Here is a 144,179-nt window from a genome sequence, read left to right as displayed (position 1 = left end):
TAGGATGGAGACTATTAATCAGATTGACTCCATGCTAAAAGAGCAGATATTCACAAAACAGTTTAGATCTTTTACATCTAGAATGGGTCTGACATCTCCATTTGCTTTTGGTACCATGAAAAGGTTTGAATAAAACCCCAATCCCTGCTCTTCCATGGGGACCACCGATATCAGCTTTTGAGACAAAAGATGGTTCAATGCTTGAAAGAGAGTCTTCTTTTTCTCTGGATCCCTGGCAACGTCTGATCTGAGAAAATGAGGAGACGGAGACTCTGTCATGTACATGGGTGTATTTGAATCGGGATATTCCTGGTCCCACAGCTGCAGTCTTACTTGCTGTGCCAAAGAAGAGCTCTGAATTTATGGCTATGTTCTCTCAGTTTGATGCATTACCTTGGACTCACTAGCCCCACCTGCTGCCAGCTGTGGACAATCTACAATCAAAGCAGCCCATAAATAGCAGCACTCCTTATCTCTCAGTGCCAGTTTGTGTGGACTAGCTCCCTGGGTGTTGTGACTGCTTTGTGACTCTGAATACCGTATATGAACTTCTGCCTGAATTCCTGACTACTCTCTAGCTTGCTGATTTTGTACTTTACTGCCAGCTTATGTATGACCTTTGCCTTCCTGACCACTCTCTGGATTTCGATCGTGTACCGCTTTGCCTGATCTGTTGCAAACCTGATCGGCCTGACAAAGCTTTCACCTGAATACTCAGCACACAAGCTCCACTTCGGACACTACCTATCAAAGGTACCTTACACTCTCGGAAATCTAGTTTGTACCCTAGAGTTATTGAAGAAGCCACCCATTTGTCTTGACACTCTTCCTGCAAGACCCTTGAGAACTGCAGATGTCTTCCCCCCACTCGAGTGAGCGGGGGCGCCCCTTCATAAGGAGGCTTTAGTATTTTGTTTTGTGGGTTTCCTTCCCCAGGACTTCTTTTGTCCCTGGGGTTGACCCTGAGGTTTACCTCTTGAATTTGATGGTGGAGGCCATCGTGACTGCCTGGAGGCTGATGCTCCTGGCACTGGCAAAGAGGCTCATTTAAATTAAATACGCTTACTCCTTTTCCTAACTGGCAAAAGGGTACTTTTCCCATTACAAATTCTTTGGATGTATTTATTCTCCAGATCATCCCCAAACAGCCGTTCACCACAAAAAGGAAAACTAGCCAGGAGCTGTTTGCATGGCACTTCGGCTGACCAATTTTTCAACCATAGTATTCTACGCATATGCACCAACCCAAGCATAAGGCGTGAGGCCTGGAGAATAGAATCTCTCCTAGTATCTATTGTAAAACATAACACCCCTGGTAGCCCGGCCAAATCTTGGGCCTGCTGATCAGGTATAACCTTGAGCACCTGTTTAAACTGGTCTCTCAAGGATTGACATACACCAATTGCTGCCAGTGCAGGCTGAGCTACTGAACCTGCCAGAGAAAAAGTGTTCTTTAATAGGAATGCTGGACGTTGCTGCACGCCAACACTGTGCTAAGCCCTGCCCCCTCCATCACATCGCGCCCCCCCTCTCTTTTTAAAAGAGCGTCTTTCCTGTGTGGGCGCAGGCCTCCGATCTGACGGGATCGGCTTGTGTGTGTGGGGGGGTGGCGAGGAGGAGACCTGGTAACAAACCGTCGTGCAGGGGGCGGTGAAAAATGGAGCGGCATCGCCGATCGTTCTGGCTTACCCCTATCCAGGGAGAGGGGGCAAGCTTGTCCAGGTGGGGGTTTTTTCTTGGAAGAAAATCCCCCCCAATCTTACCGGAGGCCTGGGCTGCTAGCTGGATGGAATCTGCAGCTTCTAATGACACAGCGTGATCTTTGAGGAAAGCATGACAAGGTATGTGCTTTATACAGCCCCCAGTGGTGACTTTTAGGCATGATAACATTTACCTTTTAAAGGAGACAATTCATAAAAAACTTAAAAATTCCTTAGAAATCTCCACTTACCTTTCCCGCTGCAGGGATTTCTGTAGTAAAACCAACAGACCCAATCTTCACCCCTCACGGTGGGCTCCGTTTAAAAACGTTCAGGAACTGGGATCCACACTCCTGGACCCATAAAAGACCCTGCCAGGAAGCTTTATGGCTGAAAAAACCAAAGCACTGGATCCCGGGGTCCAGCTCTCTAAAAAGAGAAGCATTACGGGCTAAACCTCATTTCTTCTGCCATGAGGCCCAGGTACCATTCAATTCGGCCTAAAAAGGCACTTTGAATGGATCCAGCTGCATAGCTGGCCCCAGCAAGGGTTGCTCCAGTGGAGCTCAGCACAACACATTTTTACTCGTGACAAACATCTTAGACACTGGCGAATAAACTGAGGTACTCCCAGTAGTGGGAGGGGTTATATAGGGAGTGGACTTCCTGTCTTAGGGTGTGCCAGTGTCCATCACCTGAAGGTGGCCTATAACCCACATAGTAATTACTATGTCTCTGTGTCCCGCGATGTACGATTAAGAAAGACCTTGGATGTCTCTCCTGTGCTCCACTGAATGTAATGCAGAACGCAATGCAATACATTCCTTCCCGGGTATGCAGACTGGAGACAGACCTGGAAGTGACACCAAACACACTGCTCTCTGGGTCAGCAACAAGTAGGGGAGAAGGGCAGATGGCACGGGGGGTGTGTGGACGCAATTGGGTTGCAGCTCAGCCACCCGAATGCTTCCATCTAACAGGCAGGAGTCTGCTTGTCAGATTCACACACAGCCACACAGTGCTAATTGCTGGTGCCAATAATATATCTGACTAGTCTGCTTGGCTCATAGCCTTTAAGAAAAAAGAAAGCAGATAATTATTACGAAATTCAAAACAGCTCTATAACAGCAAATATGTCGCTTGTGGGGATATTGACATTTGCGATTTGCGATACATTTCAACATTTGTTCTTATTATCTCAATTTTTTTTCTTTTTTTTTTTTACGCTTTTTCTTTTTCATTGTTGCTAATGATTTACTATGTATTTGATCTATATGCATAGTGTTCTTTACATAAAGTTGATATGTGTATTTCTACAAATGTACACCTCTTGTTATTTATTGCCAATTTTTAATCTTTAATGCTTTATAACTTTTTTGTAGAAATTGTAAGGCTACCCACACATCATTTTCTCATCTCATTTTTATACGCACCTGAACACGGGTACTGTATTGTAGATGTTGTCATTGGAGTTTTTACATTTATGATATATCTTCAATATCTGTACTGTATTTCGATAACCCAATAAACAATTTATGGTTAAAAACAAAAAGAAAGGAAGATCACACAAAAAGCCTGTGAGGAAAAAAAGGTTAGTAAATAAACTTGATAGAAAAAAAAATAATAAGTCCCAATTCATGAATTAAAAAACCTAAAAAATAGATAACTCATGTGCAACATCCAAAAAAATATAAGGTGTATGGTCCCATATCCAAGTGCAAGTGAATGCCGCTCTTATCCAATAAATGTAAGCAATCCACAAAACAGGTAGTTCTTATATCCAATGCTGATCATCACAGTGATTTTACCTGTGATATAAGTAAGATTGGCTCCTTACCAGATAGTGTGGACCAAAATAAATGGTCAACAGCGCATTTAAAATAACTTTTTCCTGTCACTCCTCATACCCTTTCTGCGGATTCTCCCAGCAATGTAATGCAAAACAAGAAAACGACATCTCATGGAGCAATGTGTTTGAAAATCCGTATCTTTAATAAAAGAAGTGCACTCACATATTTTCCACAGTAAAATCTCATTAAAAGATGCACAGAGCTGTTTCCCGAACAGGCAATCTCCAAACACCGGTATTACGGTAATCGGCATAAAGACGTCAAGTGTAGGCCCTGCCCGATGCACGTTTCGTCAAAGCATGACATCTTCACGGGAATTGGCCAAAAGACATTTTATTATGTTGGTGTATTTTTTATGGAATGTAAATTTGCCTTTATTTCACATTTTTGCACTTTATGAATTAAGATTTTTAGCATTAATTTATATTAGAGTTTTATGCACAATAAGTACAGTATATTTTCTATGATGTTGTATTAATTTAGCGCCACACCATATGATTTATTTATGCACTAATTTCGTATCACAGATGGTGTAGGCTGATTTTATGTGTTAAAATCTTCCCCGGCGCAGAATTATTTTTGTTTTTATAGTAAATAAACCTGTCTTACACCAGTCTCCATACTGCAGAAACAAACACTTGCCCACTTCCCCCACCTATAACTGGCTTTCACAGCAAGGAGCACATGGAAGGGCAACACATACAAAATAAAACCAGAGAAAATTCCCAGCTCAACTCACCAACCAGTCTGTTACCAACCAAACTATCCTGTTTAACAGTTTGCGTTAAAACAGGGGTTTAGTTAGCACACATTTTCAAATACATGCGTAAGCTGCAGAGCCACTCCACGACACCCAGATATTTCTGCAGTCCTAATTCTTCCACTGTGGAGACTCTCATAAATTTATAAGTGTTAGGACTGCAGAAATATTGGGGTGCCGTGGAGTGGCTCTGCAGCTTATGCATGTATTTGCAAATGTGTGCTAACTAAACCCTTGTTTTTAAACTATTAGACAGGATAATTTGGTTGGTGAGTTGAGCTGGGAATTTTCTCTGGTTTTGTCCATAGTGAAGAGGGTGATGTCACCATCCTTCTGGTGAGACCCAGGATAATAGCTGGGTACCCCAAATCTTGCAAGAAGATGCTCCAGAACAGCGAAGGAGCATCTTTAGCTGAGTAAGGTAAGTAAGTTTATTAATTATTATTTTTCCCAGCAGGTTTTATTTTAAACTTGACTTTATTATTGAGGAATTGTCAATATATTACAGGATAAACAAAAGCATTTTGAGAAGGTTTGGACTCCCTGGATGCATTACTTGCAAACCCCATCATAAAGCTGTTGACTTGCTGGTAGAGGAGGTGGACACACGGCTAGCTATTCTTATAGCATTTGATAGCTACACAATGAAGACTCTTGATGCAAAGAAGTGACACTCAAAATGAAGATCAGACTCGTCTATGCATTTATTTTCACAGTTGTCAATTACAGATGTGAAAGCTGGACACTTCTGAAACAGGATAGAAAGAAGATTAACTCACTTGAGCTTTGGGGCTGGAGAAGGATTTTATGTGTGTAGTGGACAGCTCGTAGAACTAAAAGATCGATTTTGGCAGGGATCAATCCGGCTATGTCCCTAGAAGACCAAATGATGAAGTTACAACTGTCATATTTTGGTCACACTGTCACAAGAGAGGGACCACTGGTGAAGGAAATAATGTTTGGGAAGATCAAAGGAACCAACTACTAGGTGGTTGTACACATTGATTACAGCTGTGGGGAGGACACTGAAGACTAACACAAAACTTTTTTTTAGAGCTCTTATTTATCAAGTCGCTAGGATTCAGACTCGAGTTGTTGGCACTTAATATGAATAAAATGAAGAAGAACAATTATAATAATATTGGGGGGAGAAAATGATCCTGAGCCACAGTTGTGGAAATGGAGTTTATTCTCCACAATTTTCTTTGCTCTTTATAAGGATAAATGTTGACTTCTACATGTTTTTATTGTTACCATTGATATTTGATTATGTGACAGCCAACTTACCACTTTCAATCTCTCTTGGTTGAGTGGATGTTCTAAAAAATGCTTTGTATCTCTTTATGGAAAAATTCAATAAATACTATTGAAAAGAAATTTGACTTTATTGCTTTTGCATGGGGGGAATAAATATTTAAGCGGACCTTCCATTTTTAGTGAAGGTCTGGGACCAGGAGCCTTCTTAATAAACACAGTTTTTTTCTTTGATGATAATGATGATGTACAAAGTTACATAGTTAATCAGGTTGAAAAAGACACAAGTCCATCTAGTTCAACCAAATAAAAAAAAAAAAAAAAATATATATATATATATATATATATATATATATATATATATATATATATATATATATTACACAATCCTATACCCACAGTTGTTTTCAGAGGAAGGCGCAAAAACCACAGCAAAGCATGATCCAATTTGCTGCAACTGGGGGAAAATTTCCTTCCTGATCCCCCGAGAGGCGATTGGATATTCCCTGGATCAACTTTACCTATAAATGTTAGTACCCAGATATATTATGTACATTCAAGAAAGAATCCAGGCCTTTCCTAATGCAATCTACTGAGCTGGACAGAACCACCTCTGGAGGGAGTCTATTCCACATTTTCACAGCTCTTACTTTTGAAGAAACCTTTCCGTATTTGGAGATGAAATTGCTTTTCCTCTAGGCGTAAAGAGTGCCCCCTTGTCCTCTGTGGTGACCTTAAAGTGAATAACTCAACACCAAGTTCACTATATGGACCACTTATGTATTTGTACATATTGATCATATCCCCCCTTATGTATTTATACATGGTGATCATATCCCCCCTTAATCTCCTCTCCTCTTCTCGAGAGACAATAAATTCAGTTCCTCTAATCTTTCCTCATAGCTGAGCTCCTCCATGCCTCTTATTCTCTGCACTTTCTCCAGTTCCCCGATATCCTTTTTGAGAACTGGTGCCAAAAACTGAACTGCATATTTCAGATGAGGTCTTACCAATGATTTGTACAGGGGCAAAATGATATCTCTGTCTCTGGAGTCCATACCTCTCTCAATACAAGGAAGGACTTTGCTCACTTTGGAAACCGCAGCTTGGCAGTGCATGGTATTATTGAGCTTATGATCTAACAGAAGCCCCAGATCCTTCTCCACTATGAATCCCCCCAGTTGTACTCCCCCTAGTATGTATGATGCATGCATATTATTAGCCTCCAAGTGCATAACTTTACATTTATCTACATTAAACCTCATTTGCCACATAGTCGCCCAATTAAACAATGAATTAAGGTCTGCTTGTAAGTCTGAGACATCCTGTAAGGACGTTATTCCACTGCATAGCTTGGTGTCATCTGCAAACACTGAAATGGTACTTTAATCCCAGACCCTATATCATTTATATAAATATTAAAAAGTAATGGTCCCAACACTGAAACTTGGGGTACACCACTGATAACCTTAGACCGTTCGGAGTATGAATCATTAACCACTACTCTCTGAATTCGGTCTTTTAGCCGATTTTCTACCCATTTACAAACTGATCTTTTCAAACCTGTACACTTTAACTTACACATTAGCCGTGTGTGGGGAATGGTGTCAAACGCTTTTGCAAAATCCAAGTATACCACGTCCACAGCCACCTCTCTGTCCAAAGTTTTACTTACCTCCTCATAAAAAGAAATCAGGTTTGTCTGACAACTTCTGTCTTTCATGAATCCATGCTGTCTGTTGCTTAAAATATTTTTTTCCAGCAAGAACTCATCTATGTGGTCTTTTATTAAACTCTCCAGTATCTTCCCAAATATAGAAGTTAAACTAACAGGTCTATAGTTACTTGGTAAAGGCTTTGATCCCTTTTTTAAAATAGGGACCACATTGGCCTTGTGTCAATCCAGTGGTAATATTCCAGTCATTAACGAGTCCCTAAAAATTAGAAACAATGGCTTCGAAATGACAGAGCTCAATTCTTTTAGGATCCGTGGCACTGTAATTTTTTTTGTTTAAATAAATTCTTTATTTACAGAGAGCACCAGTTCCTCTCTTTGCTTCACTCCTCCCAGCTCTGGCAAGGCGGAGGTAATAGGTCACCACTCACCAGTAGTAAAATCATGCTATATATTTAAAGAATATGTTTTTTTTTCTAAAGTTACATTTTTCCTCTGTTGGATCTCTTGTGTTCTGGCAAATCACTGCATCTAATTAGGGTTTCATATTTTTCCTCATTGCACATATTTGTATTTAGGTAAGCTTTTTTCTGTATTGATGATAACATCTGTTAATAGTGAGTTTTTGTAGCTTTATGTTTCATGTAGTGGCCAACGACCTGCAGGCGGGATATATGCAAACGTGTAAGGTCAAGGGATGACCTAACATGACCATATTAGGTCAATGTTGTCATTAGCATCTCCAACCCACTGTGTATATAAGCTACAAGGGGGAGGATCTCTGGCTGCTTCTCAGCAATGACCCAGCAATGACAGCTAACTACTGGACCAAACCCAAGCTTATCCCTAGTCATCATTAGTCCTAAAGCACATTTGCTAGTGTTATATGCTTTCTTTCAATCCTTTTGACCTCCGTTTTTCAGGTGAGCCAATACAGGTGATATGTGTGGGGAACCATCTTATGTTATGTCTGCCAGTATCTGGAATGGTAAGCAATCATCTGTCTTAATGGCAGTATTGGCTCAATGACTGTTCCCTGCTGTAGATCCATCTGCCATCTTACAATTCTGAGGGCCCTAGGGCCATCTGGCATACTGCAGATATGAGGGAACTAGCCCCCTTACCCCATGGCCAACCTGGGGGCTCAGGACATCACTTTTAGTCTCACCCATTGATGACCTTTAGACCTGTCTAGCTGGGGTGTCCTTGATCAGGAGCTAAGACCCTTGCCAGCAGAGCTGCAAGGGTAATTTGGGCACACATCGCCATAAGGTGCTGATACAAAAAGGCATGGTAAAACATGGGTTCACTGCCCCTACTGAAAGAGCATTTCCTGCACTGTGACTGGTTAGGGGCACTTGAGTGCAATTAAAAGGAAGCAACCTAAAGTGAACATGTGGCCAGTTTTAAGAAAAGTAAAAAACAAAATAATTTTATTGAGATATGAGAACATACACTGAGGAATGCCCATTTGTTATAACTCTATTTACAGCTTCATGGAATTAATTGACTGCATAATCATATTAATTGGTTCAGTAACATGCACAAAAAAGCATGTGGTATCATAAGGCACTGATAAAACAAGATGTCTAATTCTTGGTTATTATAAAAGCGCTTGGTGCTCCTATTCTCTTAACTACCTAGGAGTTCATTTAACTACTTCATACTCAACTTTATACTAAATCAACTAGCCTCCTCTGTTCCAGGAAATGACTCGCTCTTTGCACCAGTGGGCCATTTATCCTATTTCCTTACTTGGCAAGGTGAACGTCCTTAAAATGTCAAACCTACCTAGATTACTCTATTTTTTTTTAAACCCTACCTGTTGCCATTCCTATGTCTCAACTCAAGTCCCTCTAAAAACTAATTTTCTCAAACTCATATGAATAATAGGTTTTACCGTAGAGCAAGCTCTGTGCTGTTCTCCCTGAGGACAGATAGGGGATTGGTGGTCAGTGGGAGTACAAAGATATTTTACATTATAAATTATTACTATGCTACCCATTTGCATGCTGTCATCCCCTAGTCTAGTTTGCAAAAGGGGCTCCCTCTACCCCGTGCATTCATGCTTATTGGTATGGTCTTTATCCCTTCATAATGATGCTATTTTAAAACACGTGCATTGCTCCTATGTCATTTACTTTAGCCACTAACCACAAGGAACTGTTAATTTTGGATGCAATTGCGTCCCCACTATTCCCAGTCATTCTAGGACTACCTTGGCTTCAGGCCCATAACCCGCAAATTAACTGGGGTTCTGGAAGTATCAAGTTCAAATCTCTCTACTGCCGGGAACACTGCCTGCCCACTCCTCCCAGAGCTTCTGGCCCCCTATCATGTATGGAACCCGATCCGGAAGTACGTTCATTAGTGCCTGAACCATACCATGAGTTTCTGGACGTTTTCAGTAAACGGGGGGGCTGAGACTCTCCCTCCACACCGCTCCCATGACTGCCTGATTGAGTTACTGCCCAGGGCAGAGATTTCCTTCGGACAAATCTTTCTTCTGTCTGAGCGGGAGTTGGAGGTACTGAAGGAATATGTGGATGAGAACCTGAAAAGAGGATTCATCAGACCATCTACTTCCCCGGCAAGAGCAGGAATCTTTTTTTGTTGAAAAGAAAGATCATACCTTACGGCCCTGTGTGGACTACTGGGAGTTGAATAAAGTTACGGTAAAGAACCGGTATCCTTTGCCTCTGGTACCCAAGCTCCTCCAAAGACTACGTACCACAGCTGTCTTCACCAAGCTAGACCTGCGAGGGGCCTACAACTTGGTGCGAATTCGTGCAGGGGATGAGTGGAAGACTGCTTTCCGTACTAGATTCGGCCACTATGAGTACTTACTGTTGCCCTTCGGACTGTGTAACGCCCCTGAAACCTTTCACCACTTTGTGAATAATATTTTCAGAGACTGCCTAGACATTTTTGTGATCATCTATCTGGATGATATCTTGATTTTCTCCTCATCCCTGGATCAGCACCGAAAGCATGTTAAGACTGTACTTTGCCGACTCCGCCAACACGGACTATATGCTAAACCTGAAAAGTGTGAATTTGAGCGGCAGAGTATTCAGTTCCTAGGTCTGGTGATGTCCACTGAGGGGTTCAAAATGGATCCGCAGAAAGTCACAGCTGTCCTGGACTGACCTGCACCATCAGACAGAAAAGGGTACAGCGGTTTGTCGAATTCGCAAACATTTACCACAGGTTCATCAAGGGGTTCTCCAACATAATTTCCCCAATCACACAGCTGACTAAGCAAAATGTCCGGTTCCATTGGAATTCTGAGGCCCAGAGGGCCTTTACCACCTTGAAAGGACTTTTTACTTCTGCCCCCATCTTGAGTCATCCAGATCCCTCCTTACCTTATCTACTTGAGGTGGACGCCTCAGAAGTGGCAGTAGGAGCAGTCATCTCCCAGCGCCAGGGTCTGAAGGATTTGATGCATCCAATAGCCTTTTTCTCCCGTAAACTTTCTCCTGCCGAGAGAAATTATGATGTGGGTGATCGGGAACTCCTAGCTATCAAGGCTGTGCTCGAAGAGTGGAGGTACCTGCTGGAAGGGGCAGCACATCCCATACTCATATACACCGATCACAAGAATCTGGAGTATCTAAGAACTGCCAAGCGCCTGAAGCCGTGTCAAGCGCGATGGGCGCTATTTTTTCCCAGGTTCTTGTTCCATATCACCTACCGGCCAGGGTCAAAGAACGTCAAACCAGATGCCTTCTCCCGTATGTTCGATGATCCTAAAGAGACTTCAGTTCCTGATACCATCTTATCCCACAACAACTTTCTTCTCCTTCAGTCTGGTTTGATGCCTAGCCTAAGACAAGCCTCAGCAGGAATATCCAGTCCTTCAGGAGTCACCCTGTTGCCCAGGGACGGGTTACTTTGGAAAGACAATAACATTTTCGTACCAGAGACTTTCCAGACAAAGGTACTCAGTCTTTGCCATGATAATCCTCTGGCTGGCCATTTTGGACTCCACAAGACTCTGGAGATGATTCAGCACATGTTCTGGTGGCTGTACCTTGAGAAACACTGCAAAGAGTATGTTAAGTCTTGTACTGTCTGTATTCAGAATAAATCCACTAGATCTAAGTCTTGGGGGCTTCTCAGACCACTACCCATCCCTGACCGACCATGGAGCATGATTGCTATTGACTTCATAGTAGAACTACCCCTGTCTGAAGGATGCACGGCTATCTTTGTAGTCGTTGATCTTTTGTCGAAGATGGTCCACTTTATGCCATTGAAAAACACACCCTCCGTCATGGAGACTGCCCGGGTTTTCATCAGGGAAATTGTCCGGTTACACGGAATTCCAACGAATATAGTTTCGGACAGGGGAGTCCAGTTCACTTCTCCTTTCTGGAGAACATTATGTAAAGTCTTGAAGATTGATCTATCTATGTCTTCTGCTTACCACCCACAGACTAACGGCCAGACCGAGAGGACAAACCAGACCCTCGAACAATATATCCGGTGCTTCACTACATTCGTTCAACACAATTGGGTAGGACTGTTACCCCTAGCGGAGTTCGCTTTTAACAACGCCAGCCATTCTCCTACAGGCCAGTCCCCGTTTTTTGCTAATTATGGGTTTCACCCAGTCTTCTTACCTGACATTGTTCCGGAGTCTCTGGTCCCAGTGGTACAGACTATTGTTGACTTCTTGAAACAAAACAACAAACTTCTGCAAGAAACTATAGTCAAGGCACAAGCAACCAACAGGAAAACTTACGACCGGAAAAGAAGAGGTGAATTATCTCTCCAGCCAGGTGACCAAGTATGGTTGTCAACTACCAACCTCAGAATGGCCTGCCCCTCAAAAAAACTGGCACCTAAATTCATTGGCCCTTTTCCGATTAAGAGAAAACTAAATGAAGTTTCCTATGAACTTACCTTACCAGACTCACTCAAGGTTCACCCAGTTTTCCATGTGTCCTTACTTAAGCCCACGATACCAGATCCCTTTCCGGACAGGGGTTCTGGCCCTCCTGAACCCGTAATAATCGGCGGGGACCAGGAATTTGAGGTGGAGGCTATCCTTGATTGCAGAAGAAGGGGTAATCAACTATAGTACCTCATTAAGTGGAAGGGGTATGGCCCGGAAGAGAACTCGTGGGAACCTCAGCAGGATGTTCATGCTCCAAGATTGATCCGGGCATTTTTCAGAGTCACCCCCAGAAAAGAGTTCTGTTGGGCACCTGGAGGTTGCCTTTAAGGGGGGGGGCAATGTCATGGACGTACTGCGCATGGCTCTGCAACTGGCTGCGGGCGCATGGGTCCATTGAGATCTGTTCCAGTCCATAGGCATTCAGCAGTGAATAGACGTGCACCAGTGCGCATGCGCGTGCGCACATCGCAGACGCACGCACAGTAACACAGCTTTGGCGCCCAGTGATCCTTAAAAGGGGCCTTTTCAGAATGCATCCTTGCTGTCTGATCTGCAGCTCATCCTGTACCTGGTCCTGAACCTGCATTTGCTCCAGTGTTACTCGGCTTCTCCTGACCTCGCTGCTGTCTCCAGTCCTGACCCCTTGGCTTGCCTTTGACCTGCTCTGTGTTCCTTTTTGTTTGATCTCCTGTTGCCGATCCTGCCTGGACTTTGACCATTCTCTGCCTGCTGCTTCTGTCTGATCGATCCGCTGCTGTGACCTGGCTTGTCTGACCCTGCTCCTGCCTGCAGCCCTGCATCTGTGTGCATCTGCCTACAAGTCCTGCATCTGTGCATCTGCCTACAAGTCCTGCATCTGTGTGCACCTGCCTGCTACTTCTCAGCGTTCCTGCATCCGCAGCAATCAAGCCTATTCCTGTCTCCGCCAAGCGGACTCCATCTTCAGTCAAGCGAAACCTGCAGGCTCTCCTACCCTGTTTCCACTCCAGTGATCCCGGAACCAGAGCTGTACGAGAGGTCTCCCTCTGCACGTCAGGCTCACCTTCAAGGTACATGACAACTTCAATGTATTTTACTTGTGAAAAATCGAATAAAAAAACATAATTATAAAAAAAGCACATTCATAAGCATTGCAGACTTCCCATATTTACAAAATGTGAGCTTAACTTAAACAGCATGTACAGGATGAAGGGAAGCTCTATCTGTACACCTGCAGAGAGAAAAGCTATGCAAGCAGTAATGAATCACTGGGTATGAGGAGTTCCCTAAGACAATGGAATATAAGAGTGATATCACTTCTCTAGTTGTGGGATTAGATCTGCAGATGGATTCAAAGGCAGTTAGAAACATGGGCAAGTCTTAGTGCTTGAGAAGAAAATCCACAAAATGCTGCTGTTGCAATTAGCGGAATAACACACATTTGGGGGCTTGGTGATTTTGTTGAAGTTGTGGGAAAGTATGAACCTCATGAACAGTTAACAATGAATAAACAGTATGAATCATGGGTTCCACCACCTTTGAAACTCACACTGGTCGTTCATGCCGGGGAGGATACTGTAAGTCTAGATGAATATTTTATGAAGTTCCATATGAATAAGGGGTATATGCCAGAATTGGGTTGACTGGTTTGGGGCATAAGGATGGAGGGGTCCAGATAAGGGAGCAAAGAGGGACTGGATGGACATCTAGTATGTTAAAGAGAGTCTATACCGGTAATAGACTGGGGCATGATCTCTGCAGTTTTTTTTTATTAATAAAGTAGATTGGGACCTTTCCATCATTTAGATTTATATAGGGTGCACCCATTAAGCCAGGGTTTGACAGCGCCCCAAATAAAAGGCAAAAGGCTTTGTAGGGAGGAAGAAGAAAGAGTAAAGTTCATTGCATTTAATTTAGTATTGTTTAGTATAGTATGAAGGTGCAAATCTAAAGAGAAGAGACAATAAATTGGGAAAAGTGATGTGTAGGAAGGTGATATAGAATAAAATATCTGCAAACAGAACTGCTTATAATAAATACCCGCCATCTCCAGGCCTTTTATATCTGTGCTCTGATGAATGTGCTCCGTTAAAGGCTCTAAGGTCAAAATGAACAGGAGAGGGGAAAATGACACCCTTGATATGTTCCTCTTTGGACTGAAAAGTATCATGATTTTAATCCTGAGTATTTTATTCTTGCAGAGGGGGGGTCATAGATTGCTGAATCCAGCATAGAAAGTCGTTGCCAAAACACCATTGGTATAAAACTAGTCTCAAGTACAACATTACTTGTGTCAAATTATATTATTGGATTACTTTTAGTGAGCAAGAAAATAAATTAACACTTATTATTTTTCAGAAATCTTACAGGTTAAGAAACTGTTAAAAAGGATCTATACTGTGGAAACTGTGCCCCAAAAATCTCAAGTGGGAGGGGTATAGGACTAGTAACTGGCATTGCCTGTAGGATCCCCGCAGCTGACATTTTCCCCTTCCCTGACTCATCATGCCTTTTTTTCACACTGTGTATCTATGTGGAGGTGGCGATATTTATGAACTTGAGGGACTCTGTTTCCTCTTGTCAGACCTACACACTTGATCACCGGCAGGGGCATTGGGAGGGGGGGCTGGGGGGCTGGAGCCCCGAATGGGTCCCCAAAAAGCCCCGGGTCTCATGTAGAATTATTAGCCCAGAGTGTAAGCATCCAGTGATTGGTGGGTAAGCCAAATTTAAGCACTGATGTCAGGAATGGGTGTGGCCCTGGTGGAGCCCCGTCCATCCCTGACATCAGTGCTTAGATTTGACAGTTCCACTCTCATTGCGGCCGCATCCCCCGATACTGATATCCGGGGCCCCTTCATCCAGTACATAGAAAACTGCCTGTATACACTGTGACTGCTGGCTGGGGAGGAAGGTGGCGGGATCCATTGCAACTACTGCATGTGCACGGTTCCAGTGCATACTGCAGAATATTGCTGCTGGAGGGGGTGCATGGTGGGTGGAGTGCATGTGCAGGGTGACAACAGTGAACCTGTTGAACATCTTGCCTGGGTGTCCTCTTCTCTCCCGTGTAACTCCTCCTTCCCCCACCTCCGCTTTCATCCTTACAATAAGCAGGTAGAAGATAGAATGTCGGGGCAGAATGCGGGAGGTGTCCAACTTTTCAAGTTAAAAAGCCTGTGATTTGTTGCTAGGGGCGGTCCTAGCAACCGATCGTCTGTCTGTTACATGGAAAGTTGAACAGCTCCCGCCTTCTGCTCGGACATTCTGCATCCTCCGTCTTCTCCCTGCTATATAAGGTAAGGGAGGGGGCACTGACATATAGGGAACTGTATTTGTTGCAAAGAAAGAAGATGGCTGTAAAGGGGACCGGGATACCAGAAAGGAGGGGACTGTGAAAGGAAGTGGGTGTCAGGGGGATCAGTGTATGTGTCAGGGGGGATCAGTGTATGTGTCAGGGGGGGATCAGTGTATGTGTCAGGAGGGGGATCGGTGTATGTGTCAAGGGGGATCGGCATATGTGTCAGGAGGGGGATCAGCGTATATATCAGGAGGAGGATCGGCGTATATATCAGGAGGGGGATCAATGTATGTGTCAGGAGGGGGATTAGTGTATGTGTCAGGAGAGGGATCGGTGTATGTGTCGGGGGGGATCAGTGTATGTGTCTGGGGGATCAGTGTAGGTGTCAGGGGGGTCAGTGTAAGTGTCAGGGGGGATCAGTGTATGTGTCAGGGGGGGATCAGTAGTGTAGGGGTCTGGTAGGTCAGTTTAGTGGTCAGCAAGGATGGGCACTGGTGAGCCAGGCAGCAACCAGCAAGTGAGCTTAACACCCTGCACGCACACCGCCGCCGCCGGCCTTGGACTTCAGGCTGAAGCCCCTGGTCTTTTTCACACCTAGCAATGCCCCTGATCACCGGTGATGTTATCAACTGATAACCTGTGGGAGTAATGTTGAAGAGGCAGCAGGAGAATGAATTAAAAAAATGAATAAATCAGAAACAGCGGTATCCTTTCACTGCAGATCCCCAGGTAGAACTTCTTCCCCAGCAGGGTCTGAACAAGGATCAGTAATAATATTATCAACTTTTACTCTCAATCCCATGAGATTTGCAGTCAATAGAGGTGGAAGTGGGCAGGATCTTGCACTGCAGATATGCAGTTACTAGCAGTGGCTGCTGGTGCTTCAGCTGGAGGGGGTGTCAAACACACCACCCGACCCCCAGCCCGGGGGTGGCAAACAGACCACCCCCCCGGTGGGTGGTACTCACAGGGTCGGGCGGCGATGCAGCGTGATCGCTCCGGAAGGTGTGGTCAACAATGCAGAGCAGAGAGATCGCTCCGGGCGGGCGATGATGCAGAGCAGAGAGATTGCTCCAGGTGGACGGTGATGCAGAGCAAAGAAATGACAGTGGCCATCTTCCGGATCTCCCCGTACATCCTCCCCGCCCCCGGTACCGGCCAATACAATCGCTTCTCCTCTTGGCCAATCACGCTCCTCCCACTTCCTGATTGGCCAGGAGGAGAAGCAGGAAGACAATAGAGAATATTAATTAGCTATTGTCACATAACTGGGTGGGCTTGGGGCGCAGCGCTCTGCGCCCCGAGCCCACCTTTTTTGAAGCCAATTAGAGCCTCAGGCTCTAATCATGTGCTTAAAACACAAACCCCATTGGAATCCATGCGTCTGGCACCCTGCATGTAGATTAGGGGCCAGGTGTATGGATTATGGGGACGGCACCCCTGCACCCCGTATGGAGCAGACACCACTGGTTATTAGGCTTCAGGTTCAGAAGTGCCTTGGAACCATCAAATATTAGAAATTTCAGTGCCACATTTCAAAAGGATATCAAACTAAAGGTGGCAATTTCAGGGTACAATTAACCTGCTTAGATATTGCCTATAAGTAAGTAAAGTTACACTTTTTGGGTATAGGTCTATGAAAATCAATAAAAGTTTGAGGAGAGGTTGAAACTGTAATAACAAATGGCACAGCATGCACAGAAGAAAATGCTACATATTGGTGATTAAAAACAATTAATTAGAACAATGGTCTCCAAACTTCAGTTGGATGCTGCCCTTTGTTTGCCTTTATCTCTCCTGTGGGGTACTGTTTCTCCCACTGACACCAATGGTGAGGCACCATTTCTTTCACTGACACCAACAGTGGGACATAATTCCTTCTACTCACACCAACGATAGGGCACTATTCCTTCCATTGACACTAGCAATTGGGCATAATTCCTCTCACTGATATAAACAATTGGGCACTATTCCACCTCCTATGGACCACAGGCACCATGTAATTTTTTTCTACTCCCACTGCCCACCAAGCCTGGCATATTATCTACTCCCACTGATCCTAGGACATTTTCTACTCCCACTGGCCAAAATACAGGACAGTAAACTGGCTCTTTGTTTAGAACCTTTGGAGATGCCTTCACTAGAAAAAAACAGAAATAAGAAAAGAGGATGACAAGGATGACTGAGGTTGAGAGAAAAAAACAATGGCTCAAACCAGGGGTGTTGCTAGGTCTACAAAAGACCTGGGGCTAGAGCCCATAGCAGCGTAGTAAAAAAAGTCATATGCTTGGGCGGGCATACACATGTATATACAGCAATATGTGTGTGTGTGTGTGTGTGTATATCCCCAGAGAGCCCCCCACTTATATCAGGGTCCCCAGAGAGCCCCCCTTACATCAGGGTCCCCAGAGAGCCCCCCTTACATCAGGGTCCCCAGAGAGCCCCCCCTTTACATCAGGGTCCCCAGAGAGCCTCCCCCTTGCATCAGGGTCCCCAGAGAGCCTCCCCCTTAAACCAGGGTCTCCAGGGAGCCCCCCTTAAAATCAAGATCCCCAGAGAGCCTCCCCCTTAAAATAAGGGTCCCCAGAGAGCCTCCCCCTTAAAATCAGGGTCCCCAGAGAGCCTCCCCCTTAAAATCAGGGTCCCCAGAGATCCTCCCCCTTGCATCAGGGTCCCTCAGAGAGCCCCTCACTTACATCAGGCTCCCCAGAGAGCCTCCCCTCCCCTTGGGGACCCCTGCAGAGACTCGGGGCTATAGGCCCCAGATTCGGGGCTATAGCCCCAAAAGCCACCCCCTAGCGACGCCACTGGCTCAAACTATATAAGAAGAAGCAGGTCTGAAAAGGACGGAAGAAAGGATAGATGATATAAAGAAATGAGAATCATGGCTGACAAATGGACTTGTGTCTTTTTTCAACCTCACCTACTATGTAACTATGTAACAAAGAGAGAATAGATGCATGATTGACAAGGATGGAGGAAAAACAGGGTAGACAATGTGGAAGGAGCTCCGGGGTGGAGGAGGGTGTGCAAAGTCTGAAGGAGGTGAGAGGAGAATGCAGAAATATACAGTTTCCCAAATAAAGACCATATGACATCTCTTTTTGTGCCAGTTTTGCCAAATTTGTCTTTTAACCACTTGACGACCGCCTCACGCTGATGTACGTCGGCAAGGTGGCACGGACAGGCAAAATCACGTACATATACGTGATTTGCCTTCCGCGGGTGGGGGGTCCGATCGGAGCCCGAGGCGGTCGTCTTTTGTCCCACGGCGATCGGAGGTGAGGGGGAGGCCATCCGTTCGTGGCCCCCCCCTCGCGATCGCCGCCGGCCAATCGAATCATTCCTTTGCTGCTGTATGCTGCTCTCCTCGGCTCGGTAATTTCCGTTCCCGCCCGCCGAGGAGAGAAGACAGGTATGTGAGTGCACCAACACTACACAACACAGTAGAACATGGCAGGCACACAAAACACCCCGATCCCCCCCCCCCCCGATCGCCCCCCGATCCCCCCCCAATCACCCCCCCCCGTCACAAACTGACACCAGCAGTTTTTTTTTTTTGATTACTGCATTGGTGTCAGTTTGTGACAGTTACAGTGTTGGGACAGTGAGTATTAGCCCCCTGTAGGTCTAGGATACCCCCCCAATAAAATTTTAACCCCTTGATCACCCCCTGTCACCAGTGTCGCTAAGCGATCATTTTTCTGATCGCTGTATTAGTGTCGCTGGTGACGCTAGTTAGGGACCTAAATATTTAGGTTCGCCGTCAGCGTTTTATAGCGTCAGGGACCCCCATATACTACCGAATAAATGTTTTAACCCCTTGATGGCCCCCTAGTTAACCCTTTCACCACTGATCACCGTATAACTGTTACGGGTGACGCTGGTTAGTTTGTTTATTTTTTATAGTGTCAGGGCACCCGCCGTTTATTACCGAATAAAGGTTTAGCCCCCTGATTGCCCGGCGGTGATATGCGTCGCCCCAGGCAGCGTCAGATTAGCGCCAGTACCGCTAACACCCACGCACGCAGCATACGCCTCCCTTAGTGGTATAGTATCTGAACGGATCAATATCTGATCCGATCAGATCTATACTAGCGTCCCCAGCAGTTTAGGGTTCCCAAAAACGCAGTGTTAGCGGGATCAGCCCAGATACCTGCTAGCACCTGCGTTTTGCCCCTCCGCCCAGCCCACCCAAGTGCAGTATCGATCGATCACTGTCACTTACAAAACACTAAACACATAACTGCAGCGTTCGCAGAGTCAGGCCTGATCCCTGCGATCGCTAACAGTTTTTTTGGTAGTATTTTGGTGAACTGGCAAGCACCAGCCCCAAGCAGCGTCAGATTAGCGCCAGTACCGCTAACACCCACGCACGCACCGTACAGCTCCCTTAGTGGTATAGTATCTGAACGGATCAATATCTGATCCGATCAGATCTATACTAGCGTCCCCAGCAGTTTAGGGTTCCCAAAAACGCAGTGTTAGCGGGATCAGCCCAGATACCTGCTAGCACCTGCATTTTGCCCCTCCGCCCGGCCCAGCCCACCCAAGTGCAGTATCGATCGATCACTGTCACTTACAAAACACTTAACGCATAACTGCAGCGTTCGCAGAGTCAGGCCTGATCCCTGCGATCGCTAACAGTTTTTTTTTTAGCTTTTTATTGAACTGGCAAGCGCCAGCGGCCTAGTACACCCCGGTCATAGTCAAACCAGCACTGCAGTAACACTTGGTGACGTGGCGAGTCCCATAAGTGCAGTTCAAGCTGGTGAGGTGGCAAGCACAAGTAGTGTCGCGCTGCCACCAAGAAGACAAACACAGGCCCGTCGTGCCCATAATGCCCTTCCTGCTGCATTCGCCAATCCTAATTGGGAACCCACCGCTTCTGCAGCGCCCGTACTTCCCCCATTCACATCCCCAACCAAATGCAGTCGGCTGCATGAGAGGCATTTTCTTTATGTCCTCCCGAGTACCCCTACCCAACGAACCCCCCCAAAAAAGATGTTGTGTCTGCAGCAAGCGCGGATATAGGCGTGACACCCGCTATTATTGTCCCTCCTGTCCTGACAATCTTGGTCTTTGCATTGGTGAATGTTTTGAACGCTACCATTCATTAGTTGAGTATTAGCGTAGGGTACAGCATTCCACAGACTAGGCACACTTTCACAGGGTCTCCCAAGATGCCATCGCATTTTGAGAGACCTGAACCTGGAACCGGTTACCGTTATAAAAGTTAGTTACAAAAAAAGTGTAAAAAAAAAAAAAAAATATATATAAAATAAAAAAAAATAGTTGTTGTTTCATTGTTCTCTCTCTCTCTATTCTCTCTCTCTATTGTTCTGCTCTTTTTTACTGTGTTCTATTCTGCAATGTTTTATTGTTATTATGTTTTACCATGTTTGCTTTTCAGGTATGCAATTTTTTATACTTTACCGTTTACTGTGCTTTATTGTTAACCATTTTTTTGTCTTCAGGTACGCCATTCACGACTTTGAATGGTTATACCAGAATGATGCCTGCAGGTTTAGGTATCATCTTGGTATCATTCTTTTCAGCCAGCGGTCGGCTTTCATGTAAAAGCAATCCTAGCGGCTAATTAGCCTCTAGACTGCTTTTACAAGCCGTGGGAGGGAATGCCCCCCCCCACCGTCTTCCGTGTTTTTCTCTGGCTCTCCTGTCTCAACAGGGAACCTGAGAATGCAGCCGGTGATTCAGCCAGCTGACCATAGAGCTGATCAGAGACCAGAGCGGCTCCAAACATCTCTATGGCCTAAGAAACCGGAAGCTACGAGCATTTTATGACTTAGATTTCGCCGGATGTAAATAGCGCCATTGGGAAATTGGGGAAGCATTTTATCACACCGATCCTGGTGTCATCAGATGCTTTGAGGGCAGAGGAGAGATCTAGGGTCTAATAGACCCCAATTTTTTCAAAAAAGACTACCTGTCACTACCTATTGCTATCATAGGGGATATTTACATTCCCCGAGATAACAATAAAAATGATTAAAAAAAAAAAAATGAAAGGAACAGTTTAAAAATAAGATAAAAAAGCAAAAAAAATAATAAAGAAAAAAAAAAAAGCACCCCTGTCGCCCCCTGCTCTCGCGCTAAGGCGAACGCAAGCGGCGGTCTGTCGTCAAACGTAAACAGCAATTGCACCATGCATGTGAGGTATCGCCGCGAAGGTCAGATCGAGGGCAGTAATTTTTGCAGTAGACCTCCTCTGTAAATCTAAAGTGGTAACCTGTAAAGGCTTTTAAAGGCTTTTAAAAATGTATTTATTTTGTTGCCACTGCACGTTTGTGCGCAATTTTAAAGCATGTCATGTTTGGTATCCATGTACTCGGCCTAAGATCATCTTTTTTAATTCATCAAACATTTGGGCAATATAGTGTGTTTTAGTGCATTAAAATTTAAAAAAGTGTGTTTTTTCCCCAAAAAATGCATTTGAAAAATCGCTGCGCAAATACTGTGTGAAAAAAAAAAATGAAACACCCACCATTTTAATCTGTAGGGCATTTGCTTTAAAAAAATATATAATGTTTAGGGGTTCAAAGTAATTTTTTTGCAAAAAAAAATAACTTTTTCATGTAAACAATGAGTGTCAGAAAGGGCTTTGTCTTCAAGTGGTTAGAAGAGTGAGTGATGTGTGACATAAGCTTCTAAATGTTGTGCATAAAATGCCAGGACAGTTCAAAACCCCCCCAAATGACCCCATTTTGGAAAGTAGACACCCCAAGCTATTTGCTGAGAGGCATGTCGAGTCCATGGAATATTTTATATTGCGACACAAGTTGCGGGAAAGAGACAAATTTATTTTTTTTTTTGCACAAAGTTGTCACTAAATGATATATTGCTCAAACATGCCATGGGAATATGTGAAATTACACCCCAAAATACATTCTGCTGCTTCTCCTGAGTACGGGAATACCACATGTGTGAGACTTTTTGGGAGCCTAGCCGCGTACGGGACCCCGAAAACCAAGCACCGCCTTCAGGCTTTCTAAGGGCGTGAATTTTTGATTTCACTCTTCACTGCCTATCACAGTTTCGGAGGCCATGGAAAGCCCAGGTGGCACAAAACCCCCCCAAATGACCCCATTTTGGAAAGTAGACACCCAAAGCTATTTGCTGAGAGGTATAGTGAGTATTTTGCAGACCTCACTTTTTGTCACAAAGTTTTGAAAATTGAAAAAAGAAAAAAAAAATGTTTTTTCTTGTCTTTCTTCATTTTCAAAAACAAATGAGAGCTGCAAAATACATGAAGGCGGTGATTGGATTTCGGGGCCCCGTACGCGGCTAGGCTCCCAAAAAGTCCCACACATGTGGTATCCCCATACTCAGGAGAAGCAGCTAAATGTATTTTGGGGTGCAATTCCACATATGCCCATGGCCTGTGTGAGCAATATATCATTTAGTGACAACTTTGTGCAAAAAAAAAAAAAAAAAAAGTGTCACTTTCCCGCAACTTGTGTCAAAATATAAAATATTCCATGGACTCAATATGCCTCTCAGCAAATAGCTTGGGGTGTCTACTTTCCAAAATGGGGTCATTTGGGGGGGTTTTGTGCCACCTGGGCATTCCATGGCCTCTGAAACTATGATAGGCAGTGAAGAGTGAAATCAAAAATTTACACCCTTAGAAATCCTGAAGGCGGTGCTTGGTTTTTGGGGCCCCGTACGCGACTAAGCTCCCAAAAAGTCCCACACATGTGGTATCCCCATACTCAGGAGAAGCAGCTGAATGTATTTTGGGGTGCAATTCCACATAGGCCCATGGCCTGTGTGAGCAATATATCATTTAGTGACAACTTTTTGTAAATATTTTTTTTTTTTGTCATTATTCAATCACTTGGGACAAAAAAATAAATATTCAATGGGTTCAACATGCCTCTCAGCAATTTCCTTGGGGTGTCTACTTTCCAAAATGGGGTCATTTGGGGGGGGGTTTGTACTGCCCTGCCATTTTAGCACCTCAAGAAATTACATAGGCAGTCATAAACTAAAAGCTGTGTAAATTACAGAAAATGTACCCTAGTTTGTAGACGCTATAACTTTTGCGCAAACCAATAAATATACGTTTATTGACATTTTTTTTACCAAAGACATGTGGCCGAATACATTTTGGCCTAAATGTATGACTAAAATTTAGTTTATTGGATTTTTTTTATATCAAAAAGTAGAAAATATCATTTTTTTTCAAAATTTTTGGTCTTTTTCCGTTTATAGTGCAAAAAATAAAAACTGCAGAGGTGATCAAATACCATCAAAAGAAAGCTCTATTTGTGGGAAGAAAAGGACGCAAATTTCGTTTGGGTACAGCATTGCATGACCGCGCAATTAGCAGTTAAAGCGACGCAGTGCCAAATTGGAAAAAGACCTCTGGTCCTTAGGCAGCATAATGGTCAGGGGCTCAAGTGGTTAAATACAGTGATTTGCGTTCTTACCATTCTCTTATTTCCTTGGAAATATAATAAATGAGAGCAATCGGCAATTATTTATGAACACACTTCGCTGTTCTTTTTAAACTATTACTGTATTTACACTAGTGCAGTATATTGGAATAAGGATGTAAACTACATGTTCTATATAATCTTCTATTTTAATATTTTATTGCTGTATGTCTTAGTTAAATACGGAAATGCAAATAATTTGCTACAGGCTGGATTGTTCTATCAGTGCGTACGTCACATTTGTAAATGTTAACAAGTCACAATAGCAAATATAAACTGCACATCCGTGTCCCTTGTCCAGATATTTTCTAATCTAAGTGGAGGAAAGAGTGATCTGTAACCATTTGGTAAATTTGGAGCCTATATCCATCATGTCTGGATATTTTTCATTTTAAAGCAGCTGTACAAATATCTTTGAACAAATAATGGTGCAGCACTGTGTAAATACCAGTATACTAAAGGTGCAATAAGAAACAAACTAGATATTAAGATATAAATATCACTAATAAATCGTGACCCTGAAAAAAAAAATTATAGTGATATATAAAACATATGCATGATACATAATAAACAGGTGGAAAAAAGTCCAAAGTGCACAGCTGAGTATAGAATATATAAATGCAATCCAAGCGGTTTTGAAATAATCCAACAATCAAGAGATGTGATCCGGAAAAATAATTATGACATTCTAAAAGGTATATATATATATATATATATATATATATATATATATATATATATATTTCTCAAATTGCACAGAGGATCCCTCCACTGTGAAACATCAAAAGGTGGTGGCCTGACCAATTATATATATATATATATATATATATATATACATACAGTATATATACAGTGCTGTGCAAAGGTATAATATAAATAAAATAAATATATAAATAAATAAATGCTGCAAATTAAGAATGCTTTCAATCAATATTTGGTGTGACTGTCCTGCTGCTGAATAAATGTGGGGGCAATCACATGCCTCCCTGATGGTATGGCATGATGGATAAGTATCTGCCTGTATTTCTCAGCCTTGAGGACACCACTGATCCTGACCAAATCTCCAACTCCATTTGCAGAAATGCAGCCCCATACTTGTAAGGAACCTCCACCATGCATCACTATTGCCTGTAGATACTCATTATTGTACAACTCTCCAGCCCTTCGGCAAACAAACTGCTTCCTGCTACAGCCAAATATTTCAGATTTCAAATCTTAAGCCCAGAGTACCTGCTGCCATTTTTCAGCACCCCAGTTTTCATGCATAGTTGAGCCACTTAGCTTTGTTTCCACATTGGGAGGTATGGCATGTGGCCGCAATTCTTCCATGAAGACCACTTGGGTCCCTCTGGTTTCTGCCAGTTCTGTGCTTTTAGCACTGCTGAACATCTTCAGATATCGAACAGAAGTAAGCATGATGTGTCTTTCATCTGCTGCAAGTTTCCTCGGCTGATTACTGCATCTATGGTCCTCAATGTTGTCTGGTCAATGGTGTCCCCAACGCTGAGAAATACAGGCAGATACTTATCCATCAAGCCATCATGCCTTATCATCAGGGAGGTGTGTGATTGGTCCCAAATGTATTCTGAAGGAGGACAACAACCCCAAACATACAGCCAAAGTCATTAAGAACTATTTTCAGTGTAAAGAAGAACAAGGAGTCTTGTAAGTAATGGTTTGGTCCCCACACAGAACCCCGATCTCAAAATCATGTCTGTCTGGGAATAAAATCCACAAGGGAAAATAGGCAATGAAGGAGGGACTTTTTGATACCAAATATATGAATCATATATGATAAAAAGTCAAATATTTATTGAAAAATCAATAAAATTTTACCCCCTTTGAAAAAGACAATATAGGGGAAGTTGGCAAAACATCAAAAAACATGTCACAACAACAATACAAAAGAAGATTCATAAAATAACATGTAATGATCCTGATTGCATTAATCCAGAGTCCAGACGTGTTACGACTCATTAGGACTTTCTCAGGGGGGTGGCAGCGGTAGGCATATCAGAATGCTCTGTAGAATACATAGAGACAATGAGCATACACAAAAAAGGCAAATAAGCATACATTAATACATCAGGTACAATATTGATGAAATAATGAACTGGTACAAGTTACAATACATCTTGCAATATGCTAGAGGTCCACAAAGAGAGAGGTCAAGGGTGCCCAGCACCAGAAACAACTTTGTGTCCAAAGCACAAGGAATAAAAGACCAACCTGGATGGCTTTTGTGTTCCTGGTGGATGAAATAGGTATACAGTGGGGACGGAACGTTTTCAGACCCCCTTAAATTGTTCACTCTTTGTTATATTGCAGCCATTTGCTAAAATCATTTAAGTTCATTTTTTCCTCATTAATGTACACACAGCACCCCATATTGATAAAAAAACACAGAATTGTTGGCATTTTTGCAGATTTATTAAAAAAGAAAAACTGAAATATCACATGGTCCTAAGTATTCAGACCCTTTGCTGTGACACTCATATATTTAACTCAGGTGCTGTCCATTTCTTCTGATCATCCTTGAGATGGTTCTACACCTTCATTTGAGTCCAGCTGTGTTTGCTTATTCTGATTGGACTTGATTAGGAAAGCCACACACCTGTCTATATAAGACCTTACAGCTCACAGTGCATGTCAGAGCAAATGAGAATCATGAGGTCAAAGGAACTGCCTGAAGAGCTCAGAGACAGAATTGTGGCAAGGCACAGATCTGGCCAAGGTTACAAAAAAATTTCTGCTGCACTTAAGGTTCCTAAGAGCACAGTGACCTCCATAATCTTTAAATGGAAAACGTTTGGGACGACCAGAAACCTTCCTAGAGCTGGCCATATGGCCAGCTCTAGCTATCGGAGGAGAAGAGCCTTGGTGAGAGAGGTAAAGAAGAACCCAAAGATCACTGTGGCTGAGCTCCAGAGATGCAGTCGGGAGATGGGAGAAAGTTGCAGAAAGTCAACCATCACTGCAGCCCTCCACCAGTCGGGGCTTTATAGCAGAGTGGCCCGATGGAAGCCTCTCCTCAGTGCAAGACACACTGCCATAAAGCCCTGACTGGTGGAGGGCTGCAGTGATGGTTGACTTTCTACAACTTTTTGGCCTTAATTCTAAGCGGTATGTGTGGAGAAAACCAGGCACTGCTCATCACCTGTCCAATACAGTCCAAACAGTGAAGCATGGTGGTGGCAGCATCATGCTGTGGGGGTGTTTTTCAGCTGCAGGGACAGGACCACTGGTTGCAATCCAGGGAAGATGAATGCGGCCAAGTACAGGGATATCCTGGACGAAAACCTTCTCCAGAGTGCTCAGGACCTCAGAGTGGCTTCACAACAACTCCGTGACTGTTCTTGAACGGCCCAGCCAGAGCCCTGACTTAAACCCAATTGAGCATCTCTGGAGAGACCTAAAAATGGCTGTCCACCAACGTTTATCATCCAACCTGACAGAACTGGAGAGGATCTGCAAGGAGGAATGGCAGAGGATTCCCAAATCCAGGTGTGAAAAACTTGTTGCATCTTTCCCAAAAAGACTCATGGCTGTATTAGATCAAAAGGGTGCTTCTACTAAATACTGTGCAAAGGGTCTGAATACTTAGGACCATGTGATATTTCAGTTTTTCTTTTGTAATAAATCTGCAAAAGTGTCAACAATTCTGTGTTTTTCTGTCAATATGGGGTGCTGTGTGTACATTAATGAGGAAAAAAATGAACTGAAATGATTTTAGCAAATGGCTGGAATATAACAAAAAGTGAAAAATTTAAGGGGGGTCTGAATATTTTCCGTCCCCACCGTATATACATCAAAGTGAATAGAATCAAACATGACTTCATGTAAGGCCATGAAACAAAGAGTGGGCCCATACCTGAAAGTTCTAAATATCTAGAGCTCCATGTCTGGAAGTTCCTTGTTAGCCCATGTCTGTCTGGGATTACATGAAGAGTAGGGATGAGCTTCGAGTTCGAGTCGAACTCATGTTCGACTCGAACATCGGCTGTTCGCAAGTTTGCCGAACAGCGAACAATTTGGGGTGTTCGCGGCAAATTCGAATGCCGCGGAACACCCTTTAAAAGTCTATGGGAGAAATCAAAAGTGCTAATTTTAAAGGCTTATATTCATGGTATTGTCATAAAAAGTGTTTGGGGACCCGGGTCCTACCCCAGGGGACATGGATCAATGCAAAAAAAAGTTTTAAAAACGGCCTTTTTTTCGGGAGCAGTGATTTTAATAATGCTTAAAGTGAAACAATAAAAGTGTAATATCCCTTTAAATTTCGTACCTGGGGGGTGTCTATAGTATGCCTGTAAAGGAGCGCATGTTTCCCGTGTTTAGAACAGTCTGACAGCAAAATGACATTTCAAAGGAAAAAAAGTCATTTAAAACTACTCGTGGCTATTAATGCATTGCCGGTCCGACAATACACAGTTCCTTGATAAAAACGGAATGGGAATTCCCCACAGGGGAACCCCGAACCAAAATTTAAAAAAAAGATGACATGGGGGGTCCCCCTAAATTTCATACCAGGCCCTTCAGGTCTGGTATGGATTTTAAGGGGAACCCCGCGCCAAAATTAAAAAAAAAAACAGCGTGGGGTCCCCCCAAAAATCCATACCAGACCCTTATCCGAGCACGCAACCTGGCAGGCCGCAGGAAAAGAGGGGGAGAGCGTCCCCCCTGAACTGTACCAGGCCACATGCCCTCAACATTGGGAGGGTGGAGATAGTATAAAGGACTAAGCAAGGAACTCCTGCGCTGCTTGCGGACTCCTAAACTGAGAGGGGGACACTGCTGCAACTCCTATAAGACTGCTCCGAACAGACAAAAAAACGCATATATACTAGGGGGGTGGTAGTTGCGCTGTGATAGGGAAGGGGATAGGGAAGGGGGGAAACTACACTAAAGTGCAAATTGCAAACATGCCAGGTGACCTAAAAAAATATATATAAAAAAAGCGACAGAAAGATATAAATAAACAGCACACAGGTGGGTGTATGTAGTGAATGACTGGAAAAAACACACTAATCAGTACATATAATAGATAAATGAATAAAAACCACTAAATAGTGTAAACTTGGAGACAAAGTGGTATTAAATCACATGGAGATGAACAGTGCACATGATGAAAGGGGCAGTTAAGCTGATGACATATAAAGAATAAATAAATGCATATAGCACTAAGTGCACAAAAAACCAGTAGATGAGGGATAGCAAATGGTCCTAATATGAATCAAAAACACTTGACCAATAAAATCGAAAAACCAAAATGCAACATAAAGGTGTATCAAAATGGATACAATAATAATGGCAGAAGGAAATATATTCCCAAAAATCTGAAAAAACATATAAATATATAAAAGTGGTGTTGAATATAAACGACAGTCCCACCACCAAGTGTAATGATGCTGGATCACAGTCCAAGGAAACAGCCAACAAACGACAGGTGAAAAAAAAAAAAAGGGGGGGGTTGTCTTCGATGGGGGCACCTCAGTGAACACAGGCCCCTTACCTTACAGCTGTAAGGTATACAGCATATATATTAAACGCCCAGTAAGATATGGAATCCAGAAACGTTGCAGCAGATGATATAGCTCGTAAATGCAGTGGTATCACATGCGAAAAAAACATAGACAGCATATAGTGTGATACCGTATGGGAATGAGGGGATAAGCGAGCTATAGGAGGAAAGGGGGAGGGGTTGCACTCACTTGTGACAGATGAGCGCAAGCCTCAATCCACGAGTGCCGAACTCGTAAAGTCCACACCGCTGGCCGTAGGACCTTCTACCATCTCACATCTCCTGTAGCTCACCACCCGTCATACGTAGTATATGTGATGTGGTAACAAGACAAGAACCGCATATAGCGTAATCCCGTACAAAAAACACTTTATTGTATAAAAACACTTATAAACTTACAAAAGTAGACAGCTGGGGGGTAAAACTCCGCAAGCGCCGTGCTCGTAACATCAGCTGTGTGTGTGGCAACGTCCCGTGCTCCTAACGCGTGTCGTCACGTCACGTGACTTCTTCAGAGGATAACACGGGATAGAAAGCCAATGCTTTTAAATGGTCCCCGCGTAATGGATACGCGGCGGCCATTTTCCCGAAGGACGCTGATAGTAAATAATGGTACAGTGCCTGGCGGCCATTTTCCCAGGGTCACAAATATAAGAGCGGGCAGAATGACATGTTAAATTAATGAACGCAGCCGGAAAAAACCTTACTGAGATAAGGAAAGAAGGGGGGTGAGACCCAAACACTAGCAGTCACACTGATGCGAGGGCCTCAACAAAATACAATATGGAAAAAAAAGGAAAAAAATGAAAAGCAATACGTATGTGAACGCACTCCAGCCGTATGTGGCAGGAGGCTACTCTCATAAAAAAAAAAAAACAGTAATATTTCAATGGAGATCGGATATGTTAATCCATTTTTTGGGGCAAAATAAATACTAAATAAAACATAAGCACTAGTGTTGGTATGGGAAAACCACATTATTCCCATAACAGTAGGAGCCTCTGGAGTGTCCCAAAAAACGCATAAAATGCGGGAAGCCTATAACCTTAAAATATAAAAATAAAAAATATATAAAAATAAAAAATATATGTATATGATAATATTAAAAAAATATATAAAAAGAATTAAAAACAGGAGCTCGGGAGGTGTCACACACCATCTGAAACAATAATCATATAATATGCAGATAAACACTAGAGTATAAAAACGCACTAGGAAGCCACATCATATTACACAGTAAATCAGCATATAAATGGATAAATCTGTGGTATACAGTATATGATATTATATTAAATTCAATATTACTATCTGATAGATATGGGAGAAAACACAATATGCTAGGGAGGGAAAAAAGACAAAAGAGAGGGGGGCTAGGGGTGACTAGAAGTCGCTTATAAAGCAATTTATATCGAACTCTATATTGAGTCCCTTTGGGGCCATGGTGTCCAAGGAAAATATCCATTTGGACTCCAGTTTACTTAGAATCCTCACTTTATGCCCTCCTCGCCATGGTTTGGTATAGGGCTCGATACCCCAAAATTTCAAATGTCTAGGGTCTCTGTTGTGATGTTTATCGAAGTGCCTAGAGACACTATGTTTGTCAAAACCCTTTATAATGTTTTGGACGTGCTCTTTAATACGGATTCTTAGTAGTCTTTTGGTACGGCCCACGTATTGGAGGCCGCAGCTGCACTCCAAAACGTATACAGCCCCCTCGGTGTTGCATCCGATAAACTCATTAATATCAAACATAGTACCATTACTATTGGACTGAAATGAAAAAACCTTTTCATTCGGATGTTTGGTTCGAGTGCAAGCGTAGCAGCGTTTACAAGGATAGAATCCTTTACCTGTGAAGAAGGAGAATAATCTTTTGGGGGATCAATCACGCTTTTAACTAACCGATCTCTCAAAGTAGAGGCTCTTTTATAAATAAATTTAGGTTTCTCTGGTAATAGTTCTCCCAAACCTTTGTCTGATTTGAGGATATGCCAGTGACGGGATATGATGTTCTCAATTTTTTTATGTTGAAAATTATAGTCTAGGACTAAAGGAACTTGATCTGGTTGATCGATCGGGGTTTTATCCTCAAGCAGTTCCTGTCTAGGTAGCTGTCCTACTTCCATTATTTGTTTATCTATAAAATCCTGGTCGTATCCTTTGTCTATGAACCTCATTCCCATGGATTTGGCCTGCGTTTGAAAATCTTCCTCTAAAGTGCAGTTGCGTCGCAGTCGCATTATCTGGCCTTTAGGAATATTAAATAGCCAGTTCCTATGGTGGCAACTGCTTACGGGCAGATAACTATTGCGATCAACATTCTTGAAGAAGGTCTTGGTGATGTATTGGTGGTTGATGCGTGAGATCTCTAAATCTAAAAATGCAATGGACTGTTCTTCAATTTGCCAGGTTAGTACAATATTGTTGGTGTTATTGTTAAGTTTAAGAAAAAAAGTCGTTAAAAGATCCTTTTCACCCTCCCATAAAATAAAGATATCATCAATGTATCTTTTAAACATAAGAAGCTCTTTTGGGGGTTCTAGAAACACTGTTTCTTCTTCCCATTGGGACATAAACAGTCCTGCTACACTTGGGGCGAATTTTTTTTTTTTGATGATAGAATTGCTTGGAATACCAAAAATGGCTATGTTTCAAACAGAAATCCAAACATTTAACCAAAAATTTTCTTTGGTACCGAGGAAGCTTAGTGAATTTTCTCAGACCCCACTGGACAAGACCTCAACATGCACCTAGAGATGCAAGAAGACCACCACAAGACTCCTATAGACAAGAGAGACCTCCATCGTATCCCCAAGCACACTATGAAATAAGGGACCACCATTATGGGCAATATGACTATTACAGGCCCCGTGATAGAAGTCCGGGCCCAAACCATCATTATGACTACCGTGAAGAAAGAGGACCTTATGCACCCTATAGACCTAGGGAACGCAGTCCTATTCCCACCTCTAACTACTATGCCCCTCTGAGGGATCTTCAAGACCCCGATAGAGAGGCAAGATACCACTATGACCATCAATATGAACATGGTCACAACAGATCTTTTTTAGAGAGAGGAATGGAACACCAACCCCCAAGAAGAATAGAGGAAACAAAGAAGAAAAAAAGTCCTACAGAAAAAGAGGCTGTAGAGGAGGAAAGAGAAAACAAAAGGAGAAGGGCAACATAGGAGAAGGCATTTTTAACCTTACAGATGTACCCCTGACCTTGGAAGAACTGACGGTACTAGACAAGGGACTCAAATATGCGCCTGTTAAGAATTTGAATAAATTCGAAACTTATATCAGTATCCAAAAATATGTGAGAAAATTAAACATTAAAAAATATTTGTTGGAGAAACCCATTAACACCATTACCATTCAAAAAGATCCAGTAGTACACAGCAATTTAAGGAATAAATCTACTTATAACCCCAAACCCAAGAACAATACCCATATAGAGGTATTTAAAGACCTGGTTACGGAAGAAATTAAGAACCTTACATACAAAAAGAAAGAAGAACCTAGAGTGATACGTACTGGCATCCAAAAGCTCACAAAAAGAAAGGATCTTGTTATCAGGCCCTCAGATAAAGGCGGCGGGATTGTAATTTTAACCACCGAACAATACCATAATGGCATGCTTTAGCTTCTAAGGGATCAGAATACATATGCCATACTCCCCAATAATCCTACATTCAAATGGAAGAAAGAATTAGAACTACTAGTCCAATTGGGTCTCGAGAAAAATATTCTGAATAAAAAGGAAGCTAAATATCTGGTTCCCGAAGCATGCAGAACACCAGTCATATATGCCTTGCCTTAAATTCATAAGGATAAAACTGATCCTCCCTTTAGACCAATTGTTAATGGTATAGAATCAATCACTGCAAGATTGGGAGAATATATTGATAGGTATCTCCAGCCTGCAGTACAGAGCACAAAAGCTTACCTGAGAGATACGAAACAAATGCTTCAGATATTGAATAGTAGAAATGACACAGGCACCATTTGGATGGCCACGGCAGATGTGTCATCGTTATATACCATCATACCCCACTTCGCGGCTTGTGAAGCCGCGAAGTGGGGTCTGAGAAAATTCACTAAGCTTCCTCGGTACCAAAGAAAATTTTTGGTTAAATGTTTGGATTTCTGTTTGAAACATAGCCATTTTTGGTATTCCAAGCAATTCTATCATCAAAAAACAGGAGTTGCAATGGGGGCGAAATTCGCCCCAAGTGTAGCAGGACTGTTTATGTCCCAATGGGAAGAAGAAACAGTGTTTCTAGAACCCCCAAAAGAGCTTCTTATGTTTAAAAGATACATTGATGATATCTTTATTTTATGGGAGGGTGAAAAGGATCTTTTAACGACTTTTTTTCTTAAACTTAACAATAACACCAACAATATTGTACTAACCTGGCAAATTGAAGAACAGTCCATTGCATTTTTAGATTTAGAGATCTCACGCATCAACCACCAATACATCACCAAGACCTTCTTCAAGAATGTTGATCGCAATAGTTATCTGCCCGTAAGCAGTTGCCACCATAGGAACTGGCTATTTAATATTCCTAAAGGCCAGATAATGCGACTGCGACGTAACTGCACTTTAGAGGAAGATTTTCAAACGCAGGCCAAATCCATGGGAATGAGGTTCATAGACAAAGGATACGACCAGGATTTTATAGATAAACAAATAATGGAAGTAGGACAGCTACCTAGACAGGAACTGCTTGAGGATAAAACCCCGATCGATCAACCAGATCAAGTTCCTTTAGTCCTAGACTATAATTTTCAACATAAAAAAATTGAGAACATCATATCCCGTCACTGGCATATCCTCAAATCAGACAAAGGTTTGGGAGAACTATTACCAGAGAAACCTAAATTTATTTATAAAAGAGCCTCTACTTTGAGAGATCGGTTAGTTAAAAGCGTGATTGATCCCCCCAAAAGATTATTCTCCTTCTTCACAGGTAAAGGATTCTATCCTTGTAAACGCTGCTACGCTTGCACTCGAACCAAACATCCGAATGAAAAGGTTTTTTCATTTCAGTCCAATAGTAATGGTACTATGTTTGATATTAATGAGTTTATCGGATGCAACACCGAGGGGGCTGTATACGTTTTGGAGTGCAGCTGCGGCCTCCAATACGTGGGCCGTACCAAAAGACTACTAAGAATCCGTATTAAAGAGCACGTCCAAAACATTATAAAGGGTTTTGACAAACATAGTGTCTCTAGGCACTTCGATAAACATCACAACAGAGACCCTAGACATTTAAAATTTTGGGGTATCGAGCCCTATACCAAACCATGGCGAGGAGGGCATAAAGTGAGGATTCTAAGTAAACTGGAGTCCAAATGGATATTTTCCTTGGACACCATGGCCCCAAAGGGACTCAATATAGAGTTCGATATAAATTGCTTTATAAGCGACTTCTAGTCACCCCTAGCCCCCCTCTCTTTTGTCTTTTTTCCCTCCCTAGCATATTGTGTTTTCTCCCATATCTATCAGATAGTAATATTGAATTTAATATAATATCATATACTGTATACCACAGATTTATCCATTTATATGCTGATTTACTGTGTAATATGATGTGGCTTCCTAGTGCGTTTTTATACTCTAGTGTTTATCTGCATATTATATGATTATTGTTTCAGATGGTGTGTGACACCTCCCGAGCTCCTGTTTTTAATTCTTTTTATATATTTTTTTAATAGTATCATATACATATATTTTTTATTTTTATATTTTAAGGTTATAGGCTTCCCGCATTTTATGCGTTTTTTGGGACACTCCAGAAGCTCCTACTGTTATGGGAATAATGTGGTTTTCCCATACCAACACTAGTCCTTATGTTTTATTTAGTATTTATTTTGCCCCAAAAAATGGATTAACATATCCGATCTCCATTGAAATATTACTGTTTTTTTTTTTGATGAGAGTAGCCTCCTGCCACATACGGCTGGAGTGCGTTCACATACGTATTGCTTTTCATTTTTTTCCTTTTTTTTCCATATTGTATTTTGTTGAGGCCCTCGCATCAGTGTGACTGCTAGTGTTTGGGTCTCACCCCCCTTCTTTCCTTATCTCAGTAAGGTTTTTTCCGGCTGCGTTCATTAATTTAACATGTCATTCTGCCCGCTCTTATATTTGTGACCCTGGGAAAATGGCCGCCAGGCACTGTACCATTATTTACTATCAGCGTCCTTCGGGAAAATGGCCGCCGCGTATCCATTACGCGGGGACCATTTAAAAGCATTGGCTTTCTATCCCGTGTTATCCTCTGAAGAAGTCACGTGACGTGACGACACGCGTTAGGAGCACGGGACGTTGCCACACACACAGCTGATGTTACGAGCACGGCGCTCGCGGAGTTTTACCCCCCAGCTGTCTACTTTTGTAAGTTTATAAGTGTTTTTATACAATAAAGTGTTTTTTGTACGGGATTACGCTATATGCGGTTCTTGTCTTGTTACCACATCACATATACTACGTATGACGGGTGGTGAGCTACAGGAGATGTGAGATGGTAGAAGGTCCTACGGCCAGCGGTGTGGACTTTACGAGTTCGGCACTCGTGGATTGAGGCTTGCGCTCATCTGTCACAAGTGAGTGCAACCCCTCCCCCTTTCCTCCTATAGCTCGCTTATCCCCTCATTCCCATACGGTATCACACTATATGCTGTCTATGTTTTTTTCGCATGTGATACCACTGCATTTACGAGCTATATCATCTGCTGCAACGTTTCTGGATTCCATATCTTACTGGGCGTTTAATATATATGCTGTATACCTTACAGCTGTAAGGTAAGGGGCCTGTGTTCACTGAGGTGCCCCCATCGAAGACAACCCCCCCCCTTTTTTTTTTTCACCTGTCGTTTGTTGGCTGTTTCCTTGGACTGTGATCCAGCATCATTACATTTGGTGGTGGGACTGTCGTTTATATTCAACACCACTTTTATATATTTATATGTTTTTTCAGATTTTTGGGAATATATTTCCTTCTGCCATTATTATTGTATCCATTTTGATACACCTTTATGTTGCATTTTGGTTTTTCGATTTTATTGGTCAAGTGTTTTTGATTCATATTGGGAGGGTGCTTTGGTTTAGCCCCCCAAAACACCTTGTCCCCATGTTGATGAGGACAAGGGCCTCATCCCCACAACCCTGGCCGGTGGTTGTGGGGGTCTGCAGGCGGGGGGCTTATCGGAATCTGGAAGCCCCCTTTAACAAGGGGACCCCCAGATCCCAGCCCTCCCCCCTGTGTGAAATGGTAAGGGGGTACAAAAGTACCCCTACCATTTCACTAAAAAACTGTCAAAGATGTTAAAAATGACAAGAGACAGTTTTTGACAACTCCTTTATTTAAATGCTTCTTCTTTCTTCTTTCTTCTATCTTCTATCTTCCTTAGGTTTCTTCCTCCATCTTCTTCTTTTTCTGGTTCTTCTGGTTCTTCCTCCGGTGTTCTTGTCCGGCATCTCCTCCGTGGCGTCTTCTTCCCTTCTTCTCCTCGGGCTGCTCTACATCCATGATGGCATGAAGGGAGGCTCCCGCTCTTCTCTTCATCTTCTTTTCTTCATCTTCTTCTCTTCATCTTCTTCTCTTCATCTTCTTCTCTTTCATCTTCTTTTTGGGCCGCTCCGCATCCATGATGGCATGGAGGGACGCTCCCGCTGTGTGAGGCTTCTCCTCTTCTGACAGTTCTTAAATAACGGGGGGCGGGGCCCCCCTCTGACGCACGGTGACTTGACGGGACTTCCCTGTGGCGTCACGGGGAATGCCACAGGGAAGTCCCGTCAAGTCAGAGGGGGGCGGGGTCACAGGTGGCCCCACCCCCCGTTATTTAAGAACCGTCAGAAGAGGAGAAGCATCACAGAGCGGGAGCCTCCCTCCATGCCATCATGGATGCGGAGCGGCCCGAAAAGAAGATGAAGAGAAGAGCGGGAGCCTCCCTCCATGCCATCATGGATGTGGAGCGGCCCGAGGAGAAGAAGGGAAGAAGACGCCGACGCCGCGGAGGAGATGCCGGATGAGAACACCAGAGGAAGAACCAGAAGAACCAGAAGAAGAAGATGGAGGAAGAAACCGAAGGAAGAATGAGGATAGAAGAAAGAAGATAGAAGAAGCATTTAAATAAAGGAATTGTCAAAAACTGTCTCTTGTCATTTTTAACATTTTTTACAGTTATTTAGTGAAATGGTAGGCCCTTACCATTTCACACAGGGAGGAGGGCCGGGATCTGGGGGTCCCCTTGTTAAAGGGGGCTTCCAGATTCCGATAAGCCCCCCGCCCGCAGACCCCCACAACCACCGGCCAGGGTCGTGGGGATGAGGCCCTTGTCCTCGTCAACATGGGGACATGTTTTGGGGGGCTACCCCAAAGCACCCTCCCAATGTTGAGGGCATGTGGCCTGGTACGGTTCAGGAGGGGGGTGCTCTCTCGTCCCCCCCTCTTTTCCTGCGGCCTGCCAGGTTGCGTGCTCGGATAAGGGTCTGGTATGGATTTTTGGGGGACCCCATGCCGTTTTTTTTTTTTAATTTTGGCGCGGGGTTCCCCTTAAAATCCATACCAGACCTTAAGGGTCTGGTATATATTTTGAGGGGAACCCCACGCCATTTTTTTTAACATTTTGGCCGGGGTTCCCTTTAATATCCATACCAGACCTGAAGGGCCTGGTATGGAATTTAGGGGGACCCCCCACATCATTTTTTTTAAATTTTGGCCAGGGTTCCCCTTAATATCCATACCAGACCTGAAGGGCCTGGTATGGAATTTGGGGAGACCCCCCACGTCATTTTTTTTAAAATTTTGGTTCGGGGTTCCCCTGTGGGGAATTCCCATGCCGTTTTTATCAATGAACTTCTATGTGTATTGTCGGACTAGCAATGCATTAATAGCCGCGAGTAGTTTTAAATGACTTTTTTTCCTTTGAAATATCATTTTGCTGTCAGACTGTTCTAAACACGGGAAACATGCGCCCCTTTACAGGCATACTATAGACACCCCCCAGGTATGAAATTTAAAGGGATATTACACTTTTATTGTTTCACTTTAAGCATTATTAAAATCACTGCTCCCGAAAAAAAAGCCGTTTTTAAAACTTTTTTTTGCATTGATCCATGTCCCCTGGGGCAGGACCCGGGTCCCCAAACACTTTTTATGACAATAACTTGCATATAAGCCTTTAAAATTAGCACTTTTGATTATTCATCTTCGTGTCCCATAGACTTTAACGGTGTTCGCGTGTTCGAACAAATTTTTTGCTTGTTCGCATGTTCTGGTGCGAACCGAACAGGGGGGTGTTCGGCTCATCCCTAATGAAGAGACAGAAGGAGTTGAGGCAGCCTACATTCACAGAAGATCTGTGGTTAGTTCTACAAGATGCTTGGAACAACCTACCTGCCGAGTTCCTTCAAAAACTGTGTGCACAAGCACTGTGTGTACCTAGAAGAATTGATGCTGGTTTGAAGCCAAAGGGTGGTCACACCAAATATTGATTTGATTTTGATTTTTTCTTCTGTTCACTTATTTTACATTTTGTAAATTGATAGAAATAAATAATTAAAATATTTATTTTTGAAAGCATTCTTTTTTTACAGCATTTCTTTACACCTGCCTAAAACGTTTGCACAGTGCTGTGTATATATAGCAATAATAAATGTGTACATAAATCCCCAAAAAACTAAAGTATCCCAGAGTTGAAACTGATACAAAGTGATACAGTGTCCATAAAAAAAAACAAAAACAAATGTAGCTAAGCTTCTTTCTTCCCTCTTATGTGATGTTGACCAAATATTCACCCTTAAAACGGTGTTCCGCACAAAATATGACTTTTAGTGCCGGCTCACACTGGGGCGACTTGAGTCGCTCCTATTACAATGGTTCCATTGCACTGCATTGAGCGCGACTTGTCAAGCTGACAAGTCGCATGATAGATCGCACCTGTGTGAACTGGCACTCAAGATAAAAATACCCCTAGATTTCTCGTGCCTCGTGCAATGTAACTAAGGTATGCTGTAAATTATGCCCAGTTTTCTATTTGTACAGCACCGTTTTCTTTCTTTTTGAAGTTCCTGTACAGTGCGGCCATCTTCAGTGTAGGCATCTGAAGCGCAGTGTCCTTCCTGGATTCTGTGCATGCTGGCTATCCAGCATGCACCTGCTGATCTCGCGCATGCGCAATGCGGTGCAAGCGACTACAGCTTGACATGGCACTGCTCCCCTAACATTTAACATTGGCCCCTATGGGAAATCTTGGTCACCTTGACATGGCATGAATCCAGTAACATTTAACATTGGTGTCTATGGAAAAATCTTGGTCAGCTTGACATGGCACTGCTCCCGTACCATAAGTGACAGGGACCAGAAACTTGGAGGGCACTGAGAGGGGACCCAGGACTACGAGGATACTATTAAGGAGAGTGGTGAGGGTGCGGTTCTTGTGTCAGGCAGGAACATGGCGCAGGCTCTGTTAGAGGATGCATTCTAGCGGATGCAGGTAAGGGGAGCCCCAGGGGGATGCAACTATAGAGTGATGTCACTCCTAGCAGTGTAGATGACATAATTTTGTGCCTGCAGACTGAGGTTGAAGAATTTAAACAACAGAGCTATGGCATGCCGCACAGTGCCATGGCATGCCGTACAGTGTCATTGTATGCCATACAGTGTCATTGCATGCCATACAGTGTCATTGCATGACGTACAGTGTCATCACATGTGGTACAGAGCCATCACATAGCGTACAGTGTTATTGCATGTTGTATAATACTATGGCATGCCGTAGAGTGTCATCCCATGCCATACAGGGTCAACGCATGCCATACAGAGCCATGGCATGCTGTAGAGAGCCATGGCATGCCTTACAGTGCCATGGCATGTTGTACAGTGTCATTGGATGCCGTACAGTACCACTGCATGCTGTACAGTGTCATTGCATGTTTTACAATTCCATTGCATGCCTTACAGTGTCATCACATGCTGTGCAGAGCCATCGCATGCAGTGCAGAGCCATGGCATGCCGTACACTGTCATTGCATGCCGTACAGTGTCATTGCATGCCATACAGAGCCATCACATGGCGTACATTGTCATTGCATGTTGTACAATGCCATGGCATGCTGTACAGTGTCATCACATGCTGTACAGTGTCATTGCATGCTGTACAGTGCCATTGCTTGCCGTACAGTACCATGGCATGTTGTACAGTGTAATCGCATGTTGTACAATGCCATTGCATGCTGTACAGTATAATCACATGCCATACAGTGCCATCGCATGCCTTACAGTGTCATCACATGCTGTAGAGTGTCATTGCATGCCAAACAGCGCCATCACATGGCGTACAGAGCCATGACATGCCGTACAGTGCCATTGCTTGCCATTCTGCCATTCAGTGCCATGGCATGCCATACATGCCATGGCACTGCATGCTGTACAGAGCCATTGCATGCTGTACAGAGCCATCACATGGCGTACAGTGGCTCTGTACGGCATGCAATGACACTGTACAGCTAGCCATGACACTGTACGGCATGCAACGACACTGTACAGCATGCAATGACACTGAACGACATTTGATGGCACTGTACGGCATGCGATGGCTTTGTACAACATGGGATGACACGGTATGGCATGCAATAGCATTGTACAACTTGACACTGTACATCACGTGATGGCTCTGTATGGCATGTGATGACACTGTATGGCATGCGATGGCATTGTACAACATGCAAGGACACTGTATAGCATGTGATGACACTGTACAGCATGCCATGGCATTGTACAATATGCAATGACACTGTACGCCATGTGATGGCTCTGTACAGCATGCGATAGCAACAGCACCTCTCTCGGCTGGGTGACGGTGCCAGAAAGTGGAGGGGGTGTGGCTATATGTGTCAGGGCAGACAGGAGCGCTGCTTTATCAAACCATCATTGGTTGAATAAGCACAATAGCTTATTCATTCCCTTTGGGTATCATTACTTGATCAATGTTGCATTTAAGAAGGACACTGCTGAGCCCATGCCCCCTGCACCAGTACAGCGTAACTCTGCCACCATACTCCCAGTGATAGAATGGGGTCCCGCCATGCACCTAGCATGGACCTCATGCGTGCACATAGTTACCTCCTTCAGCTCTCCTGTTGCTAGGTACATGGGGTCTCTGTACCCACGGGTTCAGTCCTGATAGCTTTTAGGGAACCAATCACTAAGGAGGGAGCCCGAATACTGACCTCCTCGCTACCAGAGGCCCTGTCATCCCTGTGATATAATAATCCTCAGGGTAATCCACAGGGGGCTAGTATTGTACTAATTAAAGGAGAAGTACAGCCAAAGCTCGTTTTGCTGTACTTCTCTTGTGGATCACAAAAGTGCAGTTCATTCTGCACTCCTGTGACCCGTTTTCAGCAGACAGCAGGCTAGGGTGCGCTCTCTGCTGACATCACAGAGCTGGTCCAGGCTCGGGCAAGATCACGACCATATGGTCGGGATCCACCCACATGCCTGCACCGGCACCCGGCTCAGCCTCTCAGCAAGCTGCTGAGAGGCTGAGCCAGCCACTCCTGCCCCTCCCATAGTCCAGTGCTCCAGTAAGTGGGGGGGGCAGAGCAGTGAGCCGGTGACTGACAGTCATCAGCTCTCTGCTCAGGGAGCTCTGAGAACCGAGTGATCGGCTGCAGCCACCAAGGGAAGTATGATTCCCCCCCAAAAAAACTAAAAACCTATGCTTAAACATTAACTAAGGTGTACCTAGAGTTAAAGTGGTTGTATCCCCCGCTTGGTCATTTTTATCTATAAGTAAGCCTATAATAAGGCTTACCTGTAGTTAAAATTAATATCTCCTAAACCTGCACGGTTTGGGAGATATTCACACTGCATGCAGCCACTGATTTCAGCAGCGGATGCACTCAGAAGGTCGGGTGGATCATGCTGGAAATTCAGAGCTCAGAACTCCCGGGCGCATGCTAGGGAATGACGTCATTGCAGCGTCGGAGCCAGTGAACCCAGAAAAAACGCAGAGGGAACATGTCGGCTCCCTCAGCAGTGACCAGGCACGCTTCGGGAGCTTCGTTCTAAGGTAAGTATTTCATAATGTGCTAGTAATAATAAGAAATAATAGAGGCTGTAACTGACTCTTTGGGGCCATTTTTCTCTTGAGACTAGTGATAGGTGAATTACAGCTCAGTGGACTCCAATGCAAGAAAAAATCTGAGCCAGCAAATCTGGAACAGTCTCTTGAAAGGTTAAAGGGTGAGAAGAAATGTGCATATATCATGTGCAAACTGATATAACATGATAAACTGGTGATATGATCATGAAAAAAACACACACATAAGCAAATATATGCGCACAGGCATCACAGAATGGCAGATGTTTCAATGCACTCATTGATGCCTCCAGATGAGAGGTCATCTAGACGATAGAGCCAATAGGTCTCCCTTGCGCACAATTTCTTGAACCTTTCAGCAGGCGAGAGAGACCTAGGGATCTGTTCTATAACCTAAACAGATAACCCCAGAGTGGAACCCTTGTGAACTGTGGCAAAATGTCTGGGCACACTGTGGGGGTCTGTACCACCCTCAATGTACCTCCTATGCTCCCCAAAACGCTGTCTGAAGGGCCGAATGGTGTGGCCAAGGAATATGAGGCCACAGGGGCAGGTCCAACCATAAACCACATGATCCGATGAACAATTGAAAAAATCTTTCAGAAAATAAGTGTGGCCTTTGGTGGAGAAAGATTTTTGACTGTGCTGAACAAAATGACACGTTTTGCAAAGTTTCTTGCGGCATTGGTACATCCCTACCAGAGGAATGAGCGGAGTGATGGGCGGGAAGGTAGGGGTGGTTTTCAATTTGCTAGGAGCAATTTTGTTTTTAAGGTTTGGAGCCCTGCGATAAGTGACACGTGGGTGTGTGGGGAGGATAGATTTGAGGTGAGGGTCCTTCTGAAGAATGTCCCAATGTTTCAGCAGGATCCTCTCCATCTTTTTATGTTGAGAATGAAAAGTCGTGATGAATCAGATGGGACAGTCTGTAGAAGGAGAATTAGGGTGTGAGGGTTTCCCATGGAGATATAGTTCATAAGCTTTTTCTACTATATCTGCAGGGTATTCCTTCTCAGAAAATTTGTTTTTGAGGTGTACACTGGATTCGATATAGTCAACATCCCTAGTGCAATTCTGTCTGAGTTGACAAAATTGACCTTTGGGAATGTTTTTAATCCATGGTGGGTAATGACAGCTTTTGTAATGAAGATATGAGTTGCCACTGGTGGGCTTAGTAAAGTTTCTGGCATATATGACATGGTCGTCATGTTGAAGTTCCAAATCCAGAAAAGCTAAGGAGATCTGATCACTTCCGTGTGTAAAAGATAATCCATAGGTGTTATTATTGCAATGTACGGATGGATAAGATCCAAAGGACCATACCAAATGATGATAATGTCATCAATATATCGGCCAAAAAAAATTATGTTGGCGGAAAAAGGATTATTTTGGTAAATGTACTGATTTTCCCAGAACCCCATGGTTAGGTTCGCGTACGAGGGGGCAAAGCTGTACATAGAAGTCTCCATGGAATGTGAAATAGTTATGCGTTAAGCAGAACTTGGTAGCTTCTATTATGAAGGTGGCCTGGCGGGAGTTAATGAGTGGATCTGTGGAAAGGAAATGTTCGAGAGCCATAATGCCAAAATTGTGGGGAATAGAGGTGTTTAGTGAACTGACATCTAGCGATAACCAGGCGTAAGAGGGTTCCCTTGTGTAGGGTGAGAGGAGTTCCAGAAGATGTGTCCCATCCTGGATATAGGACTGGAGTTGGAGGACAATCGGTTGTAGATAACGATCTACATATTGGCTGAAACCTGAAGTGATACTGTCCATAGAGGCCACAATTGGCCTACCGGGGTTTTTTTTTAATTTTTATGTATTTTGGGTAAATGATAAAAGTACGGAATGAAATAAAAGGGTTTGTGAAAAAAGGAACTCTCAATTTTAGAAATGACATTGTCGGATAGAGCAGTCGAGATCAAAAGGTCTGCTTCTATGACAAAGTCATTAGTGGGGTCTTTTTGGAAGTTTTGTGTAGGTGGCCTGGTCAGACAGCAGTCGTTCTGCTTTATTTTGAAGGATGATGCCACCTCCTTTGTCCACAGGCTTGATTATGAGGTCCTCTGCATTAGTAAATTGCTGAAGGGCTCTGATTTCCAGTGGTGTGAGATTTTGGGGTTTGGAAGTGGACGTGGTGTTACAGAGTTTGGTCATATCTGAGAAGACCACTCTGTAAAAGCTTTCTATGTAGGGACCCTTAGACTGTGTGGGAAAAAAATATAGATTTAGGCTTTAGAGCAGAATGAATAATGGGTGGGGATGTGATTAGATGTTGTGTCAGTAGTTTTGAGAGATCATCTTCAGTATAGGGTATGTCGAGGTCATCACAGTCGTAGATTTCAAAGACATTATTTGATTCATCCAACATTGACACAGGTGAAGTGGTGGCAGTGGGTGGGATGAGAGTCTGCTGTTTGTCTCTATCCTTTTGGATGTTGAAATGCCTCTTGAGGGTCAGATTTCTAATGTAACCATTCAGATCTTTGAAGAGCAGAAAGGGATTGGGTCTGTTGGTGGGGGCAAAGTTTAAACCACGACTAAGGAGTGCTATGTCTGCAGGGGACAAAGTGTGATTGGGCAGATTGAAGATTTTTATCGTTTTTTTGGGTTCTGTATGTGATAATGATCGTCTAGTTCGTCCCCCTCTGTGACCTCTTCTGTGAGTTTTCTTTTTCATGATATGGTGACCGGAGGAGGACTGGGCACTAAAAAAAGAATTTGGTGAGATGTGTAAGTATGAGCAGCAGAAGTGTGTTGTTTCGTTGTTGTAGGGACTGGAGCGGGTGGATCAGTAAGGTTATTGGTAGAACCTATGGATGGAGGTTCAGGGTCAAGAGAAGGTGTGACTGTGTGAGGAGTGGGTGGATATAAAGGATCTGAGATGATCCTGGGGGGATGGGCTGGTGTGGTTGAGTTGGATGGAGATGTGGATGTGGGATTGAGCCTATTATAGAATTGAGTTAGAGAAGTGATTAATTCTCTACTTTTGTATTGATACTTATTGGAATGTTGGCTATTGTGCCTCGAATTATAGGAGTGATGAGTGGCAGAAGAGAATGGACGGTGGGCAGGGAGGGGGGGACGGGTCTTGTGTGCTCTGGGAGAAATGTTACGCCCTTGAGGTTTTTTGAGTTGTATACTCATGAGAGGTTAGGGTCGAGGGGCAGGGGGAAGAGATGGCAAACTCATGAGAGGTAAAGGATGATTGACAGAAGAGGGAAGTGTGGGGGGGTACTGGCTGATATGAAACATGAGTGGATGGTATGTCAACAGGATAGGACCGGGTTTTCTTGTTCCATGTGAAAATTCTGTCAAGGTTATAATCATCTAGGTCTCTTTAAAATTTGCCCATTTTCATACTAACAAGAGTATCCTCATCCTTTTTGGTATTTGGTATTGTATTGTTTCCCTCCCCCCCTCCCCTTTCTTTCTTTCCTTCCCCCCTTTTCAAATGACTGTTCTCCCATATCCCATATATTACATCATTTTAGAGGGATAGTCACTATAGTCTCTTTCTGGACTATACCATATATTATACTCTACATCCCATGACATTCTTCTTTTTTTTTTCCTCACACGTCCTTCATTGTTGACACTACTCCATACAGCTTCCTCTCATGACCATTCCCCCCTACTCCATACAGCTTCCTCTCATGACCACTCCCCTTACTTCCTCCCATATATTCTCTGCATTAGTCCCATAGTAACTAGCTTGACAAAGGAGTGCAGCCGTCATGCCATTCACGGCTTGCTGACTCAGGAAACACGTCACATGTGTGTGATCTCATCGTACCTCGCCTGGATTGCTGTTTGCCTTCCAAGCCTCATTCTGGTATTCCTCCATCATTGCCGGCCGGTGGACACAGTGCATCTGAAAGACCAGTCTGATTACACATCCATGGCAGGGATGATCGACCTCACGGACCCCTCCAGTTACATCTGGGACTCTCATATGCCTTTTTAACTCAACACAAATGTAAGTGCAATCTCTGTTGCTGCTCTTTTTATTAAAATTGTTTTTAAGTCTGCACCCAGAGGCGCCTCCTTTCTCTGTTTCTCAAGCCTGCACTCACTGTGTACTTGAACACTTTCCTTAAGTAGCAGCCAGCTTCTGTACTGTAAAGCTCCAGGCCAGACCTATATACCTCTATAAACTGTAGACCTCCAAACTACTCCCAGCAGTTTTAGACACAGATCCCTCAGCTCCCCCCATAGCTGGGACCTTGATTGCCTCCTACAAACTTCAACTAAGTCTTCTCACACAGGACAATGACCCTGCTCTTCTAGGTCCCAGCCTATTTCTACACACATCAGCTCCCTACTGGTCACGCTTCCTCCCAGGGAGGCTGCATGAATATGCAGGGTAAGGGTCTGCATCTTCCAACCCTCTAAATTCTAGAACTCACTAGAAATCAGGGGGAAGCAGTTGAGCCTGCAACCAGCAGAAGCCAGAACACCCAAAAGCAATCAAACTTTGCTCCACTAGCTACAAACTATGTTTGCCTTAAAGTGATTGTAAATGCAGAAGATTATTTATCTTAATGCATTCTACGCATTAAGGTTAAAAGCACTCTGTGTGCAGCAGCCCCCCTCAGCCCCCTAATACTTGAGCCCCATTTCTATCCAGCAATGTTGTAGGAATGTCTCGGCTGCCCGGAACTCCCATCCTTATTGGCTGAGACAGCAGCATGGCGCCATTGGCTCCCGCTGCTGTTAATCAAACTCATTGAGAAGAAAAGGGGATGGCGCCAGGTCACAGTTCCATGTCAGAATGGACACAGGAAGCTGTGATTCGGCTCAGGTGCCCCATAGCAAACTGCTTGCTGTGGTGGCACTTGTCAGGTGGCAGGGGCCAGGATCAGACAAGAAATACTTCATATTCCCATCGCACACATTCCTGGATGAGCTCACGAATATGGGTGCTGCAGCAACAACCAGCTGGATAATGGTTCAAGTCACAATGAAGATATTTGCCAGCACACCATGGAACGGCATAAATAGCGTTCAAATGTGTAATTTATTGCATGATCACAACACAAGAGAGTGCAACGTTTTGGAGTCACGCAGGACCCCTTCGTCAGGCATGTGATAAATGTGGAAAAACAGTGGAAGATATTTAAAAAAACATCAACCAATCAGAAAAAGAGAAAAGGAAAAAAAACAAAAGCTCCTCCCACCCCCAGACTGGTATGACATCACAAATCCCGCCAAAAAAACACTAACAAATGTTTAAAAAAATGTTAGCATGAATGAAAGAAAAGCAAATGACAAAGGAAGGTTTAGAAAAGAGTATTATGAAACTGTCGTTATGGTACCTTCTTGATAGTGTTGCAAACCATTGTGGGGATGAAACAGCTGTCAGGGAACATCAGGCTGCAGCGCACGATCCTGCAACGGATCGGCGCCAGTGCAGGGATCGGAGGCTGTGGGGCGAGATTCAAGCAGTAATCATAGGACGCGCTTGTGTCATGCGGCGGTAACCGGGGCAACAGGAAACTCTGAAGTGCCTGGTATACCAGCGTATGAGGGAAATAACAGCCTGCGCGATGGGCCGGCGGCAGCTAAGCAACCTGCTGTGCTGGGGCCGCCGATGTAATAGAAATTAATGACGTCGGTGGACCCCGCCTCTGGGCTGGGATATGTCAAAACAAGGGAGGTGGTAAGTGGGGTGAAGTGAAAAATGTGAATGCAAGAAGTGAGAACGAAATAGAGGAGAGAGAGTAGGAGGAGAGAAGAGAAGGAAATAAAAGCGAAGAGTTTAAACAAACAAAGCGAAAGTAACAGACAAAGTAGATCAAGGAGAAATGATACTCAGAAAGGATGCTACCAAAGTGCAGATGAGAAGTAGAGAAAGAATTAAGAAATAAAGAGAACGATGAAATAAAATAGAAACAAATATTGAAAAAATAAAAAAATAAAAATAGAAAAAATAAATAAAAGATAAAGAAGAAAAAAATAAGAAAAAATAAGGAGAGAAAGAAAATAAAGAAAAAAATAATAAATAATGAATAATAAATAAATAATAAAAAATAAGCGAATGGAGAAAGAAATAAAGAAGAAAGAAATAATGATAATGCTAAAAATAATAGAAAATTAAATAGAAATATGTAAATGAAGATAAGAGTAAAATGAAAAATAGATGAAATGGAAAAAAAGGAAGAATTGCAAGGAAAAGAAAAACAAAAACTAAAACGAAGAAAAATGAAAAAACGAGAAATCAAAAAACACCGAATATGGAAAAGAATGAAGGGGAAGGGGCTAGGGAAAGGGTCGTAAAGGGGTGGTGGTGGTGGGGGGGGGGGGTTTGGGGGGGGATTATGAGAAGGGGAAAAAAAGGAAAAAGAAAAAATGGGGACAAAAAAAGAGATGGGGGGGAGGGAAGGAAGGCTATGATGACATTTGCGGAGAACCTGAAAGGCTAAATTCAAAAAGAAATTTAAAGTAGTGCATTGCAGGGAAAATTGTAGGTAAGGTGGTCACCACAATTACATAGTAATCCCTTAATAAAATGCCATGAGTTCATCATCAGATCATCACCGAGATAATCAGAAAGAAAGAAAAAGGAGGAAAAAGGATCAAATGGTCAAAGAAAAAAAGGAAAAAAGGAAAAAGGTTCGATCATCATTCAAAAACAAGACAACAAGTCCGTTATCTCTTATTTAAGAAGCACACGAATGATAGGTTGGCATTAAGTCCTCCAGGATGCACTGTGCCCAGGGTGTGGATCCAATAGACTTCACGTTGTAGTAGTAGACCAGTGGTTCTCAACTCCAGTCCTCGGGACCCACCAACAGGCCAGATTTTAAGTATTACCTTGGGGAGTTGCAGACTAGAATACTGCAATCACTGAGCAGCAAGTGATATCACCTGTGATGTATTTCAGCTATCTTGCAAACCTGGCCTGTTGGGGGGCCCTGAGGACTGGAGTTGAGAACCACTGTAGTAGACGGTTATGGTCACCACCTCTGATGGGTTGATGGACATGTTCTATGACCATACCTCTTAGCTCGTGTATCTGGTATTTGTGTTTGAAAAAATGCGCAGCCACTGGTTTATTATGATCGATCTGTATATCATCCTCGGTTTGAGATAGAACGAGTCTAATGTCCCTTCTGTGTTTTTAAAACCTCCTTTTGAAAGGGCCGGTTGTTTTGCCAACATACAGTAAGTGAGTGCGCATGGGCATTTAAGGATGTAAACGCAGTAGTCAGTGTTGCAGTTCATGTACTCACTTATGCGAAAGCGGTTACCCCTATGGGGGTGCATAAAATGTTCGCCCATATAAGGGAATTGCAAACTGCAAATTGCAATTGTGGCATTTCTAGCAGCCAGTCTTCTGGGAAATTCGCGGTATGGTTTTAGCATATTTGTGCCTAGGATCCACTTGTATGAGGAAGTCACGAAGGGTTTTGTTGCGTCTATGTGTGATTAGGGGCATCCTTTTAAGTTCATATGCCAATTCATTGTCAGCTTGTAGAATATGTAAGTTTTTTGTCATGGCCCGTTTAATATGGTCAGATTCACGGTTGAATGTGTGTATGAACAGAGGTCGATCGGAAGGCCCAGAGGGCCTGGTATGGGTAGTCCTTATCTTGGTTAATGCCTGGTCAAGGACTTCTGCAGGATACCCCCTTTCCAAACTTGTGGTACATCTTGTTTAGCTGCTTTAGTTTGTCATCTTTGTCAGAACAGATCCATGACACTCTCATAAACTGAGATATCGGCAGACTATCTAAAAGATGTTTGGGATGTGCGCTTTGATAATGCAGGAGTGTGTTTCTGTCAGTGGGTTTTGTGAAGAGAGACGTAACCAGAGAGCCATGAGAGTTAGTGATCATTACTTCCAAGAATGAAATAGTGCATGGTGAAATTTCAGGTGTGAACACTACCCCTGTAAATATGCTATTCAAGAAGTCAACAAAGTCAAAGAATTGGGCGTCCTCATCGGTCCAAATAAGAAAAATGTCATCGATATACCTAAACCAACATTTAATATGGTTGGTAAAGGCATTGGATGAATAAATGTAACATTCCTCGAGTAGGCCTACAAAAAGGTTGGCAAAAGATGGGGCCGCTGAGCTCCCCATAGCTGTACCTCAGATCTGTGCATACTTGGTGCCCTCAAACGTGAAATAGTTGTTTGAAAGTACAAAATCAAGACATTTCGATGATAAACTCTTTGGGTATTAGTGTGGATTCCACGTTGGTCAGGAAATGTCTTACAGCCTGCAATCCAGCATTGTTGGGTATGCATGTGTATTGGGATCATATATCTATAGTTGCAAGTTTCCATCCTTCACCAAAGTCTGTAAAAGCACTAAGTTTCTCCAAAAAGTCATTTGTATCTTATATAGGCTGGTAGCTTTTTTACCAAAGGTTGTAGGAGATGATCGAGAAACTGGGCCAGAGGTTGGGTGATCGACCCTGTACAGATACAATGGGTCTAAATTTCAAAGGATTTGTGCCTTTATGAATTTTTGGTAGGCCGTAAATGACAGGGCAGCGTGGGTGTTCATTACATAGAAATTCAGCAGTGTCATCAGATAACCAGCCGTTTAGTTTACCAAGGTTAATCAGGGAGTTTAATGCATTCCTAATGCTGGGTACGAGGTTCTGTTTGAGTACGGCATAGTTGGCTATATCCGACAGCAAGGCAGTCATGTCCTCTTTGTAGTCAACGTAGTTCATGACCACTATGGCACCGCCTTTATCAGCGGGTTTGATAATTATACTTTTATCATTTTTGAGTGTCCTAAGTGCGACAAACTCATCCGGGCTTAAGTTGGTGTATGTTTTGTTGAAGAAACTATTGCGCACGTCATGCTTAATTGTCCGTATAAAGCTATCGATGGAATGAAAATGTCCAGGAGGAAAGAATTTACTTTTAAGTTTAAACGGTGTCACTGTTCTTGTAGGAACTGTTTTGGGTATTGTGTGAAAATGTTGTTTGATTTTTAGCGATCTTTCAAATTTAAACATATCAACCTCAAAATCAAAGTTCTGAAATCTGGCAGTAGGGCAAAAGGAGAGGCCCTTAGATAATAATCGTAACTCACCGGTCCCCATGGCTCTAGACGACAGGTTGTGCCCTGGCGGGTGCTGCGTGGCTGCAGGGTGTTGCGGCTTCTTGATGCCCCTCCTGGATCGTCGTCTCCTGTTGAACCGGAAAATGGGGACCCTGAGACCCGCTAGTCAGAGCTTCAGTGCCTCCTGGTTTTTCGGAGTCGCTATCGGTTGATGGATTCTCTGTAGGGCGATCGCTGTCTGATGTCGCAGAATGGTCATTCCTGAATGGTTTTCCAGGGGGTCTTGTTTAGGGTCTACGTCTTGAGTGTCTGATACCGGTAAGCCAGGGGTATACCCTTCCCTCCTGGTAGTCCTGGTTGATCAATTTGAGCTTATCTCGCTTGGCTTGCTTTTGTCTTGTGGTGTATGTTTGATTTCACTATCGATTTTTTTGCAATGTGGCAGGTTGTTTGTCCTTATACTGGATTGATAACTCAAGTGTAGTAAGTTCTCTGTTGACTTGACACAATTGGACTTTAACCTCTTCAATGACAATCAGCATAAAATTAAGTGAGTTCTGGGTAGCTACTTCACACCAACGTTCATAAAACTCACGTTTATGGCGACCAATCGTGGGTTGATTTTTTATATGAAATCCGCATGGTATCTTCTTGGTTCTGTAGTACTCAGAGAGCGTCTGGCATTGTAGTTCAAGATCAACTTGTCTCTTCTTAAGACTTTTAAATACATGAAAAAGATCAGTGGCGGTGTCAATTCCAAAAGCTCTGCCTTCGTTTCTGAGAAAGAGGATTGTGTCAATCTCTTCCTGGCTGTATATGTGACCACACCTTCTGTCAGATTGAGTGGTGGTTTCATCAGATTGCATCTGTGTTCTCGGAAGGATGATCGATTGGTCAGATCGGTAGATGTCGTGTCCCACAATGTATGGGCACGATTGGATGAAAGGACCCCTCAGAGTGGGGGAGCCGTCAGGGGTGCAGATGTGGAAACCAATCACAGGTAATACTTCATATTCCCATCGCACACATTCCTGGATGAACTCACGAATATGGGTGCTGCAGCAATAACCAGCTGGATACTGGTTCAAGGCACAATGAAGATATTTTTCAGCTCACCATGGAATGGCGTAGATAGCGTCCAAACGTGTAATTTATTGCATGATCACAACACAAGGAGAATGCAACGTTTCGGAGTCAGGACCCCTTCGTCAGGCATGTGATAAATGTGGAAAAACAGTGGAAGATATTTAAAGAAACATCAACCAATCAGAAAAAGAGAAAAGGAAAAAAAAAAACAAAAGCTCCTCCCTCCCCCAGACTGGTATGACGTCACAAATCCTGCCAAAAAACACTAACAAATGTTAAAATTTTTTTTAGCATGAATGAAAGAAAATGACAAAGGAAGGTTTAGAAAAGAGTATTATGAAACTGTCATTATGGTACCTTCTTGATAGTGTTGCAAACCATTGTGGGGATAAAACAGCTGTCATGGAACATCAGGCTGCAGTACACAATCCTGCAAAGGATCGGCGCAAGTGCAGGGATCAGAGGCTGTGGGGCGAGATTCAAGCAGTAATTATAGGACGCGCTTGCGTCATGCGGCAGTAACCGGGGCAACAGGAAACGTTGAACTGCCTGGTATACCAGCGTATGAGGGAGATAACAGCCGCCGCCGCCGATCACGCCTGCGCGATGGGCTGGCGGTTATTTCTTTCTTCTCTATTTCTTTCTGCATTTCTCCATTCCCTTATTTTTTATTATTTATTTATTATTCATTATTTATTATTTTTTTCTTTATTTTCTTTCTCTCCTTATTTTTTTCTTATTTTTTTCTTCTTTATCTTCTATTTATTTTTTCTATTTTTATTTTTTTTATTTTTTCAATATTTTTTTCTATTTTATTTCATCATTCTCTTTATTTCTTAATCCTTTCTCTACTTCTCATCTGCACTTCAGTAGCATCCTTACTGAGTATCATTTCTCCTTGATCTACTTTGTTACTTTCGCTTCATTTGTTTAAACGCCTCGCTTTTATTTCCTTCTCTTCTCTCCTCCTACTCTCTCTCCACTATTTCGTTCTCACTTCTTGCATTCACATTTCTCACTTCACCCCATTTACCCACCTCCCTTGTTTTGACATATCCCAGCCTAGGGGCGGGGTCCGCCGACGTCACTCGTTTCCATGACATCGGCGGCCCCAGCACAGCAGCGTCCCTCATTGCTTAGCTACCGCCATCCCATCGCGCAGGCGCGGTCGGCGGCGGCTGTCATCTCCCTCATAGGCTGGTATACCAGGCACTTCAGCGTTTCCTGTTGCCCCGGTTACCGCCGCAGGACGCAAGCGCGTCATATGATTACTGCTTGAATCTCGCCCCACAGCCTCCGATCCCTGCACTGGCGCCGATCCGTTGCAACACTATAAAGAAGGTACCATAATGACAGTTTCATAATATTCTTTTCTAAATCTTCCTTTGTCATTTGCTTTTCTTTCATTCATGCTAAAAAATTTTTTAAACATTTGTTAGTGTTTTTTTGGCGGGATTTGTGATGTCATACAAGTCTGGGGGTGGGAGGAGCTTTTTTTTTTTTTCCTTTTCTCTTTTTCTGATTGGTTGATGTTTCTTTAAATATCTTCCACTGTTTTTCCACATTTATCACATGCCTGACGAAGGGGTCCTGCGTGACTCCGAAACGTTGCACTCTCCTTGTGTTGTGATCATGCAATAAATTACACGTTTGGACGCTATCTACGTCGTTCCATGGTGTGCTGGCAAATATCTTCATTAGGATCAGACAAGAGGCACCCGAGAAGAGGAGGATCTGGGCTGCTCTGTGCAAATCCACTGCACAGAGGAGGTAAGTATAACATCTTTGTTATTTTTACCTAAAAAAAAACGCGACTTTACAATCACTATAATCCTACTAGCAACCTAACTAGGAGTGTGTTACATAGATACTATCAATTTTCTTTCACATGGAATTTAGTTTGTTTACATGTTCAGTTCAGGGATTTAGTTAGTTTCCTTGTTCAGATTTTAGTTTTACTACACTCTTGACTTGCTTTTACTAAGTTATAGATTATATCAGCAACAAAAGGTAAATACATTTATAAAATTTGTGGAACTTGTTTATTGTGATATGGCTGTAAGAAACCTAGGGACAAGTATAATGTAAATCTCCCTTTTGCATGTTTTGATTGTTGGGCAATGTAGTGTAGCCAGGTGCTGGCAAAATGACCTCTTTAGGAAAGTAGATGAATTCCTTATGCCGCGTACACACGACCGGATTTTCTGGCAGACTAGGTCCGACGGAATCAGTCCGTCGGACATTCCGATCGTGTGTGGGCTAATCCGATTGTTTTCCATTTAAAAAATCCGACAGACCTAGAAATAGAACATGTTTCAAATCTGTCCGATGGACTCAATTCCTATCGGGAAAACCTCTTATCTGTATGCTGGTCCGACGGACCAAATACGATGCAAGGGCAGCTATTGGCTACTGGCTATTGAACTTCCTTTTTTAGTCCCGTCTTACGTCATCGCGTTCAAAACGAATGGACTTTCGTACGGACTTAGTCCGTTGGTGTGTGGCAAGTCCATTCGTTCGTAAGTCCGTCGGATAGTCTGTCAGGAAGACCGTCGGACCTAGTCTGCCGGAAAGTCCGGTCGTGTGTATGCGGCATCAGATTTACTATTGTGGGACTCCTTACTATTGTGGAACAACAGGTCCGACTCCAGGCATGCCTATCCACTATGTCCAATTACCCCTTTTGTATTGCTTTCTGTGTGTGGTTTGATATAGGATTGCTCTGTATAGAAACCAATGTATCATAACATTTTATTCAAAGTTCTGTATTACCGTGCTTTTATTTGACTAAAGTATTTTACAATACATTTATAATTTCAAGTAAAGGGATGGTGAACCCGCGCAGTGGACATAAAGACTTAATTGGTAAAGTTTGGAACTGCTGCCTCCCAACAGGCAGTCACCCTAAAATGGGGACAGCTGAGATATATTAGAAATGATAGAAGGGTTTGGCGCTGTTCCTATTTAGTTTCCTACCTCCATATAGGTTACTAGATTAAAATAAATTCTTAGGTGCACCGTGCATATATCAAATATTAAATACAAATTAACAATATGAATTCCCAAGTATACCGTGCATGTGTCAATTAAATATTCTGTTGCAATATTGTGCAATCATAGGTGATACATAGACATAACTTAAATGCTTACATATGTAATATTGCTAGGGAGGGAAGAAAGGGGGGGGGGGGGAGGAGGAAAGGGGGGGGGGGGGAAAGGGAGAAGGGAGTGAGATAGGGAGGTGGGGAGGGGTGTAGGAAATCTGTTCCTAAGGAAAATTACAATAACAAGATAAAGTGCAAATGTGCTGGTGCAATCCAAAAGGCAACAGTGACAAGATAAAAGTGCAAACGTGCTTCTAAATTCTTTAGTAAGTCTCTTGTGTCATATTCTTGTGCTGTGGTGATAATCCTTCACTTATAATATCTCTTTGCTCTGAAAGTGCAGCCACTCACCAGATCACTTCACCCCTGCGGGGGTAGTAGGCAGTTACAGTTTTATCGCCACTGTACAGCGATCGCTGGCGGGCTCAGGATCGTGGTATATCATATATAAAAAGAGAGGGAGTGCCCATAGCGTAAAATTGCTTTAAAAAAGTTTTATTACACAAAATGAAAGGGTACTCACACTTTTGCAGTAAAAATCAAGCGAAATGGTAAAAACGTCAAAACCGTCATTAATATCCTTCAGCGCTGGTACAGGAGGCCTAATCTGTGCTTCCCAAACATCACCTCCTGTACCAGCGCTGAAGGATATTAATGACGGTTTTGACGTTTTTACCATTTCGCTTGATTTTTACTGCAAAAGTGTGAGTACCCTTTCATTTTGTGTAATAAAACTTTTTTAAAGCAATTTTACGCTATGGGCACTCCCTCTCTTTTTATATATGATATACCACGATCCTGAGCCCGCCAGCGATCGCTGTACAGTGGCGATAAAACTGTAACTGCCTACTACCCCCGCAGGGGTGAAGTGATCTGGTGAGTGGCTGCACTTTCAGAGCAAAGAGATATTATAAGTGAAGGATTATCACCACAGCACAAGAATATGACACAAGAGACTTACTAAAGAATTTAGAAGCACGTTTGCACTTTTATCTTGTCACTGTTGCCTTTTGGATTGCACCAGCACATTTGCACTTTATCTTGTTATTGTAATTTTCCTTAGGAACAGATTTCCTACACCCCTCCCCACCTCCCTATCTCACTCCCTTCTCCCTTTCCCCCCCCCCCCCCTTTCCTCCTCCCCCCCCCCCCTTTCTTCCCTCCCTAGCAATATTACATATGTAAGCATTTAAGTTATGTCTATGTATCACCTATGATTGCACAATATTGCAACAGAATATTTAATTGACACATGCACGGTATACTTGGGAATTCATATTGTTAATTTGTATTTAATATTTGATATATGCACGGTGCACCTAAGAATTTATTTTAATCTAGTAACCTATATGGAGGTAGGAAACTAAATAGGAACAGCGCCAAACCCTTCTATCATTTCTAATACATTTATAATTTCAGTCTACCCTGGCATTGTTCACCTTACTGGAGTTGGGTGTGTCAAAGTGGCAGAAGCTGAAGTGCAAACAAGAGGAAAAACAATTGGCAAGTGGCAGGATGTGGAACCCACTCTAATGCCCCGTACACACGATCGGAATTTCCATCAGAAAAAACTTGGATAGTTTTTTTGACGGAATTCCGCTCAAGCTTGCCTTGCATACACACGGTCACACAAAAGTTCTCTGAACTTTCGACCATCAAGAATGCAGTAATGCACAACAATACGACAAGCTTAGAAAATGAAGTTCAATGCTTCCAAGCATGCGTCGAATTGTTTCCGAGCATGCGTCATTTTCTGAACGTCCGAATTGCATACAGACGATCGCATTTTTGTGTGTACGCGGCATCACAGAGAAAACTCCTTCACATTAACGTACTTTAAAACCAAAAGGACAATAGGTAAAAATCATCAAGTTTGTGTATATATATATATATATATATATATATATATATATATATATATATATATATATATATATATATATATATATATATGCTATGAAAAAGATTGATCAATTAGCAATGTATTAACCACTTTCTTAAACACATTAAAAAATGTAAAGCTTTACAACTTATACATATATAACTTCTAAAGATGAAATGAGCTATACATCAGTATAAACTTAAAAATAATAGCTACAAATCCTCCAGCTTATAAATACATACTGTGTACACTAAGAAAGAGATTGATTGTACCAATACATACACAAATCAATGGGGAGTGTATGAACCACTTTCTCATACATACAGGAAGTTCAGACATAACTACTGAGGAGGCAATAAACTATACCAGTCTATACAGTAATCGATAAGAATTGCATAAACCACTTTTGATCCAATAGTTGTTTCAAGGCAATAGTTATTTTTAAAAGGAAAAAATTCAGGGAAAACAACCCATAAGCACCCAGTATTCCCAGATGGTCTCCCATTCAAGTAGTAACCAGGCCCAACCCTGCTTAGTTAATGAGGAGGTTAATGACCCAACCCCACTAATAATGGGCCTTCCAGGAGGGTTTTCCTTATTCTTATGAATTTTTGGGGGATAATACATTATTGGTACTCACACTGCTGAAGGAACCAAATATTGTTTTTCTTTTTATAAAGGATACCTTTTCTAAATCCAGTAGATACCAACTTCACTAATTCTTTCTTATAATGTAAACCAGGATTCTTAGATAATACCATATGCTGTACATTTCCCTGTCAGACAGGATATTGCCTATATCTCTCAAGTATTTCGTTTTTTTTAAAGAGGAGCTCCAAGCTCCTTCAGAAAAATGTAAAAGTCAGCAGCTACAAATACTGTAGCTGCTGTCTTTTAATATAAGAACGCTTACCTGTCCAGGGATCCTGCAATGTCCTCACCCAAGCAGATTCTTCAATCGGCTTCAGGTGCAGACAACAGCATCTCTATTAAGGGAAACAGGAAGTGAATCCTTGTGGCTTCACAGCCTGTTTCCTACTGAGCATGCACGATACGTGCTGCACCTTCTGAATGGTCCAATAGTCTTCTGGGACTTGTGATGTGTACCAGAAGACTGCGGGGGAAGGAGAGTGGCCAACTTCCGGCTCAGTTTTCCACTGTGATCTGAGCCGAAATTGGGAGGAAGTACCTGTCAAAACCAATATCGACTCCCCCTTATCCCCCAAAAAGTGCCAAATGTGGCAGTGGAGGGGGGAGGGGGTTCTAAACAAGTGGAGCTTCCTCTTTTGGGTTTTTGGGTGGAGCTCCGCTTTAAGGAGGACACTATCCCCCCCTCCACCTTGCCTTCAGGTTATCACCCTTTAAGCTTTTTATACCAGCCATTACTTTTTTATCTTCATAAACCTTTTTAATCATTAGTTTCTCAATAACCATATCTCTGCACAAGGTGATATAGGAGTAGTTAGCATTTGGAGGATTACAAAAAGAAACATTAGCTAAAGAGGTATGTACAACTTGTGCATTATTCCTAATCACTGGAGTCTGTAAATAGCTTTAAACTCATTCTCATTTAAAATGATATTACTTGAATTAAAAATACCTACTAACCCTTCTGACTCCCCTTTTTCCTCACGTATTATTCTTTTGTTGTTACTAAAAAACTTCTTTTTTTTGCCTCTTGATGATTCGCCCCCTCTTTGAGAGTGATGTTCCCCCCTAATTCTCTGTCCTCAAGGAGTGTGAGCTGCCATTTGACATTTCTCCACCTCTCCACCTCTGTGTGCTTGTTATGATGTCCTATTCACGTCACTGTGTGAGTAATAACCACCTCCATAATATCTTCAGGGGGATTTGGGATTCCTCTGAAACTCATTTTGATCGGGATAATGTGAATTTTTATATCTATAATTCCTCTTCTGACGACCTCACAACCAGGGCCGATCCTAGGGTCACAGACGCCTGTGTGCAGAAATATTTCTGGCGCCCCCACAAAAGGGGCGTGGTCATCTTACCAACTCCTTCCCTTTACAAATGTTTCTATGGCAACAACTCAAACACAGAGATGCTCCCCTTAGAAGTCTTCAGTACCTTGGGATCCTCCCATGATCTCTTAACAATAAAGAAAATACAGAAAGAGTACACTAATGAGACCTGGAGGGGTGTCTCTCTGATGCACACACAGAGGGCTGTCTGTTAGAAAGAGCCCCTAGACATAATACGGTCAAAGACTGCAGACATGATACAAGAGATGGTCAGAGACTGCATACATAATACAGGAGATGGTCAGAGACTGCAGACATGATACAAGAGACGGTCAGAGACTGCAGACATAATATAGGAGAAGGTCAGAGACTGTAGACATGATACAAGAGACGTCAGAAACTGTAGACATGATACAGGAGATGGTCAGAGACTGCAGACATAATACAGGAGACGGTCAGAGACTGTAGACATGATACAGGAGATGGTCAAAGACTGCAGACATAATACAGGAGATGGTCAGAGACCGTAAACATGATACAGGAGGTGGTCAGAGACTGCAGACATGATACAAGAGACGGTCAGAGACTGCAATCATGGTACAGGAGATGGTCAGAGACTGCAGACATAATATAGGAGAAGGTCAGAGACTGTAGACATGATACAAGAGACAGTCAGAGACTGTAGACATTATACAGGAGATGGTCAGAGACTGCAGACAAAATACAGGAGATGGTCAGAGAATGCAGACATGATACAAGAGACGGTCAGAGACTGCAATCATAGTACAGGAGATGGTCAGAGACTGCAGACATGGTACAGGAGATGGTCAGAGACTGCAGACATAATATAGGAGAAGGTCAGAGACTGTAGACATGATACAAGAGACAGTCAGACTGTAGACATGATACAGGAGATGGTCAGAGACTGCAGACATAATACAGGAGATGGTCAGAGAAAGCAGACATGATACAAGAGATGGTCAGAGACTGCAATCATAGTACAGGAGATGGTCAGAGTCTGCAGACATAATACAGGAGATGGTCAGAGACTGCAGACATAATATAGGAGAAGGTCAGAGACTGTAGACATGATACAAGAAACGGTCAGAGACTATAGACATGATACAGGAGATGGTCAGAGACTGCAGACATAATACAGGAGATGGTCAGAGAATGCAGACATGATACAAGAGACGGTCAGAGACTGCAATCATGGTACAGGAGATGGTCAGAGACTGCAGACATGGTACAGGAGATGGTCAGAGACTGCAGACATAATATAGGAGAAGGTCAAAGACTGTAGACATGATACAAGAGACGGTCAGAGACTGTAGACATGATACAGGAGATGGTCAGAGACTGCAGACATAATACAGGAAATGGTCAGAGATTGCAGACATGGTACAGGAGATGGTCAGAGACTGCAGACATGGTACAAGAGACGTCAGAAACTGTAGACATGATACAGGAGATGGTCAGAGACTGCAGACATAATACAGGAGACGGTCAGAGACTGTAGACATGATACAGGAGATGGTCAAAGACTGCAGACATAATACAGGAGATGGTCAGAGACCGTAAACATGATACAGGAGGTGGTCAGAGACTGCAGACATGATACAAGAGACGGTCAGAGACTGCAATCATGGTACAGGAGATGGTCAGAGACTGCAGACATAATATAGGAGAAGGTCAGAGACTGTAGACATGATACAAGAGACAGTCAGAGACTGTAGACATTATACAGGAGATGGTCAGAGACTGCAGACAAAATACGGGAGATGGTCAGAGAATGCAGACATGATACAAGAGACGGTCAGAGACTGCAATCATAGTACAGGAGATGGTCAGAGACTGCAGACATGGTACAGGAGATGGTCAGAGACTGCAAACATAATATAGGAGAAGGTCAGAGACTGTAGACATGATACAAGAGACAGTCAGACTGTAGACATGATACAGGAGATGGTCAGAGACTGCAGACATAATACAGGAGATGGTCAGAGAAAGCAGACATGATACAAGAGATGGTCAGAGACTGCAATCATAATACAGGAGATGGTCAGAGTCTGCAGACATAATACAGGAGATGGTCAGAGACTGCAGACATAATATAGGAGAAGGTCAGAGACTGTAGACATGATACAAGAAACGGTCAGAGACTGTAGACATGATACAGGAGATGGTCAGAGACTGCAGACATAATACAGGAGATGGTCAGAGAATGCAGACATGATACAAGAGACGGTCAGAGACTGCAATCATGGTACAGGAGATGGTCAGAGACTGCAGACATGGTACAGGAGATGGTCAGAGACTGCAGACATAATATAGGAGAAGGTCAAAGACTGTAGACATGATACAAGAGACGGTCAGAGACTGTAGACATGATACAGGAGATGGTCAGAGACTGCAGACAAAATACAGGAGCTGGTCAGAGACTGCAGACATAATACAGGAAATGGTCAGAGATTGCAGACATGGTACAGGAGATGGTCAGAGACTGCAGACATGGTACAGGAGATGGTCAGAAACTGCAGACATGGTACAGGAGATGGTCAGAGACTGCAGACATGGAACAGGAGATGGTCAGAGACTGCAGATATAATACAGGAGATGGTCAGAGACTGCAGTTCCTATGGACGTTAGTAGATAATGGCTGATCGGCCCTCTCACCTGACCCAGCGATACAGCAATGGTTCCTCTGATCAGGAGTCAGCTCACTCTGAATTGCCAGTGGCGACTCCGCTGGGTAGCACCCAGATTTGTATTCCTGCAATGACTCCATTCCTTTGTCCTCCATAAGTACAGACCCCCCCAGGACAAATCCCCCCTTCATTAGTAGAGACCCCCCAGGACAACCCCCCTCCATTAGTACAGACCCCCGAGGATGAACCCCCCCTCCATTAGTACAGACCCCCGAGGATGAACCCCCCCTCCATTAGTACAGACCCCCCCAGGACAACCCCCCTCCATTAGTACAGACCCCCTGGGACAAAGCCCCTCCTCCATTAGTACAGACCCCCCGGGACAAACCCCCTCCATTAGTACAGACCCCCCAGGACAAACTGCCCACCATCCATTAGTACAGACCCTCCCAGGACAACCCCCCCTCCATTAGTACAGACCCCCCCAGGACAAAGCCCCCCTCCATTAGTACAGACCCCCAGGACAAACCCCCTCCATTAGTACAGACCCCCAGGACAAACCCCCCCCTTCATTAGTACAGACCCCCCAGGACAACCACCCTCCATTAGTACAGACCCCGAGGACAAACCCCCCTCCATTAGTACAGACCCCCAGGACAACCCCCCTCCATTAGTACAGACCCCCAGGACAACCCCCCTCCATTAGTACAGACCCCCCAGGACAAAGCCCCCCCTCCATTAGTACAGACCGCCCCAGGACAAACCCCCTCCATTAGTACAGACCCCCCAGGACAAGCTGCCCACCATCCATTAGTACAGACCCTCCCAGGACAACCCCCCCTCCATTAGTACAGACCCCCCAGGACAAAGCCCCCCTTCCATTAGCACAGACCCCCCCAGGACAAACCTCCCTCCATTAGTACAGACCCCCGAGGACAAACCCCCCCTCCATTAGTACAGACCCCCCCAGGACAACCCCCTCCATTAGTACAGACCCCCCGGGACAAAGCCCCCCTCCACTAGTACAGACCCCCCCAGGACAAACCCCCTCCATTAGTACAGACCCCTGAGGACAAACCCCCCTCCATTAGTACAGACCCCCCAGGACAAACTGCCCACCATCCATTAGTACAGACCCTCCCAGGACAACCTCCCCTCCATTAGTACAGACCCCCAGGACAAAGCCCCCCTCCATTAGTACAGACCCCCCCAGGACAAACACCCTCCATTAGTACAGACCCCCCAGGACAAACCCCCCCTTCATTAGTACAGACCCCCCCAGGACAACCACCCTCCATTAGTACAGACCCCCGAGGACAAACCCCCCTCCATTAGTACAGACCCCCCCAGGACAACCCCCATCCATTAGTACAGACCCCCCCAGGACAACCCCCCTCCATTAGTACAGACCCCCCAGGACAAAGCCCCCCTCCATTAGTACAGACCCCCCAGGACAAACCCCCTCCATTAGTACAGACCCCCAGGACAAACTGCCCACCATCCATTAGTACAGACCCCCCAGGACAAAGCCCCCCTTCCATTAGCACAGACCCCCCCAGGACAAACCTCCCTCCATTAGTACAGACCCCCAGGACAAACCTCCCTCCATTAGTAGAGACCCACAGCACAAACCGCCCACCCTCCATTAGTACAGACCCCCCAGGACAAACCGCCCCCTCTCCATTAGTACAGACCCCCCAGAACAAACCCCCTCCATTAGTGCAGACCCCCAGGACAAACCGCCCCCCCCTCCATTAGTACAGACCCCCCAGGACAAACCCCCCTCCATTAGTACAGACCCCCCTCCATTAGTACAGACCCCCCTAGGACAAAGCCCCCCTCCATTATTACAGACCCCCCCAGGACAAACCCCCTCCATTAGTACAGACCCCCCAGGACAAACCGCCCACCCTCCATTAGTACAGACCCCCCAGGAAACCCCCCTCAATTAGTACAGACCCCCCAGGACAAACTGCCCACCATCCATTAGTACAGACCCTCCCAAGACAACCCCCCTCCATTAGTACAGACCCCCCAGGACAAAGCCCCCCTCCATTAGTACAGACCCCCCCAGGACAAACCCCCTCCATTAGTACAGACCCCCAGGACAACCCCCCCTTCATTAGTACAGACCCCCCCAGGACAACCACCCTCTATTAGTACAGACCCCCGAGGACAAACCCCCCTCCATTAGTACAGACCCCCAGGACAATCCCCCTCCATTAGTACAGACCCCCCCAGGACAAAGCCCCCCTCCATTAGTACAGACCCCCCCAGGACAAACCCCCTCTATTAGTACAGACCCCCCAGGACAAACTGCCCACCATCCATTAGTACAGACCCTCCCAGGACAACCCCCCTCCATTAGTACAGACCCCCAGGACAAAGCCCCCCTTCCATTAGCACAGACCCCCCCGGACATACCTCCCTCCATTAGTACAGACCCCCGAGGACAAACCCCCCCTCCATTAGTACAGACCCCCCCAGGACAACCCCCCTCCATTAGTACAGACCTCCCCAGGACAAAGCCCCCCCCTCCATTAGTACAGACCCCCCAGGACAAACCCCCTCCATTAGTACAGACCCCTGAGGACAAACCCCCCTCCATTAGTACAGACCCCCCCAGGACAACCCCCCTCCATTAGTACAGACCCCCCGGGACAAAGCCCCCCCTCCATTAGTACAGACCCCCCCAGGACAAACCCCCTCCATTAGTACAGACCCCCCAGGACAAACTGCCCACCATCCATTAGTACAGACCCTCCCAGGACAACCCCCCCTCCATTAGTACAGACCCCCCAGGACAAAGCCCCCCTCCATTAGTACAGACCCCCCCAGGACAAACCCCCTCCATTAGTACAGACCCCCCATGGACAAACCCCCCCTTCATTAGTACAGACCCCCCCAGGACAACCACCCTCCATTAGTACAGACCCCCGAGGACAAACCCCCCTCCATTAGTACAGACCCCCCAGGACAACCCCCCTCCATTAGTACAGACCCCCCCAGGACAAAGCCCCCCCTCCATTAGTACAGACCCCCCCCAGGACAAACCCCCTCCATTAGTACAGACCCCCCAGGACAAACTGCCCACCATCCATTAGTACAGACCCTCCCAGGACAACCCCCCCTCCATTAGTACAGACCCCCCCAGGACAAAGCCCCCCTAGCATTAGCACAGACCCCCCCAGGACAAACCTCCCTCCATTAGTACAGACCCCCAGGACAAACCTCCCTCCATCAGTAGAGACCACCCAGCACAAACCGCCCACCCTCCATTAGTACAGACCCCCCAGGACAAACCGCCCCCTCTCCATTAGTACAGACCCCCCCAGGACAAACCCCCTCCATTAGTACAGACCCCCCTCCATTAGTACAGACCCCCTAGGACAAAGCCCCCCCTCCATTATTACAGACCCCCCCAGGACAAACCCCCTCCATTAGTACAGACCCCCCAGGACAAACCGCCCACCCTCCATTAGTACAGACCCCCCCAGGAAACCCCCCTCAATTAGTACAGACCCCCTAGGACAAACCCTCCCTCCATTAGCACAGCCCCCCTTAGGACAGACCCCCCTCCATTAGTACAGACCCCCCCAGGACAAAGCCCCCTCTCCATTAGTACAAACCCCCCAGGACAAACCCCCTCCATTAGTACAGACCCCTCAGGACAAACCGCCCCCCCCTCCATTAGTGCAGACCCCTCCAGGAGGACAAACCCCCCCTCCATTAGTACAGACCTCCTAGGACAAAGCCCCCCTCCATTAGTACAGACCCCCATTTAGGACAAACCCCCTCCATTAATACAGACCCCCCAGGACAAACCGCCCAAGCTCCATTAGCACAGACCCCCCCAGGAAACCCCCCCCTTAATTAGTACAGACCCCTCGGGACAAACCCTCCCTCCATTAGTACAGCCCCCCTTAGGACAGACCCCCCTCCATTAGTACATAACCCCCGAGGACAAAGCCCCCCTCCATTAGTACAACCCCCCAGGACAAATCCCCTCCATTAGTACAGACCCCCCAGGACAAACCCCCCTCCATTAGTACAGACCCCCCCCAGGACAACCCCCCCTCCATTAGTACAGACCCTCCAGGACACCCCCCCCTCCATTAGAACAGACCCCCCAGGACAACCCCCTCCATTAATACAGACCCCCCAGGACAAACCGCCCCCCTCCTCTCCATTAGTACAGAGCCCCCCAGGACAACCCCCCTCCATTAGTACAGACCCCCAGGACAAACTGCCCCCCTCCTTTCCATTAGTACAGACCCCCCCAGGAACCCCCCCTCCATTAGTACAGACCCCCCCAAGACAAACCCCCCTCCATTAGTACACCCCCCCCAGTAAACCCCGCCTCCATTAGTACAGACCCTCCTCTATTAGTAGAGACCCCCCTCCATTAGCGTACATAAAAACACCCAGGCGGCAGCTGGAGAGGAGAGGACAGTGTGCAGCCGCGCCGCCCGGGTGGAGAGCAGATGGAGACAGGCTTGGGCGGGAGGGAAAGACAGAGGAGGAGAACACGTCAGGCACGGACCGCCCCCCCCCAGCGATGTTACTGCATGGCAGCGGCTGGTCTCTCTCCACACAGAGCCCAGCCGCTCTGATCTCCGGCGCTGCTCTCCTTCTCTCACAGGAGATGGGAGGGGGGACAGGCTGCCGCTTGAGCCTTGAAAACTACAGCGGCGGCTGTGACCTGCGGAGGGAGCCGCCTCTGGACACAGAGAGGAGGAGGGAGGGGAGCACTCTGGCGCTTCAGCGCCCCCACCTCTCTGGCGCCCGGGTACACTGCACCCCGTGCACCCCATCTGGGATCAGCCCTGCTCACAACTGTACTGACTGTTAGGAATGATTACTAATAAATCTCTCGCCAATATTGTGTATGAAGGTCATATTTGTACAGTCTTTTTTCAAGGGTACTGATAGAAACAATTTCATCCCTATGAGTAGCTGTCACCATAAAAAAAGTTTATTTAACATCTCCAAGGCACAATTCAGTAGAATTAGGAGAAACTGTGATACTCCTGAAGAATTTTTGTATACAGGCACTTATACTCCGAGATAGATTTGTGGAAAAAGGGTATGGGGAACAGGAGTTAGATAGTATTATTGACCTAGTTTGGACAATCCTATTTGGTCTGTGCACAATTGATTGTTTTCATTGGGTATTTGTATATACAAGCTTGATGATTTTTAGATGTTGTCTTTTTGGTTTTAGGAACCATTGATGCAAAGAAGTTTTCTCATTTGCCCCCGATCTGTTAAGAGTTTACATATATTGATTCCTTGCTAGCTGCCTGTTGATCTATTAGTGCAGACTATATTTTATTTATTTATGTATTAGCATTGCCCTTGCTAAAGATGGCTGCTGAGGTTATCCAGAGTTGCAGCGACCAATCGGACCACTGTTCTCCTGGTGACACCTATGGAGGCTACAGAAGAACAAGATTCCTCTCATCCTCCATTCCCTCTGTACAGCAGTAAGCAATACAGCACCATCTACAGAGGGGAGGGTAAACCGCACCTGCCTACACATTTGTTCGCTTGTTTATTACCAGTTGTATATAATAATTTAAAACTGGTTCACATACTTGAAGCATTTATTGCTGCTTTCCATTTCTTTAGTTTTTGCATCATTGTATATTTTGTTGCAATAAATATCCCCTCTTTAGCCTGGGTGTCAGAAAGTGTGGCGCTGCTTACAGAGTTGTGGGCTCATTGAACAGGGGACCCAAGAAAACAGAGGCTCCTTTGGAGCTAAGCACCCCGTCATTGTTAAATGGTTAGTCTCAACCCCCTAACTGCCACTTATGCTGGACAGCTTGATCTGTGGTCAGGATCAAGAGGTGAAAATAATAGAAAGAAAACCTTTATTTTGGGCTTAATACTGCTTTAAAGCTGAAGTCCTTGCAGATATTTAACCACTTGAATACCAGACAGTTTCCAGTTTTTTTTTTTGTTTGCTAAACAAATAAAAAAGACCTAAAATTTTGAAAAAAAAGTTTTCTATGTTTCTGTTATAAAATGTTGTAAATAAGTACGTTTTCTCCTTCACTGATGGGCACTGATGAGGCTGCACTGACGGGCACTGATAAGGCGGCACTGATGAGGTGGCACTAATGAGGTGGCACTGATAATGGGCAGTGATATGCAGTACTTATGGGCATTGATAGGCGGCACTGATGGGCACTCATAGGTGGCACTGATGGGCACTGATATGCAGCACTGATGGGCATTGATAGGCGGCACTGATGGGTACTTATGGGTGGCACTGATAGGCGGCACTGATGGACACTGATTGGTAGCACTGATGGGCACTGGTATATGTCACTGACAGGCATCACTGATGGCACTGGCAGGCATTGCTGATGAGCACTAATTGGCATCATGTCTGGGCACTGATTGGCGTCATGTCTGGGCACTGACTGGCATCCCTGGTGGTCCTGGGTGACATACCTGATGGCCATCCATGATCAGCATCCCTGATAGTCCTGGCAGCATCCCTGGTAGTCCTGGGCAGGCATCCACGGGGGGGCTGCACTGATAATCAATCAGTGTAGACTCCTCTGATCTGCTTTCTTCTACTCGCGTCTGTTAGACGCGAGTGAGGAAAAGCCAATAAACGTCTTTTCCTGTTTATCAGCCGTGATTGGACATTGAACAGCCGTTATCCGTCAAAGGCTCTTTACTGAGATCAGTGTTGCGGTGTGTCAGACCACGGGCGCGTGCCGGCTGTTATCGTGAAAGACAGCATATGACGTCCAGTCCGGAGAACTGAACCACCGCCTGGCCGTCCTTTTGCTATAGGAAGTGGTTAAAATTATTTATTATTTATTTATTTATTAAAGCTGTTGTAGGGTTAAAATGTTTTTGTTTCTCTAAAATAATGAACATGTTATACGTACCTGCTCTGTGCAATGGAAATGCACAGAGTAGCTCTGAACCTCCTCTTCTGGGGTCCCCCACAGGTTCTCTGGACTCCTCTTCCGCTTGCTATGGGGGCAGACGCTTTGGCTCATTCGGAAACCAAGCTGTGTGTTTTCATAGATACACACAGCACAGGTTCTCCGCCCCCCTTCTCTCCTCACATGATCTGATTGACAGCAGCAGGAGCCAATGGCCCCTGATGTTGCCTCACTGTCCTGTGAGTACAGGGAGAGAGGCGAGAGCTGCTACAGATGGGTACAGCACTGGATTGAGTGAGGGCTCAGCTGAGTATTTAGGAGGGGAGGAGACAATACTGCTACTGGGACATTTTTTACCTTAATAAAATGCAGGGAATGCATTAAAGTAATTGTAAACGATCACTTTGTAAAACAACCCATTCAGTTTAAAATAGGAATGAAAGGTAAAACATTTGTGTATAGATATAAAATAACATTATATATACCTTTTTCACTTTTTTATAAGTGATCACATTCCCTCTGTTCTCAGCTGCATAAGAGCTGGGGAGGAGAAGCAGCAGTACACTGAACTTCCCAGTGAATGGCTGTGTGGCAGGGGCCTGTCAGGACAAGTCTGATCATTGGAGGAGAGTACATGGAGTTCCCAGAATAGCCAGAGAACTGACCACGGTGTGCTCTCCTGCTTAGTGTAGTCAGTTCTTAATCGGAAAGCAGAGGGACTGGCAGGAACACCAGGGATTTCACATAAAGAAAGCAAATACAAAGAGAACAGGATACTTTCTTGTACAAGTACATGGTACAGCAGGCACATATCAGCAATATGAAGTGTTGGGGTAACAAATGCTTTAAGTAAAAAAATGTCTAGCCCTTAGAAACCACTGTAAAATCATTAAATGTACTTTAAGTGCTACTAGTATAAATACAGTGACAAGCAGACAGAGAAAGTGAGGGTTTGCACATATGGGGCCAATCCAGAGCATTTACATGGGCTAACAAGGAACATGCTGACAGAGAGCTTACCTCATCACTGTGCTGCTGCTCCTTCACTGTCCAATCAGAGGCTGAGGGGAAGGTGAATCACTTTGCTGTGTTGCTTACCTACAACAAAGAAAAGTCAGGTAGCCATGCAGGCTGTCCTGTTCGGTGAGGCTGTATAAATCTAAGGACCGTTTAATAAGATATAGAAATCCTATGACAGTTCAGACAGCTCCAAAACATTTATTTTAACTTTTTAATTTACTGTTGCCTAGAGTTTATAGTGTTACTAAACCCAGGAACCTGCATTCACTATATCCGGTCTTCCACAGTACACAGAACATGGAAATGCAATTATTTTAGTAAATCTAAACTGCTAAATACCTTTTCTGATCAGCAGTATATAGCAGCCTTGTGACTTCTATCAGTGTCTGGTTAAAACTTGTAGGAGGAGTTTTCATACTGCACTAACTGTCCTATCAGGATGCACGACACCTGACCCTCTGTCTGGACAGTGCTGATTGCCCTGTGCTGATCACATGCACTCTCCCAAGAAAAAAAAATCTAGCAATACACACCAAACTGAGCATGTGCAGCCTGACTCCAGTTACTCTCTCTTATTTGGACCTGTTTTGGAGTCAGTGGAAGAAGAGGAGGATCTGTGCATACAGGATCAAACAGCCGTTTTACACAATGTAGAGGATTAACCCCTTAGGTTCCACAGTGAGTATAACAAGCATGCTTTACTGCATATACAGACTGATTTTACTGTTGTGGGTTTAGTAACACTAACTTTATAATTCAGAACAAATAAAATGGAATAAGGTGGCCTATAAAGTCAGCCAGGCACTTATGGTAGTCTGAGGATCCTAAAGAACACAATGTTATTAATAAGAACTCTAGAAAAGTGTAGCTTTCAGAAAGATCAATGTAATTTTTAAATTACACTTTCCTCTGTGGTATCATGTGCTGCTTCACAATCTCATCTCTCCTCGCTGTTCAAAAAGAGAACCTGTATTTTGCAGCAGCATGTCTAGTAAAAGATGCCATGAGGGTAAGTGTAACACAAAGTACACTAAACTCCCCCAAAATAGAATGAATTAAAACAAAAGCGAAGTGAGTTGAATTACTTATGTTTGAACAGTGCATACAGAGAATATCAGCCACAGAAAGTCAATCGTGACCCCTAAAAAAATAAAGATAAAAACCTTTTTGGGGTCACGATTGACTTCCTATGGCTGATATTCTCTGTAAGGGAACAAACAACACAGTAAGTGCAGCGCTAAAAAATGTGAAATAGAATATCAATTAAGATAAAAAATTATGAACTACTAAAAAATTATGAAATACTCAAACAGTGGAATTAAGAAATACTCAAACAATGATGCTTCAAGTAATAAGTGAAATTAAAAAATACCAATGATTACATAAAAAAGAAAAAATTCAAAAAAAGAAAAAAAAAGAAGAAAAGAAAACTAAAGCAATGTCCCATAGTGATCAATGAGAGAAGCCATAAGTAATATGCCACAGGAGAAAAAGTGAATTGCAGGAATCAGAAGCTGTGACACCAATCTTCCTAATGCAAACCAGTGTGTGTTCAGGTCAACACCCAAAAGTGAGGTAGCTTGCTTACCAAAAAGCCATGACTGCTGCTAGCAGTCTCTCCCAGTATAGGGAATTTGAAAGTCTCCCCAAAATTTATAATCCTCCGGATCAGCCGTTCTTTCTATTATTGCTTTCTTGTCTAAATGCACATTTCCAGACGTTTTCAAACGAGGTTTATCGCTACTCTCCAGGATTTTGCCCATAAGGGAAAGCCTTTTTGACCCTTTGTTGACTCAGGGGTCCTATCACTGAGGTGAGTGGCAAAGAGTGTCTTATGGTGGAGGTCACACTTCTGGCACCGCTTTTCAGTCTTCTTTGATGCACATTGTCACTTTTTGGAATCCTGATTTCTATATGAACTTTCATGAACCACTTTTTATGATTTTCCCTTTCCAATAACTATATCTTTCATGTATTGATTTATTGGGTGAGGAGATGTATTAATTGTGATATTTAGAGCTGCACTATTCTTTGTACTATTATTACCTGGGATTTTTTGGTAAATTTGCCTTGAGTGTTCAGCAGCTGTTTATATTTTAACTATTTTTTTTGCACTGCTTTAATTTTATTCCATTAACAGTAGATGTTATGTTTACTGCATCCATAGATTCAGCTGGCAGATAACTTTATAGTCCTTTAGCAGTTTTGTAAAAGAAAAAGAAATGCGCCTCTAAGGCTCGGTTCACACTGGGGCGACTTGGGATCCGACTTGTACGCCCTCAAGTCGCCCCAAGTCGCCCGAGAAATAGTTTGAATGGGAGTGAACGCTAGCGTCTTAATAGACGCTACTGAAGTCGCTCCGACTTCAGAGCGTACTCCCTGTACTACTTTGATCCGACTTGGTAGGCGACCTGTACCATAGAAATCAATGGAAGTCGCCTCCAAGTCGGATCTCTCTGTAAAGTCAAGCGACTTTGCAGGGAAAACCCCTCCCTCCCCCCCTCCCTCCCAGAGAGCTGATTGCCCCGTGATTGGCCACAGGCGAAGTCGCCTGTCATGGAGGCGACTTCAAGTCGCCTCGTAATTTGCCGAAGTCGCGCTAAAGTCGCGCTGAAGCCGCGTTGAAGTCGCGGTACAAAGTCGCGCTAAAGTCGTGTTGCCCATGTGTGAACCGACCCTAAGTGCTGTGGTTAAAAGATTTATTACAGGCACAATGGGATTAAAAACACTTACAAGATAGTAAGAGACATGAGGTTACCAGAGTACCGTATTGAGTCCCAAAGTTTCAGGCTATGCGCCATGAGAGGGCTGAAAGAAGGGGGGTGCAATTTGGGGGGCAGCCACAGTAAGGTAAAGATGGGGACCGGCGCACAGTTAGGCACCTCTAAGAGGACCCATAGAGGGATGTCGGAAGTTGCACAGAGCATGGTGAGTTGGGAAATTTGGGCTGCATGATAATATTTTGTAATATTTGGGACACCCAGTCTGCATCGCAGTCTATGAACATACAAAGTGGAGCGGGAAACCCTGGGGCGCTTGTATGCCCACTGTCCCCCTTTCTATCTCTGCTCCCCTGCACAGTCCTACTTTTGGCAGGGCAGAGGCATTTATCAGCCTCTGCCCTGCCCTGTGTATCTTCTCTCAAGTCTACCGCCTGGCCACCAATGTCATCTATCAGCAGGGCAGGGGGCAGGAGGAGCTGCAGATCTGGACGGAGGGTGAGGGCTGCCCAACTTATTGTGGTAACAAGAGGGTAATTACTTGTTAATATGAAAAGGATCCCGCTCTTTGTCCAGATCTGCAGCTCCTCCCACCCCCCTGCTCTGCTGTTAGGATGACATCAGCGGCCGGGCAGGAGACCTGGGAGAGGACACACAGGTTGTTAAGTGGCATGGCTGCAGTTCGGACAGGACTGTCTCTCGGTCCAGGTTCGGACTGCAGTCGCCACTCTCTTCCTGCTGTGCAGCCCAGTTACTAACAGGCCACAGACAGGTACAGGACCGTGACCCAGGGACCTCTGATTTAAAGGATTTGCATATTTTAATGTTAAAAATGAATGGCACTTTGACGCAATGCACAAAGAGCCATGTTTTCTTGTGTGCTGCAGTAATGTGATGTTACTGAATCACAATAGTGTAAATCTACCCTTTATTTGACCATGCACATATCAAATTTTGGCCAATTCATGCAGAATCAGGAAAAATTACCTTCATGGGTGGACCTGTTGGCAACACCCTGATTGCCAAAAATGTATCTTTCAATTGATTCTTGTTGAAGGATCTGGCTGAAAACAGGAGATAAATCCATCTGCACTGTTATGCCCCGTACACACTGTCAGATTTTCCGACGGAAAATGTTTGATGGGAGCTTGTTGTCGGAAATTTCGACCATGTGTAGGCTCCATTGGACATTTTCCATCGGAATTTCCGTCACACAAAATTTGAGATCTGGATCTCAAATTTTCCGACAACAAAATCCGTTGACGTAAATTCCAATCGTGTGTACACAATTCCGACGCACAACGTTCCATGCATGCTCAGAATCAAGCAGAAGAGCCGCACTGGCTATTGAACTTCATTTTTCTCAGCTTGTCTTGCGTGTTGTACGTCACCGCGTTCTTGACATTCGGAATTTCCGACAAGATTTGTGTGACCTTGTGTATGCAAGACAAGTTTGAGCCAACATCCGTCGGAAAAAATCAATGGATTTTGTTGTCGGAATGTCCTATCGTGTGTACAGGGCATTAGTGTGGATGAAGAAATCTATTAGGAATCTCTTGTTCAGCCTGCAGGCAACATCTATATGTGTATGGCCAGTTTTTAATGCTAAAGTAAGTGACATTTGAGATCTTGGGATATTTAAAAAGCACATCCATATAACCTTTTGTTTTTTATATATATACTGTATGTATTATTATGTTGCTATAACATTAAAGCTGAATGAAATATCATGAGATAAAATAAGTAATGGTGTTAAAGCAACACATCCATCTTGACGTTAAGTGACGTTACCTTATTATCTTCTTGAAAAGACATACTATATAGAAATGCATTCTATTATTTTTTATTTGGTTTATTAAAAATGCGTAACAAACATTCAGTTGTTCAGACACAATACATTTTATACATAAACATAAAACAATGTGAAATTTCAGTACATCACTTGCATATTAATCATTTATACACAGTACAGTGGAGTTTCCTCTGGTCAGTATTATACATCTTGGTTTTAAGATAAATATTATTCATTAACCTACTCTAGCATAGTGCAGTGTAACAGTATTTGCTCTGCTTTGCTTCTTTATATTAACTATAAAGTTACATTAAAGGGAAGCCTTCATGCCCCCTTCAAATTATAGGTTGCATTACCACATTAGCATTAATGGATTTTTAAATATGCGTTAAGGTAATGCTGACTTTGCAGAGCATTAGGGGTCTCTCAAAGACAAAGCACAGCAGCATCTTTTTTTGCTTTCATGGTTTCTTTCTCTAATTGAAGATAGACATACATACATAACAAGGAAGGAGGCGTGGTAATTTACTCCTCTGATTCATTCAGAAATTGGTAAAATCTGAGCTTAACATCCAGCACTGTAAAAATTTTTTTTTTTTTTTTCAGCAAAGCAATTACGGCTCAAAATAGTAAATATAATATCTTAATGTTCTATATTTTAGGTTTGCATAACAATAAGGCAATTATTTTAGTCCTAAATTTAATAAATAAAATATTTATATACAAACACACTAAGTTCCTTCAATGGTCTTGTGTAAAAAAACGTGCACTACAGGAGATAAGCTGACTTGAAAGTCCACAGTAGGCTAATAGATTGTCAAGCTTATACAGTAAGGTGGTGAAAAGGCTAATAACCACAGTAACCCTTTGCAACTCCATCTTTTTACACAAAAGCATACACTGGAATGTTTTAACTCGGGTATATCTGGTTACTATATGTAAGTAGCTAAGTAAACAGGAATTTCTACTGAATTTCTCTTGCCTACACAGTAGACATTATCAGCTCTATTTAGTTGAACTCTCTGATTGCAAGTTGTAATCTGCACCAGACTGACAGGTGGCAAACAGTTTTATACATTTCTTCCATGCTGATGGATTAAGATGTACTCATTCATTGCCCATTTCTAACTTGTAGTTTCGATAGTTTCAAAAAAAGTATTAGATGGGCATGTTAAAAAGGGCAATATACATGGATATGGGAATTATTATTGACCTAAAGGCACGCACACGGATTGACCTGGATGGACTGGTGTCTTTATTCAACCTTACCAACTATGTAACTATGCAACTATGTAGTTGACATTTGTCTGACTCACAGGGTAAGAGGTAGAAAAAATGTTTGGCTCTTGACTTGCCTGAATATATGCTATTTTTCTTAAATATATTAGTGGTATAGCATGTTAAAACCATACTTTGGACTTCTAAGGTGGATTCATCTGTATCCAAATAATGGTCCAATATATTTTAATTATACTTGTGTAAGATTTAAAAGTTATCCATTTATGACCTTGACTTTATAGTGATCCTATACATTTTTTTATAATGTCTGCAAATGGAATCAACATTTTATGACTGGAGTGTCCATAAATGATGGTAATTGTGCAACACATTCAGCAATACGCTCATAGAAAATGAATGAGCTCAAAATGACTCACTGTGTGACAACCAGAATATTTTGTATAGAAAATATATAGAAAAAATAGAAACTTGAAATGAATACACCTCAAAGAGCAGACATAACAATTAGATTAAGATACTCTACAATATTTCAACAACAACATTAAAAAATGTGAGGTCAGAGGGAAATACAGCAATTTCCACAGATTAGGGTCTATATCAATTAAAGCATAGTCGTAAATACAATCCAAAGCACAAACTACAAAGTGCATTACATTTAGCAACCAATCTGAATCAGTTTTATCCTTCCGCTATAGTTATAATTGCTCCACCTGGCAAACAATCAGAATCTTTGTTTCATGGTCAGATTTGGACTGCACATATGAGTTGAAGTTCATACTTTGAACAATAAGAAACTCATCAGTCTATGCGCTCTTTGCTCCTTGACTGTTTTTTCTAATAAGCTAATTTTTTTACCAGTATAGTATAAGCTGCATACATCTATGTGTTTTCATGTTGCACATAGATAAATTCAGTGCTATGCCTCACTAAATATATAAAAAAAGTATACCTGATGACTATACATTTTTGTTGTATAAGGTTTTATATCGTAAATATTCCTCCAAGCATTGTATAGCAGTATCATCTAGCTTTGGGTCAAATTTGTTGGCAATCAGGTGATGTTGTTTAATTAACCAGCTGAGATCTCCAACTCCGTTGACACATACTGCTCTTCTGTGAGTTCCAGTACAACGAGGGTAAGCAGCCCCTTTTGTTATGTCACCCTCCTCGTATGACCACCTAACCATTCGAGCCATTGCATTCATGTCTGATTGTTCATACTTTCCATTGTATGGAGAGGAACCTGGAACACCAGGCATTCTGTTCAAAGTAGCCCAAAGGTGTTCATCTGGACTGTAAGTGTCTTTGGCCCAATCTATAAACTTTTGAACTTCTGGTTCTTCAAATATATAATTCACAAAATCTCTGGACACCACAATGTAAGCATTTCCTGTGAACATTGGGCTTGTAATCGGTGGTGGCGCTTTTATAGTCTCAGTTTTAGAAATGTAATCACCTACTTCATGGTGAAATTTCCAGCGTGTTTGTTTCAGTTGTGAAGGCTTTTCAGATTCCATTGTGTTTCTTCCATTTAATGTTCTCAAAACACGCACAATTTCAGCATTTGTTTTAAGTGGGAAGTCTGAGCCACAAGTGTTTAGAAGGTATTTCCATTGAATGTTACTTTTAAGTAGCTCTTGCATGCAGTTGAGATCAGCCTGGACTCTTGACCAAGAAGCATAGACCACTTTCTCCAGTTTAGATGCCACAAAAACATTATCAAAGCATGAGGTGATAGCTGACACTGCCTCCTTGAACTGTGCTGGAGACTTTTCATCCACATGGATACAATAGATGTTCTGAGGAACATAAATTGCTCTCAATAGCCTCTCAAACATCTCAATGTTCTCATGAATGACCATTGAATATGCAATGGGAAAATCCTCTTCTTCCTTGCTCATAGGAATAGTAATATATTTTCTTAATTGTTTGAATTTTTGGCAATCTGTAGTCATGTTTAAATACATTTGTTCAGACAAATATACATTCTTTTTCTTCAAATCAGTATTAACTTCCAATGCCTTTTGTATAGCGTCAGAGTCTCCCTTAATAATCTTGGAACAATTTAGCTCATCGTGTTCCTGTGGTTTTAGTTTTACAAGTTCATAGAGTTCATCTCTACAGATCTGACTCTTGCCACTCTCCGTGTCACTCTGAATGTCTTTCAAGGTGCATGGATTGTTGTATGTGTATTTAATGAGAAAGGCAGACGAGAAAGCTAGTAGACTGAAGATCAAAAGCTTCTGAAAGGAAAAAAACCGAAGCCTCCTGAAGTCACACGGTGACATTCTTCCAATTGAGGATGCACCAGCTGTATGAAAAATGTAGTTGTGTTCCTTTAGATTCTTTCTGAGAGCTAGCTACACAAGACTTACGACTATATATAAAGTGTGGTGAGCAATGATTACCGCCCACTATAATTTACATACTGCAGGCATTAGGTTACTGATTACCATTCTACCAAAATGTTGAAATAAGTAACACGTTGCAAGGATTAAAGAAATTGCTAAATGTCTTAGGGCGTGTAACTGAGGTGCATTATCATCTAGTTACTTCCTCCATTCATTGTGATGCCTGCAGATAACTCTTAACCATTTAAGTTCTAAGATATGTGACAAAGTTAAGATTTTAGAAAACTAAATAATGCATATGGCTAGGGATTTGTTTCAGTATGCATTCCTTTAGAATTTTCACAATCATGTTTTATACTTGGAACGTGCAGCAAGGAGAAAACTCAGTTACCTATTGGTGGATCGGTAATCATTAAATACAAAAGTGACTAAAGTGCACTTGGATGATATCCACATTTTAAGAACAAATGGCAGAGGTTAAGTACTGGATATTTCAAAAACATTATATTTATCAAGTTTATACATACAGAAAATAAGCAATTTAGTAATCAATGTAATCAATGTGTGCACCTGTTACTGCTAGACATGTGCACACTGAAATATTTTGTTTCGGAATTTCGTTTTCGTCTGAAAAATACATTTATTTAGTTACTCCCGAAATTCGTTTTTCTTTATTTCGTTTTTCGTTAAAAACTTGCATTCATCCGAAAATCGAAATTAATTAAGGTCGAATCTGTCGTTGAAGGCTTATGGTGTCTGTCGAATGTTCAAAAAAGATTTGACACAGCAGCTAAACTGTATGTGTACATTTCTGGTCGAATTTTCCGCCTACAAGCTAGCTGTAGTAGAATTCTAATGTTGTATGACTAGTAATAAATTAATAATTATATTTATTAATTATTTTACTAGTCAACCAACATTAGAATTTTTCTATAGCTTATGGGCAGATGCATTTGACCGGAAATGTATGATTGCAGCGTCGTATAGTTTGTTTAGCTGCTCCGTCGAATCTTCTAATTGTCGACAGACACCATAAGCCAAAGATTCGATGTTTGTATGTTTTTCGTTGCTTTGTCGAATCTTCATCGTTCATGATCATTGGTCTACTCTTCCCCAACAGTCAGCCAACCCAACTTTCACATTTGTTTCTCAATCGCAAGTGCAATGGCGGGCGCAAAATCCGACGTTGTGTCTGGGTCAGTCTCAGATATGGCATTGGCAACCCATTTGATTATTTAAGACATGGAGGAGGACGTTCCTGGGCCTTCTATGGAGGCAGCAGCAGCAGCAACATCCCCAACACCATCATCCAAAAATGGGCACAGGAGGGGGACACAATCTGCAACCAGCAGGAAGCATAACCTTATGTGGACTCACATTGAGTCCCAGGTCCTTGTAAGGGAAACGCTTCCTTGCTGGATGCAGCTGTGTGGCCCCCGCTCCAGGGAAACCAATCAGGAGTGGAAGCGGGAGAAGTGGGAGGAGATCTCCAGAAGGGTTGAGGAGATCTATCGCCATCGGCGTGACCCGACTGCCTGAAATTACCGTGCCACTTTGTGCGATTCGGCACTGCGTCGCTTTAACTGACAATTGCGCGGTCGTGTGACGTTGCTCCCAAACAAAATTGACGTCCTTTTTTTCCAACAAATAGAGCTTTCTTTTGGTGGTATTTGATCACCTCTGCGGTTTTTATTTACTTTTTGCTATATAAGTATAAAAAAAAATAATATAAAAAAACAATTTTTTCCTCAGTTTAGGCCGATACGTATTCTTCTACATATTTTTGGTAACAAAAATTGCAATAAGCGTTTATTGATTGGTTTGCGCAAAAGTTATAGCGTCTACAAAATAGGGATAGTTTTATGGCATTTTTATTAATAATTTTTTTTACTAGTAATGGCAGCGATCAGCGATTTTTATTGTGACTGTGACATTATGGCGGACACATCTGACACTTTTGATGCCATTTTGGGACCATTTTCATTTATACAATGATCAAAGCTCAAAAAATGCACTGATTTTACTGTGTAAAAAATGACACTGGCAGGGAAGGGGTTAACCACTAGGGGGCGCTGAAGGTGTTAAGTGTGTCCTAGGGAGTGAATTTAACTGTGGGGGGATGGGCTACCAGTGACACAACACTGATCACTGCTCCCGATGACAGGGAGCAGAAGATCACTGTCCTGTCACTAGGCAGAACAGGGAGATGCTGTGTTTACATCTCCCCGTTCTTCAGCTCCGTGACACGATCGCCGACACCCGGCGGACATCGAGTCTGCGGGTCCCCATGTCACGTTACTTTGCGCAGCCGTGCCATTCTGCCGATATATATCGGCGTGAGCCAGTCGGCAAGTGTTAAAAAATGAAATCACATATTAAATATGTCCAAAAACAAGTCCCCCCCCACACACACACACATAAACATATATTATTGCTATCGCATGTGATGTCAGTAAAGTTAAGTGAATTTTTTTTTTAAAAAGCAATAAATAATTTTCAATTTATCCTCCTTCCTGTGAAAAACCAAATTTGCGCATAGGTGTGCCTAGCCTACACATGAAAGCATAGTTTGCAGTTGCACATGTTAAATATATTATCGCCACAATCATTTTAAGAGGAATATTTCCATGGCCATTATTTGTTCTTAGTTATCACTAAACTGAGCAGTAAGTGCTTTTAAGTTCCACTTGACCTGACCACCTGTAGGTTACGCCCCCTTTCTGATCAGGCCATATTTTGATTAGCGCGTTGCAGCTTTAACTGACAACTGCACGCTCCTGCGATGTACTACCCAAATGATATTTATGCTCTTCTCCCGCCACATATAGAGCTTTTATTGGTGGCATTAGATCACCGCTGGGTTTTACATATGTTTAGTTACTATGGGGGTTAATGATTTGCTAAAGAAACAAGAAAGGAAATTGTACACCAAACGCAGTTCACACAAGCGCGTAATAATAATTAGAAAGGTGGACTGGACAATGGACATTTACTCGGCACAATCCCAATCCTGCCTTTTATATTTTATTGTGCACCAAAAAAGCATACGTTTTTCTTACAATAAATTTGGTTAATAAATAAATGTGCAAATCTTGTGCTACATGAATAAATATCGCCTAATCCAAAAATTGAAAATTGAACATGAATAAATATCGCCTAATCCAAAAATTGCATTTGCATTGTTTCATTCTACGGGTTCATTCTACGTGTGTTTCATGTGTTGATGTCATTTTCAGATTACAATTGTAGTTTAATTGTGGAACCCGTTTCTCTTCTCTTTTTGTTTTGCAGTTCCATAGCGCGTAAGCGCAGGCAGTTGGGGGGACGCAGAGGGAAGCAGGTGTCTCTCCTTCCCCATGAGAAGGAGCTCCTAGCGGGTGTAGAGGAGGATGAGATCACCTAGCTCCTGGCTCATCAAGGTTGGTGTCAGCATTGCATTGTGCAATGTGTGCAGGACATTTTTTTTGTCAAGCATGCGTTGCGACATAGTCATTTACCATGATGTGTTTGATTTTAGTTAAAGATCGTATCCAGGTCCAGCGCCGCCGGAGGCAGAGGGCAGAGGAGCAGGAGTCCTCCACGTCAGCAACGTGCAGTAGGTACTGTAGTAGTGACACTAATACAGTGGGTCCTTTTCCATTTGTCCAGCCTTCCATTGTCAATTCCAGTGTCATTGCTTTTCACTCAAGCAGTGACAGGTAGAGCCTCTGCGACATTCTGTCAGGTAACGCAAGCACTTGCGTAACTTACTTAATCTGACAGAACGTCGCCGCTCTGAACTGAGGCGCCTGATCAGTGGCGGTGCACCTAGCACTCGCCGGCGCCCCTGGAACCAGGACAGGTAAGTGCCTCATATTTGTTTTTTTTTACTGATTTTTTCTAAATGGTGAATGCATGTTCCTGCCTTGTAGATAAACGTTAGTGATCTGCCCTGTATTGCCATGCTAATGGATAATTCATTTTATCTATATACACTACAGTATGTTTATTTATAGTAATTTGAAGCTTGAACATTGTAACGTTCATCATTTCTCCTTTAAATAGGTGTCATCCAGTCAGAGGGGGAGGCTCAGGAGGAGAAGGCTGAGGCAGCAACGCCCACATGTAAGTTAGTATAATCTTGCTGGTATCTGCTGAGTGATCATACATGTTTCAATGTTCTTGTACTAATGTGTGAGATTGTTGTACACTGCAGATTGTAATGTTCTTTTCTATCATTAATCAACAGCTGCTGAGGCTGAGCAGGAGGTGGAGGAGACCTGCCCTGTAGAGGCTACTGGGGATGCAGCAGAACAGCCAGATGCGGCAGATCCAGGGAGTAAGTATAACTTTTTTTGTATTTTCCAGGCAAATATAGTTTTAAATATGAAATGCTGATGGCATACCTTGTCTAGAAATGGTTGTGATTTATTCTGCAAGGCTTCGGGTTTAGCTGAAATTATTAGTCCCCCTCTGCAGCTGATTCCAGTCTTCCTGTTAGCGTGACTTGTTATTTCCTCAATGTCCCTGATCATGCCACCTTCTTGCTGCAGTTCAGATTCCCAGTCTGAGCCAATCACTGTTAATCATTGTGAATAACACAGCAGGCTGGAGGGGGTGTGTCAGACAAGAATCTCCAGCTATTGGCTGGCAGTCCCTGGACATGTTCAATCTCTGGCATGCCCCTAATGCATGCATTAACACTTTTCTCATGATGTTATACCTGTTATACCTCCTAGCCTAGACCAGGAGTGAGTAACCTACCTAGCCTAGAACAGAAGTGGGGCTTATTCAGTCAGTGGCCTTACAAAATTATCAACTTTAAAAAGTAGCCTGCTATATTTTATTAAACAACTTTTTATTAGGTCATCCCAAATGCAATGGCTTGAATGGCTTCTCTTTGGTGAGTGTAATGTTAAAAGCTGGTATAGCTGATATGTTTTTCTGCAAGTGCAACTGATCTTCCATATTTGCGACAGTCAGTCAGTCTGGATGAGGTAGATTAGTTAGTGGTCGGTCAGCACTTAGGCATCCATTACACCTTAAGATTTTCTCCAGCCGGCCGTGCGACCAAGCGGATAAAATCTTTGGGATATTCCCCTTTACACTGCTCAATGTGTAGAGGGGAATCCCTTTGTACTCTGGCCGGGGAGGACACTCAGCTCCGCCCAGGTCAGAGTGCAGTAAAGTACTACACCTTCCTGCACAGCTCTGCAAACTTGGTATGACGCAGCGAATTGACACAAACACCACTATCTCCTACACACAAATTGATTAGGTGCAGCTCACTAAATATCAAAAATGGAAAACTGGTATGGAAGTGAAAACATCTCAAGATGTTACATGATTGTCTACAAGGGCTGGGAGATAATTGCCTTTATATAATGTTAGGGTGAAGAAGCCATGTGTATTGTATTATCTATCTATCTAATGTATTTTCTTTTCTTCACAGGTGAAGTCTTCATCCTTCACCTCCACCTGTTGGACAAAGGCCTGGACCTGCCCGCATCTGGTTGGGCTGACTGTCCTTCCTCCCCAGTGGTTTCTACTAGGCATGTTCTCCTCCACCCTTCATCACTATCCCCCACCTGGACACACCCATTGGTGCCTCTTCCCCAGTGCGTCCTTCACCCGCTCCAGGACCAGTACACATCCCCCACCCTCCAGAGCCACATGTGAATGATTATCTGCGGCGCATTGTGGAGGTCCAAGAGAGACAATATGCTGTAACCCGGAGGCTGTGTTACTCTTTGGCCCTCCACAATCGCCGGCAGCTCCGTCACTATGTGGCTCTGGAGAGGTACCAACGTAGACAACTGGAGGCTACTCGGTACCTTGGTGACCAGATGGCTAGGATTAATATGTCCCTACAGCGACTGGTAACCAGGTTGGGGGGAGAATATACTTTTATAATTTTTTTTTATTTTAATTTGTTTTGTTTTGTTTATGTTAAAAATAAAAAAAAAATTGTTCAGAAATAATTGTTTTCTTGAGTTTTGCTTTCCTTGTTAGATTCATGTGATGTTTATCTAAATGAACTAGTCCATTTATTGTTACTAACTTACTAGAGGCCTTATAATTGTAGTTTTTCTACATTTAACCATCAGGCTGAACTTAGAAAATTTATGAGATTTCTCTCTACACTATTTCAGTGTGCAAAGGGTAATCCCATGTATTGTGTCCAGTCACGCCGTTCAGCTTTCCCCCCACCAGAATACACAGCAGATAGTTACAGCAGGGGTTAACCACCATACAGTCCTCAACAGTTCACAGGACATAGGTTGCAGGCTTGCAATCATGAGGGCAACAGTTAACCGGACAGAGGTTCACAGGCTAACGCAATCACAAGGGGCAACAGTTCAAAGGGTAGTCATCATGTCCAGGGCTTGAGTAACATGGCAGCAGGGTAGATTACTCACACTGGTGACTTCGGACAATTGCAGATGGTCATGAAACAGGTGGAGAATCAGAGAGGGTCCTGGTGTCCCCAGGGTCAGAGATGGCAAATGGGAGGGGTCCTGGGCATCTGGATGCAGCTCAGCAGTGACCAACTAATCCATCTAGCATAGAATCACGTTTCCAACTGTATGCTTCTTTGTGCTATGTTGTGTTGGTAACATATTCTGATCCTTGAGTTGACAGTCTCTCCATCAAGAGGAACTGTCATGCTGTTGAGGTCATCTTTAATAATTGTCTCCTATTTCCAGACCATCATACAAAAATGGTTAAATTAACACATGTTGCTATTTGTATTTACAAAGACAGCAACATGTGAGCAGTAGCGCCACGTCAAGGCTTCAACCCTTGCTACTGTCCATTCACACAACATTCATTCATGCAATCACGCACACTCTAGTCACTCTACACAACATTCATTACAAAAAAGGGTGATGGAAGGAATAAAGGGAAAAAATTGGATTGCTTAAAACAATATAATTCTATTTAAATCTTGGGGTCACACCAAAGACAAGTAGACAACTGCTATTGTGTCAAGTGGTAAGAAAATTAAAAAAAAGATTTTCCTCAACATTTGGATGGTTCCTCTGAGTCCCATCTATGTTCTTTTTTTTTAACAAAAACAGTGGTGCTTTATTGTTGTAAAGAGGTAAAAATTACAAAATACCAACTGACACAGTACAATACACTTCATGGAGGAAATACATACTTATCATTAGAATTAGTGTGAACAACCTGCAGGGTAACATATACGGGTAGTAGTACCATACATACCAAGTACCGTCCAACCTCCCTCCCCCTAGAGCCCTCCCCCCATTTAAGCACAAGACCAAAAATGTACTGAAAGCCCCTATGAGGCCATCCATGGAGCCCACACTTTCTCAAATTTCCATGGGCAACCACGATTTATGTAGGTAATTTTATACATGGGGATAACTGCCTCAATCTGTGGCTCCCAGGCTGAAAAAGATGGAGGGGAAGAGTCAATCCATTTCTTGAGGATCTCCTTTTTTGCATAGAAGAGAAGGAAGGAAATTAGTATCTTAAGATGATAGGGCCTCTGCTCGTCATCATGTACCCCCAAAAGGGCCAACCCCAGCAAAAGCGGAATAGACAGTTGCAACCTGGAGTTCATTTCTCCAAATATCTCAGACCAAATTGTCGCTACAGCTGGGCATTCCCAGAACATATGGAAAAATGTACCAATTTGAACTTTACATTTAGGACATTTGGGATCGTTCTCAGGAAATATGCGATTGAGTCTCTGTGGGGTATAATAAACCCTGTGTATAAATTTAACCTGAATTAGTTTGTCCTTGGATGCTATCACTAGTCTGGGGCCATATTCTAAACAGTCCTCCCATCCCTCCTTATCCAGTGCTGGTATGTCCGCCCGCCATCTTTCCCATAGTTTGTCCATCTTGGGGGAATCTCTTCCTATGAGCGCATTGTAAAGAGAAGATAGAGGTTTAGAGACATCTCCAGGGGACAATAGGTCTTCAATGGAGTCTGCCTGTAAGAGGGTGGTTTGTGGGAATTGAGCTCTGGCCGCATGTCTCAGCTGCAGATACCTGAACCTCATCCACCGGGGCAGACCAAATTTAGTTGTCAACTCCTGATAGGAGAGCAGTTGTCCCCCAGGCATTATATGTCCCAATGTGGTAATACCGTATCTGGCCCAAACCTGCGGGTCCGGAATCGTACGGAAGTGTTTAAGCATTGGGTTTCCCCACAGAGGATGAGCAGGAGACAATTGGCCAGGTTTTAGATACCTCCGTCTAGCAGCCACCCATACCCTCCATGTTGCCTTAGTAGGACCGGGCACCTCAGGGTATGCCCTGGGCCCTCTGTAGGGAAAGTTATGAAGGTCGGTTAAGGAGCCCATAAAATTCGCCTCGAGGCAGACTGCAGCATTAGTTCTGGAACCCTGAAACCACCAGTGTACTGTCACCAACATAGCCGCCCAAAAGTAAATCTGAAAGTTGGGTAGAGCTAGTCCACCCAAATCAGCAGGTAACCATAATGTGGAACGTGCCAACCTAGGGTTCCTCCCTGACCAAATAAAGGAGCCCACTATTCGATCAATGTCCTTAAAAAACGAAACAGGGACCCAAACCGGGCAGTTTCTGAACAGGTAGTTAAATTTAGGTAGTATCATCATTTTAAGGAGATTGATGCGTCCCAGAAGATTCAGTGGTAAATTCTCCCATGCAGAACAGCTTGTACGTAAGGTGTTTAAGACAGGGACTAGTTTTTTAACAATGAATTCTGAGGGATTTCTCGTTATTATGACCCCAAGATATTTAAATTCCCTTACCCATTGTAGCGGGGAGGAGAGGGGTCCAGAGGTAGCACCATCATCCAGAGGGAATAAGATCGATTTGGTCCAATTGATTTTAATTCCTGACAATCCCCCAAAACTATCAAAAAATTCGCAGGGCAGCTTGAAGAGAGGGCCCAGTGTCATTCAAATATAATAGCGCGTCGTCGGCATAGAGGGAAAGGCGCTCTTCCATCATACCCACCCGCAGGCCCAGGACATCCGGAGCACTCCTGATAGCAATTGCCAGGGGCTCCAGTGCCAGGGCGAACAGGCTGGGGGAGAGCGGACATCCCTGCCTCGTACCGCGATATAAATTAAAGGAGACTAAGACCCAGTTGTTAGTACGAACGTGAGCTCTGGGAGAACGGTACAGCAGTCTGACTCCATGAATAAATTTGGGACCAAATCTGAATCTGCGCAAAGCCTCCCATAAATAGTTCCATTCAACAGAATCGAAGGCCTTCTCGGCATCTAGAGAGGCAATAACTCTGGACCCTGAGTTATCATGTGAGACAGCTAGATTAAGGAATAAACGTCTGATATTTATGTCAGTTCCCTTGCCCGGCATAAAACCCGTCTGATCAATGCCCACCAGGTCTTCTATTACATGAGATAACTGGGTAGCCAAGACCTTAGCAAAGATCTTGGCATCCACATTGATTAAAGAGATGGGCCTATAGGATGCACAGTCAAGCGGGTCCTTACCAGGTTTAGGAACTAGCACTATTACTGCCTCACTCATTGAGTCAGGGAGGGCCTCCAATGTTGCAAATTTAGAAAATAACAAGGTCAACTTAGGAGCAAGGAGTTGAGAAAAATTGGAGTAGAATTCGGACGGTAGTCCATCTGCTCCGGGGGCCTTACCCCCTTTGAGGTGTCCCATGGCCATCTGAATCTCTTCAAGCGTGATATCCGCCTCAAGACCCTCTTTTGCTTCCTCAGATAGAACAGGGATGGACAGGGAATCAAAAAAGGAGGACAGCAGCAGCCCGTCCCATCTATGTTCACATGGTAACAATGATTCAGGTCTCACAAGTTAAGGGTAGGGTAACCCAGCTTGGGGAGGTTAAATTTTAGGAAAGTTATTTGTTCTATCAAATGGGGTGTTAGTTGTGAACGGTGTGGATTAAGGATATTCCGGGTGATAGAGAAAACTTTCTCACTTTGCACAGTGGTTGGAGGACAGGATAGTAGTTGCTGGGCAACCAGGCAAAGACCAGGCCACAAACTTTTCTTACCATACCAATAAGTCAAAGGGTCCTCTGTAGGAAGCAAAGGTGCTTCATATAGGTAGACCATTTCAGAGGCACTGCTCTCCTCTCGATTACCTGCTGCTTGACCTGCATCCACCAGATTGTCAAGTGCCTTTACCCTACATGCACATGCTCCACTCTGTTGTTTTTGAGTGATGGTGCCAGGCCTTGGAATAGCAGACATGGCAGGTGAATCTTCCAAACCTGCCTCATCCGGCATACATCTCTGTTGCTGCAGATTACGGACCCTTTCAATCAGTTTTTCTTTCCAGTAGGAGAGGCTGTTGTAGCTGAGTGCCAGTTTACCTTTGATCCTGGGATCACACAGGGAAGCCAGCATGATTTCAGGGCTTTTGCAGACACGGTCATTTAGCCGATCTTTTAAGTTATCTTGTAGCTTTCTGATGAAAGACGCTACATTGGCATGAAGTGGGCTGCCACAAACAGGCTCACTGTTTTCTAGGAACGATCCCATCTTATCTATGGGATAGGTAAACTAGGGTATGACCTGTCCTAGGCTGGCTCTGACTCAAGTTTTCCGTCACATTCTGAAAGGGTTTTAAGACATAAACGAGCTGCCCAATTATACACCAGTCATCAAGTCCCAGTGTGGAATCAATCCCAATGCTGTGGCAGGATGATAGATTGTGGATGGCTGTCTTTTGCTCCAAAATGTGTTCCAACATTTCCAGGGTATAGTTCCACCGGGTGCTGACATCTTGTTTCAGGCGATGTATGGGGAGCCCTGATTGTTCTTGCTCCTCCCTCAACAGTTGACTAGCCCCTACACTGCGGTGGAAATGCCCTGCAAAGGTCCAAGATTTGAGCAATCTTGTTGTTTTTCTCCACTGGGATTGCACCCTTGACCACTAAATGCAGTATGTGTGCAGAACATCGCACACCGACAAAAGATCCATCTTGGAGCACTTTAACCATGTTTGAATGATCCCAACAGAGACATTGGTGACTGCCCGCTCTCCAAACCAATTGGCCAACATCGATCTAATTGCCCGCAATATGTTGGCAGAGCTGTGTTTATCATCACGGACTTCTGTGTGGAGCAGGAAAGCTTCATAATCCTGCTGGTCTTGCGCTGCAGACCTGCTTCCTGATGGAGTTTGAACTGTTACACTAGTGCCACCACCAACAGGCACAGTGGCTTGCCACCAGTGTGCAGTCAAAGACAGGAAAGCGTGTTGACCGCTGGGAGCTGTCCACAAATCAGTGGTCAAATGAATTGTCTGACCCTCGGCTTTGGCCATTTTTTCCTTCAATAATGCAATACACGAATGGTATAGTGCTGGAATAATCTTTCTACTGAAAGTTGTTCGTGCAGGAACAACGTATCGTGGAGCAAGGGCATGCATGAGCTGTTTAAGCGGCTCCCCTTCAATCATGCGAAAAGAGGCTCCTCCAACAGCAATGAATTGGCCAATCAGGCGGGTGATCTTGTTGGCCTGCTGTTTTGACATGCCCTTGGAACTAAAGCCAACAAAACTATCTAGGGTAGGCTGATGTTGTCCTTGGGAGGATAAGGAGCCTGATTGGGTCTGCAGTGGAACTACTGCACGTGGACGGGTTGTCTTAATTGAACCCTCTCTATTGCCTCCGGTGCTCTGAGTAAGTGGTGTGGTTGAGGAGGTACCACCAGTACAGTAAGAGTCTGTTATGCTGCTTCCTGCGCTACCATCTTCTTTTTCTGCCTCTGCCCACAGTAAAGTAGAGTGGTAGTAATTTTTAAGGTGTAGGTTCATACCAGCATTGGTTAAATGACCTAACTTTTTACCCCTACTCACTTGCTTCCCACACAATTTACACTTTGCAAAGAACCCACCTTCCAATGTTTGAAAGTATTTCCAAACGTTGCTGCGGCGGGATGCAGCCCCTTGACCCTGTTGATCATTATTTAGGGCTGATATAGCTGTAGCAGGTAGCACACCAGTGGTGGAAGCTGTTGCCACTACAGTTACACTTGGTGAACTAGAACTAGTGCTGCTAATGGCAGGGGTGCTGAAGACTGGGAGGTCGGTGATATCATCACAGGATTCTTCCATAATAACAGAGGGAGAAGGGGAGTTAGCAGCAGATGAAAAAAGTGGACTGCTACCTGTCCTACTCCTCACAGAATATGCCTCTTGCACTTCTCTAGGTCAAACTGTAAGTCCTGTGGGCTAAGAGTGTATAAAACGTCTACAGTGGTTGGGGAAAGAGGAGCATTACATTCTAAATCATTCTCTTCTTGGGCCAATGAAAAAAAAGTCTCACACTCTGTCTCTGCTGCTGTCTCCCTCAATTGCTTCTTTGGGGAGCTGGGCAGTGACACTGGCAGTGTGATTGGTGGTGGTGACTGTAAAGGCAACTCTACTTTACTACGTTTCTTGCCTATTCCATAAAAATAAGCAGCCATGACACCTGTAGAAGTAGAAGGAGGCGCTGCACTGGCAGTGGAAGTGGCAGCAGATGTTGGTGGTCTGGCAGGAAAAGTAATATTAGAACTGGGGGTGGTCGAACTAGCTTTGCTGGTGGAACTGGTGGTGACACCCACTGCTGTGGACAGCATGTTTGTGGCGGCAGAAGTGTCAGAGGCACTAGTAGCAGAGACCTTGCCACTTTTTTTTAGCAAGGCGTCCACCGCGACCATGACCACTACCTCTACCTGCCTTCACTTTTCCGTTAGAACGGTACATTGTTGACTTGCTGTTGCTGTATAGTTCAGAAAATGGACTGGTGATAGTGACCAGTCACTGATCAGACAGGTAGCAATATAGGGTATATAGAATCTCAATCTATAATATAGAATCTATATAAATCCCCCCCCCCCACAACACGGGCAGCCTCTGAGGCTATCACAACACTAGCAGCAACACTAGTATCACTAGTATCTATCTATCAAGTTTACAACACTAACTAACACAATAGCAGCAGATTATTGTGAAAAAGTTAAGTTGAACTGTAGCTTGCTTCACTACTGTTCTGCTGCTGTGCTTAGCTTATGCTCAATTGAAATAATTCAGGTTCTCTGACAAAGTGACAAACGGACCAGCTAAGATTGACTGTCTTCTGAAATGATTCAGTGTGTGTGTCTCTCTCTGCTAGCAAATCGTAAGTGAAAGTAAGTTGGCTGTATGTGCGTGGTTCTAGCTATTTTACTGCCCCTCCTCTTTGGTTACAATCGGCCAATAACATTCATCATCATCATTATTTTTATTTTACTTCCCCCACCCAATTCCAGCAGCGATCTTTTCTCTCTATGTCGAATCTTTTCTCTCTATGTCAAATCTTTTCTCTCTCTATGTTGAATCTTTTAGAATAATCTTGGACTACTATGGATGGACTATAGAGTTAAGGTTAGGCACATTCGACCACAGGTTCGATAGACACACATTGTTATTGTCAGCGTCATGTTGAATCTCATATCTATATCGAACTGTTGTCGCAACAAAAACTAAAATAAAGCATTTGTTTATGTTGGATCTTTCGGTTTTCGGATTCTGCGCTTTCGTTATCGTTTGTTAAAACGATGACGAAAATACCTGAAATTCGGACCAAAATGCATTCGGACGAAAACGAATGCACATGTCTAGTTACTGCACAATATGTTCACTCAAATTGAATAGCTAAGTAAACATCCTTACCAGACTTTGTAATTCCCCAGTGCCAACTATTTATTGGAATCCATTGGAGCATGCACAGTAGGGAACCAGGCTGTGAAGCCGCAAGGCTTCACTTCCTGATCCCCTTACTAGCAATGCCTGCACCTGGAACCGAGGAGACGGATTTTTTTAAGCGGAACTCCGCTTTAAGGATTATGTTCATTTAAGTTCATTTATAAAAGATAAGCCAAGGAAAAAATGTAACTCCTTAGATCATCAGTTGGACAGACACACACTGGACAATTTTCCCATTTTTTTTTACCTAGAATTAGCTTTTGAGCCAATATAAGATATACAGTATCTCTCAAAATTGAGTACACCCCTCACATTTTTGTAAATATTTTATTATATCTTTTCATGTGACAACACTGAAGAAATGACACTTTGCTACAATGTAAAGTAGTGAGTGTACAGTTTGTATAAGTGTACATTTGCTATCCCCTCAAAATAACTCAACACACAGCCATTAAAGTAAAAATGTCCAAATTGGGCCCAATTAGCCATTTTCCCTCCCTGGTGTCATGTGACTCGTTTGTGTTACAAGGTCTGAATGGGAAGCAGGTGTGGTAAATTTGGTGTTACCGCTCTCACTCTCTCATACTGGTCACTGGAAGTTCAACATGGCACCTCATGGCAAAGAAAAAAAGAATTGTTGCTCTACATCACTGGTTCTCAACCTGGGGGTCGGGACTCCCTCGGGGGTCAAATGATGATTTGCCAGAGTTCACCGAATCCTGGGCAGTTCCTAAAGCCCGCTCCGCTCTCCCAGCCTTTTTGCGGCCGCCCAGCTGAGCTGTTCCTGAAGCCCGCGGCCTCCCAGCTGGGCTGTGTTCCTGAAGCCTGCGGCCGCCCAGCTGGGCTGTGTCCTGAAGCCTGCGGCCGCCCAGCTGGGCTGTGTCCTGAAGCCTGCGGCCACCCACTCAGCCTCTTCGCAGCCGCCCATTCAGTTCACGGCATGGCTGGGGGGGCAGAGACTAGAGGTCAGCTGACTGGTGAGGAATGTGAAGTGGGAGGGGCTGGAGAAGACCCTATCTCCTGATTTCGGCATAGGTGTCACTGCTACGAGACACCACAGAGCTGGAGACACAGTGAGTAACACTACCTGTTTTTAGATTTAAAAGTCCCCACTACAGTTATCAGATCAGCAGATGACCTTGATGAAGAGCACCTAAGTTGGCTGATCAGTACGCCCCCCAGCACTGCCACTCATCCCACCCCCCACCACCACCAAGGAGTAAGAGAAGGAATAAAAATAGAGAATACATGGAAGGGAGAGGAAAAGAGGGGGAGGAACAAAGAAAAAGGGAGAGAAAGAATAGGAGACAGAACAAGAAAGACGGCTAAAGAGAGGGATGGGGAAAAAAAAAACAAGACATTAGGATAGAGAGAGATAAAAGGGAAAGAAAGGAGAACAAAGAGAAAGTAGAACATCCTAAAATGTACCATAAGGGGTTTTAATACTGTACAAGAGGAAGGGACTCAGGGAGCGCTATATGTCCGTGGGTTAGGGGCGCAAATTACTTGTCTTGCCTTGGGTGCTGACAACCCACGCTACGAAAAGTTTACTGTTAGGGGTCCCCACAACTTGGGAAATTTTATCAAGGGGTCATGGCACTAGAAGGGTTGAGAACCACTGCTCTACATAAAGATGGCCTAGGCTATAAGAAGATTGCCAAGACCCTAAAACTGAGCTGCAGCATGGTGACCAAAACCATACAGCGGTTTACCAGGACAGGTTCCACTCAGAACAGACCTCACCATGGTAGACAAACAGTTTTCTGTAGACAAGCAGACTAAGGACATGGATTACTGGAACCATGTCCTGTAGTCTGATGAGCGTGTGTGGTGGCAACCAGGTGAGGAGTACAAAAAGACAAGTGTGTCTTGCCTACAGTCAAGCATGGTGGTGGGAGTGTCATGGTCTGGGGCCGCATAAGTGCTGCTGGCACTGGGGAGCTACAGTTCATTGAGGGAACCATGCCAACATGTACTGTGACATACTGAAGCAGAGCATGACCCCCTCCCTTCAGAGACCGGGCCACAGGGCAGTATTCCAACATGATAACGACCCCAAACACACCTCCAAGATGACCACTGCCTTGCTAAAGAAGCTGAGGGTAAAGGTGATGGACTGGCCAAGCATGTCTCCAGACCTAAACCCTATTGAGCATCTATGGGGCATCCTCAAATGGAAGGTGGAGGAGCGCAAGGTCTCTAACAACCACCAGCTCCGTGATGTCATCATGGAGGAGTGAAAGAGGACTCCAGTGGCAACCTGTGAAGCTCTGGTGAACTTCATGCCCAAGAGGGTTAAGGCAGTGCTGGAAAATAATAATGGTCACACAAAATAACACTTTGGGCCCAATTTGGACATTTTCACTTAGGGGTGTACTCACTTTTGTTGCCAGCGGTTTAGACATTAATGGCTGTGTGAGTTATTTTGAGGGGACATTAAATTTACACTGTTATACAAGCTGTACAGTCACTGCTTTACATAGTAGCAAAGTATAATTTCTTCAGTTGTCACATGAAAAGATATAATAAAATATATACAAAAATGTGAGGGGTGTACTCACTTTTGTGAGATACTGTATATGATCTGCTGGATTACAAAGTTTCAATTTTGTCCTGTTTTTGTCTATATAGTGCATAATGAATGTATATATGCTTTTTGTCCACCTATGTAATGGCTTGAGCATTCTCTTTCTACAGACGAACCGGTCTGTGCTGCAATTTAGGTTTGCCATGATTACTAGGGATGAGCTTCGTGTTCGAGTCGAACCCATGTTCGACTCGAACATCGGCTGTTCGATCGTTCGCCGAATTGCGAACGTTATGGGCCGTTCGCGCTAAATTCGTGTGGCGCGTCACGGCCCATAATTCACTGCGGCATCGCAGTGCATTGCTGGCTGATGATTGGCCAAGCATGCACTATGACCCGCATGCTTGGCCAATCACAGCGCTGTCAGTAGAGAGAGCTGTAATTGGCCAAAGCCAGGGTGGCTTTGGCCAATTATGGCTCAGGGGATTTAGTACACACCCCACACTATATAAGGCCGCCTGCACGGCGGCCCTGTGTAGTGTGTGTTCCGGTGTGCTGAGAGATAGAGAGAGAGAGAGACAGTGTCATTTGATTTGAGTTAGATAGATTAGGCAGAACAGTCAGTCAGTTAGCTGCACTTACAGTGTATTGTGTATATATATGCATCCCAGGTGTTGCATATATATATATACACTGTATTCAGTTTAGCTAGATCCGTTCCTGTTATCTTCTATCTAGACTATTTACATTTAATGCAGTGCGTCCTGCTCACAGTGTTCAGCTAGATCCGTTCCTGTTATCTTCTAGACTATTTACATTTAGTGCAGTGCGTCCTGCTCACAGTGTTCAGCTAGATCCGTTCCTGCTATTTACATTTAGTGCAGTGCGTCCTGCTCACAGTGTTCAGCTAGATCCGTTCCTGTTATCTTCTAGACTATTTACATTTAGTGCAGTGCGTCCTGCTCACAGTGTTCAGCTAGATCCGTTCCTGCAATTTACATTTAGTGCAGTGCGTCCTGCTCACAGTGTTCAGCTAGATCCGTTCCTGCTATTTACATTTAGTGCAGTGCGTCCTGCTCACAGTGTTCAGCTAGATCCGTTCCTGCTATTTACATTTAGTGCAGTGCGTCCTGCTCACAGTGTTCAGCTAGATCCGTTCCTGCTATTTACATTTAGTGCAGTGCGTCCTGCTCACAGTGTTCAGCTAGATCCGTTCCTGTTATCTTCTAGACTATTTACATTTAGTGCAGTGCGTCCTGCTCACAGTGTTCAGCTAGATCCGTTCCTGCAATTTACATTTAGTGCAGTGCGTCCTGCTCACAGTGTTCAGCTAGATCCGTTCCTGCTATTTACATTTAGTGCAGTGCGTCCTGCTCACAGTGTTCAGCTAGATCCGTTCCTGTTAAATTCCTACTGACCGGCAGGCTTGTCTGGTTACAGTATATAAAGCTACCTGAAGAAAATTACAGGTGTTCTATTTGATCCTATTAGTACCACGGTCAGGCAGCTAGACTATTTACATTTAGTACAGTGCGTCCTGCTCACAGTGTTCAGCTAGATCCGTTCCTGTTATCTTCCTACTGACAGGCAGGCTTGTCTGGTTACAGTATATAAAGCTACCTGAAGAAAATTACAGGTGTTCTATTTGATCCTATTAGTACCACGGTCAGGCAGCTAGACTATTTACATTTAGTACAGTGCGTCCTGCTCACAGTGTACAGCTAGATCCGTTCCTGTTATCTTCCTACTGACAGGCAGGCTTGTCTGGTTACAGTATATAAAGCTACCTGAAGAAAATTACAGGTGTTCTATTTGATCCTATTAGTACCACGGTCAGGCAGCTAGACTATTTACATTTAGTACAGTGCGTCCTGCTCACAGTGTACAGCTAGATCCGTTCCTGTTATCTTCCTACTGACAGGCAGGCTTGTCTGGTTACAGTATATAAAGCTACCTGAAGAAAATTACAGGTGTTCTATTTGATCCTATTAGTACCACGGTCAGGCAGCTAGACTATTTACATTTAGTACAGTGCGTCCTGCTCACAGTGTTCAGCTAGATCCGTTCCTGTTATCTTCCTACTGACAGGCAGGCTTGTCTGGTTACAGTATATAAAGCTACTTGAAGAAAATTACAGGTGTTCTATCCCAGCTTAGTGCAGCTACAGGCCATTAGTATGTCTGGAAGGCCAAGAAGGAGAGGCAGACAGTCACAAGCCAATAAGAGAGGGCAAGCAGGCTCTGTGTCTAGTGCTGGTCGTGGAGACGGTGCATCCTCATCAGCACGTGGCCATGGGACACGCTTGGCCTTTTTTTCGGCAGCTGGCCATGTTGAGCCGCAACATGCGGAAGACTTGGTCGAGTGGATGACCAAGCCGTCCTCATCCTCCTCATCCTCTCTCACCCATGCCCAGGGTGCTTTGTCTGGCAAAGCAGCGGCCTCTTCCCTCAGCTCAATGTCATCAGTGACTCCTTCCCTAGCTCCACCATGTCCTCATGAGGATTCCCTCGAACTGTTTGACCACAGTGTTGGGTACATGCTCCAGGAGGATGCCCAGCGTTTGGAAGGCTCTGATGACGATACTGAGCTCGATGAAGGCAGTAACATGAGCGCGGACAGAGGGGGTGCCCAAGAAGGACAGCAATCTGGCAGTCATGCTCCCCCTGCTGCAGCATACTGCCAGGTTTGCTCCAGTGATGAGGAGGGAGGGGATGATGAGGTCACTGACTCAACGTGGGTGCCTGATAGGAGAGAGGAGGAGGAGGAGGAGGAGGAGGAGGAGGCGGCAGCACATCACCAACGAGGCAGGATGCCCTCCAGGGGCCAGCCTAAGGGCAGCACATTGACTGCATCACACCCCAAAGCTCCACATGTGCAGGGCGCTGCAGTCTCTGCGCGTTATTCAAAAAGTTCTTTGGTGTGGGCCTTTTTTGAGACGAGTGCATCAGATCGCACCGCTGCTATTTGCAACATATGTCTCAAGCGTATCTCGCGTGGCCAAAATATCTCCCGCTTGGGTACCACATGCTTGACCAGACATATGTTGACCTGCCATGCAGTTCGTTGGCAAGCGTATCTAAAAGACCCACACCAAAGAACAAAGAGGATCTCTCCTTGCTCCTCATCAGCTGAGATTTCCAACCCCACTAGACCTTCAGTCCTCTCTGAGACCTGCAGTGAGAGGAATGAAGGTGTAGAATTAGGTGTGTCACAGCCAAGTACTTGTGGGCAATCTGCTTTTGGTACACCGACGTCAGATTGTACCAGGCAAATTTCCCTGCCCCAGCTGCTGCACCGCCGAAAGAAGTTTGCTCCCAGCCATCCACATGCCCAGCGGTTGAATGCTAGCTTGGCAAAATTGCTAGCACTTCAACTGCTGCCTTTTCAGTTGGTAGACTCTGCCCCCTTCCGTGAGTTTGTGGAATGTGCGGTTCCTCAGTGGCAGGTACCCAAACGCCACTTTTTCTCACGGAAGGCGATTCCGGCTCTCTACCGGCATGTGGAAGGCAATGTCCATGCCTCGCTGGACAGGGCGGTCAGCGGTAAGGTGCATATTACCGCTGACTCATGGTCCAGCAGGCATGGACAGGGACGTTACCTAAGTTTCACGGCGCATTGGGTGACTCTGCTGGCAGCTGGGAAGGATGCAGGACAAGGTGCAGTAGTGTTGGAGGTTGTTCCGCCACCACGCCTCCAAAATGCTGATTGTGACACACCTCTCTCCTCCACCCCCTCCTCTTCTTCTTCCTCCATGGCCTCTTCCTCGGAACCAGCGGTGCTCCGTAGGCGTTCAAGGGGCTACGCAAGTACGCAGGCCAAAAGATGCCATGCGGTGCTTGAGCTGGTGTGCTTGGGGGACAGGAGCCACACTGGGGCAGAGGTTCTGTCAGCTCTGCAGGGGCAGGTTCAGAGGTGGTTGACGCCACGCCAACTTAAGGCAGGAATGGTGGTTTGCGACAATGGCACCAACCTCCTCTCTGCCCTCCGACAGGGACAAATGACCCATGTGCCCTGTTTGGCTCACGTCCTTAACTTGGTGGTGCAGCGGTTCTTGGGCAGGTACCCGGGCTTACAGGATGTCCTGAGGCAGGCCAGGAAAGTCTGTGTGCATTTCCGCCGGTCATATAATGCCAGTGCTCGGCTGACGGACCTCCAAAAGGAGTTTAACCTGCCCAAGAACCGCCTAATCTGTGACATGCCCACCAGGTGGAACTCAACGTTGGCCATGCTGCAGCGGCTGCACACGCAGCAGAGGGCCATCAATGAGTACCTGTGCGACTATGGCACCAGGACAGGGTCAGGGGAGCTTGGTTTTTTTTCCCCACGCCAGTGGGCCATGATCAGGGATGCATGCACTGTCCTGTCACCATTCGAGGAGGCCACGAGGATGGTGAGCAGTGACAGTGCATGCATCAGTGACACTGTCCCCCTTGTCCACCTGTTGGAGCACACGCTGCGTGGAATAATGGACAGGGCACTTGAGGCAGAACAGAGGCAGGAAGAGGAGGACTTCCTTAGCTCTCAAGGCCCCCTTTATCCAGACAGTCTTCCTGCGTGCCCGCCGATCACACAGGAAGAGGACGAGGAGGAAGAGGAGGAGGAGGAAGATTGTGTCAGTATGGAGGTGGAGCCTGGCACTCAGCATCAGCAGCAGTCTTTAAGGGATCAGTCCCAAGAAACACATGGACTTGTACGTGGCTGGGAGGAGGTGGCTGCGGACCATGTCGTTCTTAGTGACCCAGAGGACTCCGGACCGAATGCCTCAGCAAACCTACGCTGCATGGCCTCCCTGATCCTGCAAAGCCTGCGTAAGGATCCTCGTATTCGTGGTATCAAGGAGAAGGACCAATACTGGCTGGCAACCCTCCTTGATCCACGTTACAAGGGTAAGGTTGCGGACCTTATCTTGCCATCGCAGAGGGAGCAGAGGATGAAACATCTTCGGGAGGCCTTGCAGAAAGGTCTGTGCAACGCGTTCCCAGAGACTGGGAGGTTACAAACTCCTGTTTCTGGACAACGTGTTGCTGAGGCTTCGGTCAGTCAAAGAAGGAGCGGTGGAGAAGGTGGCCGTCTGACCGATGCGTTCAGACAATTTTTTGGTCCGCAGCCCCAAGGTATGATCGGTTCCAGCAACCATCGCCAGCGTCTGTTTTACATGGTGCAGGAATACCTAGGGGCAAGATCAGACTTGGACACCTTTCCCACCGAAAATCCTCTGGGTTACTGGGTCTTGAGGATGGATCACTGGCCAGAGCTTGCACAGTATGCAATTGAGCTACTGGCCTGTCCTGCATCCAGCGTTCTTTCGGAACGCACATTCAGTGCTGCTGGAGGCGTGGTAACCGATCACAGGGTGCGTCTGTCCACCGACTCGGTCGATCGGCTGACCTTCATAAAAATGAATGAGTCTTGGATCACCACCAGCTACCAAGCACCTGATGCTGATGTAACCGAATAATTTTTTTTGAAATCTCAGATCCCTTCAAAGACTGCCTATGCTGATGCTGAGTGACTATCCCTGAGTAATTATCCTCTTCCTCCTCAATCATCACGCTGATAGCTTGTAAGAACATTTTTGGTTCTGGGCGCCACCACCAGTGCCTAAGGCACAATTTTTCAGCCCCTGTTTAACAGGGGCGTGTAATTACAATTTTTGATGTAATACTTTGCAGCAGGGCTCGTTCCTGCATTCCAACTAGAGTGTCTGTGAGGGGTTGCAGTGTTGTGGCACCAGCACCAGTGCCTAGGGCCCAATTTTTCTGCCCCTGTCTAACAGGGGCGTGTAATTACAATTTTTGATGCAATACTTTGCAGCAGGGCTCGTTCCTGCGTTCCAACTAGAGTGTCTGTGAGGGGTTGCAGTGTTGTGGCACCAGCACCAGTGCCTAAGGCCCAATTTTTCTGCCCCTGTCTAACAGGGGCGTGTAATTACAATTTTTGATGCAATACTTTGCAGCAGGGCTCGTTCCTGCGTTCCAACTAGAGTGTCTGTGAGGGGTTGCAGTGTTGTGGCACCAGCACCAGTGCCTAAGGCCCAATTTTTCTGCCCCTGTCTAACAGGGGCGTGTAATTACAATTTTTGAAGCAATAATTTGCAGCAGGGCTCGTTCCTGCGTTCCAACTAGAGTGTCTGTGAGGGGTTGCAGTGTTGTGGCACCAGCACCAGTGCCTAAGGCCTAATTTTTCAGCTCCTGTTCAACAGGGGCATGTAATTACAATTCTTGATCTAATATTTCACAGCAGGGCCCTGTGAGGGCTTACAGTGTTGTGGCCACAGCAACACCTAAGGCCCAAATTTCTGCTGAGTATATAGGGCAGGACCCTACTTTCAAACATCTAACTTACAAACGACTCCTACTTGCAAACGGAAGGAGACAACAGGAAGTGAGATGAAATCTACCCCTAGGAAGGGAAATTCTCTCCTGTAAGAGTTAATATGGGAAAACAAGTTCTCCTTTCCACTGATGCTTTCCAATCCTTGTTCCACAAAAAAACCCAAATTTTCAAAAAACATTTTTCATTGGGACAAAAAAGTGAGGTGAAATCTTCTGAAGAGGAGGAAAGACAGCAAAACAAATGTCACAGGGGTGATAACCCTTCCCTATGTTTTCCAAAAAGCTTAGAAAAGATTTTTTGGCTGGAGCTAAACACGTTAAAAATGTTCAAAATTACAAACAGATTCTACTTAACAACAAACCTACAGTCCCTGTCTTGTTTGCACCGCCTGTATACTGCTGTTCAGAGTATATAGGGCCTGGTGGCCCCACACCTTTCCTTATTTTAATTTGGGTGCGGGGTTCCCCTTAATATCCATACAAGACCCAAAGGGACTGGTAATGGACTGGGGGGTACCCATGCCGTTTGTCTCACTGATTTTCATCCATATTGCCATGACCCGACATGACATTAAACCCGCAAGCAGTTTTAAATGAGATTTTTTCCTTTAAAAATGACATTTGGTGCAGGGACTGTTCTAAACATGGGAAACACGCGTCACTTTACAGGCATACTATAGACACCCCCCAGGTACGATATTTAAAGGAATATTTCACTTTTTTTTTTTTTACTTTAAGCATCATTAAAATCACTGCTCCCGAAAAAACGGCCGTTTTTAAAAGTTTTTTTTGCATTGATACATGTCCCCTGGGGTAGGACCCGGGTCCCCAAACCCTTTTTAGGACAATACCATGCAAATTAGCCTTTAAAATGAGCACTTTTGATTTCGAACGTTCGAGTCCCATAGACGTCAATGGGGTTCTAACGTTCGTGCGAACTTTCGGTCCGTTCGCGGGTTCTGGTGCGAACCGAACCGGGGGGTGTTCGGCTCATCCCTAATGATTACACCTGGCATAGGAAGGCCCAAGCCTTGTTAGTTTGGGCCTTTATTTTGGCATTGGTAGAAAGGCAAATCTCTTGTGCACTGTTCTCAGTCCGGATTGACGTTCTGAGCCAAACATCCTGTGTCTGTTGAACGAAACATACATCGGCAATACAAGGAATAGGGGTGACGGTCTCAGTACACGAGCAGAGCGTGGGACTGACGTATATTCCGATATGCCTGTATACTAATCCTTGTTGTAAGTAGAATTTTATTACAACTCTTTTAACTGGATGTTGTGCAATGAGGTGTGTTTCCTCTTCTTCCTGACATATGGCTTAATTAGATCTGAGGCTTATGGGAGATCGTTAGACACAGTATTGGCATTCCCTATAACAAGCTGAGCTGGATATACCTGTAGTGAGGGGTAACAACTATGCACATATCGGCCTTGAAAGGTTGTGATATCTGATAAGAGGATATCTTTACTTTAATTACCTCCTGGGGAGCATGAGGTTTACCACCCACAGTTGATTTGGAAGGACACCACTATATTTCTTGCACAATAAGGACTTTTTTGGTGCTTTGGATTCTTTTTTTCATTTCAACTATCATTACGTTTTGTGGATCACATGAATGGACTATTATTGTTTATAATTATTTGGCTTTTTGCATATTGATTATTATCACAATATCATTAATTATGACAGCGCAACATTTTGCTTATTTAATCTGTTTTATGGTGTGTACATACATATGAGTGCAGCTGTAGAGACATTTAAATTAATCATCGGATCATTGAGCGCAGAATTTTATTCTTCATGCAATTTAGGGTTGCCATGGTTACACCCAGCACAGGAAGGCCCAAGCCTTGTTAGTTGGGCCTCTATTTTGGCAGTGGGAGAAGAGCACAGCTCTTGTGCCCTATTTCCAGTCCAGATTGACGATCTGGGAAGAGCCAAACATCCTGCGTCGGCGGAGGTCTCTTGATCCCTGTATTGCTGAGTCCCGGTGTCTTGTTGAGAAAGTTCCCCCGGCGGATAAGGACCCCCCTGTACTGCGCAGTACGAACGACTAAGGAGCCGCCGAAAATAGCTGAAGCTGAAAACCTTGAGTCAGCTGTACACGGCGCCTGCGCCCTGAGTCCAGGTTCAAGCCCCACCATCCAAGTGGACATAGAGGTAGAATAAAAAAGTGCCGAGCGAAGCGAGGCCGTGCCCGAAGCGTGGTGAGCGAAGCGAGCCCACGAGGGGCCCTGTTACAGGCGCTGTGTACAGCTGATTTACAGCTATTCAGCTTCGGCTATTTCCGCCGGCTCGTACTGCGCAAGCGCTGCGCCTGCGCAGTACAGGGGGGTCCTTATCCGCTGAGGGGAACTTTCTCGGCAGAACACCGGCTAATCTCACTGCAAGGGTCAGACACTGTGCATGCGTGGTGGGCGGAGTGCGGAGACTCAGGGCCGGTGATGACGCAGCCATGTCTCGCATGCGCGATGGGTCATGAGCGGCAGTCCAGTGCCGGCGCTGACGCAATCGTGCCTCACACCAATGGCACGCATGCGCTGTATACTAGAGACATCAGGGACCTGGAGGGAACACAATTCTACCCCCTTCTGGCCTGGTGAAAGGTAAATAGAACACTATGCCACACCACATAAGCAAGGAGTTTGGAAATTTGAGAATATAAGGACCTTTCTCCCCCATCTGGGAAGCAAGTTAGCATTGGCGACAGAGTAAGTACTTTGGGGTAATATTGTCTGCTAGAGCAGATATGACTGTCCTACTGGGGGGTTCCCCTAAATATATGGAACAGTATAGGCATATATACTTATTTGTAGCTCCCATGATTTACAGCAATTCCTAATGGTTTCACAGATGCTACTACACCTTGATGCAAATCTACTATACTTCTTTTGTTGGGGAAGCAGGCTATTGTCGATTTTGTAAGTACAACTTGTTGATATACCCCCTTCTTTGGTGCTTTTTTGGATAGGCATATGTGGAGGAGGGGGGATATTTCCATATGTGAAACAGTAAACACAGGGCCGGCCCAAGACATTGTGCTGCCTGAGTCCATGAATGAAATGCTGCCCCCCCCCCAAAAAAAAATCACGCCCACCAAAAGGCCCCTACATTCTGTCACTGTACTAATGACACTGGCTGGCAAGGGGTTAACATCATGGGCGATCAAAGGGTTAAGTTTGCTTCTAGTGAATGCTTTGATGGGGGGAAGACAAAGCTCTGTCTTAGCAGAAACACAAGGTCTCCATCTTCCCCTCTCACAGAACGGCGATTTGCCTTGTTTACATGGGCAGATCGCCGCTCTGCCCCTCCTGAGAATGATCAGCGGGTCTGCCGAACCCGCTGATTGGCTCCCACTGTGTCCAATCACATGTACTTGATTTTGCGTAGGGGGGTGCACATTGCAGGGGCTTCTATCCTTATGGCTTCTATCTCTAAGTGATTCTTTCTACAAGTGATATGCACTTCATTCTCTGCCTCACCTGATCATTCCTTCTGTCTCTTTACAGGTATGTGTCAGCTCATCCACATCTTCCACCGTTAACTGAAATTGGAATCTGCCTGCTGTCTCTGTGTGTGTGTGTCTCTGGTATGTGTCAGCTCATCCACATCTTCCACCGTTACCTGAAATTGGAATCTGCCTGCTGTCTCTGTGTGTGTGTGTCTCTGGTATGTGTCAGCTCATCCACATCTTCCACCGTTAACTGAAATTGGAATCTGCCTGCTGTCTCTGTGTGTGTGTGTCTCTGGTATGTGTCAGCTCATCCACATCTTCCACCGTTAACTGAAATTGGAATCTGCCTGCTGTCTCTGTGTGTGTGTCTCTGGTATGTGGCCTTCTCTATCTGTTGCCCTGTGCGAACAACCATGACATTATTTGTTTTTCTGGACTGTCTTACCTAAGTTTTATGTGTTGATCTTGTCTTGGCCTCTTGCTATTCTGACTTTTGAAGCAAAAAGTTCACTTTGATTGCCAGGCACTCTTATAGTCACTCATGATTAATTAACGAACTTCAACCCCACCCCTATAACAGTATATATTTGAGCATCCTTAAGGGGTCAGCACATTGCTGGGGGGTGCACATTGCAGGGGCTTCTATCCTTATGGCTTCTATCTCTAAGTGATTCTTTCTACAAGTGATATGCACTTCATTCTCTGCCTCACCTGATCATTCCTTCTGTCTCTTTACAGGTATGTGTCAGCTCATCCACATCTTCCACCGTTAACTGAAATTGGAATCTGCCTGCTGTCTCTGTGTGTGTGTGTCTCTGGTATGTGTCAGCTCATCCACATCTTCCACCGTTACCTGAAATTGGAATCTGCCTGCTGTCTCTGTGTGTGTGTGTCTCTGGTATGTGTCAGCTCATCCACATCTTCCACCGTTAACTGAAATTGGAATCTGCCTGCTGTCTCTGTGTGTGTGTGTCTCTGGTATGTGTCAGCTCATCCACATCTTCCACCGTTAACTGAAATTGGAATCTGCCTGCTGTCTCTGTGTGTGTGTCTCTGGTATGTGGCCTTCTCTATCTGTTGCCCTGTGCGAACAACCATGACATTATTTGTTTTTCTGGACTGTCTTACCTAAGTTTTATGTGTTGATCTTGTCTTGGCCTCTTGCTATTCTGACTTTTGAAGCAAAAAGTTCACTTTGATTGCCAGGCACTCTTATAGTCACTCATGATTAATTAACGAACTTCAACCCCACCCCTATAACAGTATATATTTGAGCATCCTTAAGGGGTCAGCACATTGCTGGGGGGTGCACATTGCAGGGGCTTCTATCCTTATGGCTTCTATCTCTAAGTGATTCTTTCTACAAGTGATATGCACTTCATTCTCTGCCTCACCTGATCATTCCTTCTGTCTCTTTACAGGTATGTGTCAGCTCATCCACATCTTCCACCGTTAACTGAAATTGGAATCTGCCTGCTGTCTCTGTGTGTGTGTGTCTCTGGTATGTGTCAGCTCATCCACATCTTCCACCGTTACCTGAAATTGGAATCTGCCTGCTGTCTCTGTGTGTGTGTGTCTCTGGTATGTGTCAGCTCATCCACATCTTCCACCGTTAACTGAAATTGGAATCTGCCTGCTGTCTCTGTGTGTGTGTGTCTCTGGTATGTGTCAGCTCATCCACATCTTCCACCGTTAACTGAAATTGGAATCTGCCTGCTGTCTCTGTGTGTGTGTGTCTCTGGTATGTGTCAGCTCATCCACATCTTCCACCGTTAACTGAAATTGGAATCTGCCTGCTGTCTCTGTGTGTGTGTCTCTGGTATGTGGCCTTCTCTATCTGTTGCCCTGTGCGAACAACCATGACATTATTTGTTTTTCTGGACTGTCTTACCTAAGTTTTATGTGTTGATCTTGTCTTGGCCTCTTGCTATTCTGACTTTTGAAGCAAAAAGTTCACTTTGATTGCCAGGCACTCTTATAGTCACTCATGATTAATTAACGAACTTCAACCCCACCCCTATAACAGTATATATTTGAGCATCCTTAAGGGGTCAGCACATTGCTGGGGGGTGCACATTGCAGGGGCTTCTATCCTTATGGCTTCTATCTCTAAGTGATTCTTTCTACAAGTGATATGCACTTCATTCTCTGTCTCACCTGATCATTCCTTCTGTCTCTTTACAGGTATGTGTCAGCTCATCCACATCTTCCACCGTTAACTGAAATTGGAATCTGCCTGCTGTCTCTGTGTGTGTGTGTCTCTGGTATGTGTCAGCTCATCCACATCTTCCACCGTTACCTGAAATTGGAATCTGCCTGCTGTCTCTGTGTGTGTGTGTCTCTGGTATGTGTCAGCTCATCCACATCTTCCACCGTTAACTGAAATTGGAATCTGCCTGCTGTCTCTGTGTGTGTGTGTCTCTGGTATGTGTCAGCTCATCCACATCTTCCACCGTTAACTGAAATTGGAATCTGCCTGCTGTCTCTGTGTGTGTGTCTCTGGTATGTGGCCTTCTCTATCTGTTGCCCTGTGCGAACAACCATGACATTATTTGTTTTTCTGGACTGTCTTACCTAAGTTTTATGTGTTGATCTTGTCTTGGCCTCTTGCTATTCTGACTTTTGAAGCAAAAAGTTCACTTTGATTGCCAGGCACTCTTATAGTCACTCATGATTAATTAACGAACTTCAACCCCACCCCTATAACAGTATATATTTGAGCATCCTTAAGGGGTCAGCACATTGCTGGGGGGTGCACATTGCAGGGGCTTCTATCCTTATGGCTTCTATCTCTAAGTGATTCTTTCTACAAGTGATATGCACTTCATTCTCTGCCTCACCTGATCATTCCTTCTGTCTCTTTACAGGTATGTGTCAGCTCATCCACATCTTCCACCGTTAACTGAAATTGGAATCTGCCTGCTGTCTCTGTGTGTGTGTGTCTCTGGTATGTGTCAGCTCATCCACATCTTCCACCGTTACCTGAAATTGGAATCTGCCTGCTGTCTCTGTGTGTGTGTGTCTCTGGTATGTGTCAGCTCATCCACATCTTCCACCGTTAACTGAAATTGGAATCTGCCTGCTGTCTCTGTGTGTGTGTGTCTCTGGTATGTGTCAGCTCATCCACATCTTCCACCGTTACCTGAAATTGGAATCTGCCTGCTGTCTCTGTGTGTGTGTGTCTCTGGTATGTGTCAGCTCATCCACATCTTCCACCGTTAACTGAAATTGGAATCTGCCTGCTGTCTCTGTGTGTGTGTGTCTCTGGTATGTGTCAGCTCATCCACATCTTCCACCGTTAACTGAAATTGGAATCTGCCTGCTGTCTCTGTGTGTGTGTCTCTGGTATGTGGCCTTCTCTATCTGTTGCCCTGTGCGAACAACCATGACATTATTTGTTTTTCTGGACTGTCTTACCTAAGTTTTATGTGTTGATCTTGTCTTGGCCTCTTGCTATTCTGACTTTTGAAGCAAAAAGTTCACTTTGATTGCCAGGCACTCTTATAGTCACTCATGATTAATTAACGAACTTCAACCCCACCCCTATAACAGTATATATTTGAGCATCCTTAAGGGGTCAGCACATTGCTGGGGGGTGCACATTGCAGGGGCTTCTATCCTTATGGCTTCTATCTCTAAGTGATTCTTTCTACAAGTGATATGCACTTCATTCTCTGCCTCACCTGATCATTCCTTCTGTCTCTTTACAGGTATGTGTCAGCTCATCCACATCTTCCACCGTTAACTGAAATTGGAATCTGCCTGCTGTCTCTGTGTGTGTGTGTCTCTGGTATGTGTCAGCTCATCCACATCTTCCACCGTTACCTGAAATTGGAATCTGCCTGCTGTCTCTGTGTGTGTGTGTCTCTGGTATGTGTCAGCTCATCCACATCTTCCACCGTTAACTGAAATTGGAATCTGCCTGCTGTCTCTGTGTGTGTGTGTCTCTGGTATGTGTCAGCTCATCCACATCTTCCACCGTTAACTGAAATTGGAATCTGCCTGCTGTCTCTGTGTGTGTGTGTCTCTGGTATGTGTCAGCTCATCCACATCTTCCACCGTTAACTGAAATTGGAATCTGCCTGCTGTCTCTGTGTGTGTGTCTCTGGTATGTGGCCTTCTCTATCTGTTGCCCTGTGCGAACAACCATGACATTATTTGTTTTTCTGGACTGTCTTACCTAAGTTTTATGTGTTGATCTTGTCTTGGCCTCTTGCTATTCTGACTTTTGAAGCAAAAAGTTCACTTTGATTGCCAGGCACTCTTATAGTCACTCATGATTAATTAACGAACTTCAACCCCACCCCTATAACAGTATATATTTGAGCATCCTTAAGGGGTCAGCACATTGCTGGGGGGTGCACATTGCAGGGGCTTCTATCCTTATGGCTTCTATCTCTAAGTGATTCTTTCTACAAGTGATATGCACTTCATTCTCTGCCTCACCTGATCATTCCTTCTGTCTCTTTACAGGTATGTGTCAGCTCATCCACATCTTCCACCGTTAACTGAAATTGGAATCTGCCTGCTGTCTCTGTGTGTGTGTGTCTCTGGTATGTGTCAGCTCATCCACATCTTCCACCGTTACCTGAAATTGGAATCTGCCTGCTGTCTCTGTGTGTGTGTGTCTCTGGTATGTGTCAGCTCATCCACATCTTCCACCGTTAACTGAAATTGGAATCTGCCTGCTGTCTCTGTGTGTGTGTGTCTCTGGTATGTGTCAGCTCATCCACATCTTCCACCGTTAACTGAAATTGGAATCTGCCTGCTGTCTCTGTGTGTGTGTCTCTGGTATGTGGCCTTCTCTATCTGTTGCCCTGTGCGAACAACCATGACATTATTTGTTTTTCTGGACTGTCTTACCTAAGTTTTATGTGTTGATCTTGTCTTGGCCTCTTGCTATTCTGACTTTTGAAGCAAAAAGTTCACTTTGATTGCCAGGCACTCTTATAGTCACTCATGATTAATTAACGAACTTCAACCCCACCCCTATAACAGTATATATTTGAGCATCCTTAAGGGGTCAGCACATTGCTGGGGGGTGCACATTGCAGGGGCTTCTATCCTTATGGCTTCTATCTCTAAGTGATTCTTTCTACAAGTGATATGCACTTCATTCTCTGCCTCACCTGATCATTCCTTCTGTCTCTTTACAGGTATGTGTCAGCTCATCCACATCTTCCACCGTTAACTGAAATTGGAATCTGCCTGCTGTCTCTGTGTGTGTGTGTCTCTGGTATGTGTCAGCTCATCCACATCTTCCACCGTTACCTGAAATTGGAATCTGCCTGCTGTCTCTGTGTGTGTGTGTCTCTGGTATGTGTCAGCTCATCCACATCTTCCACCGTTAACTGAAATTGGAATCTGCCTGCTGTCTCTGTGTGTGTGTGTCTCTGGTATGTGTCAGCTCATCCACATCTTCCACCGTTAACTGAAATTGGAATCTGCCTGCTGTCTCTGTGTGTGTGTCTCTGGTATGTGGCCTTCTCTATCTGTTGCCCTGTGCGAACAACCATGACATTATTTGTTTTTCTGGACTGTCTTACCTAAGTTTTATGTGTTGATCTTGTCTTGGCCTCTTGCTATTCTGACTTTTGAAGCAAAAAGTTCACTTTGATTGCCAGGCACTCTTATAGTCACTCATGATTAATTAACGAACTTCAACCCCACCCCTATAACAGTATATATTTGAGCATCCTTAAGGGGTCAGCACATTGCTGGGGGGTGCACATTGCAGGGGCTTCTATCCTTATGGCTTCTATCTCTAAGTGATTCTTTCTACAAGTGATATGCACTTCATTCTCTGCCTCACCTGATCATTCCTTCTGTCTCTTTACAGGTATGTGTCAGCTCATCCACATCTTCCACCGTTAACTGAAATTGGAATCTGCCTGCTGTCTCTGTGTGTGTGTGTCTCTGGTATGTGTCAGCTCATCCACATCTTCCACCGTTACCTGAAATTGGAATCTGCCTGCTGTCTCTGTGTGTGTGTGTCTCTGGTATGTGTCAGCTCATCCACATCTTCCACCGTTAACTGAAATTGGAATCTGCCTGCTGTCTCTGTGTGTGTGTGTCTCTGGTATGTGTCAGCTCATCCACATCTTCCACCGTTACCTGAAATTGGAATCTGCCTGCTGTCTCTGTGTGTGTGTGTCTCTGGTATGTGTCAGCTCATCCACATCTTCCACCGTTAACTGAAATTGGAATCTGCCTGCTGTCTCTGTGTGTGTGTGTCTCTGGTATGTGTCAGCTCATCCACATCTTCCACCGTTAACTGAAATTGGAATCTGCCTGCTGTCTCTGTGTGTGTGTCTCTGGTATGTGGCCTTCTCTATCTGTTGCCCTGTGCGAACAACCATGACATTATTTGTTTTTCTGGACTGTCTTACCTAAGTTTTATGTGTTGATCTTGTCTTGGCCTCTTGCTATTCTGACTTTTGAAGCAAAAAGTTCACTTTGATTGCCAGGCACTCTTATAGTCACTCATGATTAATTAACGAACTTCAACCCCACCCCTATAACAGTATATATTTGAGCATCCTTAAGGGGTCAGCACATTGCTGGGGGGTGCACATTGCAGGGGCTTCTATCCTTATGGCTTCTATCTCTAAGTGATTCTTTCTACAAGTGATATGCACTTCATTCTCTGCCTCACCTGATCATTCCTTCTGTCTCTTTACAGGTATGTGTCAGCTCATCCACATCTTCCACCGTTAACTGAAATTGGAATCTGCCTGCTGTCTCTGTGTGTGTGTGTCTCTGGTATGTGTCAGCTCATCCACATCTTCCACCGTTACCTGAAATTGGAATCTGCCTGCTGTCTCTGTGTGTGTGTGTCTCTGGTATGTGTCAGCTCATCCACATCTTCCACCGTTAACTGAAATTGGAATCTGCCTGCTGTCTCTGTGTGTGTGTGTCTCTGGTATGTGTCAGCTCATCCACATCTTCCACCGTTAACTGAAATTGGAATCTGCCTGCTGTCTCTGTGTGTGTGTCTCTGGTATGTGGCCTTCTCTATCTGTTGCCCTGTGCGAACAACCATGACATTATTTGTTTTTCTGGACTGTCTTACCTAAGTTTTATGTGTTGATCTTGTCTTGGCCTCTTGCTATTCTGACTTTTGAAGCAAAAAGTTCACTTTGATTGCCAGGCACTCTTATAGTCACTCATGATTAATTAACGAACTTCAACCCCACCCCTATAACAGTATATATTTGAGCATCCTTAAGGGGTCAGCACATTGCTGGGGGGTGCACATTGCAGGGGCTTCTATCCTTATGGCTTCTATCTCTAAGTGATTCTTTCTACAAGTGATATGCACTTCATTCTCTGCCTCACCTGATCATTCCTTCTGTCTCTTTACAGGTATGTGTCAGCTCATCCACATCTTCCACCGTTAACTGAAATTGGAATCTGCCTGCTGTCTCTGTGTGTGTGTGTCTCTGGTATGTGTCAGCTCATCCACATCTTCCACCGTTACCTGAAATTGGAATCTGCCTGCTGTCTCTGTGTGTGTGTGTCTCTGGTATGTGTCAGCTCATCCACATCTTCCACCGTTAACTGAAATTGGAATCTGCCTGCTGTCTCTGTGTGTGTGTGTCTCTGGTATGTGTCAGCTCATCCACATCTTCCACCGTTAACTGAAATTGGAATCTGCCTGCTGTCTCTGTGTGTGTGTGTCTCTGGTATGTGTCAGCTCATCCACATCTTCCACCGTTAACTGAAATTGGAATCTGCCTGCTGTCTCTGTGTGTGTGTCTCTGGTATGTGGCCTTCTCTATCTGTTGCCCTGTGCGAACAACCATGACATTATTTGTTTTTCTGGACTGTCTTACCTAAGTTTTATGTGTTGATCTTGTCTTGGCCTCTTGCTATTCTGACTTTTGAAGCAAAAAGTTCACTTTGATTGCCAGGCACTCTTATAGTCACTCATGATTAATTAACGAACTTCAACCCCACCCCTATAACAGTATATATTTGAGCATCCTTAAGGGGTCAGCACATTGCTGGGGGGTGCACATTGCAGGGGCTTCTATCCTTATGGCTTCTATCTCTAAGTGATTCTTTCTACAAGTGATATGCACTTCATTCTCTGCCTCACCTGATCATTCCTTCTGTCTCTTTACAGGTATGTGTCAGCTCATCCACATCTTCCACCGTTAACTGAAATTGGAATCTGCCTGCTGTCTCTGTGTGTGTGTGTCTCTGGTATGTGTCAGCTCATCCACATCTTCCACCGTTAACTGAAATTGGAATCTGCCTGCTGTCTCTGTGTGTGTGTGTCTCTGGTATGTGTCAGCTCATCCACATCTTCCACCGTTACCTGAAATTGGAATCTGCCTGCTGTCTCTGTGTGTGTGTGTCTCTGGTATGTGTCAGCTCATCCACATCTTCCACCGTTAACTGAAATTGGAATCTGCCTGCTGTCTCTGTGTGTGTGTGTCTCTGGTATGTGTCAGCTCATCCACATCTTCCACCGTTAACTGAAATTGGAATCTGCCTGCTGTCTCTGTGTGTGTGTGTCTCTGGTATGTGTCAGCTCATCCACATCTTCCACCGTTAACTGAAATTGGAATCTGCCTGCTGTCTCTGTGTGTGTGTCTCTGGTATGTGGCCTTCTCTATCTGTTGCCCTGTGCGAACAACCATGACATTATTTGTTTTTCTGGACTGTCTTACCTAAGTTTTATGTGTTGATCTTGTCTTGGCCTCTTGCTATTCTGACTTTTGAAGCAAAAAGTTCACTTTGATTGCCAGGCACTCTTATAGTCACTCATGATTAATTAACGAACTTCAACCCCACCCCTATAACAGTATATATTTGAGCATCCTTAAGGGGTCAGCACATTGCTGGGGGGTGCACATTGCAGGGGCTTCTATCCTTATGGCTTCTATCTCTAAGTGATTCTTTCTACAAGTGATATGCACTTCATTCTCTGCCTCACCTGATCATTCCTTCTGTCTCTTTACAGGTATGTGTCAGCTCATCCACATCTTCCACCGTTAACTGAAATTGGAATCTGCCTGCTGTCTCTGTGTGTGTGTGTCTCTGGTATGTGTCAGCTCATCCACATCTTCCACCGTTACCTGAAATTGGAATCTGCCTGCTGTCTCTGTGTGTGTGTGTCTCTGGTATGTGTCAGCTCATCCACATCTTCCACCGTTAACTGAAATTGGAATCTGCCTGCTGTCTCTGTGTGTGTGTGTCTCTGGTATGTGTCAGCTCATCCACATCTTCCACCGTTAACTGAAATTGGAATCTGCCTGCTGTCTCTGTGTGTGTGTGTCTCTGGTATGTGTCAGCTCATCCACATCTTCCACCGTTACCTGAAATTGGAATCTGCCTGCTGTCTCTGTGTGTGTGTGTCTCTGGTATGTGTCAGCTCATCCACATCTTCCACCGTTAACTGAAATTGGAATCTGCCTGCTGTCTCTGTGTGTGTGTGTCTCTGGTATGTGTCAGCTCATCCACATCTTCCACCGTTAACTGAAATTGGAATCTGCCTGCTGTCTCTGTGTGTGTGTCTCTGGTATGTGGCCTTCTCTATCTGTTGCCCTGTGCGAACAACCATGACATTATTTGTTTTTCTGGACTGTCTTACCTAAGTTTTATGTGTTGATCTTGTCTTGGCCTCTTGCTATTCTGACTTTTGAAGCAAAAAGTTCACTTTGATTGCCAGGCACTCTTATAGTCACTCATGATTAATTAACGAACTTCAACCCCACCCCTATAACAGTATATATTTGAGCATCCTTAAGGGGTCAGCACATTGCTGGGGGGTGCACATTGCAGGGGCTTCTATCCTTATGGCTTCTATCTCTAAGTGATTCTTTCTACAAGTGATATGCACTTCATTCTCTGCCTCACCTGATCATTCCTTCTGTCTCTTTACAGGTATGTGTCAGCTCATCCACATCTTCCACCGTTAACTGAAATTGGAATCTGCCTGCTGTCTCTGTGTGTGTGTGTCTCTGGTATGTGTCAGCTCATCCACATCTTCCACCGTTACCTGAAATTGGAATCTGCCTGCTGTCTCTGTGTGTGTGTGTCTCTGGTATGTGTCAGCTCATCCACATCTTCCACCGTTAACTGAAATTGGAATCTGCCTGCTGTCTCTGTGTGTGTGTGTCTCTGGTATGTGTCAGCTCATCCACATCTTCCACCGTTAACTGAAATTGGAATCTGCCTGCTGTCTCTGTGTGTGTGTCTCTGGTATGTGGCCTTCTCTATCTGTTGCCCTGTGCGAACAACCATGACATTATTTGTTTTTCTGGACTGTCTTACCTAAGTTTTATGTGTTGATCTTGTCTTGGCCTCTTGCTATTCTGACTTTTGAAGCAAAAAGTTCACTTTGATTGCCAGGCACTCTTATAGTCACTCATGATTAATTAACGAACTTCAACCCCACCCCTATAACAGTATATATTTGAGCATCCTTAAGGGGTCAGCACATTGCTGGGGGGTGCACATTGCAGGGGCTTCTATCCTTATGGCTTCTATCTCTAAGTGATTCTTTCTACAAGTGATATGCACTTCATTCTCTGCCTCACCTGATCATTCCTTCTGTCTCTTTACAGGTATGTGTCAGCTCATCCACATCTTCCACCGTTAACTGAAATTGGAATCTGCCTGCTGTCTCTGTGTGTGTGTGTCTCTGGTATGTGTCAGCTCATCCACATCTTCCACCGTTACCTGAAATTGGAATCTGCCTGCTGTCTCTGTGTGTGTGTGTCTCTGGTATGTGTCAGCTCATCCACATCTTCCACCGTTAACTGAAATTGGAATCTGCCTGCTGTCTCTGTGTGTGTGTGTCTCTGGTATGTGTCAGCTCATCCACATCTTCCACCGTTAACTGAAATTGGAATCTGCCTGCTGTCTCTGTGTGTGTGTCTCTGGTATGTGGCCTTCTCTATCTGTTGCCCTGTGCGAACAACCATGACATTATTTGTTTTTCTGGACTGTCTTACCTAAGTTTTATGTGTTGATCTTGTCTTGGCCTCTTGCTATTCTGACTTTTGAAGCAAAAAGTTCACTTTGATTGCCAGGCACTCTTATAGTCACTCATGATTAATTAACGAACTTCAACCCCACCCCTATAACAGTATATATTTGAGCATCCTTAAGGGGTCAGCACATTGCTGGGGGGTGCACATTGCAGGGGCTTCTATCCTTATGGCTTCTATCTCTAAGTGATTCTTTCTACAAGTGATATGCACTTCATTCTCTGCCTCACCTGATCATTCCTTCTGTCTCTTTACAGGTATGTGTCAGCTCATCCACATCTTCCACCGTTAACTGAAATTGGAATCTGCCTGCTGTCTCTGTGTGTGTGTGTCTCTGGTATGTGTCAGCTCATCCACATCTTCCACCGTTACCTGAAATTGGAATCTGCCTGCTGTCTCTGTGTGTGTGTGTCTCTGGTATGTGTCAGCTCATCCACATCTTCCACCGTTAACTGAAATTGGAATCTGCCTGCTGTCTCTGTGTGTGTGTGTCTCTGGTATGTGTCAGCTCATCCACATCTTCCACCGTTAACTGAAATTGGAATCTGCCTGCTGTCTCTGTGTGTGTGTCTCTGGTATGTGGCCTTCTCTATCTGTTGCCCTGTGCGAACAACCATGACATTATTTGTTTTTCTGGACTGTCTTACCTAAGTTTTATGTGTTGATCTTGTCTTGGCCTCTTGCTATTCTGACTTTTGAAGCAAAAAGTTCACTTTGATTGCCAGGCACTCTTATAGTCACTCATGATTAATTAACGAACTTCAACCCCACCCCTATAACAGTATATATTTGAGCATCCTTAAGGGGTCAGCACATTGCTGGGGGGTGCACATTGCAGGGGCTTCTATCCTTATGGCTTCTATCTCTAAGTGATTCTTTCTACAAGTGATATGCACTTCATTCTCTGCCTCACCTGATCATTCCTTCTGTCTCTTTACAGGTATGTGTCAGCTCATCCACATCTTCCACCGTTAACTGAAATTGGAATCTGCCTGCTGTCTCTGTGTGTGTGTGTGTCTCTGGTATGTGTCAGCTCATCCACATCTTCCACCGTTACCTGAAATTGGAATCTGCCTGCTGTCTCTGTGTGTGTGTGTCTCTGGTATGTGTCAGCTCATCCACATCTTCCACCGTTAACTGAAATTGGAATCTGCCTGCTGTCTCTGTGTGTGTGTGTCTCTGGTATGTGTCAGCTCATCCACATCTTCCACCGTTACCTGAAATTGGAATCTGCCTGCTGTCTCTGTGTGTGTGTGTCTCTGGTATGTGTCAGCTCATCCACATCTTCCACCGTTAACTGAAATTGGAATCTGCCTGCTGTCTCTGTGTGTGTGTGTCTCTGGTATGTGTCAGCTCATCCACATCTTCCACCGTTAACTGAAATTGGAATCTGCCTGCTGTCTCTGTGTGTGTGTCTCTGGTATGTGGCCTTCTCTATCTGTTGCCCTGTGCGAACAACCATGACATTATTTGTTTTTCTGGACTGTCTTACCTAAGTTTTATGTGTTGATCTTGTCTTGGCCTCTTGCTATTCTGACTTTTGAAGCAAAAAGTTCACTTTGATTGCCAGGCACTCTTATAGTCACTCATGATTAATTAACGAACTTCAACCCCACCCCTATAACAACAGTATATATTTGAGCATCCTTAAGGGGTCAGCACATTGCTGGGGGGTGCACATTGCAGGGGCTTCTATCCTTATGGCTTCTATCTCTAAGTGATTCTTTCTACAAGTGATATGCACTTCATTCTCTGCCTCACCTGATCATTCCTTCTGTCTCTTTACAGGTATGTGTCAGCTCATCCACATCTTCCACCGTTAACTGAAATTGGAATCTGCCTGCTGTCTCTGTGTGTGTGTGTCTCTGGTATGTGTCAGCTCATCCACATCTTCCACCGTTACCTGAAATTGGAATCTGCCTGCTGTCTCTGTGTGTGTGTGTCTCTGGTATGTGTCAGCTCATCCACATCTTCCACCGTTAACTGAAATTGGAATCTGCCTGCTGTCTCTGTGTGTGTGTGTCTCTGGTATGTGTCAGCTCATCCACATCTTCCACCGTTAACTGAAATTGGAATCTGCCTGCTGTCTCTGTGTGTGTGTCTCTGGTATGTGGCCTTCTCTATCTGTTGCCCTGTGCGAACAACCATGACATTATTTGTTTTTCTGGACTGTCTTACCTAAGTTTTATGTGTTGATCTTGTCTTGGCCTCTTGCTATTCTGACTTTTGAAGCAAAAAGTTCACTTTGATTGCCAGGCACTCTTATAGTCACTCATGATTAATTAACGAACTTCAACCCCACCCCTATAACAGTATATATTTGAGCATCCTTAAGGGGTCAGCACATTGCTGGGGGGTGCACATTGCAGGGGCTTCTATCCTTATGGCTTCTATCTCTAAGTGATTCTTTCTACAAGTGATATGCACTTCATTCTCTGCCTCACCTGATCATTCCTTCTGTCTCTTTACAGGTATGTGTCAGCTCATCCACATCTTCCACCGTTAACTGAAATTGGAATCTGCCTGCTGTCTCTGTGTGTGTGTGTCTCTGGTATGTGTCAGCTCATCCACATCTTCCACCGTTACCTGAAATTGGAATCTGCCTGCTGTCTCTGTGTGTGTGTGTCTCTGGTATGTGTCAGCTCATCCACATCTTCCACCGTTAACTGAAATTGGAATCTGCCTGCTGTCTCTGTGTGTGTGTGTCTCTGGTATGTGTCAGCTCATCCACATCTTCCACCGTTAACTGAAATTGGAATCTGCCTGCTGTCTCTGTGTGTGTGTCTCTGGTATGTGGCCTTCTCTATCTGTTGCCCTGTGCGAACAACCATGACATTATTTGTTTTTCTGGACTGTCTTACCTAAGTTTTATGTGTTGATCTTGTCTTGGCCTCTTGCTATTCTGACTTTTGAAGCAAAAAGTTCACTTTGATTGCCAGGCACTCTTATAGTCACTCATGATTAATTAACGAACTTCAACCCCACCCCTATAACAGTATATATTTGAGCATCCTTAAGGGGTCAGCACATTGCTGGGGGGTGCACATTGCAGGGGCTTCTATCCTTATGGCTTCTATCTCTAAGTGATTCTTTCTACAAGTGATATGCACTTCATTCTCTGCCTCACCTGATCATTCCTTCTGTCTCTTTACAGGTATGTGTCAGCTCATCCACATCTTCCACCGTTAACTGAAATTGGAATCTGCCTGCTGTCTCTGTGTGTGTGTGTCTCTGGTATGTGTCAGCTCATCCACATCTTCCACCGTTACCTGAAATTGGAATCTGCCTGCTGTCTCTGTGTGTGTGTGTCTCTGGTATGTGTCAGCTCATCCACATCTTCCACCGTTAACTGAAATTGGAATCTGCCTGCTGTCTCTGTGTGTGTGTGTCTCTGGTATGTGTCAGCTCATCCACATCTTCCACCGTTAACTGAAATTGGAATCTGCCTGCTGTCTCTGTGTGTGTGTCTCTGGTATGTGGCCTTCTCTATCTGTTGCCCTGTGCGAACAACCATGACATTATTTGTTTTTCTGGACTGTCTTACCTAAGTTTTATGTGTTGATCTTGTCTTGGCCTCTTGCTATTCTGACTTTTGAAGCAAAAAGTTCACTTTGATTGCCAGGCACTCTTATAGTCACTCATGATTAATTAACGAACTTCAACCCCACCCCTATAACAGTATATATTTGAGCATCCTTAAGGGGTCAGCACATTGCTGGGGGGTGCACATTGCAGGGGCTTCTATCCTTATGGCTTCTATCTCTAAGTGATTCTTTCTACAAGTGATATGCACTTCATTCTCTGCCTCACCTGATCATTCCTTCTGTCTCTTTACAGGTATGTGTCAGCTCATCCACATCTTCCACCGTTAACTGAAATTGGAATCTGCCTGCTGTCTCTGTGTGTGTGTGTCTCTGGTATGTGTCAGCTCATCCACATCTTCCACCGTTACCTGAAATTGGAATCTGCCTGCTGTCTCTGTGTGTGTGTGTCTCTGGTATGTGTCAGCTCATCCACATCTTCCACCGTTAACTGAAATTGGAATCTGCCTGCTGTCTCTGTGTGTGTGTGTCTCTGGTATGTGTCAGCTCATCCACATCTTCCACCGTTACCTGAAATTGGAATCTGCCTGCTGTCTCTGTGTGTGTGTGTCTCTGGTATGTGTCAGCTCATCCACATCTTCCACCGTTAACTGAAATTGGAATCTGCCTGCTGTCTCTGTGTGTGTGTGTGTCTCTGGTATGTGTCAGCTCATCCACATCTTCCACCGTTAACTGAAATTGGAATCTGCCTGCTGTCTCTGTGTGTGTGTCTCTGGTATGTGGCCTTCTCTATCTGTTGCCCTGTGCGAACAACCATGACATTATTTGTTTTTCTGGACTGTCTTACCTAAGTTTTATGTGTTGATCTTGTCTTGGCCTCTTGCTATTCTGACTTTTGAAGCAAAAAGTTCACTTTGATTGCCAGGCACTCTTATAGTCACTCATGATTAATTAACGAACTTCAACCCCACCCCTATAACAGTATATATTTGAGCATCCTTAAGGGGTCAGCACATTGCTGGGGGGTGCACATTGCAGGGGCTTCTATCCTTATGGCTTCTATCTCTAAGTGATTCTTTCTACAAGTGATATGCACTTCATTCTCTGCCTCACCTGATCATTCCTTCTGTCTCTTTACAGGTATGTGTCAGCTCATCCACATCTTCCACCGTTAACTGAAATTGGAATCTGCCTGCTGTCTCTGTGTGTGTGTGTCTCTGGTATGTGTCAGCTCATCCACATCTTCCACCGTTACCTGAAATTGGAATCTGCCTGCTGTCTCTGTGTGTGTGTGTGTCTCTGGTATGTGTCAGCTCATCCACATCTTCCACCGTTAACTGAAATTGGAATCTGCCTGCTGTCTCTGTGTGTGTGTGTCTCTGGTATGTGTCAGCTCATCCACATCTTCCACCGTTAACTGAAATTGGAATCTGCCTGCTGTCTCTGTGTGTGTGTGTCTCTGGTATGTGTCAGCTCATCCACATCTTCCACCGTTAACTGAAATTGGAATCTGCCTGCTGTCTCTGTGTGTGTGTCTCTGGTATGTGGCCTTCTCTATCTGTTGCCCTGTGCGAACAACCATGACATTATTTGTTTTTCTGGACTGTCTTACCTAAGTTTTATGTGTTGATCTTGTCTTGGCCTCTTGCTATTCTGACTTTTGAAGCAAAAAGTTCACTTTGATTGCCAGGCACTCTTATAGTCACTCATGATTAATTAACGAACTTCAACCCCACCCCTATAACAGTATATATTTGAGCATCCTTAAGGGGTCAGCACATTGCTGGGGGGTGCACATTGCAGGGGCTTCTATCCTTATGGCTTCTATCTCTAAGTGATTCTTTCTACAAGTGATATGCACTTCATTCTCTGCCTCACCTGATCATTCCTTCTGTCTCTTTACAGGTATGTGTCAGCTCATCCACATCTTCCACCGTTAACTGAAATTGGAATCTGCCTGCTGTCTCTGTGTGTGTGTGTCTCTGGTATGTGTCAGCTCATCCACATCTTCCACCGTTACCTGAAATTGGAATCTGCCTGCTGTCTCTGTGTGTGTGTGTCTCTGGTATGTGTCAGCTCATCCACATCTTCCACCGTTAACTGAAATTGGAATCTGCCTGCTGTCTCTGTGTGTGTGTGTCTCTGGTATGTGTCAGCTCATCCACATCTTCCACCGTTACCTGAAATTGGAATCTGCCTGCTGTCTCTGTGTGTGTGTGTCTCTGGTATGTGTCAGCTCATCCACATCTTCCACCGTTAACTGAAATTGGAATCTGCCTGCTGTCTCTGTGTGTGTGTGTCTCTGGTATGTGTCAGCTCATCCACATCTTCCACCGTTAACTGAAATTGGAATCTGCCTGCTGTCTCTGTGTGTGTGTCTCTGGTATGTGGCCTTCTCTATCTGTTGCCCTGTGCGAACAACCATGACATTATTTGTTTTTCTGGACTGTCTTACCTAAGTTTTATGTGTTGATCTTGTCTTGGCCTCTTGCTATTCTGACTTTTGAAGCAAAAAGTTCACTTTGATTGCCAGGCACTCTTATAGTCACTCATGATTAATTAACGAACTTCAACCCCACCCCTATAACAGTATATATTTGAGCATCCTTAAGGGGTCAGCACATTGCTGGGGGGTGCACATTGCAGGGGCTTCTATCCTTATGGCTTCTATCTCTAAGTGATTCTTTCTACAAGTGATATGCACTTCATTCTCTGCCTCACCTGATCATTCCTTCTGTCTCTTTACAGGTATGTGTCAGCTCATCCACATCTTCCACCGTTAACTGAAATTGGAATCTGCCTGCTGTCTCTGTGTGTGTGTGTCTCTGGTATGTGTCAGCTCATCCACATCTTCCACCGTTACCTGAAATTGGAATCTGCCTGCTGTCTCTGTGTGTGTGTGTCTCTGGTATGTGTCAGCTCATCCACATCTTCCACCGTTAACTGAAATTGGAATCTGCCTGCTGTCTCTGTGTGTGTGTGTCTCTGGTATGTGTCAGCTCATCCACATCTTCCACCGTTAACTGAAATTGGAATCTGCCTGCTGTCTCTGTGTGTGTGTCTCTGGTATGTGGCCTTCTCTATCTGTTGCCCTGTGCGAACAACCATGACATTATTTGTTTTTCTGGACTGTCTTACCTAAGTTTTATGTGTTGATCTTGTCTTGGCCTCTTGCTATTCTGACTTTTGAAGCAAAAAGTTCACTTTGATTGCCAGGCACTCTTATAGTCACTCATGATTAATTAACGAACTTCAACCCCACCCCTATAACAGTATATATTTGAGCATCCTTAAGGGGTCAGCACATTGCTGGGGGGTGCACATTGCAGGGGCTTCTATCCTTATGGCTTCTATCTCTAAGTGATTCTTTCTACAAGTGATATGCACTTCATTCTCTGCCTCACCTGATCATTCCTTCTGTCTCTTTACAGGTATGTGTCAGCTCATCCACATCTTCCACCGTTAACTGAAATTGGAATCTGCCTGCTGTCTCTGTGTGTGTGTGTCTCTGGTATGTGTCAGCTCATCCACATCTTCCACCGTTACCTGAAATTGGAATCTGCCTGCTGTCTCTGTGTGTGTGTGTCTCTGGTATGTGTCAGCTCATCCACATCTTCCACCGTTAACTGAAATTGGAATCTGCCTGCTGTCTCTGTGTGTGTGTGTCTCTGGTATGTGTCAGCTCATCCACATCTTCCACCGTTAACTGAAATTGGAATCTGCCTGCTGTCTCTGTGTGTGTGTCTCTGGTATGTGGCCTTCTCTATCTGTTGCCCTGTGCGAACAACCATGACATTATTTGTTTTTCTGGACTGTCTTACCTAAGTTTTATGTGTTGATCTTGTCTTGGCCTCTTGCTATTCTGACTTTTGAAGCAAAAAGTTCACTTTGATTGCCAGGCACTCTTATAGTCACTCATGATTAATTAACGAACTTCAACCCCACCCCTATAACAGTATATATTTGAGCATCCTTAAGGGGTCAGCACATTGCTGGGGGGTGCACATTGCAGGGGCTTCTATCCTTATGGCTTCTATCTCTAAGTGATTCTTTCTACAAGTGATATGCACTTCATTCTCTGCCTCACCTGATCATTCCTTCTGTCTCTTTACAGGTATGTGTCAGCTCATCCACATCTTCCACCGTTAACTGAAATTGGAATCTGCCTGCTGTCTCTGTGTGTGTGTGTCTCTGGTATGTGTCAGCTCATCCACATCTTCCACCGTTACCTGAAATTGGAATCTGCCTGCTGTCTCTGTGTGTGTGTGTCTCTGGTATGTGTCAGCTCATCCACATCTTCCACCGTTAACTGAAATTGGAATCTGCCTGCTGTCTCTGTGTGTGTGTGTGTCTCTGGTATGTGTCAGCTCATCCACATCTTCCACCGTTAACTGAAATTGGAATCTGCCTGCTGTCTCTGTGTGTGTGTCTCTGGTATGTGGCCTTCTCTATCTGTTGCCCTGTGCGAACAACCATGACATTATTTGTTTTTCTGGACTGTCTTACCTAAGTTTTATGTGTTGATCTTGTCTTGGCCTCTTGCTATTCTGACTTTTGAAGCAAAAAGTTCACTTTGATTGCCAGGCACTCTTATAGTCACTCATGATTAATTAACGAACTTCAACCCCACCCCTATAACAGTATATATTTGAGCATCCTTAAGGGGTCAGCACATTGCTGGGGGGTGCACATTGCAGGGGCTTCTATCCTTATGGCTTCTATCTCTAAGTGATTCTTTCTACAAGTGATATGCACTTCATTCTCTGCCTCACCTGATCATTCCTTCTGTCTCTTTACAGGTATGTGTCAGCTCATCCACATCTTCCACCGTTAACTGAAATTGGAATCTGCCTGCTGTCTCTGTGTGTGTGTGTCTCTGGTATGTGTCAGCTCATCCACATCTTCCACCGTTACCTGAAATTGGAATCTGCCTGCTGTCTCTGTGTGTGTGTGTGTCTCTGGTATGTGTCAGCTCATCCACATCTTCCACCGTTAACTGAAATTGGAATCTGCCTGCTGTCTCTGTGTGTGTGTGTCTCTGGTATGTGTCAGCTCATCCACATCTTCCACCGTTAACTGAAATTGGAATCTGCCTGCTGTCTCTGTGTGTGTGTCTCTGGTATGTGGCCTTCTCTATCTGTTGCCCTGTGCGAACAACCATGACATTATTTGTTTTTCTGGACTGTCTTACCTAAGTTTTATGTGTTGATCTTGTCTTGGCCTCTTGCTATTCTGACTTTTGAAGCAAAAAGTTCACTTTGATTGCCAGGCACTCTTATAGTCACTCATGATTAATTAACGAACTTCAACCCCACCCCTATAACAGTATATATTTGAGCATCCTTAAGGGGTCAGCACATTGCTGGGGGGTGCACATTGCAGGGGCTTCTATCCTTATGGCTTCTATCTCTAAGTGATTCTTTCTACAAGTGATATGCACTTCATTCTCTGCCTCACCTGATCATTCCTTCTGTCTCTTTACAGGTATGTGTCAGCTCATCCACATCTTCCACCGTTAACTGAAATTGGAATCTGCCTGCTGTCTCTGTGTGTGTGTGTCTCTGGTATGTGTCAGCTCATCCACATCTTCCACCGTTACCTGAAATTGGAATCTGCCTGCTGTCTCTGTGTGTGTGTGTCTCTGGTATGTGTCAGCTCATCCACATCTTCCACCGTTACCTGAAATTGGAATCTGCCTGCTGTCTCTGTGTGTGTGTGTCTCTGGTATGTGTCAGCTCATCCACATCTTCCACCGTTACCTGAAATTGGAATCTGCCTGCTGTCTCTGTGTGTGTGTGTCTCTGGTATGTGTCAGCTCATCCACATCTTCCACCGTTAACTGAAATTGGAATCTGCCTGCTGTCTCTGTGTGTGTGTGTCTCTGGTATGTGTCAGCTCATCCACATCTTCCACCGTTAACTGAAATTGGAATCTGCCTGCTGTCTCTGTGTGTGTGTCTCTGGTATGTGGCCTTCTCTATCTGTTGCCCTGTGCGAACAACCATGACATTATTTGTTTTTCTGGACTGTCTTACCTAAGTTTTATGTGTTGATCTTGTCTTGGCCTCTTGCTATTCTGACTTTTGAAGCAAAAAGTTCACTTTGATTGCCAGGCACTCTTATAGTCACTCATGATTAATTAACGAACTTCAACCCCACCCCTATAACAGTATATATTTGAGCATCCTTAAGGGGTCAGCACATTGCTGGGGGGTGCACATTGCAGGGGCTTCTATCCTTATGGCTTCTATCTCTAAGTGATTCTTTCTACAAGTGATATGCACTTCATTCTCTGCCTCACCTGATCATTCCTTCTGTCTCTTTACAGGTATGTGTCAGCTCATCCACATCTTCCACCGTTAACTGAAATTGGAATCTGCCTGCTGTCTCTGTGTGTGTGTGTCTCTGGTATGTGTCAGCTCATCCACATCTTCCACCGTTACCTGAAATTGGAATCTGCCTGCTGTCTCTGTGTGTGTGTGTCTCTGGTATGTGTCAGCTCATCCACATCTTCCACCGTTAACTGAAATTGGAATCTGCCTGCTGTCTCTGTGTGTGTGTGTCTCTGGTATGTGTCAGCTCATCCACATCTTCCACCGTTACCTGAAATTGGAATCTGCCTGCTGTCTCTGTGTGTGTGTGTCTCTGGTATGTGTCAGCTCATCCACATCTTCCACCGTTAACTGAAATTGGAATCTGCCTGCTGTCTCTGTGTGTGTGTGTCTCTGGTATGTGTCAGCTCATCCACATCTTCCACCGTTAACTGAAATTGGAATCTGCCTGCTGTCTCTGTGTGTGTGTCTCTGGTATGTGGCCTTCTCTATCTGTTGCCCTGTGCGAACAACCATGACATTATTTGTTTTTCTGGACTGTCTTACCTAAGTTTTATGTGTTGATCTTGTCTTGGCCTCTTGCTATTCTGACTTTTGAAGCAAAAAGTTCACTTTGATTGCCAGGCACTCTTATAGTCACTCATGATTAATTAACGAACTTCAACCCCACCCCTATAACAGTATATATTTGAGCATCCTTAAGGGGTCAGCACATTGCTGGGGGGTGCACATTGCAGGGGCTTCTATCCTTATGGCTTCTATCTCTAAGTGATTCTTTCTACAAGTGATATGCACTTCATTCTCTGCCTCACCTGATCATTCCTTCTGTCTCTTTACAGGTATGTGTCAGCTCATCCACATCTTCCACCGTTAACTGAAATTGGAATCTGCCTGCTGTCTCTGTGTGTGTGTGTGTGTCTCTGGTATGTGTCAGCTCATCCACATCTTCCACCGTTACCTGAAATTGGAATCTGCCTGCTGTCTCTGTGTGTGTGTGTGTCTCTGGTATGTGTCAGCTCATCCACATCTTCCACCGTTAACTGAAATTGGAATCTGCCTGCTGTCTCTGTGTGTGTGTGTGTGTCTCTGGTATGTGTCAGCTCATCCACATCTTCCACCGTTAACTGAAATTGGAATCTGCCTGCTGTCTCTGTGTGTGTGTCTCTGGTATGTGGCCTTCTCTATCTGTTGCCCTGTGCGAACAACCATGACATTATTTGTTTTTCTGGACTGTCTTACCTAAGTTTTATGTGTTGATCTTGTCTTGGCCTCTTGCTATTCTGACTTTTGAAGCAAAAAGTTCACTTTGATTGCCAGGCACTCTTATAGTCACTCATGATTAATTAACGAACTTCAACCCCACCCCTATAACAGTATATATTTGAGCATCCTTAAGGGGTCAGCACATTGCTGGGGGGTGCACATTGCAGGGGCTTCTATCCTTATGGCTTCTATCTCTAAGTGATTCTTTCTACAAGTGATATGCACTTCATTCTCTGCCTCACCTGATCATTCCTTCTGTCTCTTTACAGGTATGTGTCAGCTCATCCACATCTTCCACCGTTAACTGAAATTGGAATCTGCCTGCTGTCTCTGTGTGTGTGTGTCTCTGGTATGTGTCAGCTCATCCACATCTTCCACCGTTACCTGAAATTGGAATCTGCCTGCTGTCTCTGTGTGTGTGTGTCTCTGGTATGTGTCAGCTCATCCACATCTTCCACCGTTAACTGAAATTGGAATCTGCCTGCTGTCTCTGTGTGTGTGTGTCTCTGGTATGTGTCAGCTCATCCACATCTTCCACCGTTACCTGAAATTGGAATCTGCCTGCTGTCTCTGTGTGTGTGTGTCTCTGGTATGTGTCAGCTCATCCACATCTTCCACCGTTAACTGAAATTGGAATCTGCCTGCTGTCTCTGTGTGTGTGTGTCTCTGGTATGTGTCAGCTCATCCACATCTTCCACCGTTAACTGAAATTGGAATCTGCCTGCTGTCTCTGTGTGTGTGTCTCTGGTATGTGGCCTTCTCTATCTGTTGCCCTGTGCGAACAACCATGACATTATTTGTTTTTCTGGACTGTCTTACCTAAGTTTTATGTGTTGATCTTGTCTTGGCCTCTTGCTATTCTGACTTTTGAAGCAAAAAGTTCACTTTGATTGCCAGGCACTCTTATAGTCACTCATGATTAATTAACGAACTTCAACCCCACCCCTATAACAGTATATATTTGAGCATCCTTAAGGGGTCAGCACATTGCTGGGGGGTGCACATTGCAGGGGCTTCTATCCTTATGGCTTCTATCTCTAAGTGATTCTTTCTACAAGTGATATGCACTTCATTCTCTGCCTCACCTGATCATTCCTTCTGTCTCTTTACAGGTATGTGTCAGCTCATCCACATCTTCCACCGTTAACTGAAATTGGAATCTGCCTGCTGTCTCTGTGTGTGTGTGTCTCTGGTATGTGTCAGCTCATCCACATCTTCCACCGTTACCTGAAATTGGAATCTGCCTGCTGTCTCTGTGTGTGTGTGTCTCTGGTATGTGTCAGCTCATCCACATCTTCCACCGTTAACTGAAATTGGAATCTGCCTGCTGTCTCTGTGTGTGTGTGTCTCTGGTATGTGTCAGCTCATCCACATCTTCCACCGTTAACTGAAATTGGAATCTGCCTGCTGTCTCTGTGTGTGTGTCTCTGGTATGTGGCCTTCTCTATCTGTTGCCCTGTGCGAACAACCATGACATTATTTGTTTTTCTGGACTGTCTTACCTAAGTTTTATGTGTTGATCTTGTCTTGGCCTCTTGCTATTCTGACTTTTGAAGCAAAAAGTTCACTTTGATTGCCAGGCACTCTTATAGTCACTCATGATTAATTAACGAACTTCAACCCCACCCCTATAACAGTATATATTTGAGCATCCTTAAGGGGTCAGCACATTGCTGGGGGGTGCACATTGCAGGGGCTTCTATCCTTATGGCTTCTATCTCTAAGTGATTCTTTCTACAAGTGATATGCACTTCATTCTCTGCCTCACCTGATCATTCCTTCTGTCTCTTTACAGGTATGTGTCAGCTCATCCACATCTTCCACCGTTAACTGAAATTGGAATCTGCCTGCTGTCTCTGTGTGTGTGTGTCTCTGGTATGTGTCAGCTCATCCACATCTTCCACCGTTACCTGAAATTGGAATCTGCCTGCTGTCTCTGTGTGTGTGTGTCTCTGGTATGTGTCAGCTCATCCACATCTTCCACCGTTAACTGAAATTGGAATCTGCCTGCTGTCTCTGTGTGTGTGTGTCTCTGGTATGTGTCAGCTCATCCACATCTTCCACCGTTAACTGAAATTGGAATCTGCCTGCTGTCTCTGTGTGTGTGTCTCTGGTATGTGGCCTTCTCTATCTGTTGCCCTGTGCGAACAACCATGACATTATTTGTTTTTCTGGACTGTCTTACCTAAGTTTTATGTGTTGATCTTGTCTTGGCCTCTTGCTATTCTGACTTTTGAAGCAAAAAGTTCACTTTGATTGCCAGGCACTCTTATAGTCACTCATGATTAATTAACGAACTTCAACCCCACCCCTATAACAGTATATATTTGAGCATCCTTAAGGGGTCAGCACATTGCTGGGGGGTGCACATTGCAGGGGCTTCTATCCTTATGGCTTCTATCTCTAAGTGATTCTTTCTACAAGTGATATGCACTTCATTCTCTGCCTCACCTGATCATTCCTTCTGTCTCTTTACAGGTATGTGTCAGCTCATCCACATCTTCCACCGTTAACTGAAATTGGAATCTGCCTGCTGTCTCTGTGTGTGTGTGTGTCTCTGGTATGTGTCAGCTCATCCACATCTTCCACCGTTACCTGAAATTGGAATCTGCCTGCTGTCTCTGTGTGTGTGTGTGTCTCTGGTATGTGTCAGCTCATCCACATCTTCCACCGTTAACTGAAATTGGAATCTGCCTGCTGTCTCTGTGTGTGTGTGTCTCTGGTATGTGTCAGCTCATCCACATCTTCCACCGTTAACTGAAATTGGAATCTGCCTGCTGTCTCTGTGTGTGTGTCTCTGGTATGTGGCCTTCTCTATCTGTTGCCCTGTGCGAACAACCATGACATTATTTGTTTTTCTGGACTGTCTTACCTAAGTTTTATGTGTTGATCTTGTCTTGGCCTCTTGCTATTCTGACTTTTGAAGCAAAAAGTTCACTTTGATTGCCAGGCACTCTTATAGTCACTCATGATTAATTAACGAACTTCAACCCCACCCCTATAACAGTATATATTTGAGCATCCTTAAGGGGTCAGCACATTGCTGGGGGGTGCACATTGCAGGGGCTTCTATCCTTATGGCTTCTATCTCTAAGTGATTCTTTCTACAAGTGATATGCACTTCATTCTCTGCCTCACCTGATCATTCCTTCTGTCTCTTTACAGGTATGTGTCAGCTCATCCACATCTTCCACCGTTAACTGAAATTGGAATCTGCCTGCTGTCTCTGTGTGTGTGTGTCTCTGGTATGTGTCAGCTCATCCACATCTTCCACCGTTACCTGAAATTGGAATCTGCCTGCTGTCTCTGTGTGTGTGTGTCTCTGGTATGTGTCAGCTCATCCACATCTTCCACCGTTAACTGAAATTGGAATCTGCCTGCTGTCTCTGTGTGTGTGTGTCTCTGGTATGTGTCAGCTCATCCACATCTTCCACCGTTACCTGAAATTGGAATCTGCCTGCTGTCTCTGTGTGTGTGTGTCTCTGGTATGTGTCAGCTCATCCACATCTTCCACCGTTAACTGAAATTGGAATCTGCCTGCTGTCTCTGTGTGTGTGTGTCTCTGGTATGTGTCAGCTCATCCACATCTTCCACCGTTAACTGAAATTGGAATCTGCCTGCTGTCTCTGTGTGTGTGTCTCTGGTATGTGGCCTTCTCTATCTGTTGCCCTGTGCGAACAACCATGACATTATTTGTTTTTCTGGACTGTCTTACCTAAGTTTTATGTGTTGATCTTGTCTTGGCCTCTTGCTATTCTGACTTTTGAAGCAAAAAGTTCACTTTGATTGCCAGGCACTCTTATAGTCACTCATGATTAATTAACGAACTTCAACCCCACCCCTATAACAGTATATATTTGAGCATCCTTAAGGGGTCAGCACATTGCTGGGGGGTGCACATTGCAGGGGCTTCTATCCTTATGGCTTCTATCTCTAAGTGATTCTTTCTACAAGTGATATGCACTTCATTCTCTGCCTCACCTGATCATTCCTTCTGTCTCTTTACAGGTATGTGTCAGCTCATCCACATCTTCCACCGTTAACTGAAATTGGAATCTGCCTGCTGTCTCTGTGTGTGTGTGTGTCTCTGGTATGTGTCAGCTCATCCACATCTTCCACCGTTACCTGAAATTGGAATCTGCCTGCTGTCTCTGTGTGTGTGTGTGTGTGTCTCTGGTATGTGTCAGCTCATCCACATCTTCCACCGTTAACTGAAATTGGAATCTGCCTGCTGTCTCTGTGTGTGTGTGTCTCTGGTATGTGTCAGCTCATCCACATCTTCCACCGTTAACTGAAATTGGAATCTGCCTGCTGTCTCTGTGTGTGTGTCTCTGGTATGTGGCCTTCTCTATCTGTTGCCCTGTGCGAACAACCATGACATTATTTGTTTTTCTGGACTGTCTTACCTAAGTTTTATGTGTTGATCTTGTCTTGGCCTCTTGCTATTCTGACTTTTGAAGCAAAAAGTTCACTTTGATTGCCAGGCACTCTTATAGTCACTCATGATTAATTAACGAACTTCAACCCCACCCCTATAACAGTATATATTTGAGCATCCTTAAGGGGTCAGCACATTGCTGGGGGGTGCACATTGCAGGGGCTTCTATCCTTATGGCTTCTATCTCTAAGTGATTCTTTCTACAAGTGATATGCACTTCATTCTCTGCCTCACCTGATCATTCCTTCTGTCTCTTTACAGGTATGTGTCAGCTCATCCACATCTTCCACCGTTAACTGAAATTGGAATCTGCCTGCTGTCTCTGTGTGTGTGTGTGTCTCTGGTATGTGTCAGCTCATCCACATCTTCCACCGTTACCTGAAATTGGAATCTGCCTGCTGTCTCTGTGTGTGTGTGTGTCTCTGGTATGTGTCAGCTCATCCACATCTTCCACCGTTAACTGAAATTGGAATCTGCCTGCTGTCTCTGTGTGTGTGTGTCTCTGGTATGTGTCAGCTCATCCACATCTTCCACCGTTAACTGAAATTGGAATCTGCCTGCTGTCTCTGTGTGTGTGTCTCTGGTATGTGGCCTTCTCTATCTGTTGCCCTGTGCGAACAACCATGACATTATTTGTTTTTCTGGACTGTCTTACCTAAGTTTTATGTGTTGATCTTGTCTTGGCCTCTTGCTATTCTGACTTTTGAAGCAAAAAGTTCACTTTGATTGCCAGGCACTCTTATAGTCACTCATGATTAATTAACGAACTTCAACCCCACCCCTATAACAGTATATATTTGAGCATCCTTAAGGGGTCAGCACATTGCTGGGGGGTGCACATTGCAGGGGCTTCTATCCTTATGGCTTCTATCTCTAAGTGATTCTTTCTACAAGTGATATGCACTTCATTCTCTGCCTCACCTGATCATTCCTTCTGTCTCTTTACAGGTATGTGTCAGCTCATCCACATCTTCCACCGTTAACTGAAATTGGAATCTGCCTGCTGTCTCTGTGTGTGTGTGTCTCTGGTATGTGTCAGCTCATCCACATCTTCCACCGTTACCTGAAATTGGAATCTGCCTGCTGTCTCTGTGTGTGTGTGTGTCTCTGGTATGTGTCAGCTCATCCACATCTTCCACCGTTAACTGAAATTGGAATCTGCCTGCTGTCTCTGTGTGTGTGTGTCTCTGGTATGTGTCAGCTCATCCACATCTTCCACCGTTAACTGAAATTGGAATCTGCCTGCTGTCTCTGTGTGTGTGTCTCTGGTATGTGGCCTTCTCTATCTGTTGCCCTGTGCGAACAACCATGACATTATTTGTTTTTCTGGACTGTCTTACCTAAGTTTTATGTGTTGATCTTGTCTTGGCCTCTTGCTATTCTGACTTTTGAAGCAAAAAGTTCACTTTGATTGCCAGGCACTCTTATAGTCACTCATGATTAATTAACGAACTTCAACCCCACCCCTATAACAGTATATATTTGAGCATCCTTAAGGGGTCAGCACATTGCTGGGGGGTGCACATTGCAGGGGCTTCTATCCTTATGGCTTCTATCTCTAAGTGATTCTTTCTACAAGTGATATGCACTTCATTCTCTGCCTCACCTGATCATTCCTTCTGTCTCTTTACAGGTATGTGTCAGCTCATCCACATCTTCCACCGTTAACTGAAATTGGAATCTGCCTGCTGTCTCTGTGTGTGTGTGTCTCTGGTATGTGTCAGCTCATCCACATCTTCCACCGTTACCTGAAATTGGAATCTGCCTGCTGTCTCTGTGTGTGTGTGTGTCTCTGGTATGTGTCAGCTCATCCACATCTTCCACCGTTAACTGAAATTGGAATCTGCCTGCTGTCTCTGTGTGTGTGTGTCTCTGGTATGTGTCAGCTCATCCACATCTTCCACCGTTAACTGAAATTGGAATCTGCCTGCTGTCTCTGTGTGTGTGTGTCTCTGGTATGTGGCCTTCTCTATCTGTTGCCCTGTGCGAACAACCATGACATTATTTGTTTTTCTGGACTGTCTTACCTAAGTTTTATGTGTTGATCTTGTCTTGGCCTCTTGCTATTCTGACTTTTGAAGCAAAAAGTTCACTTTGATTGCCAGGCACTCTTATAGTCACTCATGATTAATTAACGAACTTCAACCCCACCCCTATAACAGTATATATTTGAGCATCCTTAAGGGGTCAGCACATTGCTGGGGGGTGCACATTGCAGGGGCTTCTATCCTTATGGCTTCTATCTCTAAGTGATTCTTTCTACAAGTGATATGCACTTCATTCTCTGCCTCACCTGATCATTCCTTCTGTCTCTTTACAGGTATGTGTCAGCTCATCCACATCTTCCACCGTTAACTGAAATTGGAATCTGCCTGCTGTCTCTGTGTGTGTGTGTCTCTGGTATGTGTCAGCTCATCCACATCTTCCACCGTTACCTGAAATTGGAATCTGCCTGCTGTCTCTGTGTGTGTGTGTCTCTGGTATGTGTCAGCTCATCCACATCTTCCACCGTTAACTGAAATTGGAATCTGCCTGCTGTCTCTGTGTGTGTGTGTCTCTGGTATGTGTCAGCTCATCCACATCTTCCACCGTTAACTGAAATTGGAATCTGCCTGCTGTCTCTGTGTGTGTGTGTGTCTCTGGTATGTGTCAGCTCATCCACATCTTCCACCGTTAACTGAAATTGGAATCTGCCTGCTGTCTCTGTGTGTGTGTGTCTCTGGTATGTGTCAGCTCATCCACATCTTCCACCGTTAACTGAAATTGGAATCTGCCTGCTGTCTCTGTGTGTGTGTCTCTGGTATGTGGCCTTCTCTATCTGTTGCCCTGTGCGAACAACCATGACATTATTTGTTTTTCTGGACTGTCTTACCTAAGTTTTATGTGTTGATCTTGTCTTGGCCTCTTGCTATTCTGACTTTTGAAGCAAAAAGTTCACTTTGATTGCCAGGCACTCTTATAGTCACTCATGATTAATTAACGAACTTCAACCCCACCCCTATAACAGTATATATTTGAGCATCCTTAAGGGGTCAGCACATTGCTGGGGGGTGCACATTGCAGGGGCTTCTATCCTTATGGCTTCTATCTCTAAGTGATTCTTTCTACAAGTGATATGCACTTCATTCTCTGCCTCACCTGATCATTCCTTCTGTCTCTTTACAGGTATGTGTCAGCTCATCCACATCTTCCACCGTTAACTGAAATTGGAATCTGCCTGCTGTCTCTGTGTGTGTGTGTCTCTGGTATGTGTCAGCTCATCCACATCTTCCACCGTTACCTGAAATTGGAATCTGCCTGCTGTCTCTGTGTGTGTGTGTCTCTGGTATGTGTCAGCTCATCCACATCTTCCACCGTTAACTGAAATTGGAATCTGCCTGCTGTCTCTGTGTGTGTGTGTGTGTCTCTGGTATGTGTCAGCTCATCCACATCTTCCACCGTTAACTGAAATTGGAATCTGCCTGCTGTCTCTGTGTGTGTGTCTCTGGTATGTGGCCTTCTCTATCTGTTGCCCTGTGCGAACAACCATGACATTATTTGTTTTTCTGGACTGTCTTACCTAAGTTTTATGTGTTGATCTTGTCTTGGCCTCTTGCTATTCTGACTTTTGAAGCAAAAAGTTCACTTTGATTGCCAGGCACTCTTATAGTCACTCATGATTAATTAACGAACTTCAACCCCACCCCTATAACAGTATATATTTGAGCATCCTTAAGGGGTCAGCACATTGCTGGGGGGTGCACATTGCAGGGGCTTCTATCCTTATGGCTTCTATCTCTAAGTGATTCTTTCTACAAGTGATATGCACTTCATTCTCTGCCTCACCTGATCATTCCTTCTGTCTCTTTACAGGTATGTGTCAGCTCATCCACATCTTCCACCGTTAACTGAAATTGGAATCTGCCTGCTGTCTCTGTGTGTGTGTGTCTCTGGTATGTGTCAGCTCATCCACATCTTCCACCGTTACCTGAAATTGGAATCTGCCTGCTGTCTCTGTGTGTGTGTGTGTGTGTCTCTGGTATGTGTCAGCTCATCCACATCTTCCACCGTTAACTGAAATTGGAATCTGCCTGCTGTCTCTGTGTGTGTGTGTCTCTGGTATGTGTCAGCTCATCCACATCTTCCACCGTTAACTGAAATTGGAATCTGCCTGCTGTCTCTGTGTGTGTGTGTCTCTGGTATGTGTCAGCTCATCCACATCTTCCACCGTTAACTGAAATTGGAATCTGCCTGCTGTCTCTGTGTGTGTGTCTCTGGTATGTGGCCTTCTCTATCTGTTGCCCTGTGCGAACAACCATGACATTATTTGTTTTTCTGGACTGTCTTACCTAAGTTTTATGTGTTGATCTTGTCTTGGCCTCTTGCTATTCTGACTTTTGAAGCAAAAAGTTCACTTTGATTGCCAGGCACTCTTATAGTCACTCATGATTAATTAACGAACTTCAACCCCACCCCTATAACAGTATATATTTGAGCATCCTTAAGGGGTCAGCACATTGCTGGGGGGTGCACATTGCAGGGGCTTCTATCCTTATGGCTTCTATCTCTAAGTGATTCTTTCTACAAGTGATATGCACTTCATTCTCTGCCTCACCTGATCATTCCTTCTGTCTCTTTACAGGTATGTGTCAGCTCATCCACATCTTCCACCGTTAACTGAAATTGGAATCTGCCTGCTGTCTCTGTGTGTGTGTGTCTCTGGTATGTGTCAGCTCATCCACATCTTCCACCGTTACCTGAAATTGGAATCTGCCTGCTGTCTCTGTGTGTGTGTCTCTGGTATGTGTCAGCTCATCCACATCTTCCACCGTTAACTGAAATTGGAATCTGCCTGCTGTCTCTGTGTGTGTGTCTCTGGTATGTGGCCTTCTCTATCTGTTGCCCTGTGCGAACAACCATGACATTATTTGTTTTTCTGGACTGTCTTACCTAAGTTTTATGTGTTGATCTTGTCTTGGCCTCTTGCTATTCTGACTTTTGAAGCAAAAAGTTCACTTTGATTGCCAGGCACTCTTATAGTCACTCATGATTAATTAACGAACTTCAACCCCACCCCTATAACAGTATATATTTGAGCATCCTTAAGGGGTCAGCACATTGCTGGGGGGTGCACATTGCAGGGGCTTCTATCCTTATGGCTTCTATCTCTAAGTGATTCTTTCTACAAGTGATATGCACTTCATTCTCTGCCTCACCTGATCATTCCTTCTGTCTCTTTACAGGTATGTGTCAGCTCATCCACATCTTCCACCGTTAACTGAAATTGGAATCTGCCTGCTGTCTCTGTGTGTGTGTGTCTCTGGTATGTGTCAGCTCATCCACATCTTCCACCGTTACCTGAAATTGGAATCTGCCTGCTGTCTCTGTGTGTGTGTGTCTCTGGTATGTGTCAGCTCATCCACATCTTCCACCGTTAACTGAAATTGGAATCTGCCTGCTGTCTCTGTGTGTGTGTGTCTCTGGTATGTGTCAGCTCATCCACATCTTCCACCGTTAACTGAAATTGGAATCTGCCTGCTGTCTCTGTGTGTGTGTCTCTGGTATGTGGCCTTCTCTATCTGTTGCCCTGTGCGAACAACCATGACATTATTTGTTTTTCTGGACTGTCTTACCTAAGTTTTATGTGTTGATCTTGTCTTGGCCTCTTGCTATTCTGACTTTTGAAGCAAAAAGTTCACTTTGATTGCCAGGCACTCTTATAGTCACTCATGATTAATTAACGAACTTCAACCCCACCCCTATAACAGTATATATTTGAGCATCCTTAAGGGGTCAGCACATTGCTGGGGGGTGCACATTGCAGGGGCTTCTATCCTTATGGCTTCTATCTCTAAGTGATTCTTTCTACAAGTGATATGCACTTCATTCTCTGCCTCACCTGATCATTCCTTCTGTCTCTTTACAGGTATGTGTCAGCTCATCCACATCTTCCACCGTTAACTGAAATTGGAATCTGCCTGCTGTCTCTGTGTGTGTGTGTCTCTGGTATGTGTCAGCTCATCCACATCTTCCACCGTTACCTGAAATTGGAATCTGCCTGCTGTCTCTGTGTGTGTGTGTGTCTCTGGTATGTGTCAGCTCATCCACATCTTCCACCGTTAACTGAAATTGGAATCTGCCTGCTGTCTCTGTGTGTGTGTGTCTCTGGTATGTGTCAGCTCATCCACATCTTCCACCGTTAACTGAAATTGGAATCTGCCTGCTGTCTCTGTGTGTGTGTCTCTGGTATGTGGCCTTCTCTATCTGTTGCCCTGTGCGAACAACCATGACATTATTTGTTTTTCTGGACTGTCTTACCTAAGTTTTATGTGTTGATCTTGTCTTGGCCTCTTGCTATTCTGACTTTTGAAGCAAAAAGTTCACTTTGATTGCCAGGCACTCTTATAGTCACTCATGATTAATTAACGAACTTCAACCCCACCCCTATAACAGTATATATTTGAGCATCCTTAAGGGGTCAGCACATTGCTGGGGGGTGCACATTGCAGGGGCTTCTATCCTTATGGCTTCTATCTCTAAGTGATTCTTTCTACAAGTGATATGCACTTCATTCTCTGCCTCACCTGATCATTCCTTCTGTCTCTTTACAGGTATGTGTCAGCTCATCCACATCTTCCACCGTTAACTGAAATTGGAATCTGCCTGCTGTCTCTGTGTGTGTGTGTCTCTGGTATGTGTCAGCTCATCCACATCTTCCACCGTTACCTGAAATTGGAATCTGCCTGCTGTCTCTGTGTGTGTGTGTCTCTGGTATGTGTCAGCTCATCCACATCTTCCACCGTTAACTGAAATTGGAATCTGCCTGCTGTCTCTGTGTGTGTGTGTCTCTGGTATGTGTCAGCTCATCCACATCTTCCACCGTTACCTGAAATTGGAATCTGCCTGCTGTCTCTGTGTGTGTGTGTCTCTGGTATGTGTCAGCTCATCCACATCTTCCACCGTTAACTGAAATTGGAATCTGCCTGCTGTCTCTGTGTGTGTGTGTCTCTGGTATGTGTCAGCTCATCCACATCTTCCACCGTTAACTGAAATTGGAATCTGCCTGCTGTCTCTGTGTGTGTGTCTCTGGTATGTGGCCTTCTCTATCTGTTGCCCTGTGCGAACAACCATGACATTATTTGTTTTTCTGGACTGTCTTACCTAAGTTTTATGTGTTGATCTTGTCTTGGCCTCTTGCTATTCTGACTTTTGAAGCAAAAAGTTCACTTTGATTGCCAGGCACTCTTATAGTCACTCATGATTAATTAACGAACTTCAACCCCACCCCTATAACAGTATATATTTGAGCATCCTTAAGGGGTCAGCACATTGCTGGGGGGTGCACATTGCAGGGGCTTCTATCCTTATGGCTTCTATCTCTAAGTGATTCTTTCTACAAGTGATATGCACTTCATTCTCTGCCTCACCTGATCATTCCTTCTGTCTCTTTACAGGTATGTGTCAGCTCATCCACATCTTCCACCGTTAACTGAAATTGGAATCTGCCTGCTGTCTCTGTGTGTGTGTGTGTCTCTGGTATGTGTCAGCTCATCCACATCTTCCACCGTTACCTGAAATTGGAATCTGCCTGCTGTCTCTGTGTGTGTGTGTGTCTCTGGTATGTGTCAGCTCATCCACATCTTCCACCGTTAACTGAAATTGGAATCTGCCTGCTGTCTCTGTGTGTGTGTGTCTCTGGTATGTGTCAGCTCATCCACATCTTCCACCGTTAACTGAAATTGGAATCTGCCTGCTGTCTCTGTGTGTGTGTCTCTGGTATGTGGCCTTCTCTATCTGTTGCCCTGTGCGAACAACCATGACATTATTTGTTTTTCTGGACTGTCTTACCTAAGTTTTATGTGTTGATCTTGTCTTGGCCTCTTGCTATTCTGACTTTTGAAGCAAAAAGTTCACTTTGATTGCCAGGCACTCTTATAGTCACTCATGATTAATTAACGAACTTCAACCCCACCCCTATAACAGTATATATTTGAGCATCCTTAAGGGGTCAGCACATTGCTGGGGGGTGCACATTGCAGGGGCTTCTATCCTTATGGCTTCTATCTCTAAGTGATTCTTTCTACAAGTGATATGCACTTCATTCTCTGCCTCACCTGATCATTCCTTCTGTCTCTTTACAGGTATGTGTCAGCTCATCCACATCTTCCACCGTTAACTGAAATTGGAATCTGCCTGCTGTCTCTGTGTGTGTGTGTGTCTCTGGTATGTGTCAGCTCATCCACATCTTCCACCGTTACCTGAAATTGGAATCTGCCTGCTGTCTCTGTGTGTGTGTGTGTGTCTCTGGTATGTGTCAGCTCATCCACATCTTCCACCGTTAACTGAAATTGGAATCTGCCTGCTGTCTCTGTGTGTGTGTGTCTCTGGTATGTGTCAGCTCATCCACATCTTCCACCGTTAACTGAAATTGGAATCTGCCTGCTGTCTCTGTGTGTGTGTCTCTGGTATGTGGCCTTCTCTATCTGTTGCCCTGTGCGAACAACCATGACATTATTTGTTTTTCTGGACTGTCTTACCTAAGTTTTATGTGTTGATCTTGTCTTGGCCTCTTGCTATTCTGACTTTTGAAGCAAAAAGTTCACTTTGATTGCCAGGCACTCTTATAGTCACTCATGATTAATTAACGAACTTCAACCCCACCCCTATAACAGTATATATTTGAGCATCCTTAAGGGGTCAGCACATTGCTGGGGGGTGCACATTGCAGGGGCTTCTATCCTTATGGCTTCTATCTCTAAGTGATTCTTTCTACAAGTGATATGCACTTCATTCTCTGCCTCACCTGATCATTCCTTCTGTCTCTTTACAGGTATGTGTCAGCTCATCCACATCTTCCACCGTTAACTGAAATTGGAATCTGCCTGCTGTCTCTGTGTGTGTGTGTGTCTCTGGTATGTGTCAGCTCATCCACATCTTCCACCGTTACCTGAAATTGGAATCTGCCTGCTGTCTCTGTGTGTGTGTGTGTCTCTGGTATGTGTCAGCTCATCCACATCTTCCACCGTTAACTGAAATTGGAATCTGCCTGCTGTCTCTGTGTGTGTGTGTCTCTGGTATGTGTCAGCTCATCCACATCTTCCACCGTTAACTGAAATTGGAATCTGCCTGCTGTCTCTGTGTGTGTGTCTCTGGTATGTGGCCTTCTCTATCTGTTGCCCTGTGCGAACAACCATGACATTATTTGTTTTTCTGGACTGTCTTACCTAAGTTTTATGTGTTGATCTTGTCTTGGCCTCTTGCTATTCTGACTTTTGAAGCAAAAAGTTCACTTTGATTGCCAGGCACTCTTATAGTCACTCATGATTAATTAACGAACTTCAACCCCACCCCTATAACAGTATATATTTGAGCATCCTTAAGGGGTCAGCACATTGCTGGGGGGTGCACATTGCAGGGGCTTCTATCCTTATGGCTTCTATCTCTAAGTGATTCTTTCTACAAGTGATATGCACTTCATTCTCTGCCTCACCTGATCATTCCTTCTGTCTCTTTACAGGTATGTGTCAGCTCATCCACATCTTCCACCGTTAACTGAAATTGGAATCTGCCTGCTGTCTCTGTGTGTGTGTGTCTCTGGTATGTGTCAGCTCATCCACATCTTCCACCGTTACCTGAAATTGGAATCTGCCTGCTGTCTCTGTGTGTGTGTGTGTCTCTGGTATGTGTCAGCTCATCCACATCTTCCACCGTTAACTGAAATTGGAATCTGCCTGCTGTCTCTGTGTGTGTGTGTCTCTGGTATGTGTCAGCTCATCCACATCTTCCACCGTTAACTGAAATTGGAATCTGCCTGCTGTCTCTGTGTGTGTGTCTCTGGTATGTGGCCTTCTCTATCTGTTGCCCTGTGCGAACAACCATGACATTATTTGTTTTTCTGGACTGTCTTACCTAAGTTTTATGTGTTGATCTTGTCTTGGCCTCTTGCTATTCTGACTTTTGAAGCAAAAAGTTCACTTTGATTGCCAGGCACTCTTATAGTCACTCATGATTAATTAACGAACTTCAACCCCACCCCTATAACAGTATATATTTGAGCATCCTTAAGGGGTCAGCACATTGCTGGGGGGTGCACATTGCAGGGGCTTCTATCCTTATGGCTTCTATCTCTAAGTGATTCTTTCTACAAGTGATATGCACTTCATTCTCTGCCTCACCTGATCATTCCTTCTGTCTCTTTACAGGTATGTGTCAGCTCATCCACATCTTCCACCGTTAACTGAAATTGGAATCTGCCTGCTGTCTCTGTGTGTGTGTGTCTCTGGTATGTGTCAGCTCATCCACATCTTCCACCGTTACCTGAAATTGGAATCTGCCTGCTGTCTCTGTGTGTGTGTGTGTCTCTGGTATGTGTCAGCTCATCCACATCTTCCACCGTTAACTGAAATTGGAATCTGCCTGCTGTCTCTGTGTGTGTGTGTCTCTGGTATGTGTCAGCTCATCCACATCTTCCACCGTTAACTGAAATTGGAATCTGCCTGCTGTCTCTGTGTGTGTGTCTCTGGTATGTGGCCTTCTCTATCTGTTGCCCTGTGCGAACAACCATGACATTATTTGTTTTTCTGGACTGTCTTACCTAAGTTTTATGTGTTGATCTTGTCTTGGCCTCTTGCTATTCTGACTTTTGAAGCAAAAAGTTCACTTTGATTGCCAGGCACTCTTATAGTCACTCATGATTAATTAACGAACTTCAACCCCACCCCTATAACAGTATATATTTGAGCATCCTTAAGGGGTCAGCACATTGCTGGGGGGTGCACATTGCAGGGGCTTCTATCCTTATGGCTTCTATCTCTAAGTGATTCTTTCTACAAGTGATATGCACTTCATTCTCTGCCTCACCTGATCATTCCTTCTGTCTCTTTACAGGTATGTGTCAGCTCATCCACATCTTCCACCGTTAACTGAAATTGGAATCTGCCTGCTGTCTCTGTGTGTGTGTGTCTCTGGTATGTGTCAGCTCATCCACATCTTCCACCGTTACCTGAAATTGGAATCTGCCTGCTGTCTCTGTGTGTGTGTGTCTCTGGTATGTGTCAGCTCATCCACATCTTCCACCGTTAACTGAAATTGGAATCTGCCTGCTGTCTCTGTGTGTGTGTGTCTCTGGTATGTGTCAGCTCATCCACATCTTCCACCGTTAACTGAAATTGGAATCTGCCTGCTGTCTCTGTGTGTGTGTGTGTCTCTGGTATGTGTCAGCTCATCCACATCTTCCACCGTTAACTGAAATTGGAATCTGCCTGCTGTCTCTGTGTGTGTGTGTCTCTGGTATGTGTCAGCTCATCCACATCTTCCACCGTTAACTGAAATTGGAATCTGCCTGCTGTCTCTGTGTGTGTGTCTCTGGTATGTGGCCTTCTCTATCTGTTGCCCTGTGCGAACAACCATGACATTATTTGTTTTTCTGGACTGTCTTACCTAAGTTTTATGTGTTGATCTTGTCTTGGCCTCTTGCTATTCTGACTTTTGAAGCAAAAAGTTCACTTTGATTGCCAGGCACTCTTATAGTCACTCATGATTAATTAACGAACTTCAACCCCACCCCTATAACAGTATATATTTGAGCATCCTTAAGGGGTCAGCACATTGCTGGGGGGTGCACATTGCAGGGGCTTCTATCCTTATGGCTTCTATCTCTAAGTGATTCTTTCTACAAGTGATATGCACTTCATTCTCTGCACTTCAGCGATTGCACGAAGCAAACAATTACAGCAATCTGCACTGGAAAGCAGCTAACAGACTACAGGTGACCCTGTCTCTCTCTTAAGCTCTCCTTCCACTCTGTAACATGCACTCTCTACCACTACTTCTGACACTCCTGACCTCTCTCCTCAAACTCTCTTACCTTCACCCCCCCTCTCCACCCGCCTGCTTATACATATCACCCTGCCTTCTGTCTTCCCCCTACTACTGCTCTTACCAACTCTCGCTCATTCTACATCCATACACTGATAAAACCTCCAGTACTCTGAAACATGCCCCTTCACATAAATCACAGTCCCACATTACCTCCCTCACCCTCCTGCTTCTCCTAATCTCTGGTGACATATCCCCAAACCCTGGGCCACCATCATCTGTCATTGCCCATTGCTCCCATCCCCCTACACCCTCTGGCAGGAGCCGCAACCCACAGAACTTGGTCTCTATTCCTCTTTCCAATACCAGCCCCCCCTTTTCCTGTGCCCTGTGGAATGCACGTTCTGTCTGCAACAAACTCACCGCCCTCCACGACCTCTTCATCACAAATTCCTTTAACCTACTTGCCATTACTGAAACCTGGCTTCATGAATCGGATACTATTTCTCCTGCTTCCCTCTCCCATGGGGGCCTTCTCTGGACTCACTCCCCCAGACCAAGTGGACGGAAGGGAGGTGGAGTGGGAATCCTTCTAGCTCCATGCAGCACCTATCAGGTTCTTCACCCACCTCCCTCTCTGATACTCTCCTCTTTTGAGGCACACTGCATTCGTCTTTTCTCTCCCATTTCTCTAAGAATTGCTGTCATCTACCGGCCCCCTGGACCGGTATCAGCCTTTCTTGATGACTTCTCTGCCTGGCTACCCTACTTTCTCTCTTCTGAAATCCCCACAATTATTCTTGGGGACTTCAACATCCCTGTCAACACTAACACTACTATTACTTCTAAACTTCTCAGTCTAACCTCATCGCTTGACCTGAAGCAATGGATACAGGCTCCTACCCACTCCAATGGCAACACCCTTGACCTTGCCTTCTCCTATCTGTGCACTCCGCGCAACCTTTCCAACAATCCACTCCCACTCTCTGATCACCACCTTATTAGTTTTGCTCTCTCCTTGTCTTCCACCTCTTCTCCCTCCAACCGCCTAACAGTTACACGCAGAAACCTTCGCCACCTCAACCCTTCTCTTCTCTACTCTGCTACTGATCACCTCTATGACAAAATCTCCCCCCTGTCCTGTCCCAACCTAGCTACTTTCGTTTACAACAGCTCACTGTCTTCCTCCCTAGACAAGCTGGCCCCCCTCACTACACGCAGAATTAGGCCCCGACTGCTACAACCCTGGCAAACAGATGACACCAGAAGTCTCAGAAAACGTAGCCGCGCTCTTGAGCGCCTGTGGCATAAGACTAAGACCCAGGAAGACTTCACACAATATAAATCTGCCCTCCTAAAATACTACTCCTGCCTTCACACTGCCAAACAGACCTACTTTATCACACTCATCAACACCTTCTCATCCAGTCCACGTCAACTCTTCTCTACCTTCAACACTCTACTCTGTCCTCCACTGCCTCCACCCACCAACTCACTCACTGCCCAGGAGATTG

At 44.4% G+C, this 144,179-nt stretch overlaps 1 protein-coding gene and 1 long non-coding RNA gene across 2 annotated transcripts; both read right to left on the bottom strand.

Annotated features, from left to right (window-relative positions):
* Positions 1–25,822: 25,822 nt before the first annotated feature.
* LOC141131521 (uncharacterized) lies at positions 25,823–82,844 on the bottom strand. The gene is made up of 3 exons (XR_012242787.1): positions 82,679–82,844; positions 70,192–70,269; positions 25,823–25,907 (listed from the first exon to the last, which is right to left on the bottom strand). It is a non-coding gene; the product is annotated as an uncharacterized lncRNA (long non-coding RNA).
* Positions 74,739–78,358, bottom strand: LOC141131520 (beta-1,3-galactosyl-O-glycosyl-glycoprotein beta-1,6-N-acetylglucosaminyltransferase 3-like). The gene has a single exon (XM_073618883.1). It carries the CDS (start codon positions 78,228–78,230, stop codon positions 76,899–76,901), a length of 1,332 nt encoding a protein of 443 aa, XP_073474984.1. The 5' UTR covers positions 78,231–78,358; the 3' UTR covers positions 74,739–76,898.
* Positions 82,845–144,179: the final 61,335 nt, after the last annotated feature.

Source organism: Aquarana catesbeiana, linkage group LG03, assembly GCF_042186555.1.
Source record: "Aquarana catesbeiana isolate 2022-GZ linkage group LG03, ASM4218655v1, whole genome shotgun sequence".
Taxonomy (NCBI): domain Eukaryota; kingdom Metazoa; phylum Chordata; class Amphibia; order Anura; family Ranidae; genus Aquarana; species Aquarana catesbeiana.
Note: the sequence above shows the minus strand (reverse complement) of the source record. Positions and strands in the feature narration are given on the sequence as shown.

Bases quoted from the DNA above. Each gene is read 5' to 3' on its own strand.
- LOC141131520 (XM_073618883.1), bottom strand. From the start codon at position 78,230: ATGTCACCGTGTGACTTCAGGAGGCTTCGGTTTTTTTCCTTTCAGAAG.